The sequence below is a fragment of the Eretmochelys imbricata genome, chromosome 1 (genome assembly GCF_965152235.1).
Source record: "Eretmochelys imbricata isolate rEreImb1 chromosome 1, rEreImb1.hap1, whole genome shotgun sequence".
NCBI classification, from domain to species: Eukaryota; Metazoa; Chordata; order Testudines; family Cheloniidae; genus Eretmochelys; species Eretmochelys imbricata.
The window spans coordinates 250,775,749-250,919,927 of record NC_135572.1 but is presented as its reverse complement, the minus strand read 5'-3'; the positions used below and the strand labels follow the sequence as shown (position 1 = coordinate 250,919,927).

The window sequence follows — 144,179 nt, the reverse complement described above, 5'->3', positions numbered from 1 at the left end:
TTTTCAGAGGGAGACTTATATTTTTAAAAAAATAATAGGTTTGTTAAAGTGCATTTGTGTGTTGGATTCTGCCGGCAGCCTGGACAAGGAAGCGTTCAGCATAGACGTTATCAAGGTTCCTTCCCCACTCTGAACTCTAGAGTACAGATGTGGAGACCTGCATGAAAGACCCCCTAAGCTTATTCTTACCAGCTTAGGTTAAAAACTTCCTCAAGGTACAAACTTTGCCTTGTCCTTGAATCCTATGCTGCCACCACCAAGCGTGTTAAATAAAGAACAGGGAAAGAGCCCACTTGGAGACGTCTCCCCCCCCTCAAAATATCCCTCCAAGCCCTACACCCCCTTTCCTGGGGAGGGCTTGATAAAAATCCTCACCAATTTGCATAGGTGAACACAGACCCAAACCCTTGGATCTTAAGAACAATGAAAAAACAATCAGGATCTTAAAAGAAGAATTTTAATTAAAGAAAAAAGTAAAAGAATCACCTATGTAAAATCAGGATGGTAAATACCTTACAGGGTAATCAGATTCAAAACATAGAGAATCCCTCTAGGCAAAACCTTAAGTTTCAAAAAGACACAAAAACAGGAATATACATTCCATTCAGCACAGCTTATTTACCAGCCATTTAAACAAAAGGAAATCTAACGCATTTCTAGCTATATTGCTTACTAACTTTGTACAGGAGTTCTGAAGAGCATTCCTGATCTGTTCCTGGCAAAAGCATCACACAGACAGACAGACCCTTTGTTCCCCCCCTGCCCCCTGCAGCTTTGAAAGTATCTTGTCTCCTCATTGGTCATTTTGGTCAGGTGCCTGCGAGGTTACCTTAGCTTCTTAACCCTTTACAGGTGAAAGGGTTTTGCCTCTGGCCAGGAGGGATTTTATAGTTCTGTATACAGAAAGGTGGTTACCCTTCCCTTTATATTTATGACAGATGTGTATGCTTAGCTCACATTTCATGCTCGCTTTGCAGTTCTTTATTAATTGGGCCTTAAGCACAACTGTAATAAAGGTGATTAAAAATAACACTGCCTGCCTGGACCACAGAGATCCCATTTCCTCCACTAATACTCAGGCCTCATCTACTCTAGAGATATTTGGTACATCGATCAACATGTGGCTTCCTTTGAACACCTGGAACACAGCTCATGTCCACACACAAGGGATAGCAGTGGTGCCCATGGTGGGGGCAGTCACAGTGTAAATTAGACTTGCTTCCAGCAAATTCCCAACATGGACCATTAAAACAGGTCTTGAGTCCCTCCCATTATCTAGATTCACCCCAAAATGGGGATATTTTTCTGGTTTATTTTTTAAAATTTAATTGATGTGATGTTAATTTTTTTCAAACTTGATAAGAGCAATCTGGAGGGGGAAAGAATAGGGCTGGCTGAGAAATCACAGAGAATATTCTTGGGTTTCACTATTTTTCTGTGTGGGTAGTTTTGACTGTTGCCTGCCATCAGCACCCATCTGTCTCTCTAGGAGTCCACCTCAGTTTCAAGCAGCTGCTGAATGACTCAGCAAAAAGGGAAAGGAATCCCACAGAGATGTCCCCCGCTCCTTGCTTCATAAATACAAATACCAATGCAAATGCTGTTCCAAAGCACCTTCTGAATACCCTGCCAAGCGCTTGGCATCCACACATGGAGCTCAGAGCCCCTTATAAAAAAGAAACAAGAAATCTCTCACACACACACCCTTACCCTCCCATCTGTGGATATCACAGCTCCTTGGAACTGGTGGTTTATCAACAGCAACATTGAAATGCCAATAGTGATTCTGTGGAACCCTTTGCTCCCTTGCTTCATCAAGTCATACTTTGGCCACCTCAGTAGCACCGAGGGAAGATTCGACAACCGAGCTGGTGCAGAATGACAGATTGATGTGCTTTTGGTAGATTGAAGGGATGCTGGCAGTGTTTAGTTACTAGACTGGATCTCAGTGAGAAAAATATCTGTGATCAGGTGCCTGGAATGGACCTCACAGAGAATGCCACACTCAGGGCAGACTGCAAGAAACAGGGCAAACAATCCCTCAAAACTGGAGGTTAATTCTATAATTAGATTCACCAAACCAGTAACAAAGCGCTTCTGTAGTACCCACTGGTTAACAAGAAGCCATACACAGTCCCCTTTAGGCACTCCAGCCCTTGGCTCCCATCCAGACAAACTGGTCTAATAGAGTGAGAAGTTACTGTGAGGTTCTACCATTCCCAAAGGATCAGACACTTACCATCTGGTCAATATATATCTCGGGTCTTACCCAATTTTCGTGCTGTCAGCCAATCTTTAATAAACTAACTCAGAATTTATTAATTAAGGGAAAGAATAAAGTTATAAATTGTTAAAAGATCGTATACTCACCAATGTTTGTGAAGTCCTTAAATCAGGTTTGTAGCAGTGAAGGAATAGTCTGCTGGTTTTCAAAAGTCCCTCTGGTAACTTTCAAAAGATTGGAAGGTCCTCAGTCCATAGTTCAAAACACTCCTTTAAGTTGTAAATCCAGTCCAGAGAACTGGAGCAGGAAAGAGGCAAAATGGAGATATCTCAGGTGTCTTTTATATTCTCTGCCATGTGCATGGAAATTTAACTATCCCAAACAAAGCCCACAGCCCTTGTATATGGAAAGTTACTGACAAAGAGGGAGTCTGAAGTCACATGTCCACATCAAATGCCCCTATATGTTTTGCTAAATCATAGGGGTGGCTATTGGCTCCTTGCTGTCTGAGACGTCCTCAGGAACAGCTATCTGGAGAGCTGATTCTTCTTAGTGGCCCATCAAGCTTTACTAGTCCATTCACAATGGACTGGTGAGACTGGATATAGACTACCCTGTGGGTGTCACCCCAAGAACAAACACATCTGAGACACAAATACATCACCAATAGTCAGAACGTCAGATTCAGTGATGATACATGGATTTAACCAGAATAATCATACTTGACAGACTAACTTTTCCATTGATACCATACATGATATACTTTGTACAAGATTTGTTGCAATTATATAATAAAGAGATCAATAATATTATAAATGGTCACCTATCTTTTATACAGTGTCACAATATCCCCATGGTTATAGCTGCCTTTTGTGTCCTGCATAATATCTGTGAGGCAAAGCGGGGAAAGTTGCTGCCAGTGGGGAAGTGGTGCAGCTTTTGGCTGACTCTGAACAGCCAGGCACAAAGGCCATTACAAGAGCCCAACATGAAGCTATGCAACTAAGGGAGGCTTTGAATGAGCACTTTAAGGTCATTCTCAGCAGTGTGCACTCTTGGAGTGTTCACATGTCTGAATATTAGGGTGCTGTTAGGAATGGTCTGTGCTGTACTTTTAAAAATAGGACTAGGTATTTTAGTAAGCCTATGAATTATGTGGCGCTTGCTGTACGTTTACAAGTACTCTTTGCTTCCTCAAAGGAAATCTGAGCAACCCTCAAAAGGCTAGCCTGGGAATTAAATTCATAATGTTGCTAGACACTTAAAACCATGGACTCAACAGGGACACCAGTTCTATGGCTCATTATAACAATTTGTAACATACCCCACTGCTTGCTAACCTTTAATTGCCTACTTCAAACCCCTTATGCATAACAATGTAACCCTCAATTGCCCACTTCTTTTCAAGTGGCCTCCTACAACTTGCATTACCCCTTTTACTTATCAATCTGTTCCAACTTGTATTTAGCTCAGGTACTCTAATTTCCTTCCCCACACCTGAAGAGCACCTCTGTGGAGCTTGAATGCTTGTACTTTCCATCAACAGATGATGGTCCAATAAAAGATATTACCCTACCTACCTTGTATCTCCAATAGCTGTGTCTTGTTAACGTGTGGATGAGCTGGGTGCCATGATTACATGTAAAGACTGTAGGGAAAATGCATGTACACACTTACCCAAATTCTCTTCCTCATCCTCAGGCTCATTCATGTTTACCTGGCAGGACTGTCTTCTGTGATGGAGTCTCGAACAAGTCCTGGCTCACAGCCTCGCTGGAGTTCCTTGCTAAGTCTCTCCACTCCTTCTCCTCACTTTTCACGGGTGGGGTCTCTATCTCAAGGTCCTCTGAGGTATCCACAGTGGCCTATGGGTTTCTGGTGGGGTCTATTTCAAGTATGACAGGCAGTTCAATAAAAAAGCAGCAGATCTGCAGGGCACCACCAGATCTATTATTGGCCTCTCTGGCCTTTTGGTATTCCTGGCAAAGTTCCTTTGTTCTCACGCGGCACTGCTGCTGATCCCTGTAATACCCCTTCATCCCCTGTGCAATCTGCTTGTAGATGTCCATGGTGCTATGGCTGTGCTTGCAAAGCCTCTTCTTCCTACAGGCCTAGGAGATCCACCATCTCTTGTCTACTCCATGCAGGATTGCGTCTAGTGTGTGGAGCCAGCATGGTTGGTTGTGCCATTGCACACAACCAGGGGGAGCTGCTAGGTGTGTTCACCAAGGTGGGCAAACAGGAAAAGGCATTTCAAAAACACACAGGGAACTTCCAGGTGGGGGGCATTGGAGTTTAAAATTGTGATCAGAACGCTCCCTGTCACAGTGGAGCTTTGTGGGACAGTTGCTGGGGGACTATTAGGGTTGACACAGATCATACAGTTTACACTTGCACTGCATTGACCTAAGCAGGTCAACCATGGCTGCACGCTGTTGGGGGAGGTAATTTTACTGAATCAACCAGAGACAAATTTGAGCATGGACACAAGTATAAAGAGATCAATGCAAGACAACTTACATCAACCTCACTTTGTAATACAGACCAGGCCTGGGACACAGAAAGGAGAGGTAGCCTCAGAAGAGACCAATGAGAGCGTAACTGGCACCTTCAACAAAGCATGGGAGTTCAGATTTTTGGACATTTAATTGCTAGAGCTAAAACTTTGTGTCAGCTACTAATAAAGCATGAGCTTGCGAACACGACCAAACTGAATCTACTCAGTAGCTGGCTGACCCATTGCAGCCAGTGGCACTGAGTTTAGTCGGAGCAGTGGTGTGCCATGCTCTCACATACTACAATACATCTTCTCTGTAGCATCTGGTGCTGGTCACTGTCAGAGACTGGCTCATGGACTAGATGGACCACTGTTCCGCTCCAGCCTGGAAATTTCTATGTTCCTAAAAGGCGGTAACCCCGCACATGCACACACTTTCCCCTGCATTGGATGCAACCAAGCCTTATAGTGGAAACTACTGTAGTTCTGAGAGTCTGCAGGAGGGGAAAGTACAGCGACTGCCTTTCATAAGCACGTTCACAGCTTCTACAGAAGTGGTCACCAACCAGTAGACCGCGATCAACTGGTTGATCCTGGAGCCTCTGACAGTCTATCGTGATCTCCAACCACTAAAAGTCCAGCAGTGCAGCGGGGCTAAGGCAGGCTCCCTGCCTGCCCCCAGCCCCACACTGCTCCCAGAACTGGCCAGCACGTCCCTGCAGCCCTTGGTGGGGGCAGGGGTCTCCGCGTGCTGCTCCTGCCTGCAAGCACCAGCCCCGCAGCTCTCATTGGCCGGGAAGGGAGAACTGCGGCCAATGGGAGCTGTGGGGGCTGTGCTTGCAGGCAGGAGCAGTGCGCTGAGCCATGTGCCCCCACTCCAGGGGCTGCTGGGACATGCTGGCCACTTCCGGGAGTGACATGGGGCCAGGGCAAGCAGGGAGCCTGCCTTAGCCCCACTGCACCCCCGACCAGGATCTGCCTGAGGTAAGTGCCTCCGGGCGGGACCCCACACCTTTCCCAAACCCCAGCCCCTCCAGGACCCAGCACCCCGTACCCCCTCCTGTACCCCAAACTCCCTCCTGCACTCCTCCCCCTGCCCCAGCCCTGAGCCCCCTCCCAGACCCAGCATCCCATACCCCCTCCTTCACTCCAACACTCTGCCCCATCCCAGAGCCCCCTCCTGCACCCAACCCCCCTCCCAGAGCTTCCACCTCACCCCCTCCTGCACTCCAACCCCTTGCCCCAGGCTCAGCCCAGAGCCCCCTCCCAAACTCCAAACCCGTTGGCCCCAGCCCAGAGCCTGCACCCCCTCCAAAACCCCAACCCCTTGCCCCAGCCCAGTGAAAGTGAGTGAGGGAGAAGAGCGAGCAATGGAGGGAGGGGGGGATTGAGTGAGTGGGACGGGCCCTCGGGGAAGGGGTGGGGCAGATCCTAGGTTGCACTTAAATTCAAAAAGTGATATTGTGCATAAAAAGGTTGGAGACTAACCTTCTACAGCATGTCACAAGGGAGGGTAACACTGAGCAGCCCATGGCTGACTCTGCATGGGAACTGCATCCATATCTCTGGGGGAATTCCTTTTCTTTCTACATGACTCTCCATGCTGAGGCTTGACAAACCAGAACAGACAGCTCCCAAAATAAATGTCCTCCTTTGCAGAAAAGGCTTGCAGGTAGGGGATACAGAATGGTGCCAGTACTCCAAAGTAATTGAGGGTTTAGGATATATTGGTTTATTTTTTTTAAAAAGTGTTGCAAGAATTGGTCCTGCTGCCCCCTTCTCCCCAGGGTGAATTCTGCTTCCTTGACAACTGGCACTATGGCAAACGAAGCATAAAATGACAGAAAAATTCAGTAGGAAACCAGAAACAGGAATTAGTAAAAGGTCACACCTCCTTCCAGTGCCCAGGACAATGAACTGCAGGTTTCTTCATAGGCTGAGGAGAGAAGTCTCATCTATAGGTTGTCCCCTATGGCCAGTGAAGAGTGGCTAATAAAAACGAACTTAAAACTCAACCAATCAGGCATTTCACCAACTGGAGATTAACCTTAACCCCTCTGATTGTCACTCAGGGGTTGCACCAACTACGGGTATTGAGCCCAGGCCTCCTGGCTAACTCCTGGTGCCGGATCAGCTAGGGACTGAACACAACTCCCCACCCATCTCCATCAAGTTCTATCAGCAGGGCATCCAGCTGGATTACCGAACAGGAGCTCCACTAGCTGGAGATTAAACCCTTCCACTCACCTACCTATTTGCACAGACAAGAACAGTCTGACGAAACACCTTTATTTTTTAAGAGTATTGTTCAGTACAAAGTCTTCCAAAATATACACAAGTCTATGAGAAACAAGTAAAAATATTGTACATGGGGGCGTATTCTGTGCATACAAGTGCTGTAAACCAACTTTTAAGGAGGGAACTTACTGCTAACAAACACCCCTCCCCCCGAACTCTGAAATTAGGGCGCTTTCCCCAACACTTCTGAAGTAACTGGATGGAAATGAGGAGTAGCCAGCCTCCTGATGGGTGGATCCCTACCAAACAGCCTGCTCTGTCACTGTGTTCCTCTCTCTCCATGGTCCCCTCCAACAGCAGAGCACAGTAATTTGTGCTGATGGACTCGGAACTCCCTACATTCAGCAGAGGATATGTCAAATGTACAGCTGAGTGTCCACCTCTCCCTCTGCTGCCCCTGCCAATGGATCCTTGCCTTCTGCTGCAGAATACCCTGTTAGCTGGGTCCCTAGACTTACAGGATCCATCTTTACAGTAGGAAGAAAGGTGTTAACTCAAGTCAGCTAACAGGTGATAACTAACACATGGTAATAGCCTGGTGAATGCAAGCCAGTTTGCAGTTTTCACACGAGTCAGAAGGTCTAGGTAAAGACTATAGGGGAGGTTAGTTTTTAACTTAACCTGCTAGCTCATGGGAATACCACAGACTTCTTTGTCCACACTAGGATTTTACCTTGAGTTAGTTCACTCGAGTTAAGAACACACCTTTTTCTCATGGTGAAGACAAGACCCCAGATGTAACCTCATAACAGATCTCCCATGAACAGATGAATGTGTGAGGATGCTGGCTGAGGGAAGTTTTTCCAATCCTATAAAAGCCCATCCCCTTTTCTGATTCAGTACCCATCTCTACTAATGCAGGGGAAATGGGGCGTTAACTCCTTCCAGCACTGCCACAAAGTAGATCTGGTCAACAAACAAACAAAACACTTTTGAAAATTTCACTAACGTTTTAGTTTAGAAGTTGGGTGTGTTGTTTGTGGGGTTGGTTTGGTTTTAGAAGAACTGTTTTTGGTTTTTTGTTTATTTCTTGAAAATGTTGGTGAATTTTTTTAAGCAAAAATTTATGGGGTTTGGCTTTTCAGTTTCTCTTTTAACCCCCGTTTCACCTCCTTTCCTTCCTCTTTTCCATTTTGCCACTGGAATGGGAAAAGGAGGGGGAAAGAGAAATAAAGGATGAAAAAGGAAGGAAAGGGGAAAAGGAAAAACTAAACACTTTTTGGTTTTAATAAAAAAATCAAAATTTTATTTAAACACAAAAGAGATCATTTTCATTTCACCCTCTGACTTCTTAAACCGGAGCTGCCTGAACTTGAAAGTGGCGCACCAAGGTCTGCCTACTGGTGAGTAGAGAAGAACCATTTCCTCACAGGTGATATTTCTGTTAATACAACCCCACACTTATGCCAACAAGACTCAGCTCAGAATCTGACCCTTGGTCTCTGTGCAAAGATGATCATTTATCAAGTGTTTCCACAGCCCCCTCACCATTGGATCTGAGCACCTCACATACATGAATGAATTTATCCTCCCAACACACCAGGGAGATTGTAAGTATTATTATCCCTAGTATTTTACAAAATGAAGCACAGAGACTTAAGTGACTTCCCCCCGGACACAGAAGGAGTCTGTGTCACAGCCTGGAAGTGAACTCCAATAGCCTGAGTCTCACCCCAGTGCCTGAGCTACAAAACCAACCTTCTCCTTCTGCCACTTGAATTAGTGGAGAGAGAGTAAAATACACGCTACCCTCTCTAATACTGTACCACAGTCTTTCAAGCAAGGATGCAAGAAAAACTGCTGAAGCCTAAAACTTGGAATTAAAAAACAAATCTGTCCTAGGGATAATCCTGCGAGCACTTGTGCTCCGCTGGGAGGGGGCGGGAGAGAGGTAGTAGTGGAAATAACAATAGAGCCGTTATAAGCAATTGAAACGTTCACTTCTGAGCATGCTCAGTGGGCATCTGCTCAAATTTTAGCAGTCTGATAAAGCTCTGCTGCCTTTGACATTGCACATTGGCACAGTCTTCCAGGCTGGCCACAGCTGCTGCGCTCAGACTGTTGTTAGGGCAATCTGTATGAGGAACATTTGTCTTATTGAAACTCACACAGCAACCCTGCAAGTAAAAGCCAAATCAGTATAAACACAAGGGAAGGAGAAAATAATGAACACAGGAAACAACTGATCTCATAATTTTCAGGCCATTCCACAACTTTCCTGCCTTCTGCACATTCTAAAGTTTCTTTTTTACAAAAACCTGCTTTCATTGCAAAAAGTACAGCCATCACAATGACCCAGATGCGATGCTGGCCTGCTGTCCACCCGGACTTGCCAAAAATTTTCTCCAACCAAATTTCCACATCTTCCAACCACTCATCTCTATGAAGTGTGAATGTTGACACTTAACTGGGGCCATTTAAATGTTACTTGCACCAGCAATCAATCTTTCTTTCTTTTTTAAAAGAAAGGAAACTAAACACAAAAAACTCTGCTAATTCAGCAATAAGGCTGCACAGTGACATTCACAAGAAAAGCAAAAGCTAAGGCCCCAACAGCAATATAAATGCAACTGCATTGCACACAAGAGGCATGGATTTTCTCCTCACATTCATCAGTGTTTGTGTTTTACGCCCATTCAGCACAGGTGTCGATGACTACACAGGTTATGTCTACGTGGTTGCTGGGAGTGAACCTCCCAGACAGACCTCACACTAGAGCATTAAAAATAGCAGTGTGGATGTAAATGCACAGGCAGAGACTCAGGCTAGCCAGCCAAGCTTGGGCAGGAATGAAATAGGATCCAAGGTTGGCTGGCTAAGCCTGAGCCTCCGCCAGTACAGCAATGTCCACACTGCTATTTTTAGCGCACTAGCTTCAGCCCCACCAGCATGAGGTCTCTCCCCTTGGGCTGTGAGCCTCGCTCCCAGCTGCAGTGTAGACATATTCACAAAGTGCAGTGCAATGGAGAACCAGTCCCACAGTGTGTAGTATTTGCTCTTCTTTTTCCGGTTAAGTGTGTGCTTCAGTTTAATAGGCTATTATGTCACACGGTCTATATACCAATATTCATGCCATGGAGCTGAAGTAATGTGGCTGATGGGCCCTTAGCTTCAGCTTTTCCTGTGATTTTAGCTGTGCAGCCTTGATATACAACTATGTAGTTTTTGGCATTTCAGTTTATAGCTGTTCCGTTTGAATTCACAGTATCCATAGGAGACGGTCATGTGAAACTGTATCAAATGCCTTATTGAAGTTGAAATACCTCCAGTCCCCTGCATTCCCTTCGGGCATTATCTTGTCAAAGAAAGAGATTAAGATACTTTGGTATTACTTTTTTCTGATTAATTCATCTTGGCTATTTGTCGCCTTACTATTTATCATGTATTTGCCTGGAAGCGCTCAGGTTTTGAGCCTGATTGTACTTTGTGCAGTCATTTACACCAGGGCAAAGTGGTGTAAAAGGCTGTCATTCTGATGTGGTATCACTTGCCCTAGTGTAAATGATGCCACAAAGTGCAGTGTAGCAGGGAATCAGGCTTCTATTCATTCTTCTAGCCAGCTGCAGGTAATGCAGTTTAAACCTTCTCGTGTGTAATTCCTGGAGCCCCTTTTGGCCCCTATGTGCTATGTTTACTCTCGACCAGTATTGTGGGACCTCCCCTGCACTCCAGGCTCTCCCCAAAAGAATTGTCAGCTCTCTGCTAGCCTCACACTCTTTAGTATGAATTTCACCAGCCCATTTCAATTTGAATTAGCACGAGTTACCCAGATATCCTTCAGCCTGTTCCATCCTGAGTCTGGCTTGTGGTCTCTCCCTTTCCTCATTAACTATGATTATGTTAAGTATCCTGTCACTCACCCTTTGAGTGACAGCTGAAGCCAAATACCTACTCAGCACTGCAGCCTCTTTAGTATGTGATTGGCTCTCTCTCTCCCTGGTATGTAGGTGACTTACCGGCGCACTTTCCTATGTCAGCCTCCTGCTTTTCATGTACTTATAAACCATTTTACTTGTTCCTTTTGCTCACGCCCCCTCATTTTGGGCCTTTGCCTTCCTGACTTTACTTCTGAACCTCTCTACTGCTTGCAATTTCTTTTCCCCATTATTTTATATCTACTGTTCCTTTTTTTAGTGTCAGGGCTCTAAAGCGCCTCTGGTGAAGCCACATTGCTCTTTCCCAGGTGCAAAAGGAGAGAGCTGTCCTAGGGGTGTCAAAAGAACTGCCATCCCAAGTCTGTGTAGTTAACTACCTGATAAACTTGGGGAGGGTGAAGGATGTCCCAGAATCACTGACTAGGATGGCTCTGTCTCAGGTGTGAAGGGGAGAAATGAAGAGTACATTGTCCCAGGTGTGAAGAGAAGCCATCTCAGGAATGAGAGGGGGAATCACTCCAGAATGCAAAGGCGAAATCCTTTCCCATATTCTTTACAAGTGGGCTTCCTTCTCTGTGGTTATGAGCACTTCCTTGGCTGACGGGGATGAGATCCTGTATTCTGCTTTGGGGCTCTCCCATGGTTCAGACACACTAGCCCGGTGCTTCTTTGGCTGAGGCAAGTCCTCCGCTGGGGAAGTGAGTTGCTTTAGCCTCTGCAGAGAGACAGGCAGACAGAGGGAATCTCTGTTAATTAAACTGGTAAACAAACTGACACCCAATAGCAATCCACAGTAATTGCTGTGGGCAAAGGCATTTTAGAGAGCTAATCCTCTCCACTTTCCATTCCTCTCCTCCATCTTCTCTCTCTCTCACAAACACACACAACTTTTCTGATCTTTAGCCATTTCTCATCTATGATTATTCAACCTCCAGGCTTACAATGTTGCTCTTTGTTTACATTTTGGGACATGTATCACAAGGTGCACTAGAGGTGTATTTATGGGAGGAGGGACGGTCTTCTGTTTAAGGCACAGGAATGGGAATCAGTACACAAGGGTTCTATTCCTGGTTCTGTCTCACATCTTCAGTGGCCTCAGACAAGCGCCTTATGACTTAATTTTTCTGTGGTGCTGAGTAGTCACACCTTACGCTGACTGCAGTGGGAGTTGTGGCTCCTCTGAAATCATCCAATTCTGAGGGCTGATAATAAAGAAGTGCTGCTCAGTCAAAGATCCAGTTCAAATCAATAGAAAATCAACATCTTCCACTCTTTGTAACCATGTCATCAACTGTAAAACAGGGTTACTAATACTACCCTCCTTTCAGGGGTCCTGGGAGGCTTTCATTAGAGGCTGTGCCATGCTTTGCGATAATTGGACAGAAGACACTAGGTAATATCATCCCACTGCACACACCTACCCACAGAGCAGTTCCATAAAGGTTATGCTTTTAGTTATTGATCTCCCCCAGTCCATGTTTCTAGCATTTGTCTCACACCCTATACCCTCCTGAGACCCTGAACTCCCTGGCACTACCACAAAGAAGTGTTTCTCAGTGGTTTCCACAGACTCATTGAGCATCAAAACATTTCTCTAACAGATACTGATATTCATAGCTACATGTATCTTTCTACTCAGACTGACTGGCTCAGCACACACCACTCATCTGATCACATACTTACAGACCATATCACAAACAGGGCTGAGCAATTAACTCATTTATGTAACTAATTTTGATGCTCTCTCTGTTTGTGAATTGCCTGCCAACAGATTGTTATTTTCTCTAATTTATTCAAAAATATTCATCCAGTAATTTCTGGCATAGTTCTTGGCCTGTAGCTTGTTTGTGATTCCATGTTTTGAGCTGTTTTTAACTGGACACATAATGTAACAATGTGTTCCCTGATTGGCCCAGTGGAACTCTGGGGGTCAGCTTGCTGGTGTGAATAGTCACAATTACCAATTAGAAATTTGCTTTCCATGAATATACTGCAATATTCACTTTAAATAGAGTATGCTGTTCCTTGGAGCTCTGCTGCCAGTACATTCATTTCTTAAAATATTCATAGGCAGTGAATTAAAGAGGGGCACAAACACAGTCAGGTAGACTCCGATTCAAAATTGGAACAAATATTCATAGAGGATTTTTCTTTCTCTCTTTTATTGGGAGGTGTGGGAAAGGAGGTTGACAGAATATGCTCAGTTTTAATCACAAACCCCTTCCTGCATTTCCAAACCATGTCCTTGGAAGCTTCTTTATAAAGATGCAGTTAAAAAGTCCATGGAAGTTATATCTGACATTATATAAAGTGAGAGGTAAACAAAAAATCCCTCATCTGTACTTGACTAAATCAGTCACCTGAGCACATCATTAATTAGCACTAATGCATCATAATAAAATACTTGGCACCTACAGGAACTTTTTGGCTGTAGATCTCAAAATGCTTACTAAAGGGGGGTAAGTATCATTCCCATTTTACATCTGGGGAAGTTAAGGCACAAAGGCCCCATCTACCTTTAATATCAGACAGTTTAACATCTTTCATGTGTAAGCTGGTTGTGTTGTAGACTAGGTAGCTGAAGTCTTGTCTATACACAAGTTTTACCACTTTAATTATATCGGTCTCGTTAATGCAATAACCACCCCTCAAGTGTGAGGACAGTTATAGTTTCCACAGGGATTGCACCTTGATGTGGTGCATATGTTTGTGTGCTCCAGGTACCCCGAGAGCTATGCTGGCAGGTGCAGAACTCCTGGTAGGGTCATCCAAGACAGAAAGGTGAAAGGGTATGAGCCAAACTAAAATCAGTCCACTGGTCCTCACAAAAAATGCTCTCTGTTACAGAAACAGCCTGAAGACAAGATGAATCTGTCACAGATTTGCAAATACACATATCAACTGTGGAGAACCATGATGTGCTGGATGTAAGACAAAATAGTACTGATCAACCAGCAAATCCGGCTGACATTCTGATGCTGGAGAATCAAATCTGCAAGGGAGTTTTTAATCTGAAATGGGGTATCTTCACAGCTAAAACTAAGTCAAGAATTGGGAGCTGGAATGTTAGATCACTTCGGAGCACAAGTAGACTGACACAAGTTATCAGGGAAATGAAAATCTTTGGCCTAAGTATACCTGGACTAACTGAGATGAGGTGGACTGGACCTATCTAATTATCATTGGAAAGCATGACTGAAGAGATGATAAACATTGGGAAGGTTAAGTTTAGCAAGGAAGCTTCTACAGCACGGAAGGAATGGGTACCTGCATATTCAAGAATACTGGCCGCTCGCTTTATGACAAACCAAGCAAAAGTCACACTTGTTCAGTGTTATGCACCTAACAAATGATTGCGATGAACAAAGCAAAGATTGTTTCTGTGAAAGGTTGCAGAGCATCCTTGGCAAGATCAAGAAATAAGATATTGTTATCTCTATGGGAGATCTAAATACACAGGTTGGTGATGATAATACTGGATCTGAGCGTGTTATGGGCAGACATGGCATATTAGAACAGGACTGATAATGGAAATTTTTTTTTAATTCTGTGCATTCAATCTATGCATTTTCACACAAGGAAAGAAAAACTGATGTGGAGATGAAATGATGGCTTCACCCAGAAACAGTTTGATCATGGTTCCTTTAGTAGGTGCTAGAGATCATAGTTGGACACCAGGCTGTATATGGGTGCTAGTATCAGAAGTGACCACCATCTTGTTATTGGGACAATCAAAATGAAACCAAAGAAAGTAGCACCATTCAAGGCAGAAGGTATGTATGATACTAGAAAGTTAGTATATCCAACAGTGAAGGCACATTTCAAGATGCAATTTAGCAATAGATTTGAAGAGTTAAAGACACAGATGGATGACACAGAAAAACAATGGCAGTTTTTCAAAGAAGCAAGTGAGGATGCATCCAGGACTACCATGCGGGATGAGACTATCTAAGAAAGAAGAATGGCTCCAACTAAATACATGGAAGCTAGTTGAACAGAGGAAAGAATTAAAGAAGAGAAATTAACAATGAGACAGCAGTAAAAGAACTATTCTGCAACAAGAATATGCGGACAAGAGACAAGGAAGATTAGCCAGAAGAGATCATAGAGAATGGATGGAAAATAATGCAAGAGACACTGAGGAGGCACATAGGAGAGAAAAAATAATGAGGAGTCCTTGTGGCACCTTAGAGACTAACAAATTTATTTGGGCATAAGCTTTCGTGGGTTAGAACCCACTTCATCAGATGCAGAATGGTCTGGAGAAAGGACACCCGTCCAAAAATTGGAGAAGAGGTGTTATCTGCAAAATCCCTGAAAAGGTAGAACAGCTTATTTGCGATAAGTAGAGAAGGGTGACACTCCTAGCTGTACCTGGGAAAGTGTTTTGTATTATCATTTTGAATAAGATGAAAACTGCTATTGATAAAGTACTCAGGGAAGAACAGGTTGGATTTCAATCTGGTAGGTCATGTTTGGAACAGATTTTCACCTTGAGAAGACTCATTACGAAAGGCTTAGAATACCAGAAGATGATACTTTTTAACATCCTTGATTTTATGAAAGTATTTGATAGCATGCACAGAGAAGCCCTCTGGAAGATCTTGAGACACTATGAAATTCCAGCAAAGACTGTTAATTTGATAAAAGCTTTGTATGACGAGGCTGCATCAGGACTGAAAGTAGAGAGACAGAATGGTTTAAGAGTGTTACTGACAGGTTGCATATTAATACTGCATATTAAGGCCAGGTTGCATATTTTCCCCAATTGTCTTCTGTATTGTCATAGACTTTGTGATGATAAGACTAACAGCTACTGACGAGAACACTGGTATTGTTTAGGCAAGAAATAGGCTGCAAGACTTAGATTTTGCAGACAATATAGTCATGCTGGATACCAACTGGGATAGAATGAAAAGACTCTTTATGAACCTAAAAGCAGAAGCAGCCAAAGTGGGACTTCATATCTGTATGCAGAAGACCAAAATCATGGAGATAGGCGAGAATGCCACCAACACAGGCAGATGTCAGAGTAGCAGCCGTGTTCGTCTGTATTCGCAAAAAGAAAAGGAGTACTTGTGGCACCTTACAGATTAACCAATTTATTTGAGCATAAGCTTTCGTGAGCTACAGCTCACTTCATCAGCTGCATGAAGATGCAGGCAGATGTGTGATTGATGGAGAAGAAGAGTTAATGACCTAATCTATTTTGGAAGTACAATATCTGCTAATGGCCATCTCACTACAGATGTGAAGGCAACAATCTGCAAAGCCAGTGGATCATTTTCCCATGTGTCCAACATCTGGAAGAGTAAGACACATCTACACACAAAAATGAGATTGTACAATTCTATTGTGCACCCAGAAACATGGCAGATTGCAGAAGTACACAAGAGGATGCTGAAAGCACTCCACAAACATTGCTTAAAAATAATCTAAGGAACTCACTAGAAAGATCATGTAACCAATGTGGAAGTATTGCATTGCATGGGTCAGCAGACTGAGGACTCAGTGATTCATGGATGCTAAGGCCAGAAGGGACCATTATGACCATCTAGTCTGACCTCCTGTATAACACAGGCCATAGAACTTCCTAGAATTTATATTTTAGAAAAACATCCAATCTTGAATTAAAAATTATCAGTGATGGAGAATCCACCAGGACCTTTGTGATCAGACAGAGACCGCTGTGGTGGTTTGGCCATACCATCAAGCTACCCCATGGCAGAAGCACAAGGTATGTCTTAAATTGGATTCTTTCTGGGGGGGGAAAGAAGGCATGTAGGACAATGAATGACTTATTGCAGGATGACTGAAAATAATGTTGCCATCATGGAGACTACACATGATTGAGTCAAATATCTTGCTCTGGACAGAAGGCAGTGTGGAAAATGGCTTGCCTCCTTTGCCACTTGGCTCAGGTGTTAAAGCTAAAAGCCAAGAACAGTTACACGAGTATAAAAGTGCTTATACAGTCTAGCTTATTTCCGTGTGGGAAGGGGATCAAGGTATACCCACAAAAGGCACCTTTATACCAATATAACTGCATTCACATTAAGGGTTGTACCAGTATAACAACCCTAACCGAAATAGCTATACTGCTATAAAATCAGCGTAGACTAGGCCCAGGCGTTAAGGGCCTTTCCAACTGCATAAAGCTGGTTCAGCAGATAAAAGCACCCCTGTGCAGAGAGGGCCAGTAAAGCCAAGGCACTTGCCTAAGAACACAGATGTAGTCAATACTGGAAGGCAGGTCTCCCAGTGCTCTTTCCAATCCAGGAGGCTGCATTCCTTGACTGTCTTCTCTGCCTTCCTCCCTTCCCCATTTGCTCAAGGCTTTTCCCCCCTTCTCCTCTGAATAGGGCTTTGCCTTGTAACTCATTAGGCACTTGAGGTGGGCACTAATCAGCACTGCCACACAGCCTGTCACTTCTAATTAAGTTACAGTTCCTAGCCAGTAAATAAGAGCCTCATGGGCACAGATTCACCTTCCCTGAGGTGACAGAGCTGGAAAGGACATTGTGAGCCCAGTTTTTTCCCTGATGCAATAGTACTGCAGGGTTCTCCTCTCCACTCATCTCATGTAGCGAGATTTGAATAACTCCCCCCAGCTCCCCGGAGTTACATTCCATCCTCCCCAATTCATTTACGTTTCCATCAGCCTGAGCTGTCATTCAAACTGGGACAAACAGGGGGAGAGATTGTGGTTCCTCTGGTCTACACAAGGAAATAACCCAGTGTGTATGGACTTTGGAATAGGGGGTGGCCGTCTCCATGGCCCCATTCCCCTGACACATGCACATCTTAGAACCTTGCATAAGGCTCTCCACAGGCTCAGGATCCCTGTGATGGAAGAAGAGGCGATTGGGCAGGGAAAAGGCAGCTTTGTATAGACTGGGAACAAGTCATATGTCCTGCCCATACTGACCCTGGAGAGATTGCAAGCTAGGGCAGGGTTAGGTAATATACCTTGTGAAGAATTATCTGGGGCAGCCTTGGCCAGGGGAGACACTGGTAAGGAGTAAGGGGGAGATCAGAGGTAAAGAGCCAGAGTCTGGTCCAGGACTTGCACTTGGCACAGCTCAGGAGCGTGCTCTATGCCACCTTCACTCCCCCTGATCCTGGGGCCAGCTGATCTCCAGTGGAAATTAAGCCCAGAAGCCTGTGTCCTCAGGAGGCCTTTCTGGGAGCCAGGGATTGACGGATTATAGAGTTGCCTCAGTCAAACTCCCTTTTCCATCGACATTCTCTGCACCAGGGAGTGGGAGGGGCAGAGATAGATGCTACTATGACAGCTCTGTGCCACACTGGGGGAATCCTCCATGAGCCGGTTAAGTCAGCATTATGGTTGCCTTGCACCACCATAGTCATGCATATCAGTTGCACATAGAACTGTGGATCTGGACCCCTCCAGGAAGGCCAGAGTGCTTGTTGGTCCCCTGGGAACTGAGCAAATTCATGAGAACCTTCCCAGTGTAGAGACAGCCGCTGCAGGCCATTCTGTAGTAGGCAAACGCCAGGCCACCCAGACTGAATGATCAGAGGAGGACTTAGCCAAGGAGGTCCTCACTGAGATGTCCTCTGAGCCCCACCTTGTGAGTTTTACCATAGGAGGTGGGAGGCGATCCTGACCATTGTTTTGTGTATCGCCCATTGATCATGGACCCATAACTCCTTATACAGGCAAATCTTCCAATGAAGTCACCGTGAGTAAGGGCTTCAAGATTTGGACTCCTATAAACTGGCAGCTACCAAACAGTACCGGGTTTTCAATGGTGCCATGCCGCTGGGCCCAGGCTCCAAAGGGGCCACGGCCTGGCCCACTCTGCTTGAGCTGCAGTCCAAGGCCCCGCCAGCTCTTCTCCGCCCCCCCCGCCTCTGTCCCGCACCCACCGGCAGCCAAGCTCCCTCCTCCCCCACCTCTTCTCCACCTCCTCCCCCAGCGTGCCATGTTCCTTCTCCTCCATACCAAATTAAAGTACCTATGTCCCATGGAGCCTGACCACATCACCTTCAGCCTCAACGTCAAATGACCCTGCTGCTTCCCCACTTTCTCCAGCATCCGGTCCAAAATGTTCCTCTTTCTTTTTAAAACTCTCTATGGACTTTTTCCAGCCAAATGCACAATTCTGGTTTCTCTCTGCACCCCTTCCCAATCCCTCCATTCATCTACACTGGCCTCTTCCCTGTCTTTTCATGGTCTCAGATGATATTGGCAAGAGAGCCTTCTCTTACACAGCTCCTTTCATTCTCATCACATTACAACACTCAGCTAGAGAACCAAAGAGCTGACAGGAAAAGGGATGCATTGGAAAGAACTGACAGATATGGTCACATGCCTAGAGAGGAGATGTAGCTGTTAGGAGACATTTCAACTTGGTCACCCCATTGATTCACTATATTCTTTTTGAAGCACTTCCAAACACTTCGGGCCAGATTCTCCTTTTCCCCACATCTCGTGTCATCATTTTACACTAGTGCAAATTGCTCCCATTCTGACTTATGCTCACTTTACACAGATGTAACCAGTGAATACAGTGCAAGGCCTCAGTGAACCAGACCCTCCTCTATGTCTATCCCTTTAAAGAAATGTTATGCACTGAATTGTTTGAATGACATTCACCATCATGAAAACTGCGGTACTGACAGCGCCACAGATTAAGGACAGGCAGCAGAAGGGCTATCTTCATCCCCGCTGTCCCACTCATGTGTCTCAAATGTGATCCACAGTGACCACCTCTGGGAGCAGGAGGGTACTTTACTCCCCACACCTCTATTCATCCATGGCCTCTCTTCTAAGCCTGTCAACAAGAGGTTCAATTAGGGCCAGTTGCCAAGATGGTTTCGTACTAGTACAGTAGAACCTCAGAATTACAAACATCAGAGTTATGAACTGACCCATCAGCCACACACCTCATTTGGAACTGGAAGTACACAACCAGGCAGCAGCAGAGACAAAAAAACCCAAAACCCAAATACAGTACAGTTCTGTGTTAAACGTAAACTACTAAAAAAATAAAGGGAAAGCAGCATTCTTCTTCTGCATAGTAAACTTTCAAAGTTGTATTTAGTCAATGCTCAGTTGTAATCTTTTGAAAAAACCACCACAATGTTTTGTTCAGAGTTACGAACATTTCAGAATTACGAACAACCTCCATTCCCAAGGGTTCATAACTCTGAGGTTTTATTGTACTGGATGGAGACCATCTATTCATTTCACACAAACCAATGGGAAGCACTCACAGTCTTTATTCACTGCTGACCTGGGCTGGATTTGAATCTGGGACCTAGAAGTTCTAGACCTTCTTTTACCTTCTTTAGTGATCCTTTGGTCTTCAGCAGGATGAAAATGATGTAGAGTGGAATGCAGATCATGGAAGAGAGAGCCATCAACCAGCCCAGAGCATAGCCCCAGGGAGGGTACATGTAGGAGTTGTTGTATTTGAGGGGAGTGTACTTGATCAGTGAAAATAGGAAGGTCACCTGTGGAATGAAGAACACAGAAGTCAGAACAGCAGGTGGGTACATGGTGAGTCAGAAGCAAGTGGTGAGGTGGTGAGAGATTGTTCCTGACAAGGGATATATAAGCAGTAGAAGATTTGTGACCTCCTTACCTAGTTATATCCTTGTTCCTAAGTGTTTGGGAGTTGGAAGTATTGTGATGGGTATGTACACTGCTGTTACTTACCAGCCTTAACTGAGTTTTGAAACATTTTTTGGTTTTGGAATTTTCCCTCCCCCTTTGTGCTGTTTTCCATTCACCAGCCCCTCCCCTCCCCTGGGATGTGAGTATCAACGCTCTTCTACCTCCTATCCCCCACCTTTCCAGCCCCTACCAAAATCCTTGCCTCTCCCTCTCTAACATGGATCCTCTAAACCTCCAGGAAATTCCCTCTCTCTCCAATGTATGTGTAGGAGGAAGGTCCTTATTTGTAAGCTCTCTGTAGTCAGGGTGCAGAAACTCTGGAACAGCCAGCCAGGGGCTGCAGTTTGGGCACCTTCTCTGGTGACTCCTGGCTTAGTCATGCCTCTGACAGGACTGACTTTTGAGCTCTGAGAAGCACCCAAGGCTCTCTCTGAAAATACTCTTTGAAAGATGATCTCTCAGCCTGCACCCAGACCTATAGAGCACTCAAACCATTCAGCTTTCAGAAACTCATGCATGACCAAGCAGCAGCTCTGAAAACTCCCTGATGGTTTTCAGCTCCCACTGGAGCCCTCAGGTGGCAGCTCCACAGGCTATTTGTGCCTATCCAAGCTGTTGAAGATTTTGGCCATAGTGTCTGATCCTGAGGTCACTGACAAACAAATGCCATGACGTTCACGGGAGCAGGATTAGGCCCATACCTTCTGTTGAAATCAATGGAAACAGAACTGGGCATGAGACACAAATAGTTAATATATTTCCTTAATTATAAACTGTTTTCTTCAAACATAGTCAGTGGGTGCATTTTCAAGGTGATTTGACTTTATGAAAAGCGAGGGGCAGGAACAAGATTTTTTGAACTAGAGGGAGTCATAGAAATGGAGACAGAAGAGAACATTTCATAACAAGGTAATTCTTTAATGGGCTGAAATTCAAAAATGATTTGATCAATTCCCTTAAGCCTTTGCAGATACATTCTCCTTTGCCTGAAGAATAAATATGCCAATTTTCAGGCTAAATGAAATTTCCAGACCTAAGACAAGGCTTTACAATGGAAATTGATTCCAGCTTCAACTACAGAGAAGCTACTGCTCCTCCACAGCAATTCTATAAAACAATAGTGCCCCTCTCAAATTCTCTTCTTCACTCAGATTCTAGGATCCCTGTACAAACATGCCTTACCATAGTTTGTACCTACCACGCAAACACCAGGGGTGACAACCTTCCAGCACATCTTAATCAGCGGCGACGGCCGATAACCAATCATGTCCTCGATGTTGTCATAGAAATGGTCTGCACCTTGACCACCAAAGGAAGGGAGAGAGAAAGAGAGAAGTAAGGGGGGTGAGAATTTTTGTTCTTTAGAAATTACTCATGCCAAGTCCAGGTTAGTTATGTTTTACTAAAATGGAAGCTCTAATTCCATACAGCAGGGATGTATTTGGTCCTTCAGGTGCTCAGAATTTCTGGAATTCAGGCCACTTATTTAGATGCCTAAATATGGAGTTAGGTGCAGGGGCGTTATTTGGTATGGGGCAAGAGGGACAGTTGTCCCTTGCTAGACCTTGGTTTGCACCCTCATCCATGCTCCATTATGTCTTTCACTTTTTGCTCTCCCCTTTAGGCTTATTCATAAAATCATAGATATGTGGGGCGGGAAGGGACCTCAAGAGGTAATCGAGTTCAGCCCCTGATCAGAGGCAGTGCCAAGCGAACCTAGACCATCCCTGACAGGTGTTTGTCTAACCTGTTCTTAAAAACCTCCAGTGATGGGGATTCCACAACCTCCCTTGGAAGCCTATTCCAGTGCTTAACTACTATTTATAGTTAAGGAGGACTTGTGGCACCTTAGAGACTAACAAATTTATTTGAGCATAAGCTTTCATGAGCTACAGCTCACTTCATCGGATGCATTCAGCTCACAAAAGCTTATGCTCAAATAAATTTGTTAGTCTCTAAGGTGCCACAAGTACTCCTTTTCTTTTTGCGACTACAGACTAACACGGCTGCTACTCTGAAACCTATTTATAGTTAGAAAGTTTTCCTCATATCTAACCTAAATCTTCCTTATTTTACATTAAGCCAATTATGTCTTGTCTGACCTTCAGTGGACCTGGAGAACAAGTGATCCCCGACTTCTTTAGAACAGCCCTTAATATATTTGAAGACTGTTCTCATCCCTCCCAGTCTTCTTTTCTTAAGACTAAACATACCTAGTTTTGTTTTGGTTTTTTAACATTTTCTCATAGGTCAGGTCAGGACAATACATGTTGTGATTGTAACGGCTTTACTCTAATTTGCACTTGCTGGCTTCATTTCTGAGAGTGTTGAAATGGAGTCAGCAGAAAAAAATGGGGGAGTTAGTTAAAAAAAAAGTGACTAATGCCAGTTAATGGGTTTTCCCATGCCTATGGGTTGGCAGCACCGATTCCTTGGCTTACACTGCAAAGTATTACAGCAGTGGCGTTAACACAAACACACATTCCAAGCGTGCCTATTGCCAGCAATTATGATGCCATCCACCACTAGGTAGCTTCCTCCTGCCTGTCAGCCCGGCACTGTTACAAGGATCTGAGATTTCCGGTGCACAGCTTTATTGCTGTAAACAGACCAGGCTGCGTCAAACCCACTGATGGCATTTGCCAAAGGGGAAACACTAATGTAATTTTTTCCCAGCTCTGAAAACCGAGCGCAGAATAAGTTGATACGTTTTTGGAGTTCTGGATTTGAAGGCTGAGGCCACAACAACATGCTGCAGGGAGCATTCTCCAAACAATAGTGTACACACTGGGATTAACTGTTCCAGAAGAGAGCTCACATACAGTCCTGTCGCTGCATCAGCGCTGAGACTGAAACCATGAGGACTGTTTTAGATAACCAGAGCAGGCACGAAGTGTGATGGCCTAAGGCAGCATTTTGGGTGGTCCTGCAATGAATGCTCTGTTTTCTGCATTTGTATAAATCTCTCTCACACACACACATGCACACACAGAAGGAGCAGGCACAAGAAATTTGTGCTTTTGGAGTCCAACCTTGCTCCTCTTGAAGTCATTGACAGATTTGCTATCGATTTCACTGGGCACTAGATCAGACCTTTAATTTCATTTGTAACTGTGGCCAGACACTATGCAAATGAGTTTTATGCATGCTAATTTACAGTGTGTGTCTATGGAATTTCAGATTAAATAAACTGTCAGGATTAAATTAACAGAAAGACATAGGGAGATCGCATAACAGGTCAGCCATAAAATGGCAGCCACTGCCACTCCTACATGGAGAATCCTCTTCTGCTCTAAGTAAGTATAGTCTGTGTCAGCTAGAAAGGCCTAGAGGTCCACTGGCAGACCAGCACAGAGCATGGGAGACAGAACCTATGCCTGAATGAGCAGGAAGACTGAATTCACTTCTTTTCCTGGGAAAATCCCTTTCAGAGCAGAGATAAGAATCATTCCAACACTAAGTGTATGGGGACTGAGGAATCCCATGGGTGAACAGATTAAATCAGAAGCACGAGGCACTCCTGCTTTTCTCTGGGGCTGACACGGCTATTCCCATCCCTCCACAACAGCCTGCGTCCTTGTGTTCCACTTACCATACACCCAGCCAATAGAGATGACTTCAAAAATGGCCAGGAATAGTAGGCACATACCGCTGGCAGCATAATAATCAAACAGCTGGAAGATGTACATTCCACCCTGTGTCAGGCAGAGAAAGGGGAGACATGGAGGGCTCAGCAAAAGGGAATGTGCAAGAGAAAATGGCTTGAATGGAATTTGTACAAATATAAAAATAAGGCTGAGGGACAGGGGAACTGCGCACAGACCAAAGGGGCATAGGAGGAGGTTTCTGTCTCTAAGCCTGTCCACACTAGGAAACTAACTATGCTAGGTACCACCATGCCCTAATGATCGTCAGGCATGAGTCCAGAATGAGGTTTCCCAATCATTTCATAGCATGATTTCAGTATCCACAGAGAACAGGGGTTTGGATGTTTTTAAACACTGCTATAGACCATTCTCCCTGGCAAGTTTCTAGCACTGTTTCTGAATGTGGTCCTTGGCTATGTTGAGCTTCGGGCATACGCCATAAAGTTTAGATCCAGGTATGAACTACCCTGAAGTTCAGTATGTTTAGATGCCAGGTTTCTAGTTTGAGCCCATCTCTACATGTTGCAAGGGTCCCAAGCACAGTTGGAAGCCCTGTGGGGGCAACGGCCTCTGGCTCTCTGTTGTGCAATGACAGTATGGTGGCCTGAGACCTTGTTCTACTCCCAGGAGAACTATTTGTAGCATCTGACTCTCTCTCATATTCTCACACCTTGTCTTGACAAGAAAATAGCACCTCCAATAAAAGAAAAACGTGGAGCAGATACATTCAAAAATCATCAACCCCTTGAATGGCCACTGAGACAGAAAAAAAGCTTTCCTATTAATCCCACCGAACACTGGGCCACCTTTGTGCAATGTTTAGATTATCCCTCAGTGATGGGCATTGTGTAAAAGCCTCAGGGAAGTTAGATAGGTCCTGAAGTCCTGATGCAGTTTTCACCCAGTCCTTACTCAGGCAAAGCTCCTATTGCCTTCTGCGAGAATTCTCCCAAGTAAAATCTCAGCAAGGACCTCTGACTTTTCAGATGACTGCAGGAATGCCATCTAAGAGAGATTAAGGGTTGTATCAAATAGCAAGATCCTGGTGTCTCCAGAGTGTGGGGAGCAGCTATCAGTGACTTCTTTCCTCTAAATCAGTGGTTCTCAACCAGGGGTACACTTACCTCTGGGGATACTCTGAGGTTTTCCAGGGGGTACATCAACTCATCTAGATATTTGCCTAGTTTTACAACAGGCTACATATAAAAGCACTTGCGAAGTCAGTACAAACTAAAATTTCACACAGACAATGACTTGTTTATACTGCTCTATATACTATACACTGAAATGTAAGTATAATATTTATATTCCAATTGATTTATTTTATAATTATATGGTAAAAATGAGAACGTAAGCTATTTTTCAGTAACAGCATGCTGTGACACTTGTGTATTTTTATGTCTGATTTTGTAAGCAAGTAGTTTTTAAGTGAGGTGAAACTTGTGGGTAGGTAAGACAAATCAGACTCCTGAAAGGGGTACAGTGGTCTGGAAAAGTTGAGCGCCATTGCTCTAACTTAGTCTAGGACCTGCTATCAACAGCCTTCGTACCCTCAGTCCTGTTTTCCACAAAGATGGGCAGCCAACTGTGCCTTCCCTTGGAAGACCTCCATCATGGCAAAGACTGGCAGCATTCACATCTCATGTGTAGCTCATCTACTTTTGATCTGAGAGCCATCAGGACTGGAGTTTGGATATAAAGTTCCTTTCAGGTGGCCCTTCCCTGGTGCTAGGTTATCTCTGAGACATACTCCAGAGGAAGGCTCAGCTATAGAGTACGACAACATCTCAACTGGCACTATATAAGAAAGAAGAACTACTGGTTCTGATATGCACCAGCTAATAAACTAAGCTAAAGAGAGAGAGAATAACTAACAGTGTGAAATACAAACTTACTGCACATAATACTGTTCCAGACAAGTCCACATCCCTCTTCCCCCACCATGTACTTCCCTTCTTACCTCAGTGACTAGCATCAGGCCAAGCAGGTAGCATATGACTGCAACGGCCAGGATCAGCAACTCCCGGTGCCCTTTCTTCTGGAGAACTTCTGGGTAAATGTCAACAATGGCTGTCACCAGGCTCTCAACACAGACGAACTGCAGAAGAATTCATGTCAAGAAACCAAAGACCTAAATGCCTCTCTTTCCCCACCCATCCTTTTCCCACTTCTATTCTTCCACTCAGTTAGTCTCTCTCCTCTTTTTCCTACACCTGAAGCATGAACTTCTTGGAAACAGGGAGGCATAGCTGTGTCTGAGTCCCAAAGGAAGTGGAATTACCACGGGTGCAACATCAGGAATTGAGCACCCCAGAGGAATGACAGGAACCACATCTGGAATTGAGTGAGATTATCACAAGCCTTGCCCCTGGAGTAGAGAGGATGTTGAGGTACAACAGAAATGACACACGGAACATGGAGACAAGAAGGGAATTGCACCTCGCTACAAAGGGTTATCAAGAAATGAATTATGTGTCACAAGGAACCACTGTGGTAGAAAAGAAGTTACTGCCAGGAACCAGCTACTCCGGAGCCAGGAGACAGTACTGCAGGTCACAAGTCACACCTGGAATCAAGAACACTCGTGGTACAGTCGGAGCTGCCATCAAACTACAGTTACCGAACGGGATTGTCACAGTACAAAAGGAGGCCTCGTGAACTTAGAGGAGATTTATGCAAAATTTGTAGTAAAGTGCCTGGTTCATGAGGGATGACTGCTATCCCCTAAGGGCAGACTTGGTGGGAAGGACAAAGAAGTGCGGCTGCTGATTGTCACTGGATTGTCAGAGGCTTATGCTGGAAGGTTCAGGTGCTGCAGGTCACTGTTAAGGAGTAACACCTGACACCAGCTGGCTGCTGGGATGTACTGGCCAGCTCTAGGTATTATCCTTCTGAAGTAGTAACATGGATGTGTGACAGGTGTTTCAGATGGCTGAGAGACACATCACCATTTCCCACCCACGAGCTATGAACTACACAAGGCTCTTAAATATGTGACAGACACTTTGGAGTTAGAGGGAAAGAGGAGGGTTATTTACTGTACCTGGCTGTCCAGTCCCAGGAAGATCAGCATCAGGAAGAATAGGCAGGACCAGAGCTGAGGCCCAGGCATCAGCGTTACAGCCTTTGGATACGCAATGAATGCTAGGCCGGGACCTGCCAATCAGACAGCTGAGTAAGAATGAGGTTTCCCCAACAATACAACCCAGCAACACAGAGACCAGTTTGATGTGCTGTTTAAAAAACTTAGCCTGCCAAGACCTCACCTCCCCAGCATGTATTGTGCAATGGTCACTGACACACAGGATAATGACTGCTGACACGGGTTGAGCGGCTGGTTTTGGAAAGAAGAATCAAGGATTTCAAAACAACAGGGAATGCAGCTCTGGCTCTGGACAGGGGAACTAAGTGCATCAGGATAGCAGAGAATAAAGCAGTGGTTCTGGATGACAGAAGCCAGGGCCTCTGAGTCTGCAGAATAGGCAGAGGCTCTTTCTGGGCAACTGGACTGGGGACACTAGCAGTTACAGAGGATTTAGGGTTGGTTCAAGGTAGCAGCACTGATAACCTCATGGGTTGGCTTCATATTCAAAGATGTCAGTTCCTAAAAAGTCCACTCATGCTTTAAGTTTTCCTTTTGGCCCTGCCACATTTAGAAAGCACCTACCTGACTCGGCCACTTCTGAAATGGGCACACCCTGTTCTTGTGCCATGAAGCCCAGCACAGAGAAGATAGCAAAGCCAGCCACAAAGCTGGTGGCACTATTCAGGAAACATAGCATGAAGCAGTCCCTGTTGGAGAAGAACCAAAGAGAGACACAGAGACGGCATTGTTTTCCTCTGCAAATTTACCACTTTGGGAAATTGCTTTTGTGCTCAGCTTTCTGAATGGGACAGGAATCCATTCATTTGCTTACACTAACACTAGCCTGAGACTCCTCCAGAGGCCAACAGCCCAAAACAGAACTTGACAGCCTACAGCCTTGACCCATGGCACTACAAGAGCTATATGATTATACTTGGCAATAAAAATGACAGAAGGCTGCAGCAAGATATTGTAAGCTGGATGCCCCAGTGAAGTCACTAGGGACTTGGCACAACAAGGGGCAACAGGAATCATCATATGAGGGTAGAGCAATGGAACAAATATTGAGAGAAAAAAGATCCTTAAATAACAAGGGTCCTGATCCAAAGCCCTCTGAAACCAATGGAAAGACTCCCATTGACTTGAATGGGCTGGGGATCAGGCCCGAGAGGAAAAGGGAACTAGGAGCAATAAGCACTGGATGAAAAAGAACCTGTCATCCCAGACAAGCCTTTCTGTTGCTCTTTCTGATAGAATTAAAACACACACAGGGCACACTAAAGGGCCTGGGATTTTAATAAGGCATTTGATGCCATGGGCCAGATTCTCCTCTTCTTTAGACCACTGTGAATTTGGTGTAATTCCCCCGAGATCAGACCCAGACCCAAACTGAACTGAATTTGGCCACATGCATCACTAAATCTTATTTCCATATCAGGTAACATTTTACAATACCCATATCAACACAACAATGGCACCTCCAGGAGCCCCGTGCCCTCTGTCCCTGACCCAGATGGAAGAGTGCCACCAGCAGAGCCACCAAAGGCATTTCTTGTAGCCCCTGGGTTTTCCTTGGTAGTCTCCCATCCAGTCGCTTAGCCCTGCTTAGCTTGTGAGAGCTGACAAGAGCATAGGACGAAATGGCATAGGCCCCACCCTTGATTGTGCCACAGCTCCAACTACAGCCTGCTCAGCTGCCCACAGGGCCCTCAGCTGGATGTGAGAGGGAGAGAAAGGGGCACAGGCTGCTCCTACCTGTAACAGTTGTTATTGTACTTATTGTAGCTGCCCAAGGCTGTCAGGCACCCCTGGCAGATAGCATAAGAGAAGAAGATCTGAGTGCCTGCATCCATCCACACCTAGAACAGAAATGGACAGGGATTTCCAGCCATGGCTAAGGAAATAAATGGTTAAGTCCTATCAGAGTACACACACTTTGGGGAAGCACCCTGTCAGACATGGAGAAATCCACATCAGGCAGAGAAGGGAAGAATCCATATGAGGTGTGACATGTCTCTGGATTGATCGTCCCAGCTTGGGGGACTGGAATGAAGGTTTCACCATGAAAAGGGAGGATTTTCCTTCTGGACCCCAACAGCTTCTCTCAAATAGTCCAAGGAAGAATGGATTTGAGTAGGGAACGAGAGTGATTTTTAAACCCTCAGGCTGGGGTAGTCAATAGACAGACCATGGGCCAAATCTGGACTGCCAGACACTTTTGAACGGACAACATATTTTTATTTACTTATTATCATCATTATTGTTATTGAGGTGTGAAAATATTTCTCTGGAGTCTGGACCTTGACCAAGAAATTTGGACCTTGACAAAAAATAACTGACTGCCCTCGGGTGTCTGTTGCATAATCTGTCCTTCACCAGCTACCCTCACAGAGGGCATATTCCAAGAGGGCTGTCATCATCCATTCCCCCAGAGGCAATGATTCAGGGGGCTAGATCACCATTCATTTTTTCTAAGCTAAAGTGCCCACAGACTGTACAGAGAGGGTGTGTGGGGATGTGGCATGGTATGAAGTCTGTATCAGCACAAGTTGGAGGTCACTTAGCTGCTTGGGAGTGAAAAAACCATGAGTAGCTCACAAAGCCATCCCAAACAAGTGCCAATAGAACCTTTATATGACACCACACCACCGGGTATTCCCTACACATCAGGGTGGAGGAAGATCAGGACAACGGGAGCAGCCAGGAGATGTTGGGTTCATAGTATCTCATCACCACCATGGTTTTCATTAACGCATCCTGGCACCCAACGAGAGCAGCAGAGTTTGTCGTTTATTTCAGCCTTCAGCCACAGGCTCCTCCTCCACTATCACTGTATTGACAGCACTTTCTCTCACATCGTGTGATGCTAGTACACAGAGCCACAAAAGATGGGCCGCAGTGCTCAGCATCTTCCAAACAGCCAGGGAAGGACCTTAATAGCAAGTTAACAGCCAGGAAAGAAAACCTTGTCCAGTATCCTTGTTGTCCCCTAAACGGTAGGGGGCAGTTGGGCCTTTTGCCATCCTGGAAGAGGCGGGAGGCAGTTTGAGATTGTGGGAAAAGCACATTAGCTGAATGCTTCTGCTACAATGATCAGCAGTGAAATAAATAACGTTTAAATACTCACCGTTAGGTCTCAGAATTAACATCCCATTGGGATGCATTGGGCAGTTCACGCTTCTCCAAACTAGCATTTCAGGCTATCTGCAAACTCAGGGAACTAACACTGAATGCAAGTTACACAGTTTCAAGTTTTTTTCCCCCAATACGGATCAGGATTAGAAACATAATGTTTTTTTTAAATTAAAGCAGAGATTCCGGAGCACAATTCTGCAAGAAGGTGCTGATTTCACAGCAAATGCCAGAAATGCCAAATCTCAGAATAAAGGGACTCCTGTTTATAAAAACCAACCATTTATAGCTCCGATAGTTACCTACACACCTACTGCAGTTTCTCTTATACTAGGAAGCTGGTCTCCCTGAGAAAACTCCAGCCTCTTACAAGAAAAGCTCAAGCTGGGCCAGAGAGAATGAAGAGAGAGGTTTTTTCCCCTTTTGTTCATCATCATTTCACTTAAGGCTCAACAAAACCATCTGTCATACACTGAATATTTAATAGATGCTTCTGCATTTGCCAGGCCCCTAAATGGCAATGACCTAACACATCCATATGTTTAAAATACACTGACAAAAAGGCGGTATTTGTGCTGGGCCGAGATTCCCCCATCAACCCTTTTAAAGAGGCCTCAATATTTTGTCAGTCCAACCTGATCTAGATAGCCGTCAATTAAGGCCTGATCCTGCAAGGTGCTGGACCCCTGCTTTTCCCATCACTACCACTTTGTTGGAGTCTCTCCACACCCCACTTTATCAGGCTGTATTCACTCACCTGCGGGTCTGCAAGCCTGGAAATGTCTGGCTTCAGATAGAACATGATCCCCTCAGCAGCACCAGGCAGGCTGACCCCTCGAATCAGCAAGACAAAAAGCATCAAGTAGGGAAATGTGGCAGTGAAGTAAACAACCTGGAAGCAGAGAGAAGGATAAAAAGGGGACCTTGTCACCCTATAGGTTATACATCCAAAGCAAATCCCCTAACTCTATTATTAACAACACCTGAGCTTTTAAAAACCCAAAGCCTCTGCTGTCACTGAATTCTAATTAAAGGCCATGAAAATATTTTTATTCGTGGCCAAGATTTCCAAAAGTGAGCGGTGAATTTGAGGGGGGCAGGGCAGAAATTTGAGACACCCGGCAGAGGCCTGATTTTCAAAGAGTGATTGCTCACTACACTGAAAAATTGAGCCTCTTTAAGGCATCTCAACTTGAATCTGAGAGCCCCCAAAATCTTGACGTGTTTTTGAAAGCCTTGACCACAGTTTTTGTAAAGCCCTCCTGTCCCCTTTTTTGTTTTGAAAATGAAATGGATTGGTTTTGAGAACTGTTGGAGTCATTCATCATTAAGCTAAGCGCCTTTTTCTGCTTGTGGAACTGAATATCAGTGAGCAAGCTGCAATTTCCCTAAATGTATTCATTATTCAGATTCACTCAAATAATATCCTTTTGAATTTTTGTTTATGCTATGGATTGATAGCAAATATTCAAACGTCAAACTATGTTATTTGACTGTGATTGGTCAAATAAGTCAGATGGTACTGTTTCTGTTCCCTGATTGGAGGAGCATACAAGAACTGCTGGCACTGAAATTTGTCTCTGAAATTCACTTTTTGTGAACATTTATGCTAGTAAACCAGATTTATTCGAAGTATGAGGAAAGTAAACACAAAAGGAAAACAAATGTGGCCAAAGTGAACTGGTTTTAAAAAAACTACTCATTCAGACTTTTCATATGAATTATTCTCCCAGCTCTAGTAACCATTAAGGTACTGGTACCGGGCCTTTAAGTATTGACTATTAAAAATGAACTTTTAGTCAAGAGTTGACTTTCTGTTGACTACAAAGTTCTGTAGGTGATCTCTGCAAATAATCTTACACCACTGCAAATATTAAACCAAGGTATGTACTTTTGAAGAGATTCTGTGAACTCTCCACTGCTTGTTCATAATATGCCAAAGCACAACTTTTCCTGACAGTGAGAAACAGAGCAGAACAGTTAAATTACTTGACAGCATCCCATCAGATTAGTAGATTTTAAGGCAAAGGGACCATTACGATCATCTAGTCTGACCTCGTGCATAGCACAGGTCATAGAATTTCATACAGCAGTTTCTTCCTTAAACTCATAACTTCTGACTGAGGTAGAACATTTATTGTAGAAAAACACCTAGTCTTGATTTAAAGACTTGGAATGATGGAGAATCCATCACATTCCTCTAGGTATATTGCTCCAATGGTTAATTACTCTCACTGTTAAACATTTGCACCTTATTTCTTGTCTGAATTGGTCAAACTTCAGCTGACAACCGTGGTATCTTGTTATGGCTTTGCTAGATTAAGGAGCCATCTCCTGTCAGAAATATTCTGCCCATGTAAATACTTATGACTGATCAAGTCACCTCTTAACATTCTCTTTGTTAAGATAAATAGCTTGAGCTTTTTTTTAGTCTTTCACTGTCAATAGAGATGGTTGGAAATTTTTTGATCAAACTATTTTTGCCCATCAAAATATGCGGATTTGCCAAAACCAAAACTTTTCATGGAAAAGGGTCGGTTTCCACAAATCTCTACTCAAAATGTTTTTTTATATAAAAAGTATCAAAATTGCCAACATGACAAATTCTGGCTTACCAGTTCAAAACAATTTTAGGTTTAGAAAGCTAAACTAATGGAAGTAAAAAAAAAAATTGAAAACTTGTAATAGAAATGAAACATTGCAAAATTATTGAAACTAGTGTTTCAATTGACCCAAATTGAATTTTTTTTTCTCAGTTTGTGAAAATTTTTACTATTTTGATCTTTTGTCCTGATTCAGGATGGGAAAAGTTTTTTGAAATCTCAAAAATTGTCACAGGACAGGAAAACCGTTTCCTGGTCAGCTTTAACTGTAAGACAGATTTTCCAGGCACCAGATCATTCTTGTAGCTCTTCTGAAACCTTTCCAATTTTTCAACATCATTTTAAATCTGTATATTTATACTTCACTATTTGATTGTTTTCTTAAGTGCAAAGAGAGACGAGTGGGTAGGAGACATGGATTTTAATTGAGTTCTCTGTGTCTCCACACATATGCGGCAAGCAGGAGAGAGCAACTCAGTACATTTCCATTAAAGGCAAAGAGTCTTGCAGGCTCCACACATTCCCATATGAAAGTTGAGCCAAGGAGCACAGTGGTAAAAAGACTGTAAATATGGGAGATGAAGACAGCCCTGTGGACTCAGCAGCTCACTGACGCAGAACTAAAGAGATGTGTCTATTGTGAAGGATGTGTCCCAATACCTGTAGCAGCAAAAAAGGTGAGAGTGATGGGAGCTTCGTGGATGGAGAGAGAGCAAATAGTGGGAAACATCTTTTATGGAAGAAGGGGATTGAAGAAACTGGTCACTCTCACCTCAGTGATTGTCACACGTCCTCTAGAAATGTGCAAGACCAACCCTGAGTAGTATAACCTACCCTCACCACTGCTCAGGGGGTTATATTCCAGCCCTGCACCATTAAAGCCCAAGTGGCTTCTTTAGGCCTCCCATGTGAAATATGTTATGCTCATCCAATCCAGGAATAGAAACAATAACATGTGACTTATGCAATCACAACCAGCCAGGCCAGCTCAAATTTTCAATATCGAGTGTGGAATGCTCACAGCAGCACCCTGTTTGTGAGCAATCCATTGAGTTAAAGAAAAAAAAAAAGACAAAAAACCCCAAACTGAGCAATTACAAATAATGAGGAAATGGGAAGTAACTGAGTAGAATCCCCTAAGGAGATTATTTCTAGTGGGTTATTCACTCAGCTCTTGTATTTATTACTGGTGATTGGAGATTTGACAGTAAAACAAGCTAACGTTGCAAAAGCCACCAGACCACTTGGGGACTGTGCATCAGCAACTGGATGATTGTGTGTTGCGAATGGTGAAGCAGCATCTTTCATAAAATTTCACCATTACAGTGGACAGTGCTGGTCTAGGATTTCACCATTTCTTCTAAGCACTTTCCCTTGTCTCCTCTCTGTTTGATTGACTTTCTTTGCTCTTCTCATAATGGAGTAAATTCAGACCCAGCATAAGCAGCTGTGACTTCAATGTAGTTGCACCCACCAATGCCAATCTGAGTATGGCCCTATGTCTTGTGTGGTCCCTGCCTCCTTTCTTCTTCTCTCTCTGTATCATGGAGAAGGCTAAGAAGGTGGAGAAGAGATATAATGGCAGCTAGGAGGAGGTTTAGGGACTAAGGGGACAGAGTTTGCTCTTACTTTGCCTGTGGACTTGACTCCTTTCCAGATGCAGAAGTAGCAGATGACCCAGGCGAGCAAGAGGCAGAGAGCCAGCTCCCAGCGCAGAGTGCCCAGATTGTGAATACCGTCTGAGAGTCCCAGGACTCGATTCCTGCCAGTGCAGGAGGAGAGAGAAAGGTTAACATCCCAGACTTGACTCTTCCAACAGCCCCCAGCCCAGAATTTTCATACACATCCCATAGCACGGCTGCCCAATCTCCCCCATCACTGCTGCTTCCAATCACCCTAGTCCTCACAGCAAGACTGTATTCTTGGTCACCATAATGCCTCAGGTCTCTCTGGAATCCCCAAGGAGCCTGGCCCCCGCAGTCCCACCTCCCCTTTAATCAGCCTGGGCTCTCCAACTCTCCCAAAGCCCTCAATAGCCCCATTGCAGCCCCCAAGCATTCACAGCACAGTCACTCCCAGTCTCACATCACTGCAATCCCTTTGGCTGCCTCGCAGGACACACTCCATCAGCAGCCTCCCCTGCAGCCCCCCGGTATCATCAATGGCTCCCATTCACCTGCTGGCTACTTTGTTTCCTCCAACCACCCCATGTTCTGTGGCTCCCTCTAGGAACACTTATGGTTATGGCCTATGCTACCATGGCTACACTACTATTTTAAGCATGCTAGCTCCAATGAGAGCTTGCACCAGTATATCTACAAGAGCTGGGACCACACCCCTCGCTCATAGTGTAAACATAGCCTAACAGGGACCATGTGAGAGCTGACCACCATGTCCAGACAGCTCCCCTGCAGCCTCTCACTACCCTAATATCTAGGACAACTCTGTGCCTTCTGGGCCAAAACCGCCCCAAAATTCAGTGGGTCCCTGGTAGCTGGCAACATTTTACTGAAATCACAATGGTTTCTGTAGCTATTGATGGATGGGCCCAGAGCACAGGAGCCTGACACTGAAGTCCCAGCTCTTCCTCTGACTCCTCTTGTGGCATTTTACAAGTCACTTCACCAATGGGGAAGCTGAGACACAGCAAAGAAAAACCCGCAGCTGGCCCGTGCCAACTGACTCAGGCTCGAAAGGCTTTGGCTGCAGGTAGGGTGACCAGAATGCAAATGTGAAAAATCAGGATAGGTGGTGGTGGGGGAGGAGGGGGTAATAAGAGCCTATATAAGAAAAAGACCCAAAAATCAGGACTGTCCCTATAAAAATCAGGACATCTGGTCACCCTAGCTGCAAGGCTGTTTCACTGCAATGTAGATTCCTGGACTCGGGCTGGAGCCGAGACTCAGGGACCCTCCCACTCTGCAGGGTTCTAGAACACAGGCTCCAGCCCAAACCTGGATGTCTACACAGCAATGAAACAGCCCCGCAAGTCCGAGTCACCTGGCACAGGCCAGCCGTGGGTGTCTAGTTGCTGTGTAGACATACCCAGACAGGCTAAGTGGGATAATGGATACGGATCACCTTTGCAAAGCACTTTGAAAGAGATGGATGAAAACGTGCTATTGTGATTGAGCCCCTGATTCCCACTTGCTTCCTGTGACTTCTCTAGATTGGGTGGGGGCACGGTTGTGAGCGTGAGTCCTTTGAATTACAAGTCCCATATTGTTCACGCCCTCTTAGGGCCAGTGCCGGATGATTCCCTACAGTGTATTCTGCAGCATTTCTCCTTGCAGCACTCCTCCCAGGTGCTATGTCTATTTGCTCTCTGGGTGTTTTCACACAGTGCATAAGTGCCCAGCAGTAAAGAATCACAGAAAAAGTTGCTTTCCTCTAACACTGAACAAGGAACTCAATTAGAATAAGGGGAAAAGCTACTTTGTCTCTTCCTGCTTCACCGCAGAGCATCTTTGCAGAATGTCTTCCAGCCCTCTCCCACCTGGCCTCCTGCTCTAGATAGATCATCACACTTGGTGAGCGTACATGCGTGCCCACTAGGTGTCTGTCAGGGTGGCCCAACCAACATGTGTTCAGGCCCTGTGTATCCACAACCTGCGGGTGCTGAGTGCATCTGCCATGTCAGAAAGAACGTGTCCGTGTGCGTACGTGCAAGCGTTCTCGGCTAGGGTCAATGTCTGAGCTCTGGGGCTGTGTGGTGCATGGGGTGAGACAGCGTGTGTCCAGGGAGTGCCCACGTGGCCCATGGATCTCTGTCAATCAGTATGCCCAGTCCATATGCAAGTTTGCGTGTGCAGCGAGAGTGCTCATGTGCCCCACGATGTGCGCCGTGCCATAGGTCTGGGTTCCGAGATGTGACACTTGCACATCTTTTTTGGCCTTACAGAGACTCCATTTGGAGTATTCACACTGCTGTGACCTCTTCAGGAGAGAGGAGTCTGAATCCGGGGTACGTACTCCCAGAACTCAGTAACTGGGGAGGTGGCATTAGCAGGCGCTGTCCAGTTCTCCAAGTTAGAGTGATTCAGAAAGTCCACGCAGCAATCTACAAAGGAGGAAACAAGTCGGTGAGCCCGGAAAATTCTCATGCTTCTCAGCCTTGTGCTCCCTCCCGCCTCCTCCCTGTTCACTCCAGCTGCACACAAACACTTCAAGCTGCCCTGTAAAACATCACTCGCCCTCCACCCCTGCCAGAATCCTAGTCCAGGAACAGCCAGAGGGATGCAGGAAGAGGAGGCTCCCTACTGAACAGAACCCAGATGGTGGTGGAATGCAGGGTATTGTGGGACAGCAACTATGGTTACCCAGGCTGGAAAGTTACTTAATGTTAAGAGATAGCTCAGAGAGTAATTTCCCTGGCTTTCCCCACAAATAAAGCTCTGCATGTGGAGCTGCGAGAGTCGGATCCCCCTTTGGGGAAGGCAGTGAGCTCTGTCAGGGGTATGTCAAGGACTGTGAGTCGAAAGAACGTGGAGAGGGGAACTTTCATAGATTCACAGATTCCACAGCCAGAAGGGACCACTGCAACCATGCAGTCTAGCTTCCTGGATGACACAGGCCATAGATCTTCCCCAAAATAATCCCCAGAGCAAATCTTTCAGAAAAACATTCAACCTTGATTTGAGACTAAGAGTTTTGCCAGCATAGCTTATTTTACTTAGGGAATGAGAGGGGGGGCCGGAATAAGCTACACTGGAAAAAGCACAATTTTGCCAGTATAAGCTGCAACCATATAAGAAGTGCTTTGCCTGTACAGTACACTGGTGCAGCTATAACGACAGTGCACTCCTAGCAGAGACCTGGCCTGAGTGAGCCAAAGACTGATTGAACAAACAGTTCTCTGCTCTGATGGAGGCTGCCCAGATGCTTGAGAGTCTGAGGTGCAGTGAGTTGGTTGTGCTGTACCCGGTTACACTAGATAAGGGGAGCGCCAGCTCCAGTGAAAAGCTCCTTCCATGGCTTAGAGTGGGGTGAGGACTCCAGACTAAAGCTGCTTTGAAAATGGGCTTTTTTCCCCGCTGAAAATTTTGAAAAATCGAAAACCAAAACGTTTTGATTCAGAAATGCTGCCATAAGAGTTGTAGTTTGGATGCCGCATGCTCCCACTATGAGCCGAGTTCCCTGGTCAGACTAGCAAACCCATGATGCACCATGGTCTCTCCTCATGGTGACAGAAGGCTGTTGCATCCTGACCATGGTGCATCATGGGAGAAGTAGTCTAGCTGGGGAACTCAGCCCATAGAGAAGAATGGGCACATGAGCAGGGCTGGATTTCCCATTAGGCACATGACTAGGGATGCCTAAAAATTCAATTTTTGCCACTCCCAGGTCCCAGCAGGGGTGGGGCCAGGGCTGCCTGAATGGCAGATGGCCCCATGCAGCCCTGCTGGAGCACTCCTCGCTCAGCCCAGCAGACACAATCACCTCCCAGTGGGGCTGGTGAGTGCAGCCAAGGGGCAGAGCACAGGAGAGTAGGTCTCTGGGGAGGCTTTGGGCAATGGGGGGTTTGTGGAGGGGCGCTGGGCAGTGGGACGTGGGGGAGGTATGTGTGTGTTGGGGCAGTGGGGGGTCTGTGGGTGGAGGAGGTTGTGTGGCGGGATGCCTAAAAGTTAAAAGTGGCAGTACCCTCGCCGCCCGCAATGGTTAGGAGCTCCAAGCTGCTGTGGGGGTACCCCACAGTTCCTGACTGCTGCCAGGCAGCGGGGACCCCTAGAGCTCCCGGCCAGAGGCAGATATAAGGGGTTTGTGGGGCTCTGGGCCAGAGCAAGTGGGGGCCCCTCCCCTCCGCTTCCATCTGCAGTCCCTCCGACACCCGCCCCCCACCACCACATTCCTGCTGGGGAAATGGGGTCAGAGCACGGGGGCTTGCCCCGCCACACCCCCCCCCCCCCCACACACACACACACTACTCCTGCTGGGGAGAGGGGTCAGGGCATGGGGGGCTTCTCTCCCTCCCCATCAGGAGCGCCAGGTGGGTGAGGGGAGTGGGGCAAGCCCCCGCACCCTGATGCCGCTCCTGGGCAGGAGTGCCGGGGCGGGCAGCAGAGCACCCATTTTTCCGGGGGCCCCCAATTGACAAGGACCCCTGGGCATGGGCCCCATTGGCCCAGTGGCTAATCTGCCACAGTTCCCAGTTGCTGCGGGTGGCTGGGGATCACCCCGCAGCTCCCGGGTGCTGCGGGGCAATGGGGCCCTCGGATCTCCTAGCTGCCACAAACCATGGGGGGACCCTGCAGGTCCTGGCTGCCACGGGTGGCGGGGGGCCCTCCACTGCTCCCAGCCTCCATAGGCAGTGAGGGGCCCCAGAGCTCCGAGTCATGGGTGGCAGGAGACTCTGGAGCTCTAAGCCCCTGTGGGCAGGGGTGGGGAGCTTGGAGATGGGAGCCCCGCAGCTGCCTAAACACCAGGGAAGGTGTGGGGAGCTGCCTAGGGGCATGCAAGGTGTAAATCCAGCCCTGCACATGAGGAAACCAAACACCACCTATTTGGCCCACAACTGCATATTGAAAAAAAAATATTTTAGTTTTCAGCTGAATATTTCAATGAAATTTCAAAATTTTCCACATAAAGCAAGCAGTGCAAAAAAATTTGTTTAATCAAATACCCAATTTTCTGTCAAAAAGCAGTTTTGATGGAAAGTTTTCAAACCCAGATCCTCTTTCCAGAAGCAGACTAGCTGAAGTTGTACCTGAGTTCCAAGGATTATCACAGGTGGCCCAGGGAAGCACAGCAGTAAAGGAGCTGAACAGGTAGAAGATAGCCCAAGATAGGATGACGATGTAGTAGATATTCAGATAGGATTCAATGACTTGTGAGGCATATCCAATTCCTAAGAGGGAAAGTGACAGGGGTTAGGAAATGGCCCCAGGCTAGCCCCAAATATAGCAGACTTTAGCTTCAAATAGTGCCATAAACCATCCCACTGGAGCTGGGGGCATGGCAGATTAATGAGCAATTTGGTTCACCAAAGAATCCTGTAAGATTCAGGTTGAGGGTGGGAGATCCAGATGTGTTTCATCATGGGGGAGAAATCAGAAATAAAAAGGGTTTTCACTGCTAACTACATCCCATGCCCAAAGAATGAGGCCAGAGAAAAAGCATAGGGTCAAGAAGGTGGTGGAATCTCCATCATTTTGGTTTTTAAAGCCCAGCTTGACAAAGCCCTGGCTGGGATGATTTAGTTGGGGTTAGTCCTGCTTTGAGCAGGGGGTTGGACTAGATGACCTCCTGAGGTCTCTTCCAACCCTAATCTTCTATGATTGTAGGAGGTAGCTTCTAATCCTGGCTCTGCCAATATCAGCAAATGCCAATATGAGCAAATCACTTAATCTTTCTCTGCCTCAGTTTCCCCCTCTGTAAAATGGGGATCATAAAACTTCAGAATAGTTGTGAGGTCAATTCTCTGTGGTTTTAAAGGGCTGTCCAGAAAACTAGAATTCCATTTAACAAAAAAAGTCAAGGTTTTGGTCATTTGTTTTTATTCTGCTTCAGAACAAGAACTAGACCTTTTGAAATTTTTCATACAAAAGCCTATGAGACCCAGAAATTCCATCATGGACCTGAGAAACCCATTCATTGACTCACCTTCAAAGAGAGGGCAGATCTTCCTCCAGGCAGTGATCCCTCCCTGGCTGGTGTACTGTCCTAGAGCTGTCTCCAGGAAGAACACTGGGATCCCACAACTAAAGAGGAAGATAAGGTAGGGGATGAAGAAGGCACCTGCAGAGAGAGAGAGTGGGTGGGTGGGTGGAAAATGGAGGAATCTTTACTACTCTACATTATCATAACCACTCATTACCAGCTACACGAACAAGCAAGATGTACCATCAAGGCTCAGGTAAACACCCTTGAATGTAGATGCCTATCTGAACTAAATGGACCTGTTGGCCTGCAAAACTGTGTAGATCTTGCAAGAGAACAGCCTCTCGGCTTTCTTCTTCTTGTCCTGGAAATATCACAAGCACCACCGTCCTCATGCTATTTCAGCACTTCTGCATCTGGTCCTGGCCAGAACCTGGAAGAGCAGAAAGGCAAGAAGATAAGAAAAGCCCACAGAAAATAAACATTGACTATACTTTTCAACCTTTAAAACTGGTTTGAGCAAAGGTTTGGGAAGGTAAGAGGAAATCTTATTGTATCCAAACTGGGTCCTCCTTACCTAGCAGTAACAGCACAGCTCTCTCAAGTTGATTCTCAATTGCTGCCAGGATCTTAGTTTAGTCTCCAGCCTTTCCTTCTCCCATCTCCTAATTTGCCTTTCCAAAGAGAGCAGCTGGATTCCACACTTAAGAACCCACCCACCTCAGTCTAAGGGCAGACACAAGGCAGGCAAATGCCATTCCCTCCTGGTTGAAACAACAGCCCTCAGGGCTTCATCAGACACAGGGAACAAATGGTATATATTCCCATCCTTTGCCCCCGTCCTCTGATAAAAAACACAGATGTTTGGAACAAAGATTTGGGCTCCTTCTCTCAAAGGCAAATCTGGTTCTTCTTAGATCTGTTTCTCCCTTGCCAGAATCAGTCTTGCAGACCCACATTCCTTCCTATGACGGATAATTAACAATTGGGTCTAAATAAAGTGCATTTCCCCTTGTTCTTATGCCAATAATGTTAAAATAAAGAGCAACATCAAAATATTCCCTAAACACAGATGTACTATAGCTGCAGGGGACCTAGGGCGAGCAGACCCATCACATCCAGGCAGGATCAGTCCAAGTTCATGAAGTAGGAAACATAGATCCTGTACATATTCAGCTAAAGGCAGCTGCTCCTTTCACAGCCTGTAGAGAGGTTAGCCGGGGCTCATCTCTCCTGGGTGGCGGGGAACCACACCGCCTCATTAAACTCGGGAAGATGGGGAATTAGTTCGGCCGTGGGAGTCTGCCTCTGCGGCTTTTGTGAGGGCAGAAATAAACACAGTAAGCCCACGCCCTAGGTCAGGGCGAGGCAACGGTGAGTCAGGTGCTCAGGCCTTCAGGCAGGGGCTGAGCGACAACAGTATAAACAGTAAGCCCAGGCCCTAGGTCAGGGCGGGACAATGGTGAGTCAGGCCCTCAGGCCGGGGCTGAGCAACATCAGTAGATACACAGTAAGCCCAGGCCCTAGGTTCCAAAGGGCCTAGAAGAGGGGGAGACTGCCACCCGCAGGGCCTCCCACTCCGCTGCGTCCCAGCCTGGGGCCCTAGCAGCAAGCAGAAGACGCACTGCTGCATCAGTGGGGATCCTGGCCGCAACACACGGACATGGGTTCTGGCAGGGTCGCAGCCAGACTAGGGTCGGCTGTCCCTGGGCTACTTCCAGACTCCCCCTCTTGAGGTACCTGGGTCAGGGTGGTGTCCTCAGGGGGGTCCAGCACCAGGGGTTCCTCGGGATAGCTGGCGAGGGGTAGACTCAGCAACTCCTCTGGGTAGCTGGCGCGGGGCAGGTCGGGCCAGTCCTCAGGTATACTGCAGGCTGCTGGGGTTTCCCAATCGCGAGCTAGGCCAGAGGTGTCTGGCCTCCCCGGCGGCTGCTCTCCCAGTGAGCCCTGAGGTTGGAACTTTATACTTCTGGGGCAACGCCTGACCCCCTGGGAGGACGGGCTCAGAGCGCCCTGGCTCCACCAATTCTGGTGTCTGGAGGGACTCGTCTCTCTCCGGGGCGATGGGGAACCACACCGCCCCACTACACACACATCCCCTCAAATCCGGCTCCCACTCGTTGGGGCCAGGCTCTTCCATCCCTCCTAGGCAGGAGAGGAAGTTGGCATTTGCATGGTCTTTGCCGGCCCTGTGCCGGATGGCGAAAGCATAGGGCTGTAATGCCAGATATCAGCACTTTAGTCTACTGTTTTTCATTCTGGTTAACCACTGGAGTGGGGCATGGTTCGTGACTAGTGTAAATGGGGCCCTGAGAAGGTAGTACCGCAGGTTGTCACAGGCCCATTTAGAGAAAGAAGCACTTGCAGCTATTACCGCGTAGTTCTTCTCGCGGGGGAATAATTTAATACAAGACCGGATGGTCTTCTTGGGACAGGACGGTCCCAAGCCCTACCTCTGAGGTAGGATGGAAGGAGGTCCGTGTGGAGGATGAAGTCACAGTCAAATTGTGGGCTATATAGGACCGGCTCCTGGCAGAGGCACTCCTTGAGTGTCTGGAAGGCGTCTTCATATTCTTGGGTCCACAGCACGCACCGGGGGCTGTCCTTAGTCAAAAGTCCCATTAAGGGGGCTGCGATGGAAGCAAACGGGGGGGATGAATCGCCGATAGTAGCCGGCGAGCCCCAGGAATTGCCGCACTTGGCGTTTCACGGTCGGTGGCGGCCAGGCTGCCAGTGCTTGAACCTTTCCCATAAGGGATTTCACTCATCCTCCCACTATGGTGTATCCGAGGTACATTGCCTCTTGCCATCCAATGCGACACTTTTTTGGATTGGCCATTAGTCCCACCTTTCACCAGGATCTCAGGACCGCGGCTACACATTCCAGGTGGTCCCCCCACTGGCAGCTGTAGACTACATCATCCAAATACGCCGCAGCATAGTTTTGATGGGGCCATAGAAGGTGATCCATTAGTTGTTGGAACGTCACCAAGGAGGCAGAAGGGCATTCGGGTAAATTGGTAAAGTCCTGTTGGGGTGGCGAATGCCGTCTTCTCCTTGGAGATGAAATCGAGCGGGATCTGCCAGTACTCCTTACTGAGGTCGAGGGTGGTGATGAAACAGGCCGCCCCTAGGCGGCCAAGCAGTTCATCCACACGGGGCAGAGGATATGCATCAAACCTTGAGATGGTGTTGACTCCCCGGAAGTCTATACAGGAGTACCGTGTTGCATCAGGTTTGGGAACCAAGACCACTGGACTGCGCCACTCACTCTGCAGCGGCTCGATGACTCCTAGGGCTAGCCTGGCCTGTACTTCCTCCTCGACCTCCTGCCGCATTCGGTGCAGCAGATTACCTTCCCTGGCTTGGTCTGGATGGCATGATGGACCAGGGTCATGTAACCAGGTAGGACCATAAAGGTTCTCCTGAAAGCCTGCAGGAGGCATTGGGCCTGCTTTCGCTGCTCCTCTGTGAGTGTGTCGCCGAGCTGGGGGCCTGCAGGGTCTTCTGTCAGAGACGCACTGGGCCGCAACTCTGGTTCTGGCGGGTAAGGGTTAATTAATAGGCCCTCCCGCTTTCGCCATGGTTTCAATAGATTCACATGATATTGCTGGGTCTTCTTGCGCCGGTCGGGCTGGTGGACCTCATAGGTGACGGGCCCGACCTTCCGGGCCACCTCATAGGGTCCCTGCCCAAGGGCCAGTAGGTTCGATTCACTCGACGGTAGGAGGAGCAGGACCCGATCACCTGGCTCAAAGGCACGGACCCGTGCTTCCTGGTTATAGGTTCGTGCCTGGACTTCCTGCGCAGCTTTTAAGTTTTTGTGTGCTAGGGTTCCAGCCTGAACAAGGTGCTCCTGGAGCTGGAGACCATACTTCAGGAGGCCCTGGGTTGGAGATGGAGATTGCTCCCATGTCTCCTACATTAAATCTAACAGGCCCCATGGGCGGTGGCCATATAGTAGCTCGAACAAGGAAAATTTTGTTGATGACTGGGGTACCTTGCAGATTGCCAGCAGTAAGGGTGGGAGTATCTGGTCCCAGGCGTCTCTCCTCTGGGGGAAACTTGCACAACATCTCCTTCAGGGTCCGATTGAATCGTTCCACCAGCCTCTCAATCTGTGGTGGTAGACGGAAGTGTGTAACTGTTTAAATCCCAGGAGCTCGCATACCTGCTGCAACAGCCAGGAGGTGAAATTGGTGCCCTGGTCAGTTAGGATTTCCCAGGGCAGGCCCACTCGAGAGAAGATCTTCACTAGTTCATCAGCAATGGTTCAGGCAGTGGTGCTCCGCAGTGGCACAGCCTAGGGGAAAATGGGCAGCATAATCAATGATGACCAGCACATAGTGGAATCCCGCGGCACTTCTCGGGAGCGGGCCCACGAGGCCCATGGCCACCCGCTCAAATGGCATCTCCACTATGGACATGGAAACCAAAGGGGCATTGGGCACCCGTGGGGGAAGGCGCTAACTGGCACTCTGGGCAGGAGCTACAATAGTTCCTCACCTCCTGGTGAACGCTGGGCCAGAAGAACCATGTCAAAATCCGGGCAAGGGTCTTTTCATGGCCCAAGTGCCCTGCAGCAGGGATGTCGTGTGCGAGCTTCATTACTGCTCGTCAGTGGCACCGAGGCACCAGCAGCTGCGTCCATGGTTCTTCCGTGTGTGGATCCCGTTCCGCCTGGTAAAGACGGTCATGACATAGCTCGAAACAGGGCCACTGATATGCACAATGTGGGTCGATCACGGCTCCATCAACAGCGGCTAGTCATTTGTAGACCCAACTAAGAGTGGGGTCTGCTCTTTGATCATGGCAAAAGTTGGCGTTAAGTCGGGGTTCGACAGTCGGCCCAGGCAGGGGGTCCTCAGTTTCCTCGGTCCCTCCCTCAGGGTCCGGGGTCTCCTCCTCCAATTGGGCCTCGGGGCAATCTCCTTCCAGTGCAGGGGTCGAGCGGAGGATCTCCTCGAACACAGGCCAGTCCCGCCCCAGAATCACCTGGTAGGCTAGTCAAGGAGCCAGGCTGACAACCATCTGTTGTGTGACCGAGGACACCGTTAGCGGGATCCAGGCACTGGGGGAGGGCCGCACGCTGCCATGGATGCATTGCAGCCAGATCGTCCCCAGGGGGGGTTGGCCTGGGGCCCCAAGGTCTGACGGATTAACATCTGGCCACAGCCTGAATTGATCAGGGCCAGGGTTAGGTGGTCCCCGACAACTACCAGAACCGTGATCTTGGGGACCTGTGGCAGCCGGGCCCGGGTCTCTCCCGCACAGACGTGGCCAAAGCTGCAGTCCATCTCAGTGCAGTCACACTGCAAGTGGCCATATTTCCCGATTTCCGGGCGACCACCCTAGGTGGGGGCTCCTGTTGGGCCCCTGGTGGACTCCGATTGGTCCTCAGAACATTCGATACGGTGGGCATGGATCCTTGTTGAGGTGGGAGTTTAGGGCATTTGGCCCAAAGCCCCGAGCTAGCCTCTTGCCCGCATGGGAGACTCCGCACTTCGGTCTGAATGCCCCCTTTCTTTTTTGGTTTAGGGTGCTCTGGCCCTGGGGGTGGGCTCTGGTAGCTGGCCCCACTGGCGCTTCAGCCACGAGGAAGCTGCCACTCCTGACTCTCAGTCAGGAACTTGATAAGTTTGTCCATATCCATGGCTTTTTCTGGGGTACGTTCCCCCCGAAACCCCTTCTCACAGGGGTCGAGTGATCATGCCCATGTTCTCCACCACGTGTAGACAGATTAGCCAGGGCTCATCTCTTTCCGGGGCGGCGGGGAACCATACCACCTCACTAAACTCGGGAAGCTGTCTTGTGGGGAATTAGTTCGGGCACAGGAGTCTTCCTCTGCGGCCTTTGTGAGGGCAGAAATAAACACAGTAAGCCCAGACCCTAGGTCAGGGCGAGGCAATGGTGAGTCAGGCCCTCAGGCCGGGGCTGAGCAACAACAGTAGATACACAGTGAGCCCAGGCCCTAGGTTCCAAAGGGCCTGGGAGAGGGGGAGACTGCCACCCGCGAGTTGGGTGGCAGGGGGGATGCAGGCCCTCCCACTCCACTGCGTCCCAACCCGGGGCCCTACCAGCAGCAGCTGCATCAGTGGGGATCCTGGCTGCAACACACGGACATGGGTTCTGGCAGTGTCACAGCCAGACTAGGGTCAGCTGCTTCCGTGCTACTTCCAGACTCCCCCTCTTGAGGAACCTGCGTCAGGGTGGTGTCCTCAGGGGGGTCCAGCACCATGGGTTCCTTGGGATAGCTGGCGAGGGGTAGACTCGGCAGCTCCTCCTGGTAGCTGGCGTGGGACAGACTCAGCTACTCCTCCGGGTAGCTGGCACGGGGCAGGCTTGGCAACTCCTCCGGGTAGCTGGCACGGGGCAGGTCAGGCCAGTCCTCGGGTTTACTGCATGCCGCTGGGGTTTCCCAGTTGTGAGCTGGGCCGGAGGCATCAGACCTCCCCGGCAGCTGCTCTCCCAGTGAGCTCTGAGGTCGGGCCTTTATACTTCCGGGGCAATGCCTGACCCCCTTGGGGGCGGTCTTAGAGCTCCCTGGCTCCGCCCACTCTGGTGTCCGGAGAGACTCGTCTCTCTCCGGGGTGGCAGGGAGCCACACCACCTCACTGCACAGCCACATAAAAGACCTTCAGTCAGAGTTCTTGTGAGGCAACAGTATTATCCAGTACTTGATTAGATGAATCCATAGGGAGATCCCATACCCTGTTTTCTGATTCTGATTGTCCTGGGCTGATCAATTTAATCAATAATCATTTATAAGAGTGCCACCTTACATTTATAAAGCTTCTTTCCATTCTGAAGTTCCCAAAGTGCTGGCCAGGATACCAGGGTTAACATCTACTTTTGCAAAAAATGACATGGAAGCTCTCATGACTGTACAAGTGGTCAGCCGACCCCCTCCTCCCCCCAACACAGTTCTGAGCCATTGGTTCTCAACGGGAAGGGTGCTTTGTACTAAAACATGAAAGCCACTTTCTGCAGCATCTTGAATTTTCTGTGGTAGTCTCCCAGCCAAGTTTTGCCCAGACCCAGCTGTGTTCAGTTTGAGAGATCTAATAAGATCACAGCCTGATATGTTACAGCTACATTAGAAAAAATCACTGAGGCAAATAATTCAGTAATTTTCAATGCAACAGAAATTATGCAAGTAGTCTTTTCAGTTACACTGGTCACGATAGAGACTGCAAGGATTATCAATCCTGATACTCCTGCTTCACCTGGGAAAAGAGATCCAAATGCAAGGTCACTGTGACCTGGCCTTTACTGAATGGGAAGTCAAAGGGGGAGTGGTATATATGATTGTAAACATTATCTCAGGACCTGACCATGGAATGGAAGCACAAGGTGTGTTCTTAATACCTTACAGGACTATGTTCTTTTAGTTTTAGTTTTCCTTAATAAATCAAAATCCAACCATTTTTATAAACAAACTGCTGACGTTCAATTATCTCCCACCCCCCGCTGCTCTGTGTTTCATTTTATGGTCACTAGAAAAATTTCATTTTTAACCATGTTAAAGATCTTACTGCAGTTTTACTGGACTAAGGAATTAAGCAAGTCATGCAAGAAGCAGCAGTGAAGGGGGATGGACTCTTTCTGTGGGAATGTTTCCCCGGGCCAGGAGTTGGCTACTTATAGATCTATTACTGGGAAAGAGGTAGAGGTATCCTTTCCTTGCTCATCGTCCCAGGCACACCTTCCTGAAGCTCCTCAAATTCATCTTTACACCAGGACAAGTGCCTTGCCCTTTGGCTTTGAAAATCTGGTGACCTTACTCAGCTTTAGAATTCATTGGGGACAACACACCTCTGTTGGAATAAGTGTTTTTCCTGTCAGGGATTACCAAAAATACCAAAGTACTGTGAGAAAGGCTACAATCATGGGCCAGTCAGGCCTGAAGGGTGAGTTTAGTGGGGACAGGAGCACCAGCTGGGTCACAGAACATACAGGATAGGGGAACAGTTGTCCAGGTGCCCTTGAGGAGGAGCCCAGGCCCTGAAGGAGATAACAGCAACAAAGCATTTTCCCCTGCCAGAAGATCAGCTATGATCAGAGAGAGCTTAGGAATAGCTGGGAGGAGGGGGAATGCATTGGGGCTGGGGACGAAGGGTCCCAGGGACTGTTGGGTGGGGGAACTGTCAGGGTGGGTTCCCTGGGAGTGGGAGCCCCCAAAGGTTCTGATAATTCAGCTGTGTTTTTAGATAAGCATCTCACCTGTTGGCTGCCTCTACAAATGGCAAACCTAGAGGTTCATCCATTATTAAGATGGGGAGCCTACTGAAAGCTGGATTGCTCCTCTCTGTCTGGCAGAGCTACTCTGAGCATCCACCCATGGAGTGAGATTTGTCTCCCACAGCTCATTTTACCTCACTGCATGATTACTTCATTAAAGGCATGGGGGTGGGCTTGGTCTCTATGTATGGGCTGTGACATTACTGACACAAACTGGGACCATATAGGTCATTGTTGCAACCCAGGTCCTGTAGTGGCACCAAATCTTGTATAAAGGGAGTCAAATAAGGTGTCTAAGACAAGGTTATGGTTTGCTGGTTATGATTATGCTATCTGTTTGCATGCATCATTTTGGTATTTAAAGTTATAAGTATTGGCTTTATACTGTCTGTATTTCAAAATTGTGCTATTCTTCTGGGTGGCACCCCAGACAATTTGGCATCAGCACAGCCTAGCTTCCTTGATGCCCATTAAAGGCCATCAGCTACAGAAGTGACCCATTGAGAGAAGGCAGATACGCCTTGTGACTCAGCAAGGCATGCAGGGACACACGTATAGACAGAACTCCAAGGTTTTTCCATGCCATGAGCTAGACAGCTTGTTTTTAGGACAAAGAAAGCAGAGGCCACATGGCAAGAGACTATAAAAGGCTGCTGCAGCTCCTCCATCTTGTCTTCAATCCTGCTTCTAACCTCTAGAGGAACTGTGCTACACTGAAGCTCTGAACAAAGGACTGATTGACCCATCCAAGCTGTGGATGTACTCCAGAGACTTGATTTGAACCTGCAATTTATTCCATCACTGCTACAAGCCTGAACCAAGAACTTTGCCATTACTGTATGTAATTGATTCCATTTAACCAATTTTAGCTCTCATCTATATTTCTTTCTTTTTATGAATAAACCTTTAGATTTTAGATTCTAAAGGATTGGCAACAGCATGATTTGTCGGTAAGATCTAACTGGTGTATTGACCTGGGTCTGGGGCTTGGTCCTTTGGGATCGGGAGAACCTTTTTTCTTTTACTGGGGTATTGGTTTTCATAACCATTCATCCCCATAACGAGTGGCACTGGTGGCGATTCTGGGAAACTGGAGTGTCTAAGGGAATTGTATGACTTATGGTTAGCCAGTGGGGTGAGACCAAAGCCCTCTCTGTTTGGCTGGCTTGGCGTGCCTTAGTAGTGAAGAACTTACTGCAGTTTTACTGGACTAAGGAATTAAGCAAGTCATGCAAGAAGCAGCAGTGAAGGGGGATGTAACTGCCATGCTCTTAGCAATTTGTCCTGCATTCATACTCTCAGTTGTGTCCCACCAAAGGCAGCATTGTGTATATATGAACGGATGAAAGCGCCTGCTCTGGTGCTCATATTCCTCGGCCAACATCTCACGTAGCCTGCACTTTTATGGACTTACCACCTCCATTTTTGTAACAGAGATAAGGGAACCTCCAGACATTGCCCAGGCCGACGATCTCCCCAGCCACGGATAGCATAAACTCTATTTTATTACTCCACTGGCCTCTTGCCTCCATTTCAGGCTTCTCTTCTTTGAGCAGCACCATGCCCCCATTTGGCTCAGCCTCCACAGCTGCTTTACTCTCCATGGCCCAACTGAGCAGGGGAAACTGGGAGGGAAAACAGAGAACATACTGTAAGAAGCTGTTACAGGACACACAGGTGAAATGAGCTGGGAAGGGACTCAGCTACCCAAATTCGTATTGTGACAGAAGCCTCAGCTCAGGGCAATTCCCAGCATAGTCCAGGGAAACTCCATCTGAGAACTAGTTGCACCATACAAGGGGCTGTTTCTTAAAAGACAGAAGCCAACTGATTCGTCAGCTGAAACAGAGTCCTGGCCCCACCTTCATCTCCACCTCCCTTTGACTAGACCCACCTCCTCCCCATCCTCTTATTCCCAATAGCCTCCCTGTCACTGATGACAAAACCTTTTTAAAATGTCCGGTGTGACGGTTTGGGTCACAGAGACCCCCTTGGGACTGCCACCTGATGTCCTGAGACTACCTCTGAGCCCGTTTTCCCTGCCAGCTTGGGACTTCAGTACCCCGTCTTGTAGAGCAAGACATGCTAGCCTACTGCAAACACAGACCCAGGCCTGAACCACGTCCCCCAAAACTGCATACTTAACTGAAAACAGCTTAAGAAGTGCTCCTGTCTCTAGCACCCAGATACCCAGATCCCAATCCAAACCCCAAATAAATCCATTTTACTCTGTATAAAGCTTATACAGGGTAAACTCATAAATTGTCCGCCTTTATAACACTGATAGAGAGATATGCACAGAGTAATGGGATGGACATTAGCAACATATCTCGAAGAACAACAGTTACAAAAGATAGGTAGCTGTTTTTTCTTCTTCAAGTGCTTACTCATGTAGATTCCATTCTAGGAGACTCACAAGCAGAATGAACGGAGGTGGACTCCGAGCTTAGAGTCTCACAGCTTGCAGCATGCTCTGCCAAAGCCAGCATCATCTCGCACTTGCTGGGTCAGCGCATATTGTGTGACACGAACGTGTGAACGGATGACCAGGTCCCAGCCTGACAGATCTCTTGGATCAGCACCTGCTCCAGGAAGGCAGCTGATGACACTTGTGCCCTAGTCAAATGAGCCATCACGATCACCAGCGGGGGCACCCTTGCCAGCTCGTAGCAATAGCGGATGCAGGCCATGATCCAAGATGAGATTTTCTGGGCTAACTCTGGGCAACCTTCCATCTTGTCAGCGACAGCAACAAACAACTGTGTTGACTTACAGAATGGCCTTGATCTATCAATGTAGAAGGCCAATGCCCTTCTGACATCCAAGGTATGCAGCCTGCTCTCCTCATACTTTGCATGAGGCTTTGGACAAAGAACTGGTAAATAAATGTCCTGACCAGTGTGGAACTGGGAGACAACCTTGGGCAGAAAGGCCGGGTGTCGACGCAGCTGGATCTTGTCCTTGTAGAAGATTGTCTAGGGCAGCTTTGACATGAGCGTCCTGGTCTCGGACACCCTACAGGCTGAAGTTATAGCAACCAAGACAGACACCTTCCAAGAGAGAAGCAGAAGGGAGCAAGCGTTTGAAGGTGGGCCCCACGAGCCTGGACAGCACAAGATTCAGGTCCCAAGTGGGGACCGGGTCTCATACATGCGGGTAAAGGTGCTACAACCCCTTCAGGAAGCTCCCCGTCATGGGATGGGTGAAGACTGACCTGCCTCGAAGCAGAGGGTGGAACGCCAAAATGGCCACCACGTGTACCTTGATCGAAGATAGCGACAGACCCTGGTGCTTAAAGTGCAGTAAATAGTCCAGGATGTCCTGCAGCGGGGCCTCATCCACATGAATGTGTTGGTCTGTGGCCCAACACATGAACTGCTTCCACTTTTCCACATATGTAGCCCTGGTGGACGGTTTTCTGCTGCACAGTAAGACCTGCTGGACACCAGTGGAACACCCCCATTCGTCTGCACTTAGCCATGCAGCAGCCAAGCTGCCAAGTGCAGTGACTCTAGGTTCGGGTGCAGCAGGTTGCTGTGGTTCTGTGATAGCAGATCCAGTCGAAGAGGCAGCTGCAGCAGGGTGGCTGCCAAGAGACTCAGCAGCATGCTGAACCAGTGATGATGAGACCATGCCAGAGCTATGAGAATGATCAATGCTTTGTGTTACTTTACCTTGTGTATTTGCGGCACTGGCGGGAAGGTGTACATCTGCGCTCCTGACCACGGAATCAAGAAGGCATCCGACAGGGAGCCCTTGTCCCTGCCCTGCAGAGAACAGAACATGTGGCACTTCCTGTTCTGTCTGGACGTAAACAGGTCCACCTGGGGAGTCCCCCACCTGTGGAAGATCAGGCTGACCACCTCTGGATGAAGCGACCACTCGTGGCGAGACGAGAAGGTCTTGCTGAGGCGATATACCAGGATATTCTTGGCTCCGGACAGGTGGGCGGCTACCAGATGAATGGCATGTCGCAGCTTCCTGACAAAGGGCCGAAGACCTGGCTCCGCCCTGCCTGTTGATGTAGTATATCGTGATTGAATTGTCCATCAGGACCTGCATCGTGCCCTTCAGGTGAAGCAAAAATGCCTGGCAGGCCAGGTGAACCGCTTTGAGCTTCCTAACATTGATATGAACGGCCAGATCGCTGTGAAGCCAACAGCCCTGGGTGCTGAGCTCACCCAGATGGGCTCCCCAGCCCAGGTCCAATGTGTCTGAAACCAGAGTAAGCGACGGAGTCGGGAACATGAAGGGAACCCCCTGCAACACCAACGCCCAATCCAATCACCAGTCCAAGGATGAAAGGACGTGGCTCGGCACGGGAATATAGACTGAGGCCAGCCATGTCTGCAGAGTTCATAGATGAAGATGAGCATGGTGGACCACGTATGTGCACGCAGCCATGTGGCCCATCAGTTGCAGGCATGTGTGGGCTGTGGTAGGTGGATGGCTCTTTACGTGGGCAATCAAGTCTGACATGGCCTGGAAGCATGCCTCCAGAAGGAAGGCCCTGGCTCGTGTGGAGTCGAGAACTGCTCCGATAAACAATATGCATTGGACTGGTGTTAATGTGGACTCTTCTGTGTTTATTAACAAGCCCAGATCATCGCAGATGGATTGCACCAGGTCGAGGCTCCATTGGACCAGCCCTTGATGAGCCAGTTGTCAAGATACGGGAAGATCTGGACCCCCTGACGTCTCAGGTAAGCTGCAACCAGCACCACGCATTTTGTGAACACCCTGGGGGCCTAGGACAGGGCAAAGGGTAATGCCATGAACTGGAAGCAACACCCAGCCACTATGAATCGCAGAAAGCGCCTGTGGCCCGGGAATATGGAGACATGGAAGTAAGCGTCCTTTAAGTCGAGAGCGGCATACCAGTCCCCCCGGATCCATGGAGCGGATGATGGAGGCCAGGGAAACCATGCAGAACTTCAAGTTCTTGAGAGACTTGTTGAGGCCATGCAGGTCCAGGATGGGCCTGAGGCCCCCTTTGGCCTTCTTCCTTCAGGATTAGGAAGTAGCGGAAGAAGAATCCTTTGCCTTATATGTCCCCAGGGCCGGTGCAACCACTAGGCGAACTAGGCGATCGCCTAGGGCACCAAGTGGTTGGGGGCGCCGAAAAGCGGTGCCCTGGCTCAGCAGGGAGAAGCCGCCTTCTGGAGGCACCAGAAAGCCAGAGCATCAGCTTGTGGGGGTGGCGAGCCCCAGCCATGGAGGAGCTGGCACAGCGCTGGGGGGGGTTGGGGGGGTGGAGCAGCCCTGCAAAGGCAGCAGCGCTGCTAGTGGGAAGCAGCCGTGCCCCCCGCCCCTCCTGCCCAGGCTGCGGCCCGGCGCCCCCCCACCCCCACCCCAGGTGGCTCCTGCAGGCTGCGGGAGATGCATGTGGGCAGCGGCCCCTGTGCACCCTCCGGCTTCCCCCTCACCGTGCTCGGGCTCTGCGGCTCCTGGGAGTGTGAGCCTCCAGAGCAGGCTCAGGGCTCAGGGCCCCGTGCCCCGGCAGCCGCGGCAGCTCACATGCCTGGGAGCCTCAGAGCCCGAGTGTGGCAAGGTTAGCCAGGGGGTGCACGGGAGCCGGCGCATAAATGCTTATTTAGGGTTCTTCAATAACTTGATATCCCATCACATTGCATTTTTGGCCTTTTGTGTTTTGTGTTTGAAAAGCAGATTCTGTATTCACCATTGAAAAATCTTGGTTACATTCCAGAACAATGGTACAGAATTCAGAAGAAGCCCTGCCTAGATTATAGCTAATCATGCAAGATGGGAATATTCTTCAAATTTCAGATAAAAAAAGACCAATTACATGGTTGAGGAGTAAATATAAAGTATTTTAATGTGTTTATACACAGTGAGTTTGTTTATACTTGGACCATCACATCTTTAAAAAAGTCTTGTTTTACTAACTTTAATATTGTTAAAAATTCACAAAGAAAGAAAATGATTTTGAAAGTTGAGTATGGAAAAAACAACCTTCCCCTCCCCTTTTCTGCCTTTTGAGGTATTGTTACTCAAATATTTGCACAGCATATTTTGAAAGTCAAATGAAAAACAATGAACTCATATCAGCTAAGCCACCAGGTAGTTAGGTTTCCAGAGGATGGGGAGAGAGAAATACATATTTTTTTATCTAAGAGATAAATATGGTAGCATGTCCTCTAGGGATGGTGTGCCATGCACACGCCCTATCCCTGCTCACTGGAGTTCTTGGGAGGCAATGTGTCTATTCAATTGAAAATGAGGCATATGGGTGTCATGTTGGCCCAAGGATGTGTCTATTTAAGAGCTAGCTCTTCTAGACGTTCCTCTGAGTTGCCTTGCAAGGAAGAAGAATGTGTGTGTTGTAGGAATTGAGGAAAAGCTGGGAATAGAACATGGATCTACTCGCTCCCAGGCATGTGACTCATACACAAGACCTTCCTTCTTAGCAGCATGTATGATTTATATTATAAGAGGAAAAAGATTTATAACCCAAGAATAAAATATCCCCTCTGCCCTTGTATTGTATGATTGTATTCATTACTGATCATTAAGAAATATCTTTTTAATAATCAAGAGGCAACAGGTGCAGGCTGAGGCACTTGGTGCGACCTGCCCAGATGACTCAAAAGCCAGGCGAAGGGTGGACTCCATCAGGAGAGCCCTGAGGCGGATGCCCTGCTCCTTCTGGGTGTGGGGCCGAAAGCTTTTGCAGATCTGGCACCGTTCCTTAACGTGCGACTCCCCCAGGCACTTAAGGCAGTTGCTGTGGAGTTCACTCACAGGCATAGGCCTGCTGCAGTCTGAACAGGGCTTGAACCCGGGAGACCAGGGCATGCCCCGCCTGTGGCAAAATCCCACTGGGACCCTAACTACAGCTGGCACTATAGGTACCACTAAAGGCAAAAATCTCTGACGGCTGCACACATGGGCGCACGCACAGCTAGAATGGAACTGACATGAGCAAGCGCTCAAAGAAGAACAAACCTTCACACTAGGATCCAACCTCGCAAACAAACAAACCAAAAGACACAAAGTCCCTGAAATTAGAGAGCGAGAGAGAGAGAAATTTTTACATACACTTCTATAAATGTGTGAAATGCTCAGATACTTTAATGAAGGGCAGGATATAATAAGATTAGACAGGCAAGATATGGCCACATGACAATTAAACATCCATGGCTGGCCCACGCCCGCAGACTCAGGCTTGCAGGGTTCAAGCTGCAGGGCTGTAAAAGTGTGGTATAGACATTTGGGCTCAGGCTGGAGCCGGAGCTCTGCAGGGCTGATTTTTCAATTCAGGAGACAAAAGAAAATCTGGGAGAGAAAATTAGGTTTGGTTCTAACTGAAATAATTTTCCCCACTGCTGAAATGGAAAAAAAAAATAGTTTCAACTTGAAATGATTTGGAAGAGGGAGTTCATTTCAGGTGATTTCCAGGCGCTCTTTACCCTTTTTGTGTGTGTGTATTTTATTTAGCTAAACTTCTAAATGAAATATCCTCTTAAAATGAAAAGTCAAAAACAAAACATTTCAAAATGGTCAAAATGTTTCATTTTGAAACAAAACGTTGAAACATTTCATTTTGAAATGGCAAAAGAACGGTTTTGATTCTTTCAAAACTTTTCCATTTCTTTTTTTTGGCCAAAACTATTTGCCAAATTTCACCCAATTTCATGAATAGTTTCAGTGTCCCCCACAGATGCATTTTTCATCAAATTTACTATATGCTGAAAAAATTTAATCTGTACAAATAATGACCAGCTAACAGGTTTTAACCATGACTTCTCTCTTTCTACAGTACGTCCTAAATTGCGTTGAACATCCTATTCATTAAAAAGTATTAGAGAGCACTCACTTGATGCATTTCCCCAGCATGCCCATGGTCTTTTTGATTGGCTAATGAGTTTAAACCTAGCCCAAACCCACATGAATGGGTCCCATTAACATCAACACCTTCACACTAGTAGCTGACATTTGAGAGTGGTAAAGAAAAGTCAGGGGTAAGGTAGAAAGCCACGACTCAGCTGAAGGTGCCATCTTAACTTCTGCACAGGAGAATGGCAGGGCCATCCTTAGGCATACACAGCACACGCAGCTGCGTAGGGCACCACCAGGACCATAGGCGTCAACTTCTCATCTTGCCATGAGGTGCTTGACCCCCATCCCTGCTCCAGGCCCCACCCCACCTCTTTCCGCCCCTGCTCCACCCCCTTCCCCAAGCGTGCCCCATCCCCACTCCTCCCCCTCCCTTTCAGAGCTTGAACACCGCAAATCAGCTTTTCACGGCGCTCCAGAAACACTGGGAGGAGGGGGGAGGAGTTGGTAAGCATGGGGCCGCCAGCACGCAAGAGGCGCTGGGGGCAGAAGAGTGGGCGGGGGAGCTTGGCACCAGTGGGTGCTCTGCTACACCCACTACATTTTCCCTGTGGGTGCTCCAGCCCCAGAGAACCCACCCACAGAGTCCACGCCTGTCATAAATATAAAGGGAAGGGTAACCACCTTTCTGTATACAGTGCTATAAAATCCCTCCTGTCCAGAGGCAACATCCTGTTACCTGTAAAGGATTAAGGAACTTAGGTAACCTGGCTGGCACCTGACCCAAAGGACCAATAAGGGGACAGGATACTTTCAAATCTTGGGGTGGGGGGGGGGAGGAGGGAAGGCTTTTGTTTGTGCTCTTTGTTTATGTGGTTGTTCTCTCTTGGGACTGAGAGAGGCCAGACAGAAATCCATTTTACTCCAACCCATCCTAATCCAAGTCTCCAATATTGCAACCAGTATAGGTAACCCAGGCAAGGTGGAATAGTTTATCTTTTGTTTTATGTGAATTTTCCTTGTGTTAAGAGGGAGGTTTATTCCTGTTTTCTGTAACTTTAAGGTTTTGCCCAGAGGGGGATCCTCTGTGTTTTGAATCTGAATACCCTGTAAGGTACTTACCATCCTGATTTTACAGAGGTGATTCTTTTACCTTTTCTTTAATTAAAATTCTTCTTTAAAGAACCTGATTGATTTTTCATTGTTCATAAGATCCAAGGGTTTGGGTCTGTGTTCACCTGTACAAATTGGTGAGGATTATTATCAAGCCTTCCCCAGAAAAGGGGGTGTAGGGCTTGGGGGTATATTTTGGGGAAAGACATCTCCAAGTGGGCTCTTTCCCTGTTCTTTGTTTAAAACGCTTGGTGGTGGCAGCATACTGTTCAAAGACAAGGCAAAGTTTGTACCCTGGGGAAGTTTTTAACCTAAGCTGGTAAGAATAAGCTTAGGGGGTCTTTCGTGCAGGTCCCCACATCTGTACCCTAGAGTTCAGAGTGGGGAAGGAACCCTGACAGCGCCTATGACCAGAACAGCAGGTAAGAGTGGGTCAGCTCCCGCACTCCCAGCACGCGCTGGAGTCTCCTCACTAGGCAGAAGGCAGGGGCCATATTCACAGAGCCGAATGCACCATTCTGCATGAGGGAAGAGATATGGGGGTAAGGTCTCTGTGGGGAACTGTGACCTTCCACTGGGCGGCTCAGTAGACTCTTTGCTGCCTCGTCCCTCCCCTCCACGCTGCAAGTCCAGGCTGCCGCTCGGTGTGTATCAGCAATGGGTGGTGGCTGTGCCCCAAGTCGGGCAGAGGGGCACCAGTTTAATAATACTGTGTAAGGCCCCATAAATTCTAAGGACAGCTCCGAGGGTGGGGAGATCCTTACATGACTTACGTTAAGCATTGATCTCTACACAGAGATTCACCTGCGACTGGTCATGGGAAAAGTGTCAGCTAATGAATTATTCCAGTGAAATCCTAGTCGTGGCTAAAGTTCATTTGTGGAACCATGGAATAGACTTTGGTCTCTTGGCACCAGAGATGGGTCCAAGTTGCAAAGTTAGGTTCAGGAATCATATTTAGGGTTTCCACTATTGCCGGGCACAAAAACCAGGAATCAGGCCAGGTCAAAAACTCATGATATTAGCATAAAAAACATGATTTTTTAAAAAAAATACATTTGGGGATTTTTTATATTTACTCTTTGGTTTGTTAGTCTTTAGCATGCAATCAGGTCACATTTTCAAGCTTTTCTCCACAACTATGAGAATTTGAGAATTACATGAGAATTAAGATCTTTCTTTCTCGGTCTCTTAGTTATTTATTTTTTAAAACCACAGCACCTCCAGGAGCATTAAGAAAAGAAACAGATATCACAAGACTCATGAGAAAATCATGGGGGTTGGAAAACGTGTCATGGTTTGGCCCACTAGAGACAGGCCTGAGCCAGAAAGTTCAGACCTACAGTTGGATCTCAACATCCCCAAAGTTAAGAGAGGCTCTGGTTAGGGGCCATTTCTACTTTGTACCTACTTTCTGAGCCAAATCAAGCCCTGGTGTAAGTTCTTGCTTATAGCAAGCTGAATTTCACCCACGGTCTTCATTAACCCTACAAGACTAATTACAGAGCACAGTGAAACTGGATAACTATGGGCTTAATTATTTTTTGGGGCTGCTCTAACAGGTGGTGTCTTAATAGTTTGTTAACCAGGTAATGCTACAAACGTCAATCATTCTCCATGCATTTTAATGGAGAAATGCACACCAGGGTGAAGATGAGGCAGAATTTTGCTTGGAGGCGGAAGGGAGGTGGGAAATGGGCAGGGGAAGAGGGGAAGCTGACACAGTACTGTGCAGTACAGAACATTATCATCACTGTCTTATTTGCACCTATAGGTAGCACAATGCAAATAAAATGATCTGATAAACGCTAACTCTCTGTACATAATAGGCCAAGGGCAAAGAAAGGAGCAGACAGCTGAGAAGGATACTTTTATCTAAGTTTCATAACAAAACTCTCAGGGATAATGCATCTTATCTCTACATTTCAAACAAATAAAGAAATCACAGCATAAATTGTGGGGCAATGTGCTTTCTCCTACGGGCATGCATAGCAAAGCAAGGACTGCGTTCACTTCTGCAACTGGCTAGGGGCTAGAAGGCCCCATCGTGACCTGCTGTCTTTGACATCAATATGCAAAACCCCCATTGACTTAAACGCAAAGGGGATTGGGCCCTGAGCAAAGCAGGTGATCCTGTCTTTTCTAAAAGAGATTGCAGCAACAAGAGTAAAAGCATGGGTGGTAGAAGAGTTTAATAGAATTCTACCCTACCATAGAACTCTTTAGGTTGGCTTAAAAAACTCCTTCATGTGGCTCTCACTCCCTGTTGAATTCTAGAGTAATTTAGAATTTCTGCAGACTTCTAGTAAGGGCTTGATCCTGCAAGATGTGAAGTATAGCACTTAAGCATGTGCTTAACTTTAAGCTTGTGAGCAGTCCCATGGTTATGTGCTATGCTGGATCAGAGCCCATATGTCTAGCAACATACAGGATCCAGCCCCACATTTCTCTAGAACAGTGCTGCCTAGTGGACAGAGCACTGGACTGGGATCCAGGGCACCTGGTTTCTACTCCAGGCCACTGACCTGATGGCAATCTTTGGTAAGTCACTTCCTGCCCTGTACCTCAGTTTCCCCATCTGTGAAATGTGGATAATGATACTGACCTCCTTTGTAAAGTGTTTTGAGATCAGCTGATGAAAAGTATTATATAAAATCTAGTATGATTCTTATTAGGCACAGAGATCCCTTAAAGTTTTGTTATCTACAGAAATCCCTAAATTGTCCCAGGTTGTTGACTGCTGAAGCACAAGTGCGTTTCCCTCTGGCTCAGCGGGGTGGGGAACCTGTCAGACAGCACACTGTCACCGTCAGTCAGATCTCCTACCAACATGTCATTCTGAATTCTAGCCACTTCTGAGAGCTTTCTCTTGACAGCCTTCTCTAAGCTTCCCAAGTGGGCAAAGCATCTTTCATTGCCACCTCATCTGCAGCATATAGGCCACCCAGCTAATGATTTCATCGCAATGCTTCTGCACAAGAGCAAAGAAGGAGAGAGGAAGTTTAGATGCCTCGTTTGATCTGTCACAGTCTTCACTACACGCCGATTTGCTGTAGCCCAGTGCACATCATCACTCAGGATGATGCTTTTATCTGTGCTGACTGGAGATGTTGTTCGATGCTGGGAGCAGAAGGTTTAACTTCATTTATTTGAGATGGACCTGAAGCAAAACCACAGAGTCAGCCTCCTTTTATTCATATCTCTTTGTATTATAGAAGTCCCTAAGGGACTCTGGTTAAATCAGGGCCCCATTATGTTAGGTGCTACACATACACCAGAGAGAGAGAAAGTCCCTAAATGGACAAGGCCATGGGTGAGAGAAAAGGCGGCTTATCTCCATTCTAGAGATTGTGAACTGAGGCAGAGAGAGATTCAGTCCCTTGCTGAAGATCTCACACAAAAATCTGCGGTAGAACCAGGATTGGAACTCAGATCTCCTGAGTCACAGTCCAGTACCTTAACCTTGCAGGGAGTCAAACTGGTATTTATTTTGGTTTGGTTCAGGTTCGGGACCAACTGTATTCAATGTGTTTGGGTTCAGCTTCGGTTCCAGCCACTCAAAAAAAAAAATCACCAGTTCAGATCAAATTTCAATCTTAGTGAAGTAAATTAGAAAAAAGGGGAGTTGAAACTTAAAATTGAAACTATTTTTATTTTTCACCATTTATTTAACTTGACATGAGTTGTCCTCGTGGTTTGGTGTTGTCAAACACATTTTTTTATTTGTTTGCACGGACTAAACTAACATCTAATATTTGCTACATAATATTGGACTTCTGCAGTGACAGGATACATTTGAGTTTGGGGCCTGGGCTTTAGCTCAGGGAGAGCAAATGGAGGGAGAGGCTGCCCCAGGGGTTGGGGATGGGAGGGAGGAGGTCCGCCTAAGGGGGAGAAGGGTTGGGGTGCCAATACCTTTGCCTGTGGGCTTGACGCGTTATTGTTAACTTCTGGGACAAGGGAGCATTCCACCTCTTCTCTCCCCAGGGGGAAGTTGTAAGATTTTGCCATATGGTTGTTACTGAAATATGTTGTAAGGCTGGGAGGCGCCTACAGTTAGCTCTCCAGTGGCAACAAAAGAGGGGACCCACACCCAGGTGAGCGTTAAATGACTATCACCAGCCATTGAACAGCAAGGGAACTGTAAACAAGGGATTTACAATTCAATAAGACACAGTGTGCAAGCACCACACAATAGGGATGACTCAACGCTGTGACTCAGCAAGGGCCTACCAGGACATGCTTGGGCCAGTAACTTCCCTGGTTTCAGAGTAGCAGCCGTGTTAGTCTGTATTCACAAAAAGAAAAGGAGTACTTGTGGCACCTTAGAGACTAACCAATTTATTTGAGCCGGGCACTGCCCTGCCCAGCTCGCTTCATGAGGCCATTCGGGGTCTAGCCCCAAAGGGCCTCAGAAAATGGGTCCAGGCTCTGGTCCTAGACAAAGAGAGGGGGCAGCAAGGCAGGGACAACTGACAGCCATGTACCCCTAACCCCAGGGATGGAGGGCAGGCCTGGAGAGCTTTCCTGCTCTTCTCGCAGGCAGTTATGATCACTAGATGGGTTTAAAGGGACACAGTGCCTCCAGCAAGCACCTTGCCATGTTGGAAAGCCCGACTCCTGGTACCGAGTTTATGGGAAATGCTCATGGGACATGAACTGAGAATAAAAAATACAGGATGGTGGCATCATGACATCTCCTCTCTCCTCCCCCACTTGCACTGAAGGCAACAGGAACACGAGAAAGACAAAGACTTTGAACTGGGGAGACGGGTCTCAGGCTGAACAGAGAATTCAGCCTGTGTATTAAGAACTATAACCTGTCTGCAACATCTAATGGGGCAAGAAAAGCTGCTTGATTCAAAACTTACTGAGTCCGATAACATTTAGGATTTGGAATGCGTGTTTATTTTTATTTCTTAGGTAACTATTTCTGGCCTTTATGCCTACCACTTATCACTTATAACCTATCTTTCTGTAGTTAAGAAACTTATTTTAATGTTTTATCTTAACCAGGGGTTTGCTGCTTGTCATTAGCAAAGCATTGTGAGCAACAGCCCAGGCTGGAGAGTTAAGGGGGCACAGCAGTCCCACCGTCCCAAGCTGCATGCCGGGGGTCCCATTATACCTATTCCCCCTCACCCAGCTCCCATCCTGATTTTTCACACTTGCTATCCGCTCACCCTGCTCCAGTTCTGGTTCCGGTTCAGGCGGTAGAACAAAATTATGGATCAGGTTCAATTCCAGTTCAGATAAAAATAGCGGTTCCAAGTGGTTCTCTGGTTTCAGTTAGTTCTGGTTCCTCTCCCAGTGGCGCTGGAAGATTTTGAATAGTGGGGGCGGAAAAAGCCAGCCCCCTAACCCCTGAGCTGAGGCTGGGAGCAGGGCTGTGTCTCCAGGAAGGGGGGACTCAGACAGGGGTAAGGGGGCTGAGTCTGGGGCCAGCAGCCAAGACCCTGTGTGGGGGGCCAGGAGTGGAGCCTGGGCACAGGGCTGGGAGCCAGGATTTTGCATGCGGAGCCAGGAGCGGAGCCCCACGTAAAACCTGGGGGTGCTGCAGCACCTGCCCATACTCTTAGTTCCCACCCCTGTGCCCACTCCCTGACCACAAACTACCCTGAACCTCAGAGACATCAGAACATGGATGTGGACCTTTGCAGACGGCCCTTCTCTCTATAATAGGCCAAATGAAACTGCAGTGACTCTGAGGTAGTGTATACAATAGCAAGCATGGGATAAACACCTAGGCAGACAGATGGCAAGGAGTGCTGTCTAATAACAGCAAGTCACGGTGCTTTTGTAGCCTAATTTTCCTATAAAAAAAAGATGTGATTGAAAATGTACCCGTTATGTCAGATGGCATCCAGGCTCTCTTCTTGGGCCCCCAAGTAACTGGCAGGGCTGCAATTGAAACAGTTGCTCAGGGTCGTGTGGCTTACTCAGTAACAGCTTCTCTCTCTCTACCACCCAGCACAACAGTTATGCTGCCTTTGGTCAGTTCACCACCTTTGCTTTGCCTGTTGCTTCTAAGAAAAAAATCTCTGCACAACCCACAGACGTGAGGCCCTATTTCATTCCTTTCCCTCGTGCTTTCAGGTCAGAGGAAATCCTGGATGGTTTCTGGTTTCCTTTGAACACTGTCCATGCTCAGGGACCAGCAGCAGCCTCGCTGCATCATTTTTAGACAACGCGGGATGCATTCTCCATCTCCTCAGAGGTGAGTTTTTCCCATCTCCACCTGTTTTGCGATCTCAAATACAGCGGTGCAGGCAGACCTCATTTCTTGCTCGGAGGGACACAAAGGGGTGACACGTAACCTCCCCACGCTCTCCCCGTCCGTCCCCTTCCCATGATACGCATCATGGGCCACATTGCCGGGGAGGGTGGCTCTGTTCTCCTCCCACTGCCCTGGAGCCTTCTGCTGTACAGACCCCAGGCAGGATTCAGGAGATGCAGCTGTGTGGAAGGACTGGGGGCAATACAGTCATGCCAGAGTAGCTACCAGCGTGGAGCCGCCTGGCAGTCCACGTTCTGCTCCTTTTGCCACTGCTGATCAGGGCTCTCTGGAACCGCAGCGGGGAAAGGAGCAGAATGTGGGGCCACCGGGCAGCCCCACGCCGGCAGCTCCTCTGGCACAGCTGCTGTACCGCTGTCAGCCTCACCCCCCACCAGCCCTGTCCTCTGGCCGTGCTGCTGTACAGACCCCAGGCAGGAGGACTCAGGAGATGCCGCTGCGAGGAAGGGCTGGGGGCGGGCTCCTCCTGTGTCTTTCCGGTACACCATACCAGCTATAAATACCTTACTCGTATGGTGTACTGTACCGTACCACCGTTCTTGCACCACCGCTCAAATACCTCAAACTGGAGTAAAAGTCACTTGATAGGAGCATTCTGCAGTCTATTAACATAAAGATGCTCCCAGTCCGTACTTCTTGGAGACCATCATTCTCAGACTCTTTCCTTCTTCAGAACGCACTTTCACCAGTAAAGTTTTCCTCCCGTTTACATGAAAAAGATTCTATGCTCCGTAAAAATATCCTGGATCTGTGTTACAGCTACCTTTTCTGTTCTGTTCCTGATTCTCTGACCATGCTCACTGATGCCTTTTATTGCAGCTTTCCAAACTCAACACTTCTGTCTGGTGCCTTTATCTGCATCTGTAGGCAGCTTGTCTGTGTGCAACAACAGTTTGTCAGCTTCCAGGGCAGGTGGGCGGTTTCCTATCCGGCTGCTTTAACACATGACACTGCACAAAAGAACGGCAGCTGGGTGGGTCAGCATGCGGCCTGAAACACTGTTTGCAGGTGGCCACCTTTCACAGGAGGGACTTAATGTGGGAGAAATAGGGAACCATATGGGGACTGAAATTCAGACAGCCACTAAAACCAACGACCACAACCTGGAGGTAGCAGTAAGTACAGGCTACACCATTCAGCACTTGGCACTTCTATACAGCTTCTCTTCTTCAAAGTCCAATACTAGAATGAGCTGTTCTGTTCTCTCACTGCCATATTTTGTTCTGTATGTGTACAGCCCCTAGCACAATGGGGCCCTAGTCCTAGGCACTATTGCAATAATAACACCACCCCACGCAGAACTGAACAAAGCTTACCTCTCCCAGACCAGACACTGCAGGGTGCATCTAAAAAGAACTAGGAAATTATTACATACATTTATAACAGTGCCTGTTGTTGTAGCATTTGATATCACGCTATTTAATAAACCCTTCATTAGATTTACTTATAGGATAATGGGGAAGTAGGAAGGTCATTCATAAGTACCTAAGAGCCACAACGTGGAAAACTGGTTTAATCATCTCTATAAACTTGTGTCCAATTCTCTCCTCCTTTTCCTCAATGTTTCTAAAGCTTTTCTGTCTGTAAGGGGACTGTTGCCCCCTTACTAACATTCAGTGGGGTGTTTTAGTTGCTAGCTCCCAGTACTAAAAGGGGAAGGGTAGATGGGGAATCAGGACCCTGAGACTGCCAGTCCCTAGGAGCAATGGGGAGAGACCAATGCTCCAGGTCAGCCTGAATGACAGGGCGAGCAGGCTATCAGGGAGTCATGAGGCCAGGGAGGTCCCGTCCTCCATGTGAGCTGGAATTGCCTGGGTCAGACAGAGTGGGGCCGAGCTAAGGAGAAAGCAGAGGCCCAAGCTGAGCTGGGGAGCAGAGCTGGGCCAGATCCAGAGGGACCAGAAAAGCAGCCCAGAGAGAGCAGACCCTGTCCTGGGAGCAGAGCTGCAGCCCCAAAGCCAGAGGCGCAGCCCAGAGAGAGCAGACTTGCCCTGGGAGGAGAGCTGCAGCAACCAGAGCCAGAGGGGCCAGAAAAGCAGCCCAGGAAGCAGGTCAGTGCTGGGAGCAGAGTGACAGAAGCAGCCTGCAGAACAGACCTGTCCTGGGAGCAGAGCTGCAGCAACCAGAGCCAGAGGGGCCAAAGATGAGCCCTGGGAGCTGGAGGCAGAGCAGCAGCAGCAGTGCTGAGACAAGAGTGGTAGAGCTGGGGCTGGAGCAGTCTGGAGCTGGGTGCGGTGAGCAGCTGGCGAGAGCGAGGGGGACCCTGGGCAGCAGGCCCAGCACAGGGAGATGTCTCAGCCAGGAGGCTCTGCAGGCCAGGCTTGGATCGTAACCCCGACAGGGCGGGGGCGACACTGGGAAGGAGGGTCCTCCCACTGAGAGCCTGAGAGCGTGTGGCCACCACCAGAGCGAGTGTCCAACCCACAGCATCCCTGCAGCACAGCCAGGGCCTGAGAAGGAGGCCTGGGACTTACAAGGAACAGACTGTGAACTGCCCTGACATTCCAGAGACACTGTTTGTGATGTTCCCCGCCACAGAGCGGGTTGATGTGTTTCCTTTAACCTTTCCCATTTTTCCTTATTCTTTTTAAAATTAATTGTTGATTAAATAACTTGCATTTGTATGTATGTATGTAATGGTCAGTGGGTCAGAGAAGTGGCCAGTGCATAGAGTGTACCCTGGAGTGGGGACTCCCTAGCCCCTGTCTTGGGTGACCACAGCAGGGTTGGGGGTCGAGCCCCCCAGGAATCCTGGGCCCAGCCTTGTTGGGGTTACGAGGACTCTGCCAGACAGGAGAGAGGAAGGGGAGTCCTCAAGAGCAGGGAGGCCACTGGGTAAAGGAAGTGGGAGTGAGGACTCAGATCCTTTCACTAGCCCACTTCACCAGGGTAGTGCAGAAGCCAGGAAAGTTCCCCACAATAGCGGGACTATTCCCCCGCTTACATATCCATTCAAGTGCTGACAAAGTGGTTGTACTGTCCCAGCAAGCTGCCATGGGCGGTGGGTAGAAGAGGCTTGGGGAGGCTGAGCCTCCCCAAATAAGGCAAGAAATGCCAGATGCAACACACTTCTCTTTAGAGGCAAGCCAGCCCACTGTCTTTGGAGCACCACCACCGGAAGCTCCTGAAAAGGTGTGGGGCCGCCGGTGCCCAGACTGAGGCTCCACTCCCATTCGGCCTCTTCCCCCGTGGCCCTGCCCATGCTGCGCCTCTTCTCCCTATCACTGTGCCCTCGCTCCCCCGAGGCCTTCCCCGCCCGCTCCTCTCAGCCCTCTGCCCCAAGGCCCTCCCCACCCACCACTCACTCTTCTCCGCCCCTTCCCCCGCCTCCCGTTGCTCACCCTTAACTCAGGAAAAAAGGGGGAGGGCAAAAAAAGGGGCAAAGAGGAGCAAGCGGCGGTCAGGAGGGTCTCGGGGGAAGAGGTCAAGCCAGAGCAGGGCCTCAGGGCAGAGCGGAGGTGGAGCACGGGCAGGGCCTCGGGGGGGGGGCGGGGGGAGGAGGTCGAGCAAGGCTGGGGCCTAGGGCGGAGCAGGGGGCAGAGCCGCAGTCCAGCTGCCAATGGCCCCCCCTGCCACTTCTAGAGATCTTCCGGCGCTCACGTCACCTATGAATAGAAGCTTCTATAGTGAGCAAGCTCTATATGTCCTTTTGGTCTGACCCAGGCTGAGCACTGGGGCTCTTTTGCTTATGCTTAAAACTTCTTGCTGCTCACCCTCCAAGCAGCATAATAATACAGTTCCTCCTTGATAGGGGTTTTTCCTCCCTACCCTCTTCTGCTTCAAGTTGTAAATTTAGCTGATGGGTAGAATTCACTTGCATATCTGCTCTTCACAGGGGCTGCAGGGTGGGGGGAGAGCCAGCAGCAATATTTTTTGTGGTCTGATAGTTTGCCTGATATCGATGGGACTTCTTCGTCCGGCAGGACATTGTCCTTTCTGTTGGAGACTAGTATTTCACACTAGTTAATGCTTCTATCCCGGCTGTTACAAAGGCTTACAATGCAAATGTTCAATTATCACCTTACGACATGGGATAGAGAGGTTAGACGTGAGATTGATACATGCAGGAACTTACAAACATTCAGTACAGCCTAAACATAAAGCACATTTGTATTAATCTAATACCAATTTGACCAATAGTAACACCCAGGTTAGCCAGACCGGTTCCAGCTATGGATTTGTCAGTGTTCCACTGAGGCATGGAGTCCTTAGCATAAGCTGGCACCTGACCGGCCAGCATCACAAGGGCAACAACAATGGGGAGAGATACCGGGGGAAGGAAGTGCATAGAAGGAAATATTAAAAAACAGGATTATTTAGTGCTGGCCTACACACAGATTTTGCACCGCTAGTACTGTATTGGTTTAGAAAGCAGTATAGTTAAAGCGGTACAAATGTACCTCTGCTGGTACAGTTTATGCCTGTACATTTACAGGAAAGCTACAGCAATGGAAGTGTCTTTTTACCCATATAACTACATCCACACTAGAGGGTTGTACTGCTTTAACTATATCTGTTTCTAAAGCAATATATTTTGAGCCGTACCAAGCTGTGCAGACCAGCTCCCAGTGTAGAAAGGAGAACGGCAAAGAGGTATGGGGGTGGGGAGGGAGAGCATGCGCTCAACATACCTATTTACCCTAGCCTACAAGACAGCGCTCAAAATTAAAGAGCTGCTTATTTGAAATTGAAAAGGGCAAATTATTTTTTTGTTGTACTCCTCTTATAATTAACTCATGACACTTGCTGTCGCAGGGTATTTTCAAGGTGTACGCTCAGTGAGATTCATGGAGGCCAGTGGCAGGAATGAGAAGTTGAACAATGGACCAGATGTTGCTCTCATAGTACCAGTGGTAAACCAGAGTAACTCTACTGAAATCAAGAAAAGGAGTCCTTGTGGCACCTTAGAGACTAACCAATTTATTTGAGCATGAGCTTTCGTGAGCTACAGCTCACTTCATCACGGTATGCATCTGATGAAGTGAGCTGTAGCTCACGAAAGCTCATGCTCAAATAAATTGGTTAGTCTCTAAGGTGCCACAAGGACTCCTTTTCTTTTTGCGAATACAGACTAACACGGCTGTTACTCTGAAATCTACTGAAATCAGTTTAGTGGTTTTGGATTTACACACGTGTGGGTGAGATCAAAATCTGACTCTGCATCTGCCAACACAGTGAACTAGGATTTTAATTACAAGGATTATTGATCCTCAGGCTTCAGGGAACAAGCACCCTGCTGAGTTCAGGAAGGAGCTTCTCCTGCCCTGCCCCTTTTGCTTTGTTATGGCACACATTGTATCTACTGGTCAGGCAAGGTTCACATTGTATCTACTGTACAGAGAGAGAGAGAGAGAGCGCAAGCCAGATTCTGCTCTCACATAGACCAGGGTAAATCAGGAGGAACTGGTGAAGTCACCAGCATTACACTGGTGTAAGGAAGAGCAGAATCAGCTCCCTCTGCCTTTGTATTAAAGAAAAGTAACTGTTTTGATCCAAGTAAGTTAAAGAAACAATTACTGCTCAACTCCCAGGCTGGTTCCACTTGCTACCAGAGAACAAAGAGCTCCCAGCATGTTCCGAAGGAATATGGAGCTGCACCTCACAGAAACACCACGGCTCACATTCTTCCAGGTACGTGCCACACACAAATACGCCCCCCTGAGCAACATAAGTTTCACTGGCATAAGCACCCGTGTGCACAGCACTATGTTAGTGGCAGATGCTTTCCCACCAACATAGCTACCGCCGCTTGTTAGGTGGTTTTATTTATGTCAATGGGAGAGCTCTCTCCCATCGGCATAGAGCAGCCACATGAGCAATCTTACAGTGGCATAGCTGTATCAGTACAGCTGTGCCGCAGTAAGCTTGCTAGTGTAGACATGGAGACTTCAAGAGAGACAAGAAGGTGAATAGCAAGAACCTTAGCTCAGAGATGGCATAAATATATACTTGTGACTCACCAGCCACTCAAACCCAGACACCATCTGAAATATACCAGGATGGGAGAGGAAGGCCAATGAGTGACAAAGGGGAGAGGACTCCTGCCTGGAATTACATCAACTTGGCTGCTTTCCACTGATCCAGGCCATCATCTAACAGGGGGCTGCACACACCGGTGCTGGAACTAGGGGTACTGTGGGTGCACCTGCACCCCTGACTTGAAGTGGTTTTCATCATATAAAGGGTTTGCAGTTTGATTCAATGGCTCTCAGCACCCCCACTATACGAATTGTTGAATGGGTTCTTGAAGACTGGCTGGGGATTAGAGGAACTATACTGCCAAGACAGAGATGGGCCCAAATCAGAAATTCCCAGATCCCAACCAGGGTCCAGTGCAAGGATATTTTGCACCCTAGGCGAAACTTCCCACCCCCTGGCACATCGGTTCATTGAGGGGCAAATCCCAACAAGCCTTTATAGCTCTAACTGCACCTGTTACCTCTTGATTATTAAAAAGATATTTCTTAATGATCAATAATGAATACAATCATAATATACAAGGGCAGAGGGGATATTTTATTCTTGGGTTATAAATCTTTTTCCTCTTACAATATAAATCATACATGCTGCTAAGAAGGAAGGTCTTGTGTGAGAGTCACATGCCTGGGAGTGAGCAGATCCATGTTCTATTCCCAGCTTTTCCTCAGAATTCCTGCAACACACACATTCTTCTCCCTTGCAAGGCAACTCAGAGGAACATCTAGAAGAGCTAGCTCTTAAATAGACACATCCTTGGGCCAACATGACACCCATATGCCTCATTTTCAATTGAATAGGCACATTGCCTCCCAAGAACTCCAGCGAGCAGGGATAGGGCGTGTGCATGGCACACCATCCCTAGAGGACATGCTACCATATTTGCAACCAATGTGGAGAAAGGTGTAAGGGGAACATGACCAAGTCTGCGGCCCAGCACATTTTGAGGGAATTTGTGCACCAAGGGTCCCCAGAGTGAGTCCCTGAAGCAGGGGTACTTGCAACCATGTACTATGTGTCCTAGGGTGTAGGACAACACATATCTGTCAGTTTATGGTTCAAGAGCCTTCAAATGCCATTGCATCTACTAACTGATGATTAGACAATACAGCACTGAAGCACTTGCATAACTTCAACCATGTGAGTAATCCTGCTACGTTTAAAGTTACTCACATGCTTCAGTGCCTGGAAGCACTGCCACTCTGGTAGTGGAGTTATGTATTACCCTTGCCATGGCGCGGTGTTTCAAAAATATTAATATTAAAGATTTATATTGCCAGAGGCGTCAACCATGTTGGGGCCCCATTGTGCTAGGAACTAAATTGATACATAGTAAATGATAGCCCCCAGGTGTTTACAGTCTAAAGACGTGATATAACAGGTGCATAGGCAAACACCTGGGCAGGTTGTCCGTGGTGCATATGGCTGTGGGATGTTTCTTTTAGGATGAAATCCAAATTAATAAACAAAGTCACTTGGCATAGCCTACCAAGAATCAACTTTGCAGTTGACAAATCCCACTCAGTTAATTGCTCATCTAACTTTCAGCAACTCTCATGAAAATCTAGGCTCTTTATCTCTTAGATAAAAAAATATGTATTTCTCTCCCTGCATCCTCTGGAAACCTAACTACTTGATGGCTTAGTTGATATGGAGTTCATTGTTTTTTAGTTGACTTTCAAAATGTGCCGTGCAAATATTTGAGTAACAGTACCTCAAAAGGCAGAAGAGGGGGAGAGGTTGTTTTTCCATACTCAACTTTCAAAATCATTTTCTCTCTCTGTGAATTTTTAACAATACTAAAGTTAGTAAAACAAGACTTTTTTTTAAGATGTGATGGTCCAAGTATAAACAAACAAAACTCCCTCTTCCTATAGACATCTTAGCTCCACACATTCTCTCTTGCTCTCAGCAAGGGATTCAATTAGAGCTTGGCACATTTTTTCAGGTGAATCGTTTTTCTGATGAACACCATTCAGTCAACCTGAAACTACTCATGAATCTAATACAAATTTGCTGAATAGTTTCAGCGAGAGAGACATTTCCAGACTAGATTCACAAAACAGCCAGAGAAGGCAGAGGTTGGGTACTTTATAGCTTTTAGCACAGTGCACTCACCAGGGATGTGGGAGACCTAGGTCTGAGTTCCTCCCCTGGAGCAGGGACTTAAACCCAGGTGTCCCCCAAGCTCTGGAACAAGGATTTGAACCCAGCTCTGCCCTAACCAGCAGGCTCTTAGCTCTTCTGGGGTGGATCTCTCTCTCCATCTCTCCTGTTGAAATTGTTGTGCTTTGTATGAAATACTTGAATAGTCATTGGGCCAGAGAGCAAGACACAATGAGAATAACTCTATAGTCTGGAGATTAGGGCACTCCCCTGGAATGTGGGAGATCCAACTTCAAGTCCCCGTGCCAATGAACCTTTAATGCCTTAAATACTGGTCTAAGGCTATGTCTACACCAGCACTTTTGTCAGTAAAATTTTGTCTGTCAGGGGGTGTGAAAAAACACACCCCGACTGACATAAGTTACACTGAAAGAAGTGTCAGTGTGGACAGAGCTATTTTGGTGGGAGAGCTTCTCCCACCGACATACCTAATGCCACTTGTTGGGGGTGGTTTAATTATGCCAAGGGGAGAGCTCTCTTCTGTCAGCATAAAGCGGCTACATGGGAGACCTTACAGCAGCGCACCTACATCAGTACATCTGTGCCGCATTAAGGTGTCTAATGTAGATGTAGCCTAAAAGTTACAAGGGGGCCCACCATCTTCATTCAACCCAGCACAGACTTCTTCAGTTCACTGATATTTTCCACAATGTGTAGATCCGGGTCAACCAAAACCAAATATTTTTTCCAATACCAGCAAACCAAAAAAAAAAGTGGTTAGTTTTCACACTGCCCTATTCACAGTGCTTCCCCCCGCCCCTCTGCAGAATCCTCAGATCAGGACATTCCCCAACACACAGACAAACGCGCACCCCAGGAGACCGGTAAAGTTCTTCTCACAGAGCAGCGCCTGCAGGCATCCAGTATATGTCAGAACGCTGTTCTCCCCGGGGAGAGAAGAGAAGGAATTTCTATACTTTGCTTACAGCAAATGAAATTCCTGCAGCCTATCCCACTGTGTGCTCCCTCCCACTCTGCATACACCCGCTCTACCCATCCCTGCTTTACAACCCCATCACTGCCTGCTCCTCTCAGCGTGTGTCCTTCTCACAGCCCGTAACTGTCTCTGCCCATCCCTTTTGCTACCTGGCCCATGCACTCCTTAACCCTAACAGTACCTGTTGCCTGTCCCTCTCACAGCCCTGTGCTCTCCACCCCCCTAGCAATCCCTCGGTGCCCATTCCCTTTGCTATCCATCCACCTCTTTGCCAATCTCTCTAGCGTCCCTTGCTGTCAAGTCCCCTCACTACCCATTTCCCCCTCTGGTGTCCCTACCTTCTCACCTCAGAATTTCCATTGGAAATCAATAAGGAAAGTTCCCTTCAGTTGGTCCCTCAAAATGAATTCATTTACTTTCTTCAGGTCCCTCTTCCTAGCCTAACAGCGGTGGGGGCTTCTCCCTCTTTCAGACTCCTTTGCCCACCCATCAAAATACTCCAGGCACCCCTGGACTCCAGCAAGCAGTTCTGTTGAAATGTTCATGAAGCCTGCAAGGTGACTGCCTCAGTGACAATCAGGGGCTGTGGAGTCCCCTGCGGCCCCAGCACTGGCAGCATGACGTACAGACTCAAACAGACACAGGGACAGAACAGTTACCCAGCTCACCTGAATCCAGCTCAAGTCTCCGCAGGCAGTGAAGTGCAGTACTGTCCCACTGAGTCACCAACAGGCAATTCACTATACACAAGAAGAGGCAAGTCAAGGTGCCTACAATTCTGAGAGAAATGGGGTTGGGCAAAAGATTCTTCCCTCCCACCCCCCTCCATCAGATCTCCCTGTTAAATGATTATCAAGTTCACTGGTGTTCACAAGTTCACAAGTTCACTGGAGTGGGAGAGAGGGGGAATGTGTGTGAGCAATGGAAATTTCTCCTCACCTCCCTTCCAATACTTCCCTCTCCAGACCTTGACCTATAATAAGAGGCACTGGCAGAGAGAGAAGGAGGGAAAGAGGCCATGCCAGGCAGAACTAAGGTCAGAAGTTTGCAGGCAACAGTTACAACATTCAGTGGAACTAATCCAAGTCCCTTTACACTCACTGGAACGAAACAAGCTCTCCTCTCACACACAGTTTGATAAAGCCTAACCAGACTGCCTCACATTCCCAGCTCTTTAAACTGTGGAATCCCCTTACAGTGCCCTGGGACATGGAACGAATCACCTCAAACTCCACCAGGAATGATTATGCTAAACCTGCTTCAGTGCTGGAGCTCAGAACAGAATAACAAGAATGAAGAATCCAGCTGTCAACCTGCAGAATGCAATGGAGGAACTGGGAGCTGTGCGAGGGGGATAAATATTTATTCTACTGCACTCAGGGCAACATATTGAAATGTCTGTGTTTTTACCACGCACATACACGTACACCCAGTCTGAGTTCACGGCTGGTGTAACACTATAGTTGTGGGCCAGTATCAGCATACCCAAAGCCTTTATTTTGACACATGCCAATTCACCCCATTGTTTTCACGTGAGGACGGGTCTTATTTAAAGGAACACTCCCCATGTGTGTTTCAGAAATGCTCCGATTTCCTCTTTAGAGCAACGTCTCTGTAGCTGTATTTGTATCTCTTTCTGTAGTGATTTTGGCAGGGCTACTCACATGATCAGCTGCAGGACCCAGGATGCCAGTGCCTCCAGTTTTCTCATTAGCATTCAGTATCTTCCCCTATCTTTGGCGCCCATCCTGCAGACACAGACCCACGTGCTAAAGCGAAGTGTTTGCAGGATCAGGGCCTATACAGTCACACAGGGCTCCAGCACATTTCCTGATCCATTTATCTGGGTTGGACACTACTGGGTGCCCAGCACCCTCAGTTGCCATCAGCGGTAGCCCATTAGGTGGAAGTTGAGGGCACTTGGGGAGCAGCAGGAAGCACCCAGCTCCGGGCTGTGCTGGGCCTTCTGAGAGACTCTGTGGGCTCTTTTATATCAATTCCCAACAAAATCCTGCTTAGACTCCAAAAGGGAGCTGGTAAATCTGCAAATACTCAGTGACTCCTGATGGAGGCAAGGAGCTCAGGGACGTCTGGGCAGTGTTTAGATGGTCACCTGTGAATGGTAGTTCCACCAGCATAAGCCATAAGACAGCCACTCAGGATTGCGTTTTACGAAGCAGGGGGAAAGGGCCTATGTTCTATTTTGGAGTGCACTTGTCTCCATACAACCACTGAACTGTAGGGCCAGAGCCTGATCCACTCTACCAGTCCCCTGGGCCGCCAGTGCCACATAAAGACACTTTAAAGCTGCTTTAATTGGGCTGCTGGGAAGTCCTCCAAATTGGGGAAAAGCTGCATGCTGCCCCTTCCCAGCCCCAGTGCTCCCAGTATAGGGGACAGATTCAGGCTGGGACTAGAGGGCTGCTCTGTTCTGCTGATCTCTGGCTGGTGGAACAATCCCTTGGAGCTATTACAGCCAGTATAAGTTGAATGAAGAATCCATTCACTGAGAACCAAACTGGCCTACAGCACCCCTGGGACTTAGGGGAGCATAAAGTAGGGTGGTCACCTTTCCAATGGATAACCACACCACGGAGGCTCCACCCCCTGCCCCACATCTTCCCCCCAAGGTTCCACCTCTGCTCTGCCTCTTCCTCCCAAGGTCCCACCCCTGCCCCCACCTTTACCTCCCAGGGCCCCACCTCTGCATCCTGCCAGCTGCACAAGCAGCCTGGCCCCAGAGGCGGCTGCTGCTGCGCTGCCTCCTTCCCTCTGCTTAGAGTTGCCACGGATTAAAAAAGAACGGACATCGGGGCTTGTCAAATGGCACCCAGACACACAAGCCAAACTCCAGACTGTTCGGGTGAAAATCAGACGGGTGGCAACCCTAGCATGAAGGTGCCCCGTGGCCAAACCTAAGGATCAGAGGCCTAGTTCTAGTATTAAACATGAGCATGCTAGCTACTGTCAAAGCACTTGGCTTTAATCAAGAGATGGGCTGATGCAGCAGTAAGGTCCCCCCACCTGGGCACAGAAATAGGCCTATTCTTGTCTCACTTATGACAGGAGAGTCAGGCTCTACAAATCTCTATTGGGGCTAGATTTAAGATCTAACAGGGCTAAGTCTGAACATCAAGGCCTTGTCTTAAAGATGTACTGCTTTAAACCATAGCAATAAAGTTCAAGTGGTACAACCCACGCTAGCATGGGAGCAGTTATACTGGGATAAAATGGCTTATGTTGGCATAGCTTATTTCGAGATGGGAATGGAATATACTGACATTTGTAGAGCTGGTAGAAAATGCTGATTAGAAAATGCCGAAACATTTTGAGGAAATGTATTGATTTCTCCTACATTTTTCAAATGGAAATGATCAGCATGTTTAAAATTTTTATATACTGTAAAACCAAACCATGTAAATAAGGGCCAAACAAAATATTTTGGAATATTTTGTTTTGCAAAAAATTCAGAGATTTCTACTTTTCATCCCGATCCAGGACAAAATGAAAACTCAACAGCTCAGAATTTCCCAAGGGATGGAAATTCCATTTTTTGCCAAGCTATACTAGTATGAGGCGCCTTTGTACTGCTATAACTGCATCCACACTTGGCGTGGTGCACGTATAACTATTTTGATATAAAAAATAATATCTCTCTCTCTCCCTACGCTCCCTCCCAACCCCCCAAAATAGCTACAGTGGTACAAACTGTGCATAGACCAGGCCTGAGCAAGACCTATCAAAGCTGGAATACACTTACTGCTCTTAGCAGATCCCTGGGAATGAGGGAAACAGTCCCAGATCAGAGAGTGCATGGATGCATAACTTGTGTTGATAACCAGAGGCATTCTGAGGCACACCATATACAGACTCCTAACTAGCTTACCTGTGGAAGATAAGTACATGACAGCAAACTGATCTCTGCGTTTCAGGATTTCTCTTCTGGAGTTCCTAAGATGCAAAGGCAACTCTAGGGAATAAACAGCATGTACTTGAAGTTCACAGCAGCCACTAAAATGGGGAGGGCAGAGAAATAATAAAAAGGGACCTACCAGCATAGAGGTGAGAAACATGGACAGGAAACAACAAAATGAGATTCAAGCCGGAAAATAAACCCAAGCCTCTGAGATATCATCTTGAAGCACAGCTATGCACAGGGAGAAACGTAGAAAGCAGTAACTCCGAAAGCACGGCTCAGGTTGGGGATGCAAAGGGTAGGAGGTGGTATTTTACAAGCTCCACCCACAAAATAAACTCCACCCACTTCAATCACCAAAATGAGGTGCCACTCACAGTAGACTACAGATATTCATTATATGATCATGTACGTCACTTTGCTCCACTGGAATCCCTGACCTCACGTCCCCCTCAGTATGACTTCAGTATGCCCATAGGCTCTACTCCAGGGGTTCTCAAAACGGGGAGGCGTGACCCCTCAGGGGGTCGTCAGGTTATTACGTGGGGGGTTGTGAGTTTTCAGCCTCCACCCCCAAACCCACTTCACCTCCAACACTTATAATAGTGTAAAATATAAAAAAAAAATGGTTTTAATTTATAAGGAGGGTCACACTCAGAGGCTTGCTGTGTGAAAGGGGTCACCAGTACAAAAGTTTGAGAACCACTGATCTACTACATCTTTGGGCTTTGCCCTCTGATTGCAGGGGAAGAATGCTGGTGGTATCTCCCAAATGCCACCCATTTGTGACATCAAAATGAGACAGAGACATCATTTGCAGGGAATTGTGCAGATCTGTGATCCTCCCTCTCCTTTCTTCCACGAGCAATGAAATACTTAATGATGTTGAAATTTAAATTCTCATCACTGGGCATCTTACGTTATCGCCTCCCTGATATGAATGAGGAAATTCACACCTCTCGGAGCTGTTGTTCCAGGCTCTCTTGCAGAATCATTTGTATATCGGTAACACTCAATTTTCATTTTCGAGTTTAGAGGTGCCAGTAGGGTGTACATTGGCATACTGGCTGTTTCCAAGCCCTAGCTGAAAACACCTAGCAGCTATAATGGAAAGTAAATCAGACCTGAGTTAGCAAAGAGACTTGATTGCAAAATAACCCAAGGCACTTTTGAGCTGTGTACACGAAAGTATCGTGTCCTGGACTGGGGAGGAATAGTCCTTCTTCAGACGGCTCTGGTACAACCACATGTGGAACATTAAATTCGGTTCTAGTCACCCCATCAGGGTGTATTATCTTTTCCTCAGCATCTCCATGGGGCTGAGGGAACCAATGGGCGGTTTGATCCCACTCTGCCCCTTATCAATAGGTTCAGCTGCCTTTGCCGTTCATAGTGGTGTTTCCAGAGACAATTTACAAGTTGGTTTAGATGGGAGGAGCCCATCCTTAGGGAAGGACTTTCCTGGACCATTGACGTCAGGAAGAACCAGATCCCCTTGTAGGCTGTCTCAACAAAGAGGCCGAGAACAGACTGGGCCACATTAGAAGTGGTTCCTCCTGGTCCTGCACGAAGCAAATGGAAAGAGAGCAGTTTGAGAAGCCCAAAGCACTGTTGCCCACGCTCTACCTATTCTATGGAGAGGGGACTCCGTTTCCAAGGGTGCCACCCAGTGCCTTTCACACCAAGGTGCTGTCCTCCTGGCATGGCGGGCACAGGTCTCTCCCCATCAGCCACGCTGCCTCCAGAGATAGTAGAGCACCTACCGAGGTCCTGGAAATAAGGTCAATTTCAGACAGCGCCCCTCACCCCCTAGTTAGTGTCGCTCTTGATCCACCAGCAGAGCAAACGCTGGGGATGCAAACAGTGGCTCTCAAATACTATTGATGTAATCTAGGAAATTACTGCATTCAAACAGCCAATGCTGATATAAGGGTATGTTTCTCCCATGTGTTCTTTAGCACCCGTGCTGCCTCCTCCAATCAAGTGGGGCTATCAAGGGACAACTCTAATATTTCCCCTCCCCCATCTTTGCACCATTGGATGGCTGGGCACAGCTCTCAAGACTCTCTGTTGGTGGTCTAAGCTTCCTGACTCACCTGCACCTAGACTTCAGCCAACCTCTGGGAAAGTGCTCCATGAGCGAGGCGCACTCATGCACCTGTGTGGAACCAGATAGGCAAGCATGCACACAGGCACGCATGTTCACACACAGGAAGTCACACAGATCTTTGCAAACACACACAAGCACACTCATATACAGATGCAGCAGAACCTGGGGATTAAGAGGGGCATTCTGATTTTCTACACTGCAGCGAGGAGATAAGTTAATAATCAGCAAATGCTTACACTACACCCAAATAAAGTCCATAGTGCAGCAAGAGACGTCTGAAATTGTGACCGCTCCACACAGTTGTGTTGCAACCCTTTGTTATGGTGCATTACGGTGCCTTTAAGAGAAAGCTGGGAACAATTCAGCCTCCTTTCCAGAAGGAAGGGGGCAGTTCTCTTGGGAGTGAAGCCACAGCCAAAACCAGCCAGATGTTGCTGGCAGCTGATGGTCACCAGTGGGGAGCACAGGAGGCTGTTCTGGGGTACTAGGAACCCTAATGGGGAGAATCAGGGCCAACTGTTCACCATCCAAGGAGAGGTCTATTTCACAGAACACTGCCTGACAAACAGACATTCCCCAGCTAAACAGTCACCTGCTAAGAACCGAAATGCAGCTGTATCATTTTCCCTGCCCCAAGATCTGCTCCCCCTGAAGCCAATGCACCCACCCACACACACACGTCCCCTGCCATAATTCCCTCCTTCAAGAAGAGCTGCCATTGAAATCCATTATCAAGAGTCCTGCATTTATGGATGTAAGCAGTGTCAGGATGAGCTCCATCCTGACATCTGGTGGTGAGGTGTGGCAAGTTGTGGAAAAGAACTTCAGGGGCCGATCTCATTTGCATAGGCACACCCACCCCGCCTAGAATGAGGCCATAGCTGCCCAAATGGTCACTTTGGCTGCTGTGGGATCCCCAGTGTCTCTGTTATTGGGGCAGGAAGAATAAATTGTTATTACCCTGATTATGGGAACTGTGCTGGGAACTGTACTTGGTGAATCCCTCCATAATAACAAAAGGCCATCAACTAAGTAGCACTCGCTAGGCAAGGGTCATGGGTTCCAAAACTCTGTGAATTGAGAGAGGCTGGGGACAAGTATTAATACTTGGTGGCATGGGCCCCTTGGTGAGGGCCTTACATGCTAATTGCACTTCCTCCTCTCTCCACTGTGGAATATCAGAGCTAATTTTGATTCCATTAGGAGTCTAGTTACAGGCTGCTGAGCTCACTTTGGGCTAATGGTATACCAGCACTGAGGCTCCCCTACTACAAGCTGAATTCACCAAAGAGCTGAACTGACTAAGAGCTGAAATCACTGAGTGTTGTGTTACGTAGTGGGGGAGCCTGAAGATATATTGTGGAGCAGTTTGCGGGACGGCTGGAGTGCCTTGTGGACAGGCTGGTGGAGCAGTTTGTGGGATGGCGGGACCTGCTTTTGGGACGTGGAGCGGAGCAGTTCGTGGACCAGCTGGTGGAGCAGTTTGTGGGGCAGCGGAGCCGAGCCGAGTGAAGCAGTTCGTGGGGCAGCTGGTGGAGCGGAGCAAAGGCCTATGGAGTTGTGGGGTGGTCAGCTTCAGATCATGTAAGGTGCCCCTTACCTCTCTTCCCCCTCTCCCCCCAGGCTGGGAGGTAAAGCTCTGCAGATAAACTTTCGAACTCTGGGGCTCCCCTGACCAGGGAAAGAGACTTTTGGGTCATTGGACTTTTGGGACTTTGGGACTTTGGACTCAAGAACCAAAGGGAAAGAGCATGCCCCAATTTGCTTGGGGTGGGTTTTTGCTCATGGGTTGTGTTACGAATCCTGTTGGTGGTGTTTCCCCAACATAATGCCACATTGTTTCTCTCTGTTATTAAAAGGCTTTTGCTACACTCAGACTATGGGCTTGGGAGAGGGGAAGTATTGCCTCTTGGAGGCACCCAGCGGGGGTGGTATATATTTGTCCCAGGTCACTGGGTGGGGGCTCAGGCTGGTTTGCATTGTGTTATTGGAATGAATCCCCTAGATATTGAACCCGGCCCTTGTTGCTGCCAACTCCGACGGGCAGAAGGGTTACATGCTTTTTCTAATAAAGCTGGGGAAATAATGGTTCACCGGTGGAGTAACACAGCTGGTCGCCCAATTGCTTTGGTCCACAAGGCAAGAGATATTGGGGTCATTCATGATATTTCCCAGGAATTTGCTTTTTTCCATATCATCTTATCTGCTAGCAATTCTGACAGTGCCACAAAGTGCAGAAGCTTATTTTTGAATATGCTGCATCTTCTTCCCCTTCCCCCAGACTCATACCCTTAATAAAAGCCTTCTAGATTTTGAGATCAAGTGGTAACACACACACGGCTTCCAAAACCATGACAGCTCTAGAGTTGAGTGTTCCTGGTATTTCTTTCCAGCCTGAATCAAGGGACACAACAAGTAGTGAAATCTCAGTGAGAGAGCACAGTGCAAATCTCCCATAGAACATGCTATATCTACTCTGCCTCACAAAATGGCAGCTGTGCACACAGATAGGCTGATGCCTTAGAAGTTCAGCAGCACAGTACCAAGTCACAAAGCTATATCCCCAACAATTCCACACAGCTCAGTGCAGGCCTTTCGCTTCCTTTCCCCAAGATGTCCAACATCCCATTAGATGAGGATGAATTCTGTCTGATCTCACCTCCCTGGGGACTCCTGTCTTCCTGAAACACCACATCTGCCCTAAATTCGTAAGCAGGGAAAAGAGACTAATGACATCATCTATCACCCCAATGCACTAATTAAGTTAAACTAAAAAATCCTAGCCAAAAATCTTGGCAATGTCCTTCCAGCCTCAGTTCCTACCAAAATTGTAACTTAGTCCACAATGTTGCTATTTGGGCTTCCATACAACTGAAAACAGGCTTGGTCTTTCCTTATGCAGTGAAAACTATAATTGGATATACTGGCCACGCCTTGTTGAAGTGACAGACAGATTTGTGGTAGATTCACATTTCTTATCCTAAACTCTCTATCCCTCCTACGAGGTTTTGGTTTTTTTGTTGGGGGTTGTTGCTCACTATATCCCAGAAGCTAGCTGCGTGATTGGCTCACATCTTCCATGCGTCCATCAACAGTCATCCTGAATACTGGCCAGGAGATGTCGCAAAGTCCACAAAAGATTCACGAGCTGGGATTCCCTGCCAGTGCTTTCCCCTATGGCAGAACATCATTCCTAGCCCTCTGCACTAGTTTGGGTGGAGAAGGGCTGTCAAGGTGTCTCTGCTTCAGGGTGGATGTGATGTGGTGAATCATCTATTGCGCTGCCCCAAAAAGTAGGGAGACAGACTGAGATGGAGAGCAGTCAGAAGGGGCCTCATCATAAAGATCTCAGTCGTAGCAGTAGAAGAGGTGTCTGTACGCAGGGGCATGTAGGTAATGGAGACATCTGCTGACAGTTGGCCTTTGTGATTCTGTAACAGACATTTGCTCTGCTAGGGACAGTGGCAGAGAGGGCCCCAGAAGAAAGAATATGGCAAAGTCTTGGACATCTGTTCTCCCCATGCTCGGGTGGCTGACTGGACAGGAGATGAACCTGTTGGAACAGGACATAGGTTCAGGAGACCAACAGATACCTGGACTACACAGGCTGTGAGGGTGCAAAGAGCAATGTGGATCTGGGAGGACAGGCAAATTGGGGTTGGTTGTGGCACCTGCTGGCAAAGTGGTGGGACTGTGAACAGCTACGGTGGAACAACGGAGGGGGTGGAGACTGAGTCACCTGGTACAGCCCCTTCACAAGTAGTTATACCATAACTCCCCCAGATACGCTACCCCCTACAACTGCTGTGCCCGGTGCTCCAAAAGGAGGCTGGTATAGAGACTTCCTGGATGCCAGATCAGCGATGCATTGTCTGGGTTTTCAAACACCCATCATTTTCTCCACTGAAATGCTCATTCACACAGGCATCTAGGAGAGAGTCTTAACAACACTGCGGTGGCTCTCTGACAGGATCCTGCAATGTTGCCAAGCAGTTCATCCTTACCCTCCCACTCAGGACTCTGCATTTTTAAAATTTCTTCTTAGTGTTGCCTAAGAAGGTGCCCCATCTAATGCCGGGGGCGGGGGGGGGGGGGGAGGGTAGAAGAGAAAGAAAGGAGAGATTTATTTTTAAGATCAGATGGAAAAGAAGGGTCTGACCTCTTTCCAGGGATTGCTGAGGCAATTCACAATCTCATAAGCCTCTTAATTTTTTATGCAAGAACGCAAAACAGAACAGATGCAGCTCTCTCTACTCACCCCATCTTCCCAAACTATTAGATTCACTTTTCAGAGTAGGTGGCCTCTGAGCTAATGTAACATACGAGTCTCCCCAGGTGGACCAGGCAGGAGTAATGGTAAAGTTCCCATTGATTTCAATGGCAGCAGAGCTGAGCCAACATGAGTGCTTGAAAATTGCACACGCTAAATTCTGGTGCATATTCCTGCCCTGCTCCAGCTGGGAGATTCTTAAGTTGCCTTAGAGAAGAGCCATGCAAAGACTTTTGGAACTGGAGGTCTGGAGAGAGAATTTCAAATATAATCAGTTCAAACTCTTGGTTTCCAAGAATTATCCTAAATTCACAGCCTTGTTTTACTGGTTGTTTTGTAATGACCCTGTAGATTGATTTCAGCTCTGGGAGTCCTCATCAAGAGCACTCACATTTACCTTACCTGTTGCATCGTTGGTTTGCAGCTAGGACATTTCACCCCATCAATGAGCTGACTTTGTCCATGCGTCCTAGTCACTGGTTAATTAAGCAGACTGAAAGAACCCTTTCAATGGATCTCTGGGCTCCCTCTTTGATTAAATACAACTCACTGGACATTCCACAGCAGTAATATTTATATTAATAGTAATTTGCACTGGAAAATCCTACACAGATGAATGGAAAATGAAAATCTCTATAGATTTTTTGGAACAATCCTATAAAATTCAGTGGAGAACAGTAGCCCTGCTACTGCATTCTTTAGCAGATTGCAAAACAAAACAAAAAACCCGAGAAACCCAATGGAAAGGATTTCATTGTCTATTAAATTCCATTGGTTTTCAATGTCATTTTTGTAGTTCTGTACTAACTTCATATGGAATCCTATTGGTAACATCTCTATTAAATTCTATGGGATTTTTCCATAAGGGTCTTTCCATAGATTTCAAAGTACTTTCAAATATGGACTCTCATACCACCACTGCAATGTAGGGAAGTATTACTCTCTCTCTGTCACAAATGGGGGAAACTAAGGGACAGTAAGGTTACAAGACTTGCTCGAGGCCACACAAAATCCGTGCCAAAAACAGGAACTGAATGAAGGTCACCTACCTCCCAGGCCCGTGCTTGAACCACCAGACCAGCCTTTCGCCCATATACAGGAACAGTAACTGAGTCTTTTCAGAAATCCAAGTAATCGATTGGGCCTTTAAATGGCACCATGCCGGGGATGACAGCAGAGGTCTGGCCATGGGTCCCACACGCCACTAAAATCCTTTAAATGAATCAAAATGCTCAATTCTAGGAAATGGAAAATTGGCCCTTTTGCTCTGGATGCCAGAAATCAGGCTTCCCGGGCCCACCTCTTGCAACCTGCCACCTTGGAAGGGGGTGAATGCTGCCACACATGCTGATAAGTTATAGGCCTTTTCCTTGCACATGATCCACTCCAGGGACTGCAATCAGAGGACCCTGACCTTGTTGTTAAAGTGCTCTCAGACTGACAACTTCATAAGAATCCTTCTGAACAAAAGATTTGCTCAGCCCTTTGGAATTTACCAGAGATTCAGGCGAGAAAGGACCACCAAGTCACCCAGTCTGATCTCCCGTATATCACAGGCTACTATAGTTCACCCAGATTCCTCTTTGTTGAGCCTAATGACTTCGGTCCTCAGGAGAGCACACTGTTGTGTATCACAGGCAGAGAACAGCTGATACGGAGGTGCCTGAGGCCCTTATGAGGGGAGGGAATTGATTGGAGGAGACATGGCCAAATGATGCTATGAGGTGATCCACGCCCCATGTTGCAGAGGAAGGCAAAACCCCTCAAGGGTCCCTGCCAGTCTGACCTTCCCAACCCCAATTCTGGTGATCAGTGTGACCCTAAGTATGTGAGCAAGAACCAGCCATGCACCTAAGTAGATCTCTACACTGCAGGTGGAGGTGATATTGCAGCTTGGACAGACATACCCATGCTAGCTGTAATCTACCTAGCACAGCTAAAACTAGCAGTATGGGCTCCAGTGAGGGCTAGCAACAAGTGGAACAACCCATGCCACTGCATCCTCACTGCTAGTTTTAGCTGTGCTAGGTAGATTGCAGCTTGTGCAGTTATGTCTGCCTGAGCAGCAATCACAGACAACATATCCAACAAAAGAGGCTTCTGTGCACCACCTCAGCGCACTGGTCCACCCTCTCTGGTGTCCGGTCTCCAGCTGTGACCAACTGCTGATAGCTCAATTGTGTAAAAATCCTTCTTGTCCCCTGTAGGCAACCATATATAGCACCTTGCATAAAGTCACAGCTGACACTGTTCCAGAGGAAAGGAATTTTAATTACCATTCTGCCCACTTCTTATAGCACCAGCTCTGACCACAACCGACCCAAGTTAACATCTAAGTCCCGCCATGGGGATCAGGATCCTGCTGCCTGGGGAGGCCGGGAATGAGAAGCCGAACACTAGCGGTGCTGGACTGTAGTTCCTCCTTGCACTAGAAATGTGATTTCCAGGATGTGAATCCAGCTGCCTTCACAAACTGGGAGCTTCCCAACCCTCTGGCCAGCTTAGCTGTAAATTCACCCAAATGACATATTTTTGCAGTGGTTGCTCATATCTTAGCAGGATCTAAAGCAGCGAGGCCACCTTGTGACTACCAGCAGCAATTGCACCTTTCCTGTTTGTTTTTCATTAAACACCCAATTGGGATATCCTGAGCAGCCCTAGCGAGAGCTCACAGTAAGGACTCAGGGGACTGAATCATGTAGCAATGTATTCAAGGATTCAGCTACAATCCAGAAATTGCTGGGAGCCTGGGCTCAACTTCTTGTGTGTTCCTGCTTTGGAACACATGACGTGAGAAGAGCAAAAAGAGCACCTGACCTCTGGGGCCAGGGACACATTAGGATCTGCACCCACCCTGAATATTTACATGGGAACTTACTGCTTAAAGATACCACCTAAACAATACTCACAGAGAACGATTACTTTTAAATTGGGCTGCACAGCTTTGCCTGGGCTCCCCAGTTCTGTCCTCCTAATACATCAGTTACTAGCTGCTATTCCAGTCCTAGGGTCCCAATGCAGATCTGCTAATGCACCTCCATGCTGGCCTGCAGCATCCCCTGCTACTCCAGTTCTCCCTCCCATCTGCCCTGCAAAGCACCTGAGCTGCAGAAACCTCCAGACCTGCCCGAACACCATAGTCCTGACCTGCAAAAACTTCCTTAGTCCTAAAATCAACCCCCTCCCCGGGAAAAAACACAGACCCTCTGCCAATGCATTACTCTACTCCTGCTCTTGCTGCATCTCCTGCTCTTCCAGTCCTGCATCCCCACACAGCTTGGCCAGCACACCTCACTCCTGCCTTGCAGCAGCCTCTGCTCTTGGGTTTTAGAGTCACGGATCTGAGCTCCTACATTCCTTTGGATTTACCAGCACTGTTCAGCGCCTGATGAAGGAGGAGGCATCTGTGTGGCCCTCCTTGGGATGGTTGTTATAGGTTGGATGTAAGTGCCACCCTTCCTTTAAGATAATTGTAAGAAACATTTAAGCTCCTATATGGAGCCAGGTAGCTGAAACAGAGGCCTCCATCTGCAACACAGGCACAAGGCATTTGTGGGTGGATAGGTTTTGCTGGGTATTGTTTTGAGAAGGTTTGTGTGTCTGTTGAAGAGAGGCAAAAAGGCAGAGAAGTAAGGAGAATCACAGCAAAGACAGAGTCAGGATAAACACTGGGAATGTGGCCCTGAACAAAAGCTGAGAGAGTTTTGGGCTAAGTGCTGACAAGAGGCTTGGAACTGAGAGTAAAGACACAATCTCTTATTTAATTCCTACTGTGGTCAGAGAAACTGGACTTTATACATTCCTTGTAAATAAACAGGAATGCCTGACTCCATCATCGGTTTATCCTAATAACCACTTGGGTCAAAAAGGAGTAACAGTATATAATATTTCTCTAATTCTGGGAGGTGAGTGAGGGGAAGTCATAACTAATTCGGTGTGGACTTTCCTCTTTAGACTAGCCACACACACACCCATCACCACCTGGGACTTGGCTTCTTGGGCCAGCAGAATACCCATCACCCCTGCCCAGAGAGGTGGTCCTGGTAGATTGGACTCCATGTAGTTCTGGAATCAAGCAGCACCTTTAGCAGCAAGGACTCCTGGTGTGGAGGGGAGAGTTCCCTTACAAAAAAACCACAAGACACAAAACTGAGGCAGATCCACTCAGGACTGATAAGATAAAGGATTTAATGGAATGAACGGAGAGGTCCTCAAAGTCCATGTTGGAGAATAGCCTCTGTGACCCTTTGACCATCTCCACTCCAGGGCTGAGTATCTCCTGTCCCACCCACTGGAGCGCTGGGGACTCTCAGCTGTTTGAATCAGCTCCTGTGTGTGCTCCCCAGGAGACAATTAAGGTGCATCGCTGACTCCACACTGTCCCTGGAGACCCTTCTATGGCAGCCCCTGCTGAGCCCATCAAATCCTCCAGCGGAAGAGAGATCAGCTCACAAGTCCTGCTCCCCCCAGCAAGTGGAGTATCCTTGAGTCATCCGACAGTTAGAAGGGATGTATCAAACAATCCGGGGGGCCATGGTGGCCCTAACAATGGGACTCTAGCTCTGTCAGCATCAGGAGGCCAGGTCTGGTGGAAGGAATGGGCTGCCCCGCACGCAGACTGAAAGGTAAATCCTCATCTGGGCAGACCAACTGGCGGAATCTCTGAAAGACAAAGTAGGATGTTGAACAAGGATGAAGGGATGGATCTGGCTCACCCACAGCCTCCTCCCTAAAACCTCACCCCCACCAAACAGCCCCTTTCTAAGTAGCCTTCCAGCAAGGGCAGCATGGAGGGGAGAGGCAGGGAGGAATTTGGTAATCATGACTGTGGACTGCATTTGGCCTGAGGCCTGCACTTGGTCTCCTATCAGCACTTCCCACAAAGTGGTTTTCCTACGGCATTTGACAAGTGATGGAGAGCCAATAACTGCGAGCAGTCGTGAGCTGGAGCAGGTTCACACCAGTTCGCTGGTCGCGGGACAACCGGTTCTAAAAGGGCTTCTAAATTTAACAACCGGCCAAAAGTGGCCCTGGAGCACCCACGGGGAAAATTTGGTGGGTGCAGAGCCCCCACCGGCAGCTCCCCTCCCTGCCCCAAGCCCCAGCTCACCTCCACTCTGCTAGTTACGCTCCACCCCACTCTGCTTCTCCACCCCACCCCCGGCTTCCCGCAAATCAGCTGTTCGTGCAGGAAGCCTGGGAAGGCTGAGAAGCAAGCGGTGGCTTTGTGCTCAGGCCCAGAGAGGTGGAGTTGAGCTGGGGCGGGGAGCGGTTCCCCGACGGGCCCCCGGGTTACCTGCTGTGGCATGGACAGCCCTCCTCGCGCCCCCCACCCCAGCTCCCCTTCTCTCCGTCTCCCTGGGCCTGAGCACGAAGCCACCACTTGCTTCTCAGTCCTCCCAGGCTTCCCATGCAAACAGCTGATTTGCGGGAAGCCGGGGGGGGGGAACGGGGGGGAGAAGCAGAGCAGAGCAGCACATTCAGGGGAGGAGGCGGAGCAGAGGTGAGCTGAGGGCGGGCACGGGGTGGGAGCTGTCAGTGGGGGCTCTGCTCCCACCAAATTTTCCCCATGGGGACTCCAGCCCCAGAGCACCCATGGAGTCGGTGCCTAAGGCACCACTTTTGATGTGATCAGTGTGAGTAGCGGCTGCTCTCCCTGCTCCCCCACTAGCTACGCTACCGCACCCCGAGGAGCCAGAGGGACCTGCCCAATGCTTCCCGGGAGCTGCCCAAGGTAAGCACCGCTGGGACTCCCCACCTCGCCCCCCGGACGGTCCCTCCGGCTCTTAGAGGCGGTGTGGGCACCCACTACTGTGGCCCATGAGACCCTCCTGCCCACTTCTGGGGGCAGTCAGGGGACAGGGGAGGGGGATGGATGGAGCAGAGGTCCCTGGGGTGGGGGCATCAAGGAACACAGGAGGTTGGATGGGACAGGAGTCCTGGGGGGCGGGCCACGACCCCCTTGTGGGGTGAGGAGGGAACCAGTTGTTAAGATTTTGGCAGCTCATCACTGACTGCAAGGCACAGGAAGGCAGCTAGTTCTGCGTAGCCCTCCAGCCAGCTTGAATTCAATAAAGCCACTAATTCTTTACAGTAATAGACTGAGCTTCTTAACTTAATTCTACGCTCCTGTTTATTAACCTACAACACACCAATCACACCTCAAGAGGCTGTCACTTCAATATGCCAGTGATCTGTAAGGCCCTCCATCAGCCCCTGTGTGGCCCAGACCCCACTCCCGAAGCAGCAGACTCACCTCTCTCAGGGAGCCCTTGATCATGGAGAGTTTGTAGACAATCCAGAGAGGGATGCAGACCATAGATGAGAGGGCCAGCAGCCAGCCCAGGGTGTCTCCCCACCAGGGGTACACGTACTTCTTGTTGTAGGTCAGAGGGGTATATTTAATCAGAGAAAACAGGAAGGTAGCCTGGGGAGATGGAAGAAGCCAAGAAGAGAGGAAGTGGGGAAGCAATGCCATTAGCCAACATGATCTGCCTTTTGACTTCACACCCACTGCAGGACTTCCTTGGGACAGACAGCCCGCAAGGGGCAACAATCAGAGCATCCATCAGACCCACTTTGGTGCTGCTGTCCCTTCAATTAGTGTTTGTTATCTCAGCCAAGAGCTCTTCCGAGCAGGTGATCTATTCCCTCCCCCAGTTATTCCATCCCCACTCACGGATGTCCATGGTGATCAGACAGACCACACACAGCAGCAGGGTTAAAGCCTTTGGCTTCCAAATCACAGGCCACTTGAGCTAAAGCGGGAGTCTACTCACGAGGGGTATATTTACATGGCCAGCAGAAACCTGCGGCAGACAGTCTCAGAGCCTGGGTCTACAGATTCAGGCTCATTTGATAGCATGAGAAATAGCTGTGCATATGTTCAGGACTGGCCTGGAGTTCAGGTTCTGAGGCAGAGCCTGAGCTCCACCCCAAGTGTCTACATAGCTTTTTTTTAGCTGCATAGCATGAGCCTGCATCTGCAGACCCTGGCTCTGAGACTTGCTGCCACAGGTTTCTGCTGGCCGTGGAGATGTACCAGAGCTGCCAGTAGCAATAGGGTTCTTACCTTTTATGGATCAGCTGCTGGAGGACAACGTGATGTCCACACAGAGCCAGTGAGCCATTACAACCTTGCCCGCTCCATAGGAAAATGCTTACTACCTACTCAATATGTCCCCAACACAGTGGCCCCAGAGCTAGCCATTTCCCCCACTCCCACAACAACCTAAACCAGCCCCACTCCTCTCTCAGACCCCCAGACCAAAGGCCTCCAAGCTCTCACCATGCAGACAGCTGGCGTGATGAAGAGCCAGCAGTATTTGATAATAGGCCATGGCCTGTAACCAATCATGTCTTCAATGTTATCATAGAAACGATCAGCACCTGAGAAAGACAGGGAAGGAGAGCCTGTTAATAAAAGGGAACAAGGAGCAACAGGGTCTGCATGGCCCAGAGAGGATACTGACTGACAGGAAGACCCATGTGGAGAGGAGGGAGCTCAGAAATGGGGCATTATGGGTAATACAGATAAGCGCAAACAAGGGAAATTTGTTAGGGTCACAGACTTCCTTGCTGGCATGAGGCAGCTTCTCCAGCTAGCTCCCCCAGGGCTCTGCTGTAAGGAAGCTCCCACCATCTAAGTCCCAGGGCACTGAAGTGAGGACACGTTGTGTTACTGTCTGTAAAAGGTTCCAATGTACCAGGTTTACTAAGGGGATCTGGGCCTGGTGCTCTTGGGGATAACAGAGAGACCAGCCCCAGTGAGTGGACAAGAGTCCACACAGGGATTTGGAGTCAGTGAAAGCTGCTGGCCGCCAGGCCCATACTCACCATACACCCAGGCAATACAAAGTGTTTCAAAGATGGCAACGAAGAGCAGGCACATGCCACTGGCAGCATAGTAATCGAAGAGCTGGAAGATGTACATCCCACCCTGGGAGGGGCCAAGCAGGGAGAAGAAATCTAACTAAGGGACAGGTCAAGCCATTCAGCTAGAGAAAGAATCAACTCAGGTCTTTGGCACCTTCCTGCCCCACCCTCTCCTGGCAGACCCTGATGACAAGCATTCCCCTTATAAGCCCAACCTGGTCAAAACCCGGATCAGCACTGGGGACATCTGTGGAAATCCTGTTCTCCCCAGATCCCATCCCTGCTCTGTCTGCAGCCTGTCATTTCCAGGAGAGGATAAGTCACTGTTAGGGTGACCAGATAGCAAGCGTGAAAAATTGAAACATGGTGTGTGGAGGGGGTGGGGGGGTAATAGGAGCCCATATTTTAAAAAGCCCCAAATATCGGGACTGTCTCTATAAACTTGGGACATATGGTCACCCTAGTCACTGTCCAGGAGCGCAGGGTTATTTTTAGGACAATCTGAAAAAATAAGCCCGGTAGCGGGAAATGGGAAGAGAGACCCACAGGCCTATCTCTCTGATGTTCAAAAATCAACCCAGACTCCAAATTTGCACCCAGATATAACTGAGTGCAATTTTGCAGGCACAAATCGTTGGGGACCCAAATTTTAGCTGGCTTAGTTGCCTAATTCTACAAGCGCTGCTACAACACGGGCCTGCAATTAATTCCAGGCGCAAAACTGCAGCTGCAAAATCAGGTGCAGATTTTCAAATATCAGAGAGAGAGAAAAACACACTGGAGTCACCTCCTCCCACTGCCAAAAAGGGAACCTGGTCCCAAATCTGATCTCAGACCAATTTTCATACCGACAGAATTCTATTCACTTCCATGGGGCTAATCATGCAAATGGACGTGAGGTCAGAACCAGGCCCAGCAGCTAGCTGTACACATAGTGCTCATGAGGGTCCCATCAAGTAGGGAAGAAAGGGATAAAGATGCTCCAATAGCCTTCAAATGAGACAGGGATAGGGCTTGGTTTGCATGAAACTCTGAAAAGTCCTGATCTCCAAAACACTCTCTCACAGGCCAGCACAGAGCAATGGTCCACGAGAGTTTAGGACAGGCAATGAAAACTGCAATATCCAGTTGAAAGAATTTTTAGCGAGGCAGAATGTAAAACGCTGCACTGGAATTGGGCCACAACACTGCAGAGCAGCTCTTGTAAAATACACCCCGGAATCCTTACTGACCACTCGGGCCAGGGCTTCACTTTAAAACCCGCCCCAGAACTGGCAACTCCAACCGCACAGTGCCCACTAGTACCAGGCTGAGAAAGAGGGCAGAGCACCACGTACTGAATCAGTAACACCACTGTTTGCAGCACCTGGGGTGCGCCTCAGAGGTCTCCCATCTGAGCACTGACCCAACACTTATTAGCTTAGGAGAGCACAGACTGCAGCCCCAGGTGGAATTGCTCCTAATCCAGCCATAGGGTCTAGAGTCCTCTTTCTGCCCAGAGGAATTTCAGTCAGACGTGACCAGAGCACCCCACAGACTGTGAGCTACAGGAGGATGGACGGAGGGACTCCTGTCTCTGAGCTCTACCTCTGTGAGCATGACCAGTCCTACAAGGTAGGAGAGGATGGAGACAAGCAAGATGAGGGTCTCACGGCGGTTTTGCTTCCGGAAGATGGTGGGGTACATGTCAACAACAGCTGTCACCAGGCTCTCCACACAGACAAACTAGGAAGAAGAAAATTCACACACCTGTCAGCACGCTCCTACTATGCCAGCTGGCTGGTCTTCATTGCACCACGGCCTCTTGCTCACAGGACAGGTTTCCCTCAGCCAAGAGATACTGCACACATTCAACATTGAGAGCTAGCCCCAGCCATGCCACAGCTGTCCTGGGAACTTCCATGGGCGTCCATGCCTCAATCCCTTACTAAGGACGTGCTGCTGGAAACCAGTGCCAGGCCATTTCCCAATCCCTCACTAGGCATGCTGCTGAAACCATGGCTCTGACTCCAGAAGGTATTGCTGGAAACTAGCATCATGGTTCACAGGACATCTGCTCAGACCCTTTCCCACACAACCACAGAATGGGCTGCAGCTCTTCCCTATGCTGTATGGTCTGGATGGAAGGAGGAAGCTCGCAGGGAGCATGACATTTTTTATTATCATAGCTCACAGATGCTCCAGCTGAGATTGGGGCCCCATTGTGCCAGGCACTGGACAAACACATAACGGGACAGCTCCTGCACCAGAGAGTTTACGCTCCAAATAGACCAGATAGGCAATTGAGGTGAAGTGACTGGCCCAAGGTCACACAGCAGGTCAGTAGCAGAATAGAACCCAGATCACCTGAATCCCCGTCAAGTGCCCTGTCCACTGGGCCCATCTGTATATCTGAGCCCATACTAGATTAAATGAGAGCTGACTGGATGCAGGGGCGCTCTACTCTGTCTAGACAGGGGAACGTGCTTTGCTACCTCAGAACTTGTACCCAGGTCTTTCCCTCACCACCTGGCCATTTATCAAGTGGAATGTACTAGCTGTCAGTTTGAAGGGAAGCTGGTCAGACAAGAAGGAAGCACTCGTGTCCTGTCTGTGCGTCTGTACCTGGCTGTCCAGTCCCAGCAAAACAACCATCAGGAAGAAGCAGCAGGCCCAGAGTGGGGAGAAAGGCAGCATGACAACAGCTCGAGGGTATGCGATAAATGCCAGGCCAGGCCCTGTGAGAAGAGGGTCATTTATAGAAGATGGTAGGGGCCAAATCTAGAAGCCATCAGCTGTATCATCGCCCTGCCAGGCTGTGAGGAAGAGGCCACCAAAGCAGAATCAGGGAGACTAGCAGCTCAGAACTGGTCTATGGCACCCACCCATCTGCAAAACACACCCCACCTTCCCCAGTAAATTCACTCCTGGCACTAGGAACCACCATTCAAGAAACAGTGGCTCCATTGCTGGGTGAGGAAGATCAGAGGGACCAGAGCAGGCTACGGCTTTACTGCCAGGAGTGGGGGCAGACAAGCCACAGCAGGCTGTGGGCTCCACCTTCATGGCTAGGGCTGGGAGCTGGTGGATTGTTAATGTCCCTGCAGAGCAAACAGATCTTAAGGTTTCATGCCAAAGATCCACACGCCGTAACCAGAAGAGCTGAGTTGACCCTTCTGAGATTTGAACCTGGGGTTGCAATTAATCTCATTTCATTGTGGTTCATTGTACATCTTAGGGGGTCAGCACCTTTGGGACACCCCTCAGTCACTCTGTTCTCTGCTCTGCTCTCTTAACAGGAGCTCTTTCGTCAGAGGCAATGCAGAAAAGGAATCCAGGGTCAGTGTCAGGTGACCAGAGATTGCCCCACATTAGCAATGGCCCACCCTATCCTGCACTCTGCTCTTCCTGCACACCGAGCCTACTCACCTGACTCAGCTACCTCAGAAATAGGCACGCCTTGTTCCTGTGCCATAAAGCCCAAGATGGAAAAGATTGCAAAGCCAGCCACAAAACTCGTACCACTGTTCAAAAAACACAGCGCAATGCAGTCCCTGGGAAGGAGAAAAGATGAACATCAGTGTGGGGGAACCAGCCAGCCAATCAGAAAAGAGCATCAGCATGGCAGGGGAGGGGGAGAAGCCAATCAAAAACAAGCATCAGTGAGGCACAGCAGCCAATGAGATGAAAGCGCCCACATAGAAACACGCACATACACCTATATTAATAATTTCTATGCAGATGTTTGAGCAGATGTCTTGACAGTGTGCGGCTGTGGATTCATCCAGGGATAAATATAGGACATGTGCATCTTCACATCATAACACTGATGCTGCTTCTTCATCCCACATACTGACAGCCTCATAATGTCACAAAATAAAGCCTAAAATAAATTCAGAACTCTTTATTTATTAACATCAACCTGTCTCTCTCTATCTCAGGTACAGCTGGCCCTCCATTACTACAGTGTCTGTGTCCCTAACAATCTTTATTTATCCTCAACACCCTTGTGAGGTCGGTATTCTGTTCATTTTATAAATGGGGAATGGAGGCACACAGAGACTAAGCAACTTGCCCAAAGTCATACAGTGAGTCTGCAACAGAACAGGGAATGGAACCCAGGTCTCCCATATCCCAGACTAGCACCCTAACCACCAGGCCATCCTACTTCTTATAGCAATTGCCATACAGAATCAGACCAGTGTATCCTATCTAATGTACTTGTGGATAGTCTCATTACTTATAAAAATGCCTGATTTTTTTTTTTTTAACCCTAGTAAACTTCTGCCCCCAAGAATATCTTGCAGCAATGAGTTCCACATGTTACGCACATTAGGGTTTTTGCAATTTTGTTGTATCAATTTTAAATTCATTGCCTTTCAGTGCCATTGGCTGTCCCCTGGTTATGAGACATGGTAAAGAGAAGCACCCAATTCACTTCCTCTAAACTATTCATTTTGTATACCTCTATCATGTCTTCTTTTATTCATCAAATCTTTAAACTAAACAATCCCAATCTTTTCAGTCTCCCTATATACTCAAGTCTCCCCAGGCCTCTAGTCATTCTCACGGTCTCTGAAGCACTATGTTTCTGTTTTACCTTTTAGAGATGAAGAGAGCAGAACTGAACACTACATTCCAGGAAAGGCCATACATTGATTTCTATTAATGTATGGAATTTAATATATTCAGTATTATCATCTATCCATTCTTTACATAATTTGTAGCCAAGAATTCAAGACATTAAGTATATTTAGGATATAGAGGTGAAATGTAAGCATTACTTAACGTCGTAACACAGGGCCTATAGGCCTGTAAGATATTCAGTTTAGTGACACAAGGCCTTAGTCCTGAAACAGATTGGCATAACTAGTTGACTGACAGATAAAGGTGGTACCAGCAAAGGGGATGATTACAGTAAAAGATGTGTTAAGTGCTGACGGCCTGGAAACTATGCAGCAATAGAGCCGGTTAACACTGCAAGATGCCCAATAGTGACATTTTGGGGGATTCTTTAATAACCTCAAGTTTCTATAGTAACTCATTAACACAGATGTTAATGAGAATAAAGGGAAATAGCCTATAGGAAATTGGGCATCTCTAAATTAGTGGGATGTGGAAGTATAAAAAAGGGATTGAATCCCTTATGCATATATATATATATATGGGCTTTAGTAGGCGTAAGCATAACTCAGGATAAACGGGTGTTGACTGGCCTGAGTGCTGTGGAGGGACACACATGGGAAGATGCCAGGATGACAACTCCAGGTGACTATGATGGTGATGAAGATGACCACTGACACTCCAGGGTCTGCCAAAAGGAGATGTGATGCTAGTCAAAAGGCTAAACACTTTGCACTCTCTGTCTGCTATTGTATTTCAGTGTTTGGGGGATTGGTTTATCTTTTCAGTGGATTTGTTAATAAAGGGACTTGTGATAAATTGCAATTGTTTCTCATGTGCTTCTAGGGTCTCTGATTCTAACGGGACTGATAATAGCAGCCCTCTGGAGACTGAACCTATATTGACCACTATGTGCTAACAGATTAATAAATAATATGAATGAATCCATCCATCAATAAGCTAATCAAGCTAATGATGGATTTGCTTTTCAGACCCCCTGCACAATGAGTAGTTGTCTTCACTGATCCATCCACAACACCACCCAGCTGTTTTTCCAGAGAAGTTACAGTTAATTTAGGACACACAAGGTGAGAATAGTGCAAATTATTCATTTCTACACAAATTACTTTGCATATGTCAACATTGAACAGCATCTGCCATCACGCTGGTCAATCACCTGGCTTGGTTATGTCCCTCTGACATTCCTCACCATCTTCTCTAGCTTTGACTGACCTAAATCATCTCTCTGTCCACCCCATTTTCCAAATCATTAATGACTATATGGAACAACACTGGTCCTGGTAAGGATCTATAGGGCATCCTGCTGTTATTTTTTTGCCACGTTGAAAATTGACTGTTTATTTCTATGTAAGCCCCAGGCTTGCAGAATGTAGGACAGACCCATGTGAAATAGAACTACCTAGGAAAAAGGATGGTATGAAGGACTGGCACCAGTATAAAGAGCTATTCATCTAGCACAGCTCAGCAGCAAAGGAATGTTGTTACTATTTGATCGCTAGATGGTTAAATGGCTTGTATGGAACACCATCACTTTCTACTTCAAAGGCACTTTCCATCTGAGGCTATCAAAGTTCTTTACAACTTTGTTGTGATGTAGGTAATTGTCATTATCTCCATTTTACAGGTAGGGAAATGGAGACACAGATAGATTGCCTGTGTTACCAGGGTCACACAGTAGGTCAGCAGCAGAGCCAGGAAAAGAATCCAGGTCTTCCTGTACCATGCCTCAACCACAAATCCTTTGTTCCTTCCTCTGCCATCCTTCTTCCCCTCAAATGAGATGGGGGCTCTCAGTCCAGTTCTCACTGGACAGGTGTCCACGCCACTACAGCTGGCAGTGAACCTTACTTGAAGGGGAGAAGAGACTGCGGCACTGGAGCGTAAGCGCCTCAGGGCACAGCACAGCCCAGGTCTTTAGCTTTTAGAGAAGCACCATGCAAACCGACAGGGGTCACAATAATGACAAACAAAATTATAATATATTTAAAGAAAAGATATCCCAGTTTAAAGAGCAGTTTAACTGACAGAGTAGGTGGGACTTGTCTGGATATAAACTCAATGCCCCAGTTCCTCCCACTTCGTACAATTCATCTGGATACCGTGCTGACCGATAAACGTCGCATCAAGATAAAAAGGTGTTCTGATTGGTGAGTGGGCAGCTTTCTGGGGCTGCACGAGCCTTTCACCGCTGGAGACATGGTTCCAAACGCTGGAAGCATCTAATGTGAAAATGACTTTGCTCTCACATTCTTCCCCACCTGCACACCTCACAAGACTATCAGACAACTTGGTACAATTTAATAGGATTGCCAGTTTCTGTTCAAGGATAGCTCAGCGCTAACTAGAACAGCAGGGGGAAGGCTGCAAGTTAGGAGTCAGATGCATTGGCAAGACTGAATGTGGTTTCCAGGACTGGAATGCCCGTGGTTGCTATAGGACAGGAGTGAGGTTTAGTGAGAAGTTGTGTGAGGGATAAGGACTGCAATAGCAAAGAGAATTGCAAGGTGAGGATTGACTGGAATGGCAGAGCTTCGGGGGAAAGACTCAAATCAACTGCTTCCAGCAAATCATGTGTGTGTGTTCTAAATCCATTCACAAGCCTTTGTAAAGGGGAGAATGGTTCTGCTTAATGGCATCATAAGCAGAATTCTGCCCCAGAGCTTTTAAAGGGTTACAATGTGAGCAAGCGGCAAGCTCAGCAGGGGAAGGAGGACCTCTCACCTGTGAAGCGACTGGGAAACTACTGAAGTTCTTCCTGGGGACAGATCATGGAGGATTTGGTTTCAGAAATATGACAGGAGAAACTAGTTTTCAAGTAAAGCAGCAACTGGCAAGAGCACGCTTCTGCCTCAAGAGGAAAGAGAGCAGGAGGCACTTCCTCAAAATGAACCTGGTCAGCTGTCTCCTTTGGCAGAGCCGTCTGCTATCTGCAAGGGCTCAATGGCATTCAGGGAGAAAAATGGGCAACAGTGGGGGTGGGGGTCCCTGAACAATAGAATCTCATCCTGATTACCTGTAACAGTTGTTGTGGTACTTGTTGTAGCTACCCAAGGCTGTCAGGCACCCCAGGCAAATGGCATAAGAGAAGAAGATCTGCGTGCCTGCGTCCATCCACACCTGCAAGGAAAAGACAAACGCAGCTGAGGAGGCGAAAAGGCCAACATGGCAGGCAGCTACACAGATTCCAGAAAGTGAGGAGAGAGAGCTGGGTTCAGAGGCCAAAGGGCTGACCGAACCAGCATGAACAGTGACTGAGAAAAATTAAACATGGAGTATGCAGATAAGCATGCTCTAGGACAGAATGTCTAGATACAGCTGGGTTCTAGAACTGCATGTACAGGATCTCCTAAATTCTAGAGCATGGTCAAAGCATCCACTGGTGTTTAGAGTCACATGTGTGGGAATTCCAGGGACCTTGTAAGGATTCTGATTTTTCCCTTAGAGCAACCTACAAGACTTTGTGGCTATAAGAGCTCTCCAAACAGCAACAGGAGATCAGATGCCACAGAGGAGAGTCCAACTGCTGGAGCTAAAGGAGACTCTCCATTTGCCGTTAGCAGTTTAGAAGCTCACACACAGTTTGGCAGTTCTGATTCCATCCACTAGAGGGCAATGCTAAACATACAGACTGGCAATTTATTATAGTATTACTTGGCTCTGAGGCTTGATATTAAGATTCAAACCCTTAAAAACAAATTCATGAAAAAAGTTACTTGAAACTATTACAATAAAAAGTTACTAAAAGAGGAAACAGGAGAGAGATTTTAGTCCCTGTCAGAATTCATGAGGTCCATTTGAACTACATTGCAATCACTGTCAAGGACATGTCTGAGTGTTCTAAGGAAGTCACATCATGTGTCTGTCAATGCCACCTTTAATCTAAAAGCCTAGCTTTGTGCAAAATCACTGATACCATTCACATTCATTCAAAAGGGTTTGTTATAGCTTGATGTAGAGACAAGCTAAAGGAGAAGTTAATGAGGAAGGAAATAATAATGAGTATTAATAACACCGCCCGTTTTATACCACCTTTCGCCTTTAGCACTCAGGGAGGCAGTGAAAAACAGGATACGAAGAAGGAGGAAGTCAGTCTTAGCTAACAAGACTGCACGAGAGTTCACTGGGTTATTTACAAAAAAAAGAAGGCCTGATCCAAAGCTTAAAGTCACTGAAAGACTCCCATTGACTTCAGTGGGCTTTGAATTAGACCCTTCTCTCTCAGGCAACAAGAAAGATGGTCCCCTCCTGCATCTTCCAGGGGCACAGCTGAACCATCTCTCACAACACTGACTTTTGGGCAAGCCCATCCTATATGCCCCAAATCACCTCTCTCTGTAGTTGCTCCCACAAAAGGGATAACTCAGTTCTCTCTCTTTTGCACAAGTTCTCCGATGAAAGGCAAGCAAGCCCAATGTAGAATATCAGGGTAGGTATTCAGATCAAAGGTGCGGTTGAATAGTTTCTTTCCCAGAACTTTTCTCGTTCATCCATTTGTATTTCTTTCTCCCAGGCTATTGTGTGTGTCAGTGTTGATTTGATTCAATTGTCATTGGTGGTTTGGGTTTGTATTTTTTTAATCTTATTCCCATGTCAATGTGCATTGTAACGGGAAGCTGTGATGCCTTTCCCTGTTTTCTAGAGGAAAATCTGTTCTAGCTCATTAGGCAGCTGTATTAAATGTTTTCCCCCCAGTCACCATAAAGCAAAATCGGTAAGGATGGTAGAAAAGGCAGAGCCCTTATGTTACACTTTCTTCTGATTTCTTCCACAGACTGTTTCCCTTCTGTAAGGGATCCAGCCAAAATTTTCAATCCATCCTCCAAAGACAGTGGAAAGACTCCCAGTGATTTCATTGGGTGTTATGTCAGAGGTCTATGATCTGTGAGGCCAGAGGGAACAGAAAATGAAGTTTGCCTGGAGATAGCAGGCATGCAGAGGATTAAAAATGAATCACCCTTGCTATTGTGTAGGATATTGTCTTTTGGCAATTTAAGGTGAACAGATCCCAGTTTAATCAGTTCAAGGCTTGTCTACAAGGGGAAAATCAGGTTCATCCAAGTTCATCCAAATTAATTTTCAAAGTGGATTAGTTAAACTGCATTTAACTTGTGCGGATGCTCTTATTCAGAATTAAAGTGCCCTTAATTCGATTTAGTTTGTGAATTAAGATACATTTAATTAATGGGTTTTAATGTGGTTTAACTAATCCACTTTAACTTCAAAACTTTAGTTAATTTGGATTAAATTTTCTGAGTGCCTCCATGTAGGCAAGCCCATAGCATTTTATTTTGGATGTCCAGTGTTAGAACTTTGGTTACCATAAGAGCTCAGTTTGAACCCTACCAACTCACCATATTGGTTGTATTTTTTAAAAATTCACCCAGCCAACAAGACTATTGATTGCACAATAGAGATCAAAGGAGACCTCTTGCACAGGTACGACTACCTCTAGTTCATCATGAAAGGTGCCTCTCTATACCTGATCCAGAGCTATCCTGAGAACAATATTTCTTGTTGGATTACACATATCAGGAGTTACTTTTAAAACAAAACAACACTCTCTCTCTCTGAGTTCTCTCTCCCACAATGTCTTGGAAGAAATACATTTTTTCAAAAAAAAATTCCTTCTGCATGTCTGACAAAAATTCCTTGTCATTTATTAATTTTATGATAGTTGGTCATGACCTTTTGCCAGATAAAAAAATTAATTTGAATGAGATTTTTTTAATTTAAATTGGATTTTTTTATTTAAATTATAATAAATTGTTCTTTTGAAAAATAAACCTGTTTAAAATGAAATCTGAATTTAGTAGAAAAGATGCTAACGCTGAAACATATTACAAAATAAATATGCTGAATCCATGAACCTCTATCAAAAACTTTGTTTTAAAAGATGCTTTTCTATATAAAGAAAGAATCAGGGGGGAAATATCTAACTTTTGAGATCAAGCTTTATAAATACAGCACAATTGGTCATGTACTATATTAAGGGCTTGATCGTGTGGGGGACCCAGGGGCTATTGGGTTCAAGAGATTGGTAAAGCCATCACAGGTACTGGGACCCTGTCTGTGACTCCAGGAGACATCATCCTTTATCTCATCAGGCTCTTCCACTGAGCCCACTTTGGTGGGCTCATAGTTGTATTTCTCATAGCTTCTCCCTAGCTGAACAATGATTGGTTCAGTTCTCAAATTACGAATATTTATGACTTCATCCACCAAGAAAGCTCATGGAAGAACACTGAAGTTTTCATATCCAAAACATTTAAGGTTGATTTGTTTAATTAAAATAAATTTTATATGCAGTTTTGTGTATGTAATTAAATTCCAGTTACCATCCTAATGCAGCTTGACATAAATCATGAGCAAAAAGTTTATTAGCTAGTAAACGAGAAATATTGTCATCATGAATAGGTCGGAATATGAACAAGAGGCTGCTCGGCAGCTCTCCAACACCACTTTCTACAAGCCATTACCCTCTGATCCCACTGAGAGTTACCAAAAGAAACTACACCATCTGCTCAAGAAACTCCCTGAAAAAGCACAAGATCAAATCCGCACAGACAGACCCCTGGAACCCCGACCTGGGATATTCTATCTACTACCCAAGATCCATAAACCTGGAAATCCTGGGCGCCCCATCATCTCAGGCATTGGCACCCTGACAGCAGGATTGTCTGGCTATGTAGACTGCCTCCTCAGGCCCTATGCTACCAGCACTCCCAGCTACCTTCGAGACACCACTGACTTCCTGAGGAAACTACAATCCATCAGTGATCTTCCTGATAACACCATCCTGGCCACTATGGATGTAGAAGCCCTCTACACCAACATTCCACACAAAGATGGACTACAAGCCATCAAGAACACTATCCCCGATAATGCCATGGCTAACCTGGTGGCTGAACTTTGTGACTTTGTTCTTATCCATAACTATTTTACATTTGGGAACAATGTATACCTTCAAATCAGCGGCACTGCTATGGGTACCCGCATGGCCCCACAGAATGCCAACATTTTTATGGCTGACTTAGAACAATGCTTCCTCAGCTCTCGTCCCCTACTCTACTTGTGCTATATTGATGACATAATTCATCATCTAGACCCATGGAAAAGAAGCCCTTGAGGAATTCCACCATGATTTCAACAATTTCCCTCCCACCATCAACCTCAGCCTGGTCCAGTCCACACAAGAGATCCACTTCCTGGACACTACAGTGCTAATAAACAATGGTCACATAAACACCACCCTATACCGGAAACCTACTGACCGCTATTCCTACCTACATGCCTCCAGCTTTTACCCTGACCACACCACACGATCCATTGTCTACAGCCAAGCTCTGCGATACAACCGCATTTGCTCCAACCACTCAGACAGAGATAAACACCTACAAGATCTCTATCAAGCATTCTTACAACTACAATACCCACCTGCAGAAGTGAAGAAACAGACTGATAGAGCCAGAAGAGTTCCCAGAAGTCACCTACTACAGGACAGGCCTAACAAAGAAAATAACAGAACGCCACTAGCAGTCACCTTCAGCCCCCAACTAAAACCCCTCCAACGCATTATCAAGGATCTACAACCTATCCTGAAGGATGACCCATCACTCTCACAAATCTTGAGAGACAGGCCAGTCCTTGCCTACAGACAGCCCCCCAACCTGAAGCAAATACTCACCAGCAACCACATACCACACAACAGAACCACTAACCCAGGAACCTATCCCTGCAACAAAGCCCGTTGCTAACTGTGCCTACATATCTATTCAGGGGACACCATCAAAGGGCCTAATAACATCAGCCACACTATCAGAGGCTCGTTCACCTGCACATCTACCAATGTGATATATGACATCATGTGCCAGCAATGCCCCTCTGCCATGTACATTGGTCAAACTGGACAGTCTCTCCGTAAAAGAATAAATGGACACAAATCAGATGTCAAGAATTATAACATTCATAAACCAGTCAGAGAACACTTCAATCTCTCTGGTCATGCGATTACAGACATGAAAGTTGCGATATTACAACAGAAAAACTTCAAATCCAGACTCCAGCGAGAGACTGCTGAATTGGAATTCATTTGCAAATTGGATACAATTAACTTAGGCTTGAATAGAGACTGGGAGTGGCTAAGTCATTATGCAAGGTAACCTATTTCCCCTTGTTTTTTCCTACCGCCCGTCTTCCTCAGACATTCTTGTTAAACCCCGGATTTGTGCTGGAAATGGCCCACCTTGATCATCATACACATTGTAAGGAGAGTCATCACTTTAGATAAGCTATTACCAACAGGAGAGTGGGTTTGGGTGTGTGTTGGGAGGGAGAAAACCTGGATTTGTGCTGGAAATGGCCCACCTTGATTATCATACACATTGTAAGGAGAGTGATCACTTTACATAAGCTATTACCAGCAGGAGAGTGGGGTGGAGGGAGAGAAAACCTTTTGTAGTGATAATCACCCATTTTTTCATGGTTTGTGTGTATAAACACGTCTTCTGTACTTTCCACAGTATGCATCCGATGAAGTGAGCTGTAGCTCACGAAAGCTTATGCTCAAATAAATTGGTTAGTCTCTAAGGTGCCACAAGTATTCCTTTTTTTTTTTTTTGCAAATACAGACTAACACGGCTGTTACTCTGAAACCTGAGAAATATATCATTCACCATTTTCTAACATACTTAAAAATATAGAATAAGAATCTGAAAATATTAAGCTATATAATTGCTTAAATAAATGTATATAGTTACAGTGTACCATCCCAGGTAGCAAAAATATGTACCAAATCTAGTGTAAAGCTCTTAAAATATGGTGATTTACAACTAAATAATGGTTAGACAAACCAATGAGAATGCACCTGTCTTTAGCAAACAACTGAAGTACAAATGAAATAGCCAATTAACATTGCTGATTTAAATTGACAGGTTTCAGAGTAACAGCCGTGTTAGTCTGTATTCGCAAAAAGAAAAGGAGTACTTGTGGCACCTTAGAGACTAACCAATTTATTTGAGCATGAGCTTTCGTGAGCTACAGCTCACTTCATCAGATGCATACCGTGGAAACGGCAGCAGACTTTATATATACACAGAGAATATGAAACAATACCTCCTCCCACCCCACTGTCCTGCTGGTAATAGCTTATCTAAAGTAATCTTCAGGTTAGGCCATTTCCAGCACAAATCCAGGTTTTCTCACCCTCCACCCCCCCACACAAATTCACTCTCCTGCTGGTGATAGCCCATCCAAAGTGACAACTCTTTACACAATGTGCATGATAATGAAGTTAGGCCATTTCCTGCACAAATCCAGGTTCTCTCACTCCCTCACCCCCCTCCAAATGTGAGCAAGAACCAGCCAGCCAAGCACCTGAAAGAGAGAGAGAATGCTCGGTGCCATTTCAGGGCCCTGTCCCTCCTGTTCCAAAGTCCCATGTCCAACCATGGCCATCCCTGTGCTGTCAGAGGACTCTGGTAGCCATGATTGTTGTAGTCCATATGGTCAGACCCTCTAGAGCAGTGGTGGGCAACCTGCGGTCTGAGGGCCGCATGCAGGGTAATCTGCTGGCGGGCTGCGAGACTGTTTGTTTACATTGGCCGTCCGCAGGCATGGCCGCCTGTAGCTCCCAGTGGCCGTGGTTCGCCGGTCCCAGAGAATGGGAGCTGTGGGAAGCGACGTGGACCAGGAGAGTGAGTTTGTGTGTGTATGGGGGTGGGTTTTTGGAGGGGGGTGAGGGAGTGAGAGAACCTGGATTTGTGCAGGAAATGGCCTAACTTCATTATCATGCACATTGTGTAAAGAGTTGTCACTTTGGATGGGCTATCACCAGCAGGAGAGTGAATTTGTGTGGGGGGGTGGAGGGTGAGAAAACCTGGATTTGTGCTGGAAATGGCCTAACCTGAAGATTACTTTAGATAAGCTATTACCAGCAGGACAGTGGGGTGGGAGGAGGTATTGTTTCATATTCTCTGTGTATATATAAAGTCTGCTGCAGTTTCCACGGTATGCATCTGATGAAGTGAGCTGTAGCTCACGAAAGCTCATGCTCAAATAAATTGGTTAGTCTCTAAGGTGCCACAAGGACTCCTTTTCTTTTTGATTTAAATTGAAGCTTCCACTTCATTTAAATCAATCCACCTAAGAGAACCTGAAAGAGCTCTTTGTACCCAATTTAAGAGGGTATAGCTCTTCCTTGGACTTCAGTCCCAAGGAGAATGGTACCCTTTATCTTGGTGTTCAGAATTCTCCAAACCCCTGCCCACCTGGATATTAATTTGATTATTGGATGTAGTCTTCTAAATGATCCAGTTCATTTAATTCATTTTCCTTCTATGCTTTATTTATTCCTGTTCACCAAAGTAACCTCCCACTCTGTTTTCAACTTCAGCCTCCAACACCTGAGATACAGTTCGTCAGAAAGGTTATAACCTATTAGAGGGCACTTCCTCGCTTACTTGTCCCAGCTATCTTTGATTTATTATAAGTACTGGAATTTAATAATATTTTGCACTGAAATAGTGCCTCCATTTGGAATATCTCAAAGCACTTTACAAATAACAAAAGGAGCTGTCTCAGAGCAAAATGCTATTACCATCCAATGCACAGGTAACCCCCACTCGGCATTTGCCAGCTCCTGGAACTCTGGGCTGAGCCTCTAGAGCAGCGGTGAGCAACCTACAGCCCATCAGGGTAATCTGCTGGCGAGCCATGAGACAGTTTGTTTACATTGACAGTCCGCAGGCACGGCCGCCTGGAGCTCCCAGTGGCCGCAGTTCGCCGATCCTGGCAAATGGGAACTGTGGGAAGCGGCAGCCAGCATATCCCTGTGGTCCACGTCGCTTCCCACAGCTCCCATTCTCTGGGACCGGCGAACCACGGCCACTGGGAGCTACAGGCGGCCATGCCTGCGGACGGCCAATGTAAACAAACAGTCTCACAGCCCGCCAGCAGATTACCCTGCATGCGGCCCTCAGACCGCAGGTTGCCCACCACTGCTCTAGAGGGTCTGACCATATGGACTACAACAATCATGGCTACCAGAGTCCTCTGACAGCACAGGGATGGCCATGGTTGGACATGGGACTTTGGAAGAGGAGGGACAGGGCCCTGAAATGGCACCGAGCATTCTCTCTCTCTTTCAGGTGCTTGGCTGGCTGGTTCTTGCTCACATGCTCAGGGTCTATAAAATATGAAAGCCATATGTGGAGTTGGAAAGGAATTTTTCCCCTAGTCAGATTGGCAGGGACCTCAGGGTGTTTTCGCCTCCCTCTGCAGCATGTGACTGCTGGTCACTTGCCAGGATTATCTGGGTACATCTCACAATCATTTGCCTGCCATTGCAGGGGCCTCAGGCCCTCTATTCTCTGCCCATGGCACATCATAGTCTAGACTCTTGTGGGGCTGTAAAACTTTGGTCTAATTTCATTTGTTCAGGTGCTACGTGGTGTTGGTGGCCTGTAATATGCAGGAGGTCAGACTAGATAATCCAGTGGGCCCTTCTAGCCTTAAACTCTATGGCTACATCTACACATATGGTAACGTGTAGAGTACGTGCACTGCACACACACCTAGCACAAGTATAAAGATCAGAGTAGATGGGGAGGCAGTGCTTAGACAAGCAGAGTAAAGACATGCTAGAACCTCGGGGTATGTACCCGACATGGATCTCCACACAGCTGAGCAGTGCCTCTCACATCTATACTGCTATTTTTAGCCTGCTGCTAGAGCCTTTCCCTGCATCCACATTGCAGAATGACAGGGCTCAGACCCAAGTCACAGTGGGACTCAGGCTCTGACCCACCAGGGTCCTGGGACATGGGTCCTGAGTGCTTGCTGACCTGAGTCAGACTGATGTGTGTGTGGACAGAATGGGGGCTTGGGTTCAAACCTGAGTCAGAACCTCTGGTTAGTGCGCAGCGTGGACATACCTGTAAGGGCCAAGATCCTGGGGCTAGCCAGCCCTGTTTAATTAGGCCTGCCTTGCCACATCTGTGCTGAGTATAGGACTTAAAAAGAGAGGAAACCCAACAGTTAGGGGCTGCTGCTGAGGGGAATAGTTGAGCTGGGTTGTGGCTGGAGCGCAGAGGTACAGGAGTGGAACTAACCACTCTAACGTGCCCCTGGAACAAGGGGCCAGGCTCCAGGGCCAGTGATCCACACAAGGAACAAGGAGCTGAAGAGGAACCCAAGAGAGAGGAGAGGCTCAAGCCCTGAGAGGGTCAAAAGATGTTTTGATAGTGTTAAATTTGTTTGTTCTAGTGAGAGGCCCAGAGAGAAGCCCTGGGACCCGCTACTCTGCTAAAGAAGAGCGTGATTCTTTGGAAAGACTTTGCTGCCAGCAAAGGGACTTTGGTGATACCAGCTTGGGGGCTGACCAGCTACAGCTGGACTTGGATACCCCACAAAGGGATTGAACTTCTAAGTGATACGGCTGGAGGACTAGGCCACAGAAGACCTAGTCAGAGGCAAACAAAAACAGGAGGCAGCAGTGACAGAGGGGAAACCTCTGCACTTCTGCACCTCTCCAGCAACCCTGCACCCAGCCACTCTGGGGTGGGACCAGAGAACACAGTCCAAAATCCCTTTCACTGGTTGCCTGAGCTGCCAACATTTCTTTTGAATTAGTGAACTTGCTTTATTGACATAGCTGGAGACATGGGGCATTCAAAGAAGTTCTCCTGGTGGCAATGCATCATCTCAATCAGCCATAGCGGGATATAAAGCTTTTAATGAAGGGGCAAGATGGGAGCATCCTACCTCCCAAGTTGCCACTTTGTAAATGTCTGCAGAGATCTTCATCACCTGCTCAGCTCGTGGATTCCAGAGTAGGAACAGTGCCTGCACCCATCTACCTAGTCTCCCTAAATGCCTTGTGCAAGAGCAGCCTCCCCCTGTCCCAGGGCTACAATGCAGGGTTTAGACCACCAAAATGAGAGATGTGATGAGACACTGACCATCATTACCCCTCCAGCACAACTACTGTTTCTCTCTGTCCCCTGGCCCTACCTCCCCGGCTTGCTCTGCAGAATTGCTTTGCTCGTCTGTTCTACTGAACTCGCCTCCCGTAATTTCCTCTCGCCTCTTCTCCCTTCTTGTTCTTTCTGTTGCAGAGAGCTGCTGACATCCAGAGGCTACCCATGCCCTGTGATGCTCACAACACAGCTAGCCAAGACTCCATAGCAGCAGCAGGAGAGTGAGATGCACACCATCAGCTGCCTCAGCTCATCCTGTACATGGCAATGGCTCATATGCATGCTCGTCATACAGCTGAAGCACCGAGGGCTAGAAAGACTGTACTGTGGCCACTGTGCCACAAGACTAACTGGCAGCGTGACACATCTGCCCCGACTGGATGACAAACTTTATAAAAACAGGAGAAGAGCAAATAGCATTATTCCCTCCACGAATCTCTGTCCTTCATTCACAATCCAGTTTTTCCCCTTGCCCCAAACATTAGTGGGAACAAAAACCTGCTTGCCCCAGTGATCATGCAGAGCAAAGGCCATCGGCGTGGGTAGAGAGAACAGGCCACTGGCACTAGAGTGCCTGGCTGTGCACACGGCTTTGCAGCCTGGCCTGGTAGATAGAAGATGGGCCTGGGTTCTATTTCTGACCACCACTAACACAGTGTGAGACACCGAACAAGTCTCTTGAGTCCAAATTTACAAGCAGGGCCTCTGATTTTTGGGAGCTCTGCTTGAGGCACCTAGGGCCTGATTTCCAGAGGTGCTCAGTCAATTAATATTTACGCTGTTATTATTAAGCACAGCGCCCAAAGGCCCCACTCAGGCTCAGGGCCCCATTGTGCTGCCAGCTGTACAAACACATAGGAAGACATGGCCCCAGCCCCAAAGAGAGCACAGCCTAAGGGCTCCAGTGTGCCTTTTGGGCACAGCCCTTAGCAATGCATGGTGTGCAACGCAACACTCAGGAATAGAACTAAGGGGGAAATCACACAATTCCTCCCCTGCTGCCCTCTCACTCCAAGGGGAGGGAGGAAGGCACGGAATAAGTTACTGCAGCTTCTCAAAGGGTCCTCCCGCTTACTTTTCCCATCATGCCTGGCCAGGTTAAGGGTATGTCTACACAGGAACTAGACCCATGGCTGGCCCATGCCAGCCTACTTGGGCTCGCGGACCTCAGGTTGCGGGGCTGTTTCACCGTTGTGTAGACATACCCTTAACCTGGCCTGGAACCCGGGGCTAGGACCCTGTGAGATGGGAGGGTCCCAGAGCTCAGGCTGCAGCCCGAGCCTGGAAGTCTACATGGCATGGGCCAGCTGAGGGTTTTCCTTTGCTGCGCAGATATATACTCTTAACCTGGCCAGACAGTGGTAGAGAACATAGCCAGGGTACCATACTCCCTGCCCCTCCTTCTGTGAATACCAGGCCGTGAGTGTCTCAACTTGTACCCCAGAAACTAAGGCAAATCAGAGATAGGACCAGAGCTTGGAAGCTCCTGCCTACCAGCCATATGCTCTAGCCTGTGCTGCCTCTCAGAAGTTGGTCCAATAAAAGATATTACCTCACCCACCTTGTCTCTCTAATATCCTGGGACCAACACGGCGAAAACAACACTGCGTTCTATAAGATACACGTTTCACAGTGTATGCAGAGAAATGAGGGCTCCTGGCCTCTGTGAACTTTCCAACCACTGGACTGAGCAAAAAGGGGCCATTTTCCTTTACCTACGCTTTAAACCCCACAAGAAAGCAAATATGTTTTTGTTTGAAACTGAAAAGCACAGCGGCTTGCAGACAGGAGATGGGAGGAGGGAATCCACTCCCTGCCCCTTGTTTACACAGCCCGGGAGCCAGAATTCTAGAGCCTGTCTTTGCTCGGCCCCCTCCCGCTGTTTGATGAATTAAAAACGACGTCCCTAATTGTTCCTTAGATGTCAGCACCGTGGACAAACTCAGCATGGGGGTGCCACCCCAGGGTGAGTGATCTGGCCAGCAGAACTAGTTCCCAGTTGCACAAACTGGAGGGGTTCAAGAGAAACGGTGCGGAGGGGGCAGCAAGATAAACACAGCTGTACATAATTCCACTAGGATAGCGCAGGGAGGTCCAAAAACAAGAAGAGATGGGGAGTGGGGAACTGGCCCTTGCAAGAGGAAACCCAGCCCAGAGCCATCTAGACTGCAGGGTGCAAAAGCCAGGGAAGAGGAGCAAGTAGCATCTCTTTGAACCATTACCCGACCGACACACACCCATCAGGTGACAGGGAAGAACCTGGGGACGCAAAGCAAGAGAGCAAGCAGAGGCTCAGTGCAATCAGGTAGCAACTTGCACACCGCTCCAGTGCGGCCACAAGCCAGGCTCATTTCACTGGATACAGATCGATGTATGCTGTCCCTTGTGCCCCTACCAACGTGCATGGGAGCAGAGATCAGGAGGCCACGCAGGCACATGCCTGGAGATACTATTAGACATAGGCGTGCACAGAAGAGAGCAGATCATCACGTAAACAAACATCATCTGTGCACACATACACACCCCAGCACACACATACACACCCCAGCACTCTGCCCTTCATGTGTGATGCAGGGAAGCAAAAACAAAACACACCCACCAATATTCTCTCTCTTTCTCAGAAATGGAAATGGGGCAGGGGAGGCGACAACCAAACAAGAATGTACAGAGTCAGTTAAAGGCATGCCGGGAAAAATAAATAAGGGGAACAAATAATATTTAGCTGGCTCCAACCACGCTCCCCCCCTCCGGCTATGAAGCAACGAGGCTCCCCAAGCAGTAACAGCAGCGTGGTGGGGAGGGGCCTAGCTGGGGCTTCTCCCAAATCCAGACTGAAGCAAGGGGATTCAAATCCCTCCCTCACCATGGGTACAAAGCCCCATGCTTCCCTCCTCCCTCAGCCATATAGTCAAATTCCTTTGCAGCCCTTTGTTCCTAGCAGTGATGTCAGCACAAGGCATGTTCTGAAACAAACCCTGCAGATGCCCCCTCCCGCCTGATTGGCCACTCTCTCTGACCTCCCTCCATCCACCAGGGTGGTGCTTCCCCAGGGCACTCTAACCTCTCTCCCCCAGGCCACCTTTGCTGTAACATCCTCTGGAATCTCTCCCCTGATCTGTGCACTGCAGCTGGCAGAGAGGGGTTTGGGCAGCCTGCAAGGAAAGAGGCCAACCTCACTGTTTGGAGGGAGGATGGTGCATGATGGGGCCTAGGGTAAGAGAGCAGTTTAAGCTAAGATTTTTGTACTAAAGATCAATGCTATTTCTAACAGGCAAAAGTTTACAGAAGGAAACCAAAACTGGTACCATTATTAAATATAAATGAGAGAGGGGGAAATATGTAGAGACAGTCTCTTAAAAGAAAAAGGAGAGAAACAGGCAGCTGTCTGACAAAATAAAATAGACTAGGCAGAGGTTATTAAAAAAACTGAAATAGAGGTTTAAAAAAAGACAAATGCTTCAGAGCCAGCAAGTTGGGCATACAGGGCCCAAACCTGCCATGGGTGGTGCTCTCTGGATCAGGGAAAGCACTGACACATATTTAACTTTACGCCCAAGCAGTTGCACTGAAGTCAGTGGAACTCCTCATGGAGCTAAGTGCTTCCTGGGTCAGGGCCAGAGGTCTCAGCCCTTTCCAGGCTTGAGCTCACTGTTAGCCTCTGTAACCGTGGGAGCTTATTACTGTTGTTATTTTCACCCGCCTTCTTGTTTCTCACACGTTCTTGTTGCATCTTGTCTCAAGTTAAGCCCCTGTCCTGCTTGGATCCTTGGGGGCAGACATTTTAACCATGTCGTGTCTCATCAAGTTCATTGGGACTCTGGGCAGCTGTAAGAGCTCCCCCAAGTGGGTCTCACTGCAGAATCGGGAGCACAGACTGCAAGCTCTTCCTACACAATGTCCTCCTATGTGTCTGTACAATGCTTAGTAGAGAGGGGCCCCAAACACCAACAGAGGCTTTTCAGCACTACGGAACATAATTAATTAGTTCTTACGTAAGCAGAATGAGTTCCTGCTAGCCAGAGGGTCAGAGAGATTAGGGAGGGCTTTTAGAAAGGTCAATGGGAAACCAACACTACACCACAGGTTCTCAAACTGCAGTCTCTGGAACCCTTGCTGTTGGTCCAGAAAGATAACTGCTCCTCCTTCTTATTTGCACCTGCTAAATCACATGAGAGAGAGCCAGAATAGATTCATAGGCATTGAGGCTAGAAGCTGGATTTCATCCCCACCTGCTGGATTTCATCCCTAAAAGGGTCAACCATCATAATCTAGAGCAGGGGTTCTCGACCTTTTTTCTTCCTGAGGGCCCCCCCCCATTGCTACAAAAACTCCACGGTCCACCTGTATCACAACAACTGATTTTCTGCATATAAAAGCCAGGACCAACATTAGGGGGTAGCAATCAGGGCAATTTCCTGAGGTCCCCCACCATAGGGGGACCCCACAAAGCTTAGTTGCTCAGGCTTCGGTGTCAGCCCCAAGCGGTGGGGTTTGGGGCCCCGAGCTTCAGCCCCATACAGGAGGGCTTCGTCTTTCTGCCCAGGGCCCCAGCAAGTCTAATGCCGGCCCTGCTTGGTGGACCCCTGAAACCAGCTCGTGGCCCTCCAGTGGGCCCCAGGCTCCTGGTTGAGAACCACTGATCTAGACTGTCCTCCTGCTTAACATCATCTGAATTTTCTAGTTTCAGCTCAAAACAATGGATCTTGTTATGCCTTTGGCTAATAGATTACATCAGGAATTTCCCAGTATTAATTTCACACATAACAGTTACATGGGAAATTATGTGATCAGTAGATGTCCTTGAGACACTCAATTGAAATGGGCCACCTGCTGTGAAAGAGTGAGACCTTCTGGTTTAGAGATAACATAGGATCAGTAATAAATAAGGAAGGGGATTAAATTAATGCAGCCCCAATAATGGCTGGGATACTCAACTCCTTTTTCAAAAAAGAAAATTGTTATTACAGCTGGTCAAATAATTCCAAATGAATAGTTTGTTTGGTGAATTTTACCTTGTCCTGGTTTCATATCGTCCGGGGGCAGATCAAGATTCTCTCAGAATTCTTTATTACCCAAAAATCTTTGTGGAATTATTTCAGTGACTAGTTCTTGGTTGCTGGCTTGCCGACAAGGAGTCCATTATATCTGGTGTTTTAAATGTAAGCATTTTACAGAGGGAGAACTGAGGCCAGAAAGGTTTCAGGGACTGTCATAGATCCATAAAATTTAAGCCCAGAAGGACCATCAGATCATTTAGTCTGGCCTCCTGTATAACACAGGCTGGAGAATTTAAAAATCTTGCCCAAGATCACCTAGCAGAGTCAGTCACAGACCCAAGGTCTTCTAAATACCAATCCGATGCCTTGGCTACTGTACCATGCCTCAACTGTACATCCTCCTTGGTATCACCCAAAACAATTCCCTTCCCTCCTCGGCAATGACATCTTTCAAATACTTGTAAGTGGTTATCATCCCCCACTCTTCTGGTGTATCGTTTGCCTATCAGTGAGGCGTCTGGTTGCGAGGATCAGATTGGAACGGATGGGTTTTATTTTCTATAATGATTTGCGAGGCAGGAAAGAAACTTGCAGTTTTCCGAGTACCAACATACTGCAGGAGTGCCCTCTAGAGCCAATTAGAGCCTGCTCAGACTGCCTGGGCATCAGAATGGCTAGCAGGAATCACACGGTCCTTGCAAAGTGGAGGCTTTCCTACGACACACATTGACCATTCCTTCCCTCATGTGAAAGTCTTATAGAATTTAATTAAAACTTACAGCCTGTTAAATTCTACAGGATGATTAAAAACCACTATAGAAAGGTGATCATTTTCTATTGAATCTATAGGACATTTTTCATATAGGAGAAGCATCAGTCATGAAAAGAGGAGCTTCCCAAATCCAACGTATGGCTGGAAACGACCTCCCCACCTGCCGGATTTCATCCCTAGTAAGTTCTACGGGACTTTCCCACATGTGGGTTTCCATAGTACTTTCTATCAGGGAACTTCAAAGTGCTTTATTAATATTAAAAGTGCAATTAATAAATGTATGTAAATAAGTTGATTTTCACTGGCAGTTGTGTTTCTAGTACACACCAGAAAGGGTTGGTCAGTATAGCTATAGTGTAGGTGCAGCTTATTCCAGCCCAAAACCAGCTTTTCCTGGTATAGCTTATACAGGTTCCCTAAGCAAAAGAAATTTTCTGCCAGGGTAACTGGGCCTACACTATGACTTTCACCAGGATAAAAGTGTCAAAAAAAATCACCCCCTAGCCGACATTACTATGCTGGCACACGTTTCTAGTGTGGACCTGGCCTAAGTCACTTGGGGGAGGGAGCTCAAAAGAGCCTAAGTCTCATAACATCCTTACTACAAGGGAGGTCACTGTCACCTCCATTTAACTGATACATAAACAGAGAGAGAAAGGCCCCCATTTTCACACATGGGTGCCTGACACTAGGCTTCTAAATCATTGTTTAGGCCCATAGTTAAAAGTGGCCTGATGTGCACAGGTACAGAGCAGCTCTGGATGCCACTGATTTCAGCAGGATTTAAGTGTAGTCACCGACTCAGAAAATCAGGACCGCTTTTATTTAACTGTGTGATTCCACATTTATGCGCCCAGATTTGAAAATGTTGGCCTAAATGACCTGCTCAAGGTCATAGAGAATCAATGGCAGAACCAAGCACAGAACCCGGAGGTCCTGACTCTGACTCCCTGACTGGAACCGCTAGAGAACGCTGCCTCACATCCAAAAAAGTCCATTCTCCATACACAGAGCAGTGCATCAGGGGCTTGCTACAGCATGGCCTCCCTAGGTCATCCCCTCCCGCACACTGTGCATTCACGCATCTGTACTCAAAATAAAAAATGCTTGGCCAGGACCGGAAAGAGTTAAAGGGGTTACGAAGGGTTTCGCTGACCTATTTTCCAGGCAGGCACCCTTTAATCTCCTTTGGAGACACCTTCGCACAAAGGCTGGTACAGCAGCTCAGCTGGAGCCAGGATTTAACGTGGAGGAACTTGTCCTGAAGAGATTAAAAACGGCAGTCGGGCACTGAACCTTCAGTCAAACTGGCAGGAATTTCTAATCAAGGGAAAGGGGAAAGAGGAAAACAAGGGAGATGGGGAGCAGTGTGTTTAGTGGATTGACACCACAGCAGCATTCAGAAGTACCTTCTGCCCATACTCTAGGACGGGGTGGGAAGGGCTGATGGCCTCTGCTTTGCCTCCAAAGATATTAAATATCACAACATTCCAGCAAAAAATAAAGGTTCCAAAATCTTTGTGGCCATGGGGCCTCCATACCCCCTCGATCTGGCTCAGGAGAGGAATGGAGTTTTACAATGAGTGTCTCCAGAAGACAGAGGTGATTGACTGGTGTCACCAAGCAGCTAAAAAGTTTAGTGGCCCCATCAGTTGCGCCTGAAGCCTACATCATTTACCAACAGCATCAGCCAAGAAACATCGTGGAGAGAAAGAGCTTTGGGATTTTAGGAACTCTGCTGGTAAAAACTGAACAGTGAAGCTAGCTTAGCTGGGGGACCCTGATGGTGTCAGCCGAATGCTTGTGAATGTCAACGTGCATTACGTTCACGGGGGGGCGGAGGGGGAGGAGGAGGACACAGAAGAAGAGTGAATGAAAGAGGAAAAGGCAAAGAGTAAGTGATGGAGTGGAGAGAGAGACTGAGAAAGAACAGGGGGGAAATTAAAAAGGAGAATGGGGGGCAAAGAAGGGAATTGGATGGAAGAGAAAGAGAGAATTACAGACACATGCACACACCCAAGCAGAGCTCAGCCAGTCAGTCCTTCTTCCATCTTACCTGAGGATCCATGAGACGAGTGAGGTCTGGGTAAAGGTAGAACAGGACTCCCTGCATCGCCCCTGGCAGAGAGATTCCCCTGATCAGCAAAACTACCAGCATGAGGTATGGGAACGTGGCAGTGAAATACACCACCTGGCAGGAGAACACAACAGAGCAAATGTGAGAGGGCAGCCTGGGAAATGGGCAGAAACCTAGGACACCAATGAAATCTTGCCACAAGGAGAGCAAGTGCAGTGCAAGAGCAAGTTAGAAAGGCCAGGATGAGACAGGATCAGTAAGATGGGGGCAGGAAAGGGGGAGGGTTACTATGTTTTAGGTCTTCTTTAAAGCAGAGTAGAAAGCAATTCACTCTTATTGAGCGGTTAGTAAAGTCGCAATGTGGTCATTATATCTACAACTAGAAAATCCCTCTCTAGTCTTGGTAGTGACCTAAGCACCAGGCCTGGTCTTAGCTGGCGTAAGTCAGGGTAGCTCCATTGAACTCAATGTAGTTCCATCAATCTACACCAGCTGAGAATCTGGGCTCTTCTTTCCATCTGCTCATTCTGACAGGAAAGCAAAGAAAGGAGTCAAACCGAGCAAGTCTCTCCCTATTTAGGAGTAGGCCAGGAGGGCATAATCTAAAACTAACAAGACGGATGCAAACAACAGCAACTTGTCCTAGTACATCTCCCTTCATGATGACACAGTCCTTGGGATATCATCAAGGAATCATCAGTAGTAATAATAGTCTTATTGTTTGAAGTGAATGTAACCTAGCAGTAAATAGCCATTTCAACTCTTTATTGAAGTAATAAAGACACTGGCTGCCTGGGTGTTGTAAGACAGAAGCCCATTTAAACTGTGATGTCACATGAAAAACCTTGCGAGTCTAAACTTTCCCTCGGCTCTGCTGATCAGACAGACCTGGTAACAAATGGGTTCATAAGTAGGGGCATTTGTGCCATTCCAGAGGGCGCTATTGTTCCTGCCACTACTTACAGTAGTTCACAAGTTGGGATTACAGGTGGAGAAACAGTATGTGGAACTGACGGGTGTGTCCATATCAGTTTCTGGACTGCTGAGTTCCATATTGATGTTAGAGCCAGGATACAGTCAGCAAGTTCAGAGAATTTGATGGTTTTCTGGCATCTGAAGCAAACAATGGTTGTATTAACGTTCACATGCATTCAGGGTGTGAACCCGATACGGTCTTTCAGTATTTGCCAGTTTCAGAGCAAGGGGTTTCCAGTGGCCACCATCCTGCCTCCCTTGTACTGAAGCATCAGCATTGAGCACTGGGACTAGCTGCTGGCATTTGGCAGAGACTCACTGCTTCATGTTTCAGCTGTTCCTACATAAAGAGCAAACTGAACACAGACATCCCATCAACATCAGGACCGTGTGATTTAGAGCTTTAACAGGAGTGTTCTAATACTCAGGTAGTCCAAAATAGGGGTCTTACCATTATGCTTTGTTTTATGCATCATGTGTTCTACTACTTAGCCTACTTGCCTTATGAATAAGATGGACTTAGAGATGTTTGGCAGCCCTTACTTTGGCAAAGTAGCTGCATTCCTTTGAGGAATACTGAAGTCCAATGTCAGTGCTAATCCTTTCTGGGATTCTAGGTCTTGCAACTATAAAACTTGGGTTATTGTGGTACTTTGGGGATTGTTCAAACTAATTGCTATAGTAATCCACAACAATGACATACTGTAGTCTTCATTGTTCAACATAAACAAATCAGTGCCCATGGGTTGACATGGTTTTGTTGGCATTTCATGTAGTATCACTGACACGCTTGCATTTAAGGCATATCGGACATCTTAAGACAAGCTGGTTAACACGTACTAGGCCAAAAGAATGTGTCAAAGCCTCTGTTTGGATTTTTCCATGGCCATGTGCCTAGTGAGGTTTCATCTCCGCATATTTAGTCTGAATGCAATGGGATAACTGTTTTTTTCACCTTTAAAGGTTATGCCACACAAGAGTGAAAGTTCATCTATACGGTGCCTGTATTGCATGATGATGTGAAATCATTTTCTTTCTAATTTCTCCCCATCCATCCAATATTACTTGTTTCATTTGTTCCTCCTGCCATCTCAGTTGCCTCTAACCCTTGCCTGTGTGCTGGAAGATTCTATGCACCTGCCTATGAACGCCAACATGTGTCTTGCCTGAAGTACCAGTGTCAGCATTAGCACCTGCGGGGAGGGGAGGGGGGGTGTATTTTTCTGGGAAATACACAACTTGGCCATTATCCCTCTGCAACTGAGGACCTAGTCTGTAACCTGGACGGTGATGCGATGGATGGTTTCTTCTGGACTGATCCAAGCAGTTAGGTGGTCAGATTCAACTGTTACATATTCTGACATATGCGGACAAAAGGAGACTGTACTCAAATACAATTACATACATGCATGTACATACATTTTCCCATTTGTGCATACTGTTCTTCTGGTGGCATGAAGGACTTTGATATACAACGTAGCTGCTAGCCTTCCTAGAGCAATGCTGCACCAATTCCCTTCCTCGACCTGTCTGCTGATAGTTCTGTGAGGATCAAAGTAGGAAAACCACTGCATCCGTTTCTTTTATTAGGATCATCAATCAGTTGTATTGCAGTGGTGCCTAGAGACTCCCGTCAGGGACTGATTCCCATTATGCTAGGCATTCTACACACATAATGAAGAGGGTTCCCTGCCCCGGATAGCTCACAATAGAACCATGTGCTTTACAGTCTGCCATATTTCTTATACAAGAATTTCCCCCTCTTCTGCCAGATTAGGTGGCAGTTCCTCTACCACAGTGATGTTCACTGGATCTGGATTCCTTCTATCTGCCTGCCATAAAGCAATGGCCAACCCATCTTCTGCTGTAATGCAAATCATGCTTTTTCCTAGGTCACGTGCACATCTTTTTCTCTGTCACCTCCAGGGTGCTGGGGCTACTGCTGCACCCCCTGGCTTGAAGTAGTAATAACAAACACCAAATACATGGTTTCTGTCATCAGCGTCCCACTATAAAAATTGTTCCAGATCCTTTGGTCAGCTCTGAAGTAGGGAAGGGGAGAAAGGTTTGCATGGTGTCCTCCCTTTGAACAAGGAAATACTAGAATGTCATTGATGATGGCTACAACTCCAATGAATCCTTCACATATCTCATCAGCCTTGCACTCTATTTTATCTCAGGCTCAGATTGTGCCAAAAAGGTAGGTGAAGGAATCCACATCCACAAAATATGTGGTCTTTTGGATTGACGGTTCAGGCTGTTTACTTGACTGACACTCTGACCTTGCATCCAGGAAACTTAGGGGTAATGTCTTCAAATATTGGCAAAGGTTTTACCACTCATTTAAGATCTCGAGGATTTATGCAGACTCCAAATTTGCCTGTTGGGGGCTTCTGTTCAATAGCTAGCAAGTCCAGTCTGTAGGTTGTCATTTTAATTATTATCCCTGTATTTACTATGTGATCTACTACCTGATGCAGGTGATCAGAGTACTCAGGTGAGGTCTTTCCTGGCCCACAGATGAGTGGGGTGAGAATTGGGGTAAGATAAAAGGAAATGTTGGACGGTAATAGCCCATCTGCTTTGAAGCTTTCTGAGAGACTATCAGGCTTTGCATGCCCATTTGGATCTAGCGATTGCATCAGTTTTATAAGTTCAAGATCCACTCACGATTCCAGGCCCATAACCTGGTGCTGCCCAAGTACCCACAGCAGATGATTCCCACTTCATTGTGGCAGTTATAGATCTGCTTTGTAGCTTGCATGGGCTCCCAGGTTTAAGCTTTTCATTTAGTGCTTGCGAGTGTCTGCTGTGAAACAGGCGGTCCCAATCCGGAGACTGGTTTCTCCGGTGGAAGAACGTGAACATCTGGGTCTAATGAGGGGGATTACTCAACGCTTGGCTCAGACACAACCTTGTTATTTCTCAAGCATTGTTAGCACAAACCCTATTGCTAGAACCCTTGCTGGGATCAGAGTCACACGCTGATCAACAACATACATGGTCATGTTTAGTCAGAGCCACATGCCTCTGCAAAGTGATTCCATCTGTGACAATCTGCTCCAGGAAAATATCCACACTCAGGGGTCTGCCTGGATATCTGTGCCTTTGGATGCATGAGGTCACTCCTGCTGCTTTTAGTGGGGGGTGATTTCAGGTTACTCTTTGTCCCTTTCTTTTGGCAACTGGTAACTCCCCAGTACAGGCAAAGCCTTTCGCCTCGGACAGGCTTGCAGTCCACCAGCCATTGTTTGATGCTGGGTTTCTATACGTTGATCAGCCCTAGACGCATCTATTCCCTGTTTCTAGGGAAAGCAGAGCTCCTTCATTGAGAACTCTTTCTCTGACCACGGGGTCTGTGCGAAAGAAATTACTCTCACCATTCTTTTTTGTTATGATCCTTTGGTGTTTCTGCAAGGAATATGTATCTAGCATCAACTGGGTTTGCTTTTGGCATAGCATATGCTTTGTAAATTAGTTTGCAGTGCCCCTGCTGGTAGTAATGTGTTATAAATGCCTCTGCCTTCTTTCACTAGGCTACAGCAGTAAGTAACTGCCTTTTTCTTCTTCATATTTTGCTCCATAGGAGCCAGAGAGGATCAGCTTCACAAGCTGATTTCCTTTACTCCATCCCTCCTACTCCTGCAAATTCTTAAGAGGTTTGCCAGCTCCGGAGGCCATAATGAGCTCAAGAAAGCCACCGACATCCATGCTATCGCTCATGGCAAGTGGATTCGGTCAGCTCGACCACAATGTAATGGTTCTGTTTTGTTTAAAGTGCATGAAGAGGACACCATTTGTTATTAAAACTTTTTTATGTCCCTCTGCTCTTGCTGACTCCAAGCAAAAAGCCGGCTGGGAATGGTTCAAGAGGGGGAACAGAAACTAACTAATGATCTTACAGAACATGCTACTGTCATTTGTATTAACAAAGATCAAGGGAGAAGGGATGGGATAGAATCAGGACAGTTACACAGCTCCATACCAGAAGAGAACGAGTGAGAGAGAATGCAGGCAACCAAGGAAGTGCAGCTAAGGTGAGCAGGACGATTAACTGAGACATCTTTGTTGTCACAGGGGGGAAAGGGGTGCATGCAGGAGAGTAGTGGTCTTGTCACCAAGGGTGTGGGAGGGCTTGGTAGCTGAGCAGATTAGGTCGGGATGCTTGTCATGGAGCAGAAGAGTTTCATAGATTCATAGATATTTAGGTCAGAAGGGACCATTATGATCATCTAGTTATTTTCTCTTTCCCTGTTAATTCCAGTCTCCTGCCCTCCACTGCCCATGATTGCATTTATTATAATTTGCACTTCTACTGTGCCTTTCATTTGAGGAGAACAAGTCACTTTACAAAGATGAGTGAATTAAGCCCTATCTCCTCTCAGACAGGCAACATCTCCTTGCAACACCTGCCTCCTCCCCCCTCCACCTCCAACCTTTGTTAAAGGACCCTGGGGTATGGCTGTCTCTTTGCTGGGTCCTGGTGATGCTAGTTCATCGGCTTGTCCACTTCCCAAACCAGGTATTTGCAGGCACTGCAAACCAGGGCACTCCACACCTCAAAGCACTGAGACACAACACTTAGGTTCATAGATTCCAAAGCCAGAAGGGACCACTGTGATCAACTAGTCTGACCTCACGTATAACACCGGCCATAGAACTGCCCCAGAATAATTCTGAGAGCAGATCTTTGACAAAAACGTCCAACCCTGTTTTAAAAATTATCAGTGAGAGAGACTCCATCACGACCCTTGGGAAATTGTTCCAATAATCCAATGATTACCCTCATTATTAAATATTGACCCCTTAATTCCTGTCTGAATTTAGTCTAGCTTCAGCTTCCAGCCATTACATTACGTTATACTGTTCTCTGCTAAACTGAGGGGCCCATTATCAAATATCTGTTCCCCAGGTAGGTACATATCTAGATAGACTAATCAAGATAACCCTTAACCGTCTCTTTGTTAAGCTAAATAGACTAAGTTCTTTGAGTCTATGACTATAAGGCATGTTTTCTAATCCTCTGATTAGTTTTGTGGCTCTTGTCTGTATCCTCTCCAATTTATTAACATCTCTACTGAATTGTGGACACCAGAGCTGGATACAGTATTACAGCAATGGTTGCACCAGTGCCAAATACAGAGGTAAAATAACCTTTCTGCCCCTACTCATGATTCCCCTGTTATACATCCAAGGACTGCATTAGCCCTTCTGGCCACGGCATCGCACTAGTAGCTCACGTTCAGCTGATTATCCACTGCAACCTCAAAATCTTTTTCAGAGTCTCTGCTTCCCAGAGTAGGATAGAGTTCCCAGCCTGGAAATATGGCCTCCAGTCCATGTTCCATTGTATACATTTAAATTTAGATGTATTAAATCACATTGTTTGCCTGTGCCTAGTTTACCAAGCAATCCAGATGACTCTGTATCTGTGACGCGTCCTCTTCATTTACCATGCCCCCAATTTGTGTGTCACCTGCAAACTTTATCAGTCGTGATTTTATGTTTTCTTCCAGTTCATTGCGATATACCTTAAATAGCACATGGCTAAGAACTGACTCCTGCAGAACTCCACTAGAAACACACCCACTCAACGATGATTTCCTATTTACAATTACATTTTGAGGCTCATCAGCTAGCCAGCTTTTAACCCACTGAATGCGTGCCATGTTAATTTTAGATAAACAAGATGGGTGAGGCAATATTTTTTATTGGACCAACCTCTGTTGTTGAGAGACAAGCTTTAGTGCCAGACCGAGTGCGGAGGTGGAGGACGAGGAGGAGGAGAACTCTGTATGGCTTGAAAGCTTGTCTCTCTCACTAGCAGAAGTTGGTCCAATAAAAGATATTACCTCACTCACCTGGTCTTTCTAATATCCTGGGACTGATATGGCTACAACTACACTGCATGTTAATTTTATATCCTTCTAGATTTTTTTAAATCAAAATTTCATGCAAAAAGTCAAACACCTTGGACATTCTTGGATTAGTGATATCTCAGATGGGCAAATAACTCACAAATAATTCAGTCAGGAAGTGGGCGAGCAAGCAGGAATGGAAAGGAGTAGGCTGGGGCTGTGTTACCCAGGAGTAAATTCACTGGCAGCCCCTCAGTTCTATAACTCATGCTAGGATACAGATATCTTTGGGACTAAGAGCAGGAGATAGAAAATTCCTTTGGCCCTGGGGCAGAGAGGGCCCTTTGACCCTTCAGGGTTTCCTTAGCTGTCACGTGAAGGATTTGGAGGCTAGTCTGAACCCCAGCTGCCAGCTGGAGAAGGAATGTTCTCCCTATTCTTTCTGTATAAGTGGGGGACAGGTGGCTGGCACATCACACACGCCCCCAAATAAAAAAGATCCTTTAAGGATGTGGGAGAAGCACCAGCCCATGCCAAGTAGCCTCTCCTGAAGACCCCGATAGAGAGAAGTGGCAGCTACTTGAGGACCTGGCCTGAAGGAGTGGGAATGCAGGGGGAGAGCACTGGGCCTCCTCTGCAGACATGTATGATAAGAATGGGTCCCAGGGTTTTCTGGAATGATGAGGTAGCTGGGGGTGGTAAGTGAGTCCTCTTTGGAGGAGGGGTCCAAAGACAGGTGTTCTTCTTGGAGGTTCAAATTCATAGAAACCCATCAGCTCCCATCCCCTACAGAGTCCAGTTCAAAAACCTCTTTGGCAGCTGAACCCTGTTGGCCTTGCCCAGCTCTAGAGGGAGTTGCCAGTTCTCATTGGGTCTGGGAGAGCTGGGTTTCAGCTCAGGAGCTGCAGCACCTTGGACTGCAATGAAGGCGGAGGCCAGACCTGAGCCAGGCACTCACCTTGCCTGTGGACTTGACTCCTTTCCAGATGCAGAAGTAGCAGATGACCCAGGCGAGCAGGAGGCAGAGAGACAGCTCCCAGCGCAGGCTCCCCAAGTGCTCTATGCCAGTGGAAATCTTCAACACTCTCCTCCTGGGAAGGCAAACAGACACTGAGTCTTGCTAAGTTCAGCTGTTAGATCCTCAGTGACCAGCCAGTCATCCTTGAAGGCCCCTATGATGCCTTGCCGTTTCGGGAGAACAAGCCCTAACCCTGAACTGTGCACCTCAGGAAAGCACAAAGGACATTCCTCAACTGTTTCCCTCTCCAAAATGAAAGGTCTGGTGGGCAGGATCCCAGCCTAGGGGGCAGGAGACCTGGGCTCCATTCCCAGCTGTGTCACTGACCTGCTTGGGCAGGACACTTCACCTCCATTCCCTCTCCCTCCCTTTGTCTTGTCTATTTAGACTGCAGGGTCTTTGGGTCAGGAACTCTCTTACTACATGAGTGTACAGCACCTAACACAACATGGCCTCTGATCACAGCTGCTGCATACTGCATGACAAATAATAAGATTTCCCTACCTCTCAGAAGTGCTTTAAACCAGCTGGTGTTCTGACATAGATCACAAGGGATTCTACATGTGGACCACCCTCAGCTAATTCCTTCCAACCCCGTTAGGTGGGATGACAAAGGGTTGGGATCACACAGTATAAAGGTATTCCCCTTTAGGAGCCAAATCTGCAAGGCAGCACATGCCACGCCCAGGACTGTAGAAGACAGCGTGACAAAGCAAGAGAATAATGCAGATCACCGAGGACACTAACTACACAGCAGCTTCCATTGCTGCAGCCTCAGCTACTCTTTCCCAGCTGCTGGAGAATGGAAGTTGCAGGCCTCTCCCACGATATTGTCCCCACACCCAGAGATCAGAAGATGAATCCCTCATCTTTTCTGCAGTCCCCACCCACAAAGGTTGGCCAAGCAACACCCTAGAGCCCCAGCAGTTAGAGGCAGGTGATGCACATGTGCCCTCTCCTGCTGCATCATCCAACAACTAAAAGATGCACCTCCTGGAACGCCAACAATCCAAGATGGGCAATGCACTTGCACCCTTTCCTGCTCCACAGCCCCATCAGCCAGGGACCAAGAAAATACCTGCTCTCCCCATCAACAGTCCCGCACAAAGGCAGGATCTCACAGAGCCCAAGGGAAATCCCCCTTCCCTTTCTGGCATTTCCCCATCTCACTTATTTTCCTAGTGCCAGCTAAATGGAGGCCTCGTGTGTGCATGCAGCAGTGAACGGCACAAGGACATACAGCATGAAGGGACCCTGGCAGGGTACAAGAGCAAAACAGTAACAGAGCATGGGACTAAAGACCAAGGGGGCATCAAGTGCAGCTCAAGGGAGCCCCAGAAGGGCACACAATACAGTGCAGATTTGCATCTTTCAAGCAAACGTCTACCCTCTTCCCCTGGCCCTACCCTCCATTTCCCAGCGAGTGAGAGCAGAGCCTGCTTCTCCCCTGTATCAGAGACTGAGACCAAGGAGCTGGAACAATGGAAATTTCCACTCCCATGTGCTGTTGTCCCAATACTACAGAACCGTTCAAAGCATTGATTTTAATCTCAGTCTCTCAGCTGCCAGCCATGGGCAGAGCAGGCCAAGAAATGCCAGCCCTGCAGCTCACGCTGTACATGTGATAATCCAAGAGAAGCCACAGGAGAGAGAAGAGGGGGGATAAACAAGGAGAGTTAGTGAAAGGCAGCACGAGAGAGGAGAGAAGCAAACTCTGTTTGCTTATTAACAACACATCGACACAGCACCTTCCATCCCAGAAGGAACTCCCCGCGTTCCAGTGCGGATCAGAGAGGTCAGAATCATGTCCCTGTGCTCAACGGGAGCTGCCAAAGGTTGTTGCTCACCAGTGCACAGCAGCTCTGCACAACAGTTTGGGACAGGCAGGGAGGAACACTGCAGCCGTTTACATCTGCAAGGGGGATTTAGGGTTGCCGAAGGGAGTTTACTCCGACTGAAATGAAGCCGAGACACCGTACCTAGCAATTCCCCTCCTCCCACCAGGGGCTGTGGAATCTTCAGTGATCACAAGCCCTTGTTTTTACATCTTATCCAAACGTCCCCATCCTCCAGCCCAACGTGCTGGGCTGAGTACTGACGCTAAGGGAGAGTCCCACCTGCTGAGTCACCAGCACTGAGTCCTGCAGCACTAATGTTTCTTGAGGGGGCCCCCCCAAATTCACACACTGAGAAGGCCCAACCTTGCAAGACACGAGAGGTGTGGCTGCTACCCTATGGAGATCCACTGATCTCACCCCATTCCCAGCTGTACTGACAGTGTTTTCCACATTATACTAGCCCAGGATAAAATTACAAAGATAACCCATAGAGTAACCCCGAGGCCAGTTTAGCTTCTCTAGAGCAGAAACAAGGGCCAAGTTCACCCCTGGTGCAACTCCACTGATATCCTACTTTAACTCCACTGTGTCAGTAGAGTTTATACCCAGGATGAACTTGACCCGATGTGTCAAGAAGAGATTGAGACTGAAAATCTGCGATCGCATCGGGCTACGCTCGTATAAAGAATGACAGCGAGCAGGTTGAAGAGAAAGAGAATATGGGAGAAAAGAGCTGGAAGAGAAGAGTAGTTGTGTTGTAACTGGAAGGAGAGAGAGAAGAGAACAGAAACAGGTAGAGGATGTGAGATGAGAACGATCAACAGAGAACGAATCGGACCAGGGGCAGGGGAAAGAGCAGTGAAGATGAGGTCTGTTCACAGAGAGCCAGTTCTAATCTCATTTACCCCTGTGCAACCCCTCACTGAAGTCAGTGAGACTGCATAGGTGTGGGGCCAACATTTGGGTCACAGTGTAGGAAAGACAGGGAGAACATAAATAACACAGGATGCCAGAGTATCCTCTCAGGTACACCTGTGTGAATCCAGAGGCACTCCACTGACGTCAGTGAAGTTACTCTAAATTAACAGAATGGTAATCAAGAGCAGAATTTGGCCCATGTTTTTCTCCTGAGTGCTGTCCTGTTTGAGGTGTTCCTAGTTTATACACTTCAGGGTTTTCAGAAGTGCCTGGTGGGGCTGAGAGTCATCGCTGGGGAATTGTAACTCCCCGAGGAGTCAGAGAAACACAAGCCTTTCACTTACTCCCAGAACTCGATGACAGGGGAGGTGGCGTTTTCGGTCGTCACGTTTAGAGAGGCGTTTGCCTTCTGGAATTCCACGCAGTTCTCTGCAGGACAGGCCCAGGGAGAGAGAACATAAACAGATACAACTGGAACAGCCGAGCCCCTGGGAAATGCTCAGGGGCAAAAGTAACTTAAAGGACTTACTGGTATGCAGGGCAGCTGGGCTCCTGGACAAGGTCGGGCAGGGGGGCAGCTCTGGGCCCCCGAAAGGGGCAGGGCTGGAGCCAGACTCCCCCAGCCAGCCCTTCAGCACTGCACAGCCCGTACCGCCCAGGGCTCTGGCAGCAATTTAAAGGGCCTGGGACTCCAGCCGCTGCCAGGAGCCCCGGGCCCTTTTAAATCGCCAGGTCCCAGGGCAGCTTCCCCTTTTGCCCTACTCCCTCAGCGGCCCTGCGGTACGGTGCTTAAAGCGCTGCCACAGCAGCATTTTAACACTGGCTGTGTACCGGCAGCCACTTTCTTACCGGTATGCCATACCGGCCCACTTTCACCTCTGGAAATGCTGCAGATCCCCTTTCCATCCAGCAGCATAATGTTCAAAGGGAGACAAATATTCTAAAATCCCTACTCTTGCTCAGAACAAGAGGTCCTTCCAGGGCAGGGTTGGGGTCCCATTGGCAAAGCAGTGCTGGGATGAAACCAAGGACTGTATGATCATAAAGGTTAAATGCCCCTTTTCCCTCCAAGGGGAGAGGTGGGCCCTCCCAAGTAGGAATGGGCTCCCATTATTGAAGCAGAGCCCAGGAAGCAGAGGGCTGAATATAGACAATTTCCCTCCCGTCCCCACAGCTGCCAGGAAAGGGAAGCCTCCTCCAGAACTGAGATCTGTTGTTGGAGCAGCACGGGGGGAGCCTGCATAACACACCAGCTGGTTCATTGCTCTGATCAAGCATAGTGAAAGACTGAAATCAATGGGAGCTGTGGGTGGCTGGCATTTTAGAGCATTTTCTAGAAGAGACCCAGCTTATCAAATGAAATTGAGCCTCTTCTCCTCTACCATCAGGAGGACTGATGTTGTGTCAGGTAGTATGGCAATAAACCAGGCCCCTCCCCCACTCACACCAGCCTTGGCCCCTCCCCCAGAGCAAGCTGGATGTTGCTTTCTCAGGTTAGATGGTATTTGCTTGTGGCAGATTTTTCCCTGCAAACTGATGGAGAGTTGGAGGAGACGACAAGATAGAGAGGAATTCAGCGTTACCTGTGTTCCACTCGTGGTCACAGCTGCCCCAGGGAAGGTCTATAGTGAACGAACTGAAGAGGTAAAACAAGGCCCAAGCCAGGACAATAACGTAATAGAAATTCAGGAGTACGACGATCACCTGGGAAGCATAACCAATTCCTGCAGAGAGAAGGGCCTCAGTGTTCATAAACAAGGAGAGGAACACGAGCTAGAATAGCCTCAGGGCCAGAGCCTGCCACAGCACCCTGCTTCTCCAAGCCCTCCAAACCCACCTCTGTCTGTACTGCCCACTGCTCCAGTTCTCTCACCATTTTGGGGTTCCCTTGCTGCAATGTGAACATTGGCCTGGCGACCAATCCATCCATCACCATCTTCCCAGTGATATCCAGACTACCTTCCATGGCCTCACGTTGTCATGGCAGGCAGTGAAGCTCCCTTGGGAGACGGACTTCCACATAAGAAAAGTGTTTGTGATCTACTGCACCTGTGGGCTGCAACTTTCAGGGCAGTTGCCAACAGGTGTCAGGGTTTCCTCATGACCCCTGCCTTATTCATGCTGCTAAGTGGCTGGAGAATCCTGGCTAGAGTCTGTAGAGACTAATGAGTACAGCAGGGTCAGAATTACGCTTTAATAATCACTGGAACCAAACTTTTACCAGCAGAGAAAAGCCAAAGCTATGGAATAATGTTTATAACTCCTGGAGGTCAACAACCTCTAAAGGCAAAGCACTGCACACATTGGGGTCCTCTATAGGCCAGCGTCTCTTATACCAATTCAGACACAGCTGCTGGGATATTCATGGTTCAAATAAACCACAGTCTATTATGAGCTACTCCACTCAGGACTCACTTTAGGAAATGATGCAGGAGCATTTGCTGAGTTGGAGGGAAAGGGAGGGTGTTGTTTACAGATACTCCGAGCAACATGTGCCAGCAGGCATCTCTGTAAGGAGCTCATGATAGGAAAGTGATTCTCAAACTTTTGTACTGGTGACCCCTTTCACATAGCAAGCTTCTGAGTGCGACCCCCCCCCTTATAAATTAAAAACACTTTTTTATATATTCAACATCATTATAAATGCAGGAGGCAAAGCAGCGTTGGGGTGGAGGCTGGCAGCTCATAACCCCGCCCCCCCCTCGCATGTAATAATCTGCCGACCCCCTGAGGTTTCCCGACCCCCAGTTTGAGAACCCCTGCAGTAGGAGAATGGCTGCAGAGTTGTAGCTGTATAGGGCGCTCCAAGCTATTGCAGTTCCAGCCTCTATGGTGTTTTCCTGAAATACTGCACCCTGTTAGCAAGGGATGATTCCTCTGGGAAAGGGTTAAGCAGGCTTTGCAGGTAACTCATTATTTCATCTGGAGATAATGGAGAGTGGGAGGTTTCCTGGGGCATGAGGATCTGTGAGTGGACTGAGCAGTCCTCAGGGAGGCACTCTAGGAGCAGCCATGCCTGAGGAGATATGAGCTGCTCTTTGTGTTTTCATATAATGCATTTGTTTGTTAATAAAGCCACGCCCCAGGAAGGGATGGGAGTTTGGACTTTGCACAGCATGTGGATTGTATTTGCACAGCAGGGTGAGCAGCCACCTACTAACATAAAGAAACAGAAATTTACACCACTGTTCCATTTAGCCAAGTGGCCTCATGTACTCTGGCAATCCTCAGTTAATTCTGTAGCTATCTCCCTGGCTTTCCACAGCACCTGGTGTTTTGGACAGAACACCTTGCAGCCCTTTCAGGGAAGTTGGAACATGAAGGTTTTTTTATTGAATTAAATATGGAAGTGAGAATTGTGTCTCCTGTCATTCAGTTCAATATTACACTGAGTTTTGATTTTGCTCGACCTCACATTTTTAGTTTTCAATGTGCTGGAAGTTTTTATATGAGCAGCAAACTACCAGATCTGTAGAAGTTGTTAGGGGAGGAGCTGGAGGGTTTTGGCAGATGGATAGGAGACAGTTGAGACTTCTGGTACCTAGGAAAGCATCAGTAGTGTTTGGATTGAGGGATAAACACCCCATTGGATGATTATGCTAAAATGATGTCATAATTGGTTTGAGAGTTAACACCACATTAAGATGACTGGGGTAGTTCACACCTCTCAGAACTATTGTTTCAGGCTGTCTGCAAACTCAGGAAGATGACATGGCATCAGTTTAAATGTAAGTTCATATATTTTAGGTTTTCTTTGCAATAATAAGGGTTACAGCAGTTTTAATTATTTAAATAAAAATTTCCCTCCAGGAGCACAATTCTGCCTGTGGGCAGATTCCATAGCCAGAGCTCACACCTCAGTGCAGGAGGTGAAGAGAGCCAGTGATGTGATTTGACAAGGAGAGCGAACATGACCAGAGTGATGGGAAAGGCAAGAGATTTTTTTCAGCACCATTTTGGATGAACAACAGGGGAGCGAGGGGAGAGTCCAGGAGACTTTTAGGGCAGGCTCTCACCTTCCTCTAAAGCATCATCATATACTGATGGTGTGAGAGGCAGCAGAATACCAGATGAGGTACATCATGAACTGATCTGAGAGGGTAAACACAATTCTTCATGGTAACACCATAGGCACTTTCAAAGAATTTCTCAGAGAACAGCATGGGTACGGTGGGAGAGCTTTACCTGGGTCTCTTAAGAGGGATAGATGTCCCAGCTCTAGTTCCTGACCCTTGCACTACTTTTCCCCTCTTTCCCCCACCAAAAAAGTGGTGCACTCTGAGGTCTACTCACCTTCAAAGAGAGGGCAGAGCTTCCGCCAGGCAGTGACCCCTCCCTGGCTGGTGTACTGCCCTAGCGCTGTCTCCAGGAAGAACACTGGGATCCCACAGGTGAAGAGGAAGATGAGGTAGGGGATAAAGAAAGCACCTGGCAGATTTAAGCATTGTACATGGGAAAGAAAACATGTTAGACCATTGACCATAGACTGAAAATTTCCCCCAGGACAGAGAATGCTCCAAGAAGGGTCCGTGAGAAAGGAGACACAGATGGCAATATGGGCTGTAGAGAACAGAAGAGGGAAGGGCCAGGATGCAAGGGGCCTGGGAGACACGGTAAAGAAAAAAAATCCCTATCAATTTATCAAGGAAATGGTGCTAGCAATAACCCAGTTCAAACACAATTACTGCTTGCATAGTCTCAACGATAGTGTGAATGAGGCATTAAAACCTGATGTGGTATAAAGACAAACCTGCCAGTTGCCTCAGGAAATTAAAATCTGCATCTGTGGTGAAGAGGCCAGATCGCATTACCCAAGTCTTGTTACTGCTTCAGTTGTAAGCTCTCCTGGGCAGGGTCAATGTCTTTACCTGTGTATGCACAGGCCTACGTGGCCTATGTTCTCACAAATTTTAGCATGAGTCTCATGATAGTTTCTTAAAGCCTCAACTCCTGGAGTCATATAATTCCATGAGGATCTCAGATTCATCTTTTTATAAATGTTTCTAGCTCCTATGGTGGGGAGAAAAGCTTAAACATGAACCCTAAAGGCTCAAAAACCAGAAGGCAAATACAAAGAAACTCCAGACACACACTTACACTTTTTAAGAAATCTCAGAATGCTTGGAGTTGGTAATAATCAGGATGGCTAATGTACAAATATTGAATAAACTCAGCCTGCTCCCACCATTCCACCCAATTTGGATTTTTGTTCACCTTATTTCCTAGCAGTTTGTAAGAGGCAGAAGCACAACTGAAAGGAAAGTAGTTCAGAAAGGTATTTCACTCACATTGGGCGCCCAGTCCTGCTGCTACTACTGGAGTTTATGGCAAATTTCCCACTACCTACAGTGGGAGCGAGAGGCCCCAGGAACATCAGAGAAGTAAGAAATCAATTATTTGGATTTAAAATACACACACGTCTTGTGTCTGAGCTGACCAAAAACCTTTCTGAAAAATGTTTCAAAAATTGAAAACATGGGAAATAACAAAACTTGATTCACATTTTCAATTAAAATGTCACCAGAAAAATGAAGCCAGTTACAACTGGTGTATGTAATTAGTTTTTATTTGTCAATCGGCTCTAATCTTGTGTGGTTTTATTTTATTTTAAACAGCTTTTCACTGGTTAGTGCAACTTGCAGGGCCAAAACGCTGGGGAGGAGTGTGGGGGATGAGAGTTACTTTTTGCCTAGACACAAAAGTTACACCACTTTAACTACACTGGTATAGTTATATCAGTACATCTGCCTAGTGTGGTCAGAGTTATGCCAGTGTAAAGGTGCTTATACCGATACAGCTCATTCCTGTATAGTTTATTCCCCTTTTCACATAGGAATAGTCTATAGGGCCTCTCATTTGTGCTGATACAACTGCGTCCATGCTAGGCTTGTATTTGTATAACCAAATTGGTACAAAAATCACCCCCCTAACATAGTATACCTGTGTGTAGGCCAGGCCTTAATCATCTCCCCAGAGTTGCTAGGTAACAGCATCGTCCCCACTCACAGTAAGTTGAGCCACCAAAAGTTCTGAAGATGCAATACTGCTATCTTGTGTTTTATTGGCTCAGCCGTTCATCACTCAGTGTCCTGCTGGGGGAGTTGTGTGGGTGGAGTTCTGGAACAAGGCTAGAAGCTTTCCTTCTCTCTCCTACCCATGTAGTTGAAGTAAGCTTCTTAACAACATCTCTTGTTTTTCAAATCTGCTGCTACTTCAGTACCGTTATTCCCACATCACCACCACCACATACCCCACCTGTGAGCAAGCTGGCATCCTGCTGACACAGGAGTGGGAACGGTTTTAGGGAAATTAATTTTTTGGCCAGAAAAGTTTTCTAAAGACATCTTTGGGTGAGCTGCAGCAGCATTGCAGTTCCGCAGTGTGTATCCAAGTCGGGCTCTGGAGTGATCCCATGGCGCACACAGAAGGTGCTCCAGTTTACATCGCATCAGCATGGGCTTGAGAATGGATCTTGCTGACATCCATTTTATCTAAAGAAGTAATTTGTGCCGAATGAAATGAGTGAACTTGCTCAAGGAAACTCAAGAGCTGTTTCTCTGCCTGGTTCTCCTACTGTAATGGGCTCTTGCAAGGTTTAACACCGTTTCTGTGCACTAATTGCTGCTGTTATTAAACTCCTTCCTCCATCCCCGGGCCAGGCCAATACTGTAACTGTGAGAAATTGCAAATTATAGTGAACTTCATTCAGCCCTGAATCAGCAAAGCTGCTGCGTCTGCTTTCTACTGGTCCTGGCACTGCCATTGCGATTGAAGTCTGGCCAGGCTAGTACAGAAGTTGACTGGTCCTTCGAATGAGGCACTGGGCTATGACACAGAATGGCTCCCTCTCGCTGCGGCTGCTGCTGCAAAGCACTGCCTAGGTAAATCTGCTTTATTAACTGAATGGGAGCCCATAGGTGATGCTTTCATCTCCTCCAGCAGAAAGGAGTTCAGCCTTTCAGATGCGGTTGCTTCAGAATTGCTCTCTTGTTTTTTAAAATTCAGTACTGAGCTAAAGCTGGCCTCTCTGGGTTGGGTTGGTATCTTCCCACACAAACTTTGAAAAATAATCCACATGAATGTAATGTTAGTAAAAGGTGCTGGCTTGACAGGTCTGGAAGCAGACGTCCTCTCACTCGCAGAACAGGCTCACCCAGGGACAGCAACACCAGCCTCCCCAGGAAGCTTCAGCCCTGAGGCAGAGAGGCCACTGCCAGGAACAAGAGGAGAGACCAGTCTTCATGGCCTATTCACAGTCCTTGACCTCTCCTGAGAGTGTCGTTGGTGCCATGTGGAGGGGGGTGTCTTTCTGAGGTGGACCTCTGTCCAGTAGGAAAAGTACTGCAGCCTCCCTCACTTATTTCACACAGGCCTCTCCTATCTAGCAACAATAGTTGTCTTACTTGGGCTTCATCCACTTGTACCCTGAGCTCTGGCCCTCCCTCTTCCTCAGGATCTCTGGCTATTTCTAGTTCAGGGGTTCTCAAACTTTATTGCACCACGACCCCCTTATGACAACAAAAATTACTGCATGACCCCAGGAGTGGGGGGATCAAAGCCTGAGCCTGCCTGAGTCCTGCCGCCCCGGGCTGGGGGGCCAAAGCCCCACCACCCTGGGGGGGGGGGTGGGATGCAAAGCCAAAGCCCAAGGGCTTCAGCCTCAGGCGGGGGGCCTGTAAACTGAGCCCTGCCACCCAGGGCTGAAGCCCTCAGCCCTGAGTGGTGGGACTCGGGCTACGGCTTCAGCCCCGGGTGGTGGGAGTTGGGCTTTGGCCCTGGACCCAGAAAATCTAATGCCAGCCCTGGCAACCCCTTTAAAAAGGGGTCACGACCCACTTTGATGTCCTGACCCACAGTTTGAGAAACACTTCTCTAGTTTGTCCATTAGCAAGATGGCTTCCAATAAACCTAAAGGTTTGCTCATTTTGGACTCCTAACTCAGACTCCCCTTCTATCGCATGGATTATAAAATTACTCACGATCAAGTTTGCACACGTGTGAATGCCAAGTGGCTATTTCCTGGAGCATACAACCCAAAGCTAAGGCAGGCTTGCCTCTGCCTGACCTCCAGCTGACACATCTTAGTTTTGTCTTTGTGTGAGGAATAGGGGCTGTTGCAATTTAGCTTTCAATGCCAGTCAATTACAGGACTTTTTGCTTTGAGACCGGGGCACTGGAACAATGTGTGTAATGGGGGGTGCTGAGAGCCATTGAACCAAACTGTAAACCCCAATATGATGGAAACCATTTCAAGCCGGGGGGGTGAGGCAGCACCTGTGCTTGAGACACCACTCCATTGCACACCTCAGGCATAAGGATGCAAGGGTAGGTCATGACACACACACATACCTGGGACACCCCTTCTATCACTTCCCTGTTTCATTTCCAAGCAAAGCCTAGTCCCACCCTTAGCACTTTCCCACACTGATTAACTGTGGCCTTTTCACACTTGACCTGCCAAACAGCCTTCACCATTCTTTTCTCTTGGAACCTCCATGGGTAACTTGTGCCTTGCAGGGGGTTACGGTGAAAGTGCAGTGCACTGGACCCTTTCTGGTAGCATGCTGCGTGTACCACAAGCTCACAGGAAAGAGGCGCAAGGAATCTAAACATGAAGCTCTATAGGCCCCTTCATGGGCTCCCAGGCATCTAGTAGGAAAGGAGGATGCTTTGTTTGGGCAGCAGTCTCTTATCCTCCTTATGGCCCAACCAGTAGTGGGCATCACACATATAAGACCATTACATGACCATTTTTTCTTGCCTGCACAGATTGGAAAATACATGTCACAACCATGATAAGGAACTATGATTGAGACTGGTTACGAACCAAGTGTAAAACACAAGGGCCTCTGATGTAGTTACAGCAGTGGGGGATGGGGGTAGGATTGCCGCTACATAGACAGCCAAAGAGTGGTACAATGTAGTGGAGCAAGGACATTTCACAACTGCTCAGGCCTGAGGCCCTAGGGACAAGACAACAGTCAGAGGAAGCGGTTACAACACAGCCAACCTGGTTACAGGGTTCCGTTTTGTACTTCAAGAGAGGCCTCTTAATTGCATCTCCGAAACAGGCTCAAGTCTTAGTTCAATTTTGCCAGTTTGAATCTCATTTTATCCTGCCTCAGGCACAGGCTAGGTCAAATCCTGAAGCCCTCACAGAATTTTTAATCTAGTGAAGCCAGGGGGAGTTTGACCCTGATAAAGGACTCTGAGGTCTGGCTTTGTAATTCTAGCCTCCTTCTGTTCCATTGTGTGATTGCTTTGTTCTCACAAATAAGATTCCAACCAAGCACAAGACCAGAGGTGGTGTGAACGTGGGGGTGAGACACAATGAGAGAGGAGAAAAGCACACCCATGCACACCCACACACTTCCCCAGTATTTCTCAATCAGAGAGGCCAACATCCCTAGAGAGGGTTTAACCCCTTCCAGGGGAGGCATAACCTAAGCCCAGTCAGAGTGAAAAAGAAGGAACAGTTATTCCTTTTTTCATGTTGGACTTGGGTATTGGATACTGAACTCTAAATATTCAGGTTTCAGAGTAACAGCCGTGTTAGTCTGTATTCGCAAAAAGAAAAGGAGTACTTGTGGCACCTTAGAGACTAACGAATTTATTTGAGCATGAGCTTTCGTTAGCCACAGCTCACTTCATCGGATGCATCCGATGAAGTGAGCTGTGGCTCACAAAAGCTCATGCTCAAATAAATTCGTTAGTCTTTAAGGTGCCACAAGTACTCCTTTTTTTTCTAAATATTCAAAAGATGATTCTTTGTTTGCAAAGTGGAGAGAGCCAAAAAGAAAGGAAAAGTAACAAGCTGCTCCGTTTCACGAAGTTCAAACAGATAATTTCTCAGCTACCCCCCATTTCACTTTCTTCTTCCCCAATAAAGGCTGTTTGGCAACCACCTCCTCACTCTAACCCCCCCCCCCCCCCCCCCAAAGTCACATTATGACTCATTCTTTTTCTAACCTTGGGGGAAGGCAGCTAAAGGTCCCAAATGCAAAATATCCAGTTCAAGTGCAGGTCCAAATTTTTTTTTGAAAAATAAGAAATACATTTCTGGTCGACCCAAAAGAAAAATATTTCAAACATGTTTAGTGAACCAAACCATCAAAAAAGAGTTTCATTTGGATTTTGATGCTTTTAAATGTTTAATTTTTTAAATATAATTGAGGGATGCTGTGAAACAAAAGGTCCTTCCAGAACAAAAAACATTTTGTTTTGGAAATGCTGAAACAAACCATTTTGACATTTCCAGGTCCCCCACCCCCTCCCCGCCCCCTGCCTGACTGAAATAGTTTACAAAAATCAACCTGAATTCACAAATTGTTTTGGTCAAACTGAATCAGCATTTTCTGTTGAAAAATATTGCACAAATAATTTCACGCAGCTTTTGTCCCCAAATGCCAGATTCTGATACAGTGTTCAACCCCACCACAGCCTGTGAGTGTTTGGATCCATAGTTCTGGGTCTGGCTCACCTCTAGCGCTTATGAAATTTGGGAAGTCCATCTCTCTTTATCCTGAACTACCTGAGCAAATTGAGTTCTCTTTGATAAGACAGCTTCACAAAGGTTCTACACCACCCAAAGCCATCCCTTTCCTTCCAGGACTCTAGCACTTGATAATCATTACCACATCCTGGTTCACTAACAAACACCAACAACAGGGGCAGGAAGGTGGCTCTGTGAACTGCTTTTCCCATTCCAGCAGTGAGCAGTCTTCACATTATCCCTAAGTACTTCCAGGGGCTGTGCAGGGAGCCCAAGGGAACAGTACGGTGAATGAAAGCAGAAACCATGCAGCTTGCAACCTAGATACATTCCAGATTAAAAATGAAAAACAAGAAAAATCCTCCCTTCTAATCCCCCCTCAAAAATAAAACATTCCCAAGCACCAGGTGAAAAGAAGCAAATACCAAGTGAAAGCAGCTAACTGGCTAATCCTCTTCATACCAGTGGCATGAGAAAGTGGTTTAGTGTTAGGGGGCTTATTCCTTCACCCACTTACTTCCCTGGTTCTTCTCGCATGAACAGAGAGCAACAATACCTGAAGTCCAAAGGTGCAAACAATTCGATGTTTATTGGGGTGAACTTCCAGCAAGCATGATTCCAGTTTCCTTCCTTAGTGTCCCCCTTCCCAGCTCTGACACCACAGAGCCTTACACCTGTGTCCCTGTTCCCATTCCTGCCCTTAGCCAAACATGATTCCAATTTCCCCACCCCCATTCCCTGTTCCCATTTTCCCCACACACACCCACCCCTTATGGTTAACCTGTCCCCCTTATTTTCAGGCTTGACTTGTTTTTCACCTCCCTTTCCTGGAGGGCCGTAATCTGAGTCTTGTAGTAGCTTGTTTGCTGACCAGATGTATTCATTATTTGCAGCTCCTTTGTGCCCATCAGCTAGATAATTTGCATTTACACAGAGGCTTACTAGCTTGCTTCTGGATCCAAAGCTGTTGGCAGCTCAGACACTGTCTTAAAAGGGAAACATTTTACTTCCACTAGAGTTCTGATTACTTTCCACTTTCATCTCCTGCTCCAAAACACACAGAGATCTGAAAAAGAAAGCACAACCTATTGTGGCCCCTTTTGGAGCCCTAATAGGATTTTAATAAAGTACCATGTTTTATCTGCATTTCTTTTACCCCTTCTCCAATATACACTGCACACGTCCTGGGAAAATGCAAATTCCTTCCATATAGTTTAACCTCCATAACATTAGCCATATTAATTTTACACAAGGTGTAACTGCCTCCCCCATGCCCAGAGAGTTTTCATGCACACCCACCAAAGCAACAATCTGATCCTCCAGAGACACCCCAAGGGTCAGTGTTCGCATCATTCCTCCCCTTTTCCTTTTCTTTTTCCCATGCACACGCACAAAATTCTCTTTTGCCTAACATCCCTTGCACTGTGATTACTCTTTTTTATACAACTGTACCTGATTACACTCCCATCTTGTACAGCTAGACACAACCAGGGGGAGCCAAGTTAAGTTCCAATAGAAACCCCTTACATCCTTAAGTGATTTTGATTACGTTACCCAATAGTCAAATACTTTTGCTCAGATTCTCTCTCCGCCTGCTGCCTGCAGCAGTCCCTTATAGACCATTTCTGTGGGAAAAGGGCCCATTTCCCCTCAGAATAGCTGTAAAGGCTTCTGGGGACAGAAGCATAGTGGTGGTAGTAGCCACTTGACCTGACCCCTTTGGATAATTTAATTACCAAGCTTCCATCCAATGTGACTGCTCAGAGTTGCACATACAGTTACATTTATATAACTGGGTTTTATCATTAAACAAAAACTTCCTTCTTGACATCTCACATAAGTATCCAAAGTATCCTCCATTAAAACATCAGAAAAACAAAAGAGCATGGAAAGGCAGGTTGCACTTTGAAACTTTTTTTTTTCCTTCTTTCTCTCCCCTCCCCCAGGACCAGGTCCCAGCTCCAGTCTCTAAAGGTGGTCTGTTAACTCTGCTTTTGACTTTAAACCCTGTTCCAAATCATCTTGAACTACCCCTAACTAATTTACAACCCTTCAGCAGCCCTTGCTGAAGCCGCACCAAACTTGAAAGGTTACTGGCAGCTTCCCATAATGCTGCCCTTACTTCAAACCTCTCACAAGCAGACTGAAATGCCTCCTTTCCCTGGGAGGCATTCAGTCCCCATGGTCAGGGACCTTTTTCCACTACCCGTATACCAAGGAGGGTGGGCTCCTCAGCCACCTCCCATCCCTCTGGGTCCCCTGACACTTCCTCCATTTCCTTTTTAATCTCATCCCAGGTTGACCCCTACACCTGGTATGTGGGGAAAATGGGAACAGGGAAATTGGAATCATGTTTTGCTAAAGGGGGAAATGGGAACAGGGAATGGGGGTAAGGAAATTGGAATCATGTTTGGCTAACAAACAGGGAGAGTAATTCCTGCTCCACACTGGAGAAGTTCTCCACAGAAAACACAGAAATATCTCTGACCTCTAGCAGGACTTGCGGGGAGGGGAGACGGTTTCAATTTTTCTTTAAGAAAAAAGTCTAACGGCAAAGCCTAAAAACAACAATCTACCCACAAAGTGAATTTGCTGCACTGGGGAATTCCCCATAGAAAAGATGAATGGAAATACGCCCCACAGGCTCACATATCCATTACTGATTATTACCTGCATAGCCCCAGGGTGCTTGGAAGGCAGGTCTCTCACACACACAAAGATGCACACTCCATCTCCCACCTACATCACACTGTGTCAGTCACGTTCCCCATGTACATGAGCGTGCACACATCTCACATACACACCATCCCACTCAGGCAAGAAGATTTTGCAGGGAATGGAAGCAATGTTGGGGTTCTTCACAGACGCCAGAGGAGTCTCTGAATACTACCTCAGCTCTTTTCCCCATAAAGCCAGTCTCACAGACACTGCTGTCTCTGCGCTTGTACTCACCCCGATGTCTCTCCTGGAGACGGTGTACCACTAATGTTAGCACCCATTGACTAGCGATACATACCCGAAGAGAGTCAGAGGATATGAGAGAAAAACTAGTCCTGAATCCCCTCAGTAATGCTGCGTGCCTGGCACCTCTGGAAAACTGGTGCCCTCGAGGTGCACAGGCATTTAGTTATTAAATGTTCACCTTCATGGTAGTCAGGCGCTTCACTTACAAGGATTTAATATCTACACGTTACAGGATCCCATCCCTGCCACACACATAATGAGTACGACAGGCATCCCTGCAGGGCCAGACAGACATGCTGGGTAGCATCCAGGACATGTACTACACCAGTGGTTCTCAAGCAGGTTTCAGGGGGTCTGCCAAGCATGATCAGCATTAGACTTGCTTGGGCCCAGGGCAGAAAGCCAAAGCCCCGCTGCACAGGACTGCAGCCCAGGACCCCAAGCCCTACCATCTAGGGCTGAAGCCTGAGCCATTTAGCTTTGTGGGGCCCCGGGCAATTGCCCTGCTTGCTACCCCCTAACACCGGCCCTAGTTTTACACGTAGAAAAACAGTTGTTGTGGCACAGGTACAGAGAACCCCTATACTATACCAGGAGTCCTTAACTCCTCGGGAACTTCCAGGAAATATGCAGATATGTCAGGCCTGTATGTGAAGAACTCCAGTCTGGTCACTGCTGGGAAATTGGCCTCTTGGGCATAGACAGCCAGGCCCCAGGCATTCCAGCAAATGGGTCCCTGGGGCACAGATGTGGACTCTGGAAACCTCTAGGAAACAAGCTTCCTAGCAGTGGACAAACACACTGAGCACTTGTGGGAAATTTGGTACAGACGGACACTCTGAAAAACTGCAAGATGTATGGTGCCAAGCGCATACGGCTGCCTCTCCCTCCCCCAAGGAAATGCATTTCTTGGGCAAGTATAGATTGTCTAGAAATCAGGCCCGCTGTGCACACAGGTGCATACCCCAGAGGTACAGACAAGTTCAGACCACCTCTTGGAAACAAAGCTCTCAAGCGCAGATAGGCACAGAGCAATTCAAAATGCAAGTGACCATGGAGCTTTAAGGCCAATGTAGAACAACAGAGGGACATCAGTGGCTAGATGGGGTAGCTGATGTAAGTGGTTAGAGCTAGGGCTGTACTTACCTCCACCATTCTTGTAACAGAGGTAGGGGAACCTCCAGACATTACCCAGGCCAATAATCTCCCCAGCCACGGATAGCACATATTCCAGCTTGTTGTTCCAATGGCCTCGTTCCAGTGTTTGATTCTCTTCTTCCTTCTGCTTTTCCATGCCTGGATGAGCAGGTATCGTCTCTCCATTGCTAACTGCCCCCGGGACTCTGTAATCCATCCCACCTTCAAAGAATTGGTACCATTTTTCAGCATTATGTTTACAATTCATTCAACTAGTCAGAAATTTATAAGAACATACTGGGTCAAACCAGTGGTCTATTTAACCAAGTATCCTGTCTTCTGACAGTGGCCAATGCCAGATGCTTCAGAGATAATGAACGGAACAGAGTAATTATCAAGTGATCCATCTCCCATCATCCAAGGTCAGCTTCTGGCAGTCAGAGACTTGGGGACACCCAGAGCATGGAGTTGTGTCCCTGGGCATCTTGGCTAATAGTCATTGATGGACCTATCCTCCATGAACTTATCTAGTCCTTATTTGAACCCAGTTATATTTTTGGCCTTCACAGTATCCCCTGGCAATGAGTTCCACAGGTTAACTGTGTGTTGTATGGAGACGTACTTCCTTATGTTTGTTTTAAACCTGCTGCCTATTAATTTCATCAAGTGACCCCTAGTTCTTGTGTTATGTGAAGGCTTAAATAAAACTTCATTATTCACCTGCTCAGTACCATTCTTAATTTTATAAGCCTCTTATCTTATCCCCCCCCCTTAGTTATCTCGCCAAAAATGAGCAGTCCTAGTCTTTTTAATCTCTCCTCATATGGAAACTGTTCCATACCCCTAATTATTTTTGTTGCCTTTCTCTGTGCCTTTTCCTATTCTAATATGTCTTTGAGATGGGGCAAACAGAATGCATGCAGTATTCATGGTGTGAGTGTACCATAGATTTATATAGTGACATTGTGATATTTTCTGTCTTATTGTCTATCCCTTTCTTAATGGTTCCTAATATTGTTATCTTTTCTGACTGCAGTTGCACATTGAACGGCTGTTTCACAATGACTCCAAGATCTCATCATTTTGTATGTATAGTTGGAATTATGTTTTCCAATGTGCACTTACCGACATTGAATTTCATCTGCCAGGCACCTAGTTTTGTGACTCTTCACAGTCAGCTTTAGACCTAACTATCTTAAGCAATTTTGTGTCTGCAAACTTTGCCACCTCATCATTTACCCCTTTTTCCTGATCATTTATGAATGTGTTGAACAGCACTGGTCCCAGTACAGATCCTTGGGGGACCCTGTTATTTACCTCTCTTTCAGGCTAGAGCAGCTGAGGGACACAGACAGACACATCCCACTAGTTACTCTTGTATCAATCCTTACAATTCCTGATAGGGAATGTTATGTTTCTTTCCATATACTAAATGCACCTACATACCTTCAATCTGATGGATTTATTTTGGGTTAAAGGGGTGCTACCTTCTTTATCATCATTTAAAACAGACTCATTTCAAAACACTCCATCCTTTTGAAAGCGCATCCTTTAAATAGTACACATATTACTAATATTATTAGCTATGTACATTAATCTAGCACCGAGGCCACACTGCCCCAGGAGTTGTACAAACATAGGAGACAAGCCTTAACCAATTTTTTAAAATGTCTTGAAGATATTTTATAAGGGTTTTTCTACTCCTCTGTTGTAGTTTATAAGGGTTTTTTCAGGGAGGAAGAAACTGATTAACTCACAGGGAAGTCATGAAATTAACTATACTCAGTTACCTCACATGCACAAAGTAAACAAACCAACAAATAGAGGAAAAAGTGTTTTCTTTTGACTGTCAGGTGAAGCGATCTTACCAGTGTTACTTGTAAGTACAGGATAAGTTTTTCAGACAGAAATGGGATTTTTTCCACGCTGACCGGGTCCCTTTAGGAGAACAAGAATGATCAGTAAACTACGGCTTCGAAGGGGGCACAGAGAGTTTCCTTTGCAACAGGCTGCAGCAGCTCTGCCTCTCAAAATAACTGCCTCTCTCTGCAGAGAGCAGAGTTCTCAGTGATTTAAAGGTGCAGTTTATGGGGGGAGGAAAAGGCATAGCAGTTATGAAATTATGTGTAACAAAGGAGCGGCAAGAGCTGTGAATTCCACCACAGCCAGTGCCCCAGCTCCATTCCCCTAAACCATTGCCCTACAATGTCTGCTAGGTGAGGCTAGGAACCAATAGC

The 144,179-nt window shown here is 47.3% G+C and overlaps 2 protein-coding genes across 3 annotated transcripts; both read right to left on the bottom strand.

Moving 5' to 3' along the window:
• Positions 1-11,447: 11,447 nt before the first annotated feature.
• On the bottom strand, positions 11,448-50,448 carry LOC144259302 (sodium- and chloride-dependent betaine transporter-like). Its single transcript, XM_077807510.1, has 14 exons — positions 50,259-50,448; positions 40,607-40,741; positions 39,711-39,851; positions 36,980-37,067; positions 34,637-34,769; positions 31,162-31,296; positions 29,028-29,131; positions 27,855-27,979; positions 27,231-27,343; positions 26,148-26,285; positions 24,133-24,235; positions 21,739-21,839; positions 20,207-20,377; positions 11,448-11,609 (listed from the first exon to the last, which is right to left on the bottom strand). Exons 1-14 carry the CDS (start codon positions 50,446-50,448, stop codon positions 11,448-11,450), a joined length of 1,839 nt encoding a protein of 612 aa, XP_077663636.1.
• Positions 50,449-87,966: 37,518 nt separating this feature from the next.
• Positions 87,967-142,159, bottom strand: LOC144259301 (sodium- and chloride-dependent GABA transporter 2). 2 transcript variants are annotated; one of them, XM_077807508.1, is made up of 14 exons: positions 141,952-142,159; positions 131,643-131,777; positions 128,933-129,073; positions 127,694-127,778; positions 124,534-124,666; positions 116,722-116,856; positions 98,936-99,039; positions 94,708-94,832; positions 93,904-94,016; positions 92,887-93,024; positions 91,261-91,363; positions 90,713-90,813; positions 89,681-89,851; positions 87,967-88,086 (listed from the first exon to the last, which is right to left on the bottom strand). In XM_077807508.1, the coding sequence occupies exons 1-14, from the start codon at positions 142,157-142,159 to the stop codon at positions 87,967-87,969; spliced, it is 1,812 nt and encodes a 603-aa protein (XP_077663634.1). The 2 variants fall into 2 exon arrangements, with proteins under 2 accessions (XP_077663634.1, XP_077663635.1); XM_077807509.1 differs by lacking the exons at positions 128,933-129,073; positions 131,643-131,777.
• Between the last annotated feature and the right edge of the window lie 2,020 nt (positions 142,160-144,179).

Excerpts from the sequence above, each read along its gene's own strand:
- LOC144259302 (XM_077807510.1), bottom strand. The coding sequence starts at position 50,448 with ATGGAGAGTAAAGCAGCTGTGGAGGCTGAGCCAAATGGGGGCATGGTG. Across the intron at positions 34,770-36,979 it reads CCAGTTACTGAGTTCTGGGA|GAATCGAGTCCTGGGACTCT; the intron begins GTACGTACCCCG and ends CTGCACTGGCAG. Across the intron at positions 27,344-27,854 it reads TTCAGAAGTGGCCGAGTCAG|GTCCCGGCCTAGCATTCATT; the intron begins GTAGGTGCTTTC and ends TCTGATTGGCAG.
- LOC144259301 (XM_077807508.1), bottom strand. The coding sequence starts at position 142,159 with ATGGATTACAGAGTCCCGGGGGCAGTTAGCAATGGAGAGACGATACCT. Across the intron at positions 131,778-141,951 it reads CTGTTACAAGAATGGTGGAG|GTGCTTTCTTTATCCCCTAC; the intron begins GTAAGTACAGCC and ends TAAATCTGCCAG. Across the intron at positions 93,025-93,903 it reads TGCTGGGACTGGACAGCCAG|TTTGTCTGTGTGGAGAGCCT; the intron begins GTACAGACGCAC and ends TCTTCTTCCTAG.